The sequence below is a fragment of the Silurus aristotelis genome, assembly GCF_946808225.1.
Source record: "Silurus aristotelis genome assembly, chromosome: 1".
Taxonomy (NCBI): domain Eukaryota; kingdom Metazoa; phylum Chordata; class Actinopteri; order Siluriformes; family Siluridae; genus Silurus; species Silurus aristotelis.
In genome coordinates this window covers 18,700,377-18,809,938 of record NC_139574.1, presented here as the reverse complement: position 1 = coordinate 18,809,938, position 109,562 = coordinate 18,700,377, and the positions used below count along the sequence as shown (strand labels likewise).

At 38.8% G+C, this 109,562-nt stretch overlaps 2 protein-coding genes and 1 long non-coding RNA gene across 8 annotated transcripts; all 3 read right to left on the bottom strand.

Moving 5' to 3' along the window:
• Positions 1-2,569: 2,569 nt before the first annotated feature.
• Positions 2,570-31,624, bottom strand: LOC310731101. The gene is made up of 3 exons (XR_014535063.1): positions 31,313-31,624; positions 31,052-31,204; positions 2,570-2,662 (listed from the first exon to the last, which is right to left on the bottom strand). It is a non-coding gene; the product is annotated as an uncharacterized lncRNA (long non-coding RNA).
• Positions 31,625-34,648: 3,024 nt separating this feature from the next.
• map7d1a (MAP7 domain containing 1a) lies at positions 34,649-77,934 on the bottom strand. 6 transcript variants are annotated; one of them, XM_083550336.1, is made up of 19 exons: positions 77,624-77,914; positions 58,199-58,351; positions 52,973-53,041; positions 52,559-52,579; positions 49,455-49,618; positions 49,156-49,267; positions 47,286-47,390; positions 45,805-45,927; positions 44,013-44,155; positions 43,780-43,910; positions 43,531-43,694; positions 42,129-42,408; positions 41,451-41,622; positions 40,516-40,620; positions 40,043-40,093; positions 39,768-39,837; positions 37,904-37,970; positions 36,949-37,178; positions 34,649-35,160 (listed from the first exon to the last, which is right to left on the bottom strand). In XM_083550336.1, exons 1-19 carry the CDS (start codon positions 77,664-77,666, stop codon positions 35,150-35,152), a joined length of 2,214 nt encoding a protein of 737 aa, XP_083406462.1. In that variant the 5' UTR covers positions 77,667-77,914; the 3' UTR covers positions 34,649-35,149. The 6 variants fall into 6 exon arrangements, with proteins under 6 accessions (XP_083406462.1, XP_083406463.1, XP_083406465.1 ...); XM_083550337.1 differs by having other exon boundaries at positions 39,768-39,834; XM_083550339.1 differs by lacking the exon at positions 47,286-47,390 and having other exon boundaries at positions 77,624-77,918.
• A 6,621-nt stretch (positions 77,935-84,555) lies between these two features.
• Positions 84,556-102,639, bottom strand: LOC310730970 (mitogen-activated protein kinase kinase kinase 5). Its single transcript, XM_083550215.1, has 28 exons — positions 102,052-102,639; positions 101,783-101,922; positions 100,287-100,474; positions 99,108-99,276; positions 98,319-98,425; positions 98,050-98,220; positions 97,049-97,161; positions 96,683-96,842; positions 96,436-96,586; positions 95,914-96,018; positions 95,375-95,424; positions 94,524-94,619; positions 94,080-94,164; positions 93,387-93,520; positions 93,022-93,149; positions 92,654-92,790; positions 92,462-92,567; positions 91,943-92,100; positions 91,634-91,835; positions 90,362-90,521; positions 90,106-90,271; positions 89,809-89,991; positions 89,594-89,699; positions 89,273-89,501; positions 88,272-88,390; positions 86,470-86,558; positions 86,315-86,391; positions 84,556-85,841 (listed from the first exon to the last, which is right to left on the bottom strand). The coding sequence occupies exons 1-28, from the start codon at positions 102,377-102,379 to the stop codon at positions 85,745-85,747; spliced, it is 3,954 nt and encodes a 1,317-aa protein (XP_083406341.1). The 5' UTR covers positions 102,380-102,639; the 3' UTR covers positions 84,556-85,744.
• Positions 102,640-109,562: the final 6,923 nt, after the last annotated feature.

Here is a 109,562-nt window from a genome sequence, read left to right as displayed (position 1 = left end):
GGTCACCTCCATCGCCAGTAGGGACGGAAAGAGTCACCCGGTGGAGGGAGACTGCGCTCTGAGGCACCTCTTGTGGAAGAGCTAACAGTCTGGCCTCCTGGTGGTGGAACGCCCTCCCCGAAATAGGACGCTCTGATTGTCAGGGCTGCTGCACCACTGCCCGTTTGTTGGAGGAGAGGACCACCCTCAGGTTGGTCAACCCCTTCGATCTGCGCTTAGAGCATCGCCTAGGGCTCTTGGGCCCTCCCGGCGGGGTCCGGGTGCTGCCAAACAGCCCCAAGAGAGTGGCGAGGAAAGTACAGTTGAAACGCCGCCGACTGCGTTTTTGAAACCTGTCAACTACCGCCCCTACCGCGTTGCCGAACAGGCCAGAAGTAGCTATCGGGGCTTTAATCAAGAAAACCCTGTCCCTGTTGGGAATCTCTGACAGGGTGAGCCACAGATGCCTTTCTGTGGCTACTAAAGCTGACATAGAGCAACCAACGGCCCACGCCGTTTCTTAGGTGGCTCTAAGGGTTAGGTCGGCAGCGCGACATAACTCCTTGATTTTGTCAGCCCCAGACTTCAAACCCACGCCCAACTCTCGCAGCAAGTCGGCCTGGTATGCCTGCAACACACCCATCGTGTGAAGGCAACTCGCGTCCTGACCTGCCGCCGTGTAAGCCCTACCTACTAGAGCCGAAAAGGCTTTCAACAGCTTAGTAGGCAATACCGGAGCCTTTAGCGATGCAACACTTGGGGAGAGAGTCTCTTTAATCCTGGGCATCTCCCCATAGCCGCACTCCTTGAACTCTACTATATTCGTGTATAGCGAGTGCGGGGCAAAGGTACGGGCCGCATATGGGGTCTCCCAGGACCTAGACACCTCGGTGTGTAGATCGGGAAAAACCGGGGCGGAGGCTGTGCCGCGGGACACAGGAAACCCTCATCCAGCTTGCTGGGAACGCGTAGCTTCCGCTTCTCATCAGGCCAAGCTATCTCTAGCTTGGCGACAGCCCATCTCACTACCTCCAGGAGCTCCTCGAACAGCACAGGCTGTGAGGAGTCTGTGAGCTCGCTAGCATCCAAAGATTCTCCCTGGGAGGAGGAAGAAATACGGAGCTTCGTGTTACACGCACCAGAAGAAGGAAGCGGCCCAGCAGGGTCACAGCCTGTGCTGTTCGAGGAGCTCCTGGAGGTAGTGAGACTGGAGAGGACTCATTCATCTCCATGCCTTCTTCTAGGTCGGCCTGCATGCGGAGGTTTTGCTTGCTTTTTGCCATTGCTTGCACAGATTCACACACAAAGCGCTTACCTGAACAAACAGAAGCTAATATTGCTACCATCGAGCACTCATTTTGTAGCTTCCTGGTTTATGCGACGTCCCCGCCGATTACATCACCACTTGCCTATTGGCCGGATTTTACACGTGATTCAGAGCGTGGACAATGCGAGGCGTTCACAAAGCGTTTCGACGCAGCTCGAGTTCCTGAAAGGGAACTGTAAATCCTGCTGCACACCAAGGTCAAAATATTCCTACACACTGGTTTATGGGTTTTACTCATAAGCTCAAAATTGGCAGTTTGTCTGTACTTGAACCCTTGATTCAATTATTAGTAACTCAGAGCCTTAACCGTTGAACCACCACTGCAAAAAACAGAACAAAGATTTTTTGTGTAATGCACATGTGTTTGTGCAGAAAATGTTTGATACAGTATTTTCAGTTCGGTGTACACACACACACACACACACACACACACACCAATGGTGGGCCATCAGGGCCAGCAAAGCCTTCTCTGCTGGCCTAAACACTATCAGAAGCACTGACCTACATTTACAAACTAAATTCTAATATTTGTTAAATGAAATTGTATTACTTTATTTCCAACAGTTTATACTTTTCATATTGTAGCGTTATTTTTGGCTTCACTGTTTCCAGTACGTGTATGTGGACATATTTAAAAATCCGAGCGGTGCAAATTATGAGTCTGCATCTCTGGTGAGTATGTTGTATTTTATTTACATTTTTATGTTATTGTCATGCAATCAGACAAATTTTGATTCTGAACTGCTCCAGATGATGTAGGTGCACAGTTGCGGTTGTAGTGTAGAGGTTTGGAGCTTGCTTTAGTAGAATGGTATTCACCCTCCATATGTGAAATGGCTCTCTTTCTGTAATGCCACAAGTTGTTATATTGCGTTTTTGTATAGTATTGATGGTTTCTATAATTACAACGTGATAGTGGTGGTATTAAGAAGTGGATTAAGTTGTTTAAGTCCCCACTTAAGGAACAGGTACCAAATGCACAGCCCGCCACTGACACACACACACACACACACACACACACACACACACATCTGTATTGCCGAAATATAGTCTAACAAATGTAAAATATAATAATAATTTTTTTTTTATCAATTTGTGCCAATTAAATTTATTCTTTATCTTCTTCTTCTTCTTTTTCTTTCAGCTTCTTCCATTAGGGGTCGCCACAGCGGATCATCCGTCGCCATACCCCTCTGTCCTCTACATCTGCTTCTTTCAACGAAAACGAGTTTATTAGAGGGACAGCACATGTAGGACGTTTTTGGAGACAAGGTGAGGGAGGTAAGATTGAGATGGTTTGGACATGTGCAGAGGAGGGACATGCTGTATATCGGTAGGAGAATGCTGAGTATTTAGCTGCCAGGAAGGAGGAAAAGATGAAGGCCAAGGAGGAGGTTTATGGATGTGGTGGGTGAAGAGGGGGTTGGAGACGGATGATCCGCTGATCCAAAAAAAGAAGAAGAGAAAGAACATTTTTACATATTTTATTTTTATAAAATATTATATAATTTTATTTATTATTTAATTATGCAAGCATTTTATTTAAAATGGTTTTAAAAATGTAAGCTGTTGATGTTCACAAATGTTAATAATAATAAACTGGGTTAATAAAAAACAAGCAATTTTATGTTTTGCATTTTTACCCCTAACTGTACCTAAATTGTACCAAACCGTGGTTTAAAAAGCCAAGGTATGTACCAAAGCTTGTTACACCCTTAACATACATACATCAGAGTACCTCACACTTTATAAGGGAAAACCAACACACTGAAAATACCCATGTTAACCGCTGGCAAATACACAGTACTTCTTAGCCACACAAATGCAGGCAAAACTAACAAACCCTGAACACAACCTTGATGGGAGTGTTGCAAAACTTAAGAAAATGGCTACCACTGGAGGAGAATACTGACTGTTACCTTGAAGGCAATATTGAGATTGCACATACATATATATATATATATATACATACATACATACATACATATATATATATATATATATATATATATATATATATATATATATATATATATATATATATATATATATATATGTATGTATGTATGTATGTATGTGCAATCTCAATATTGCACATACATGTATCCCTGGTGTTCATGAGCCCTGAGTGTGTGTGTGTGTGTGTGTGTGTGTGTGTGTGTGTGTGTGTGTGTGTGTGTGTGTGTGTATGCATATATATATATATATATATATATATATATATATATATATATATATATATATATATATATATATATATATTTGTATATATATATATTTGTTGCATATATATTTGTACACACACACACACACACACACAAACACACACTGGCGATCAAAATTAGAGAACAATTTATAAACAATTGAACAATTTTGAAGGAGTTTTTGTCCTGTCTATACCATGCTACCAGAACACCTTCTCCACAAAATAACTAAGGCATTTAAAAAAAAACATTCTTTTGCAGAAAACACACTGATAAAAATTAGAGAACACTTTCAGATACCTCCCAGTTATTGGTGTTAATCTGGTACCTGGTGCTAAATTCCTTGATTACCTGTCAACCCCTATTTAACTGGCAGCCTAACTTCCAGTTTCACGGACTCTGCAAGATGGTGGGCCGTTCTAAAGTGACTGAAAGCCTCCGGCAGCAGGTTGTCTAGATAAAGGCCAAAGGGATGACCCTATCAGCCATAGCAAGACAAGTTGGTTGTTCCAAATCTGTGATTTCAAGAATATTTAATCTTTACAACATCACAAACTCATTCAGTCTGTACAGCCATACAATCTGTAATATTATTATAAGTACTAATAATAACTATATAAAACAAATAATAAGAAAACTAATGTAAAAAGTTTGAATTCAAATTTCCTGCAATGGATTGCAAGCTTGTTGCTGATAACATTATGCACATTTGAATACTGCAAAACATTGCCAACATTTTGAATAAACAAATGAAGTGGTTTAGTGTATGTTTATACAGACAGATATGGCAAATAGGGCAAATATGGCAAATAATTATACTAAAATAGAGAGTAGAGAGTTGAGAGTAGAGAATTGAGAAACTTTAAACAATCAAAAAAACCAAAAGAAGAAGTACAATCTTGTTTCAATAAAAATGAATCAGTCATATACACAAACATGCAAACAAGCTATATTTTTTAAACATCTGAATACGTTAAGGAAACAGTAAGGGGTATCAGCCCAGCAAAGCTTTCCTGATCATGATGGAAACCTTCCCAATTATGACTCAATTCTTTAGACAGACTAATAACAAGGTCTTCAAAGAACAAAATAAAACTACTATATAACAAACTACATGAACCTAACAAACAACAGAAAACAGTGCTGGGCAGAACCTACACAAGGCAGCACAACACAAACTAACACTAACAAAAGCCACACAAAGCAACTCAACACAAAACAACACAGGAACAAATCTGCACAACAGAAGTGGCTGATTTTTAAAATACAGATGAATTCACTGTCATGTTGCCGCTACAACCATAAATCCTGAAGCAAACATGAAAGCCAAAATCTTCCCACGTGCTGAGAAAACCCCAAACTCCAGGAAGAAACAACAAGGGGAAAACAGTTGGCAACCAACTACATTATTAAACATTTGTTCAAGGCCAAAACTGCAAAACAGTGAGCCATTCTCAGGGAATGATACACTCCAGGCAGCGTGCAAATACCCCCATATATAAACACAAAATACAATCACACAATCATTGTAAGGCCCCACCAAACCTATTATGCCGAAAGATGTGGTAGCAAACTTATATATATATATAACTATATATACAGTGAGGAAAATAAGTATTTGAACACCCTGCTATTTTGCAAGTTCTCCCACTTAGAAATCATGGAGGGGTCTGAAATTGTCATCGTAGGTGCATGTCCACTGTGAGAGACATAATCTAAAAAAAAAATCCAGAAATCACAATATATGATTTTTTAACTATTTATTTGTATGATACAGCTGCAAATAAGTATTTGAACACCTGAGAAAGTCAATGTTAATATTTGGTACAGTAGCCTTTGTTTGCAGTTACAGAGGTCAAACTTTTCCTGTAGTTTTTCACCAGGTTTGCACACACTGCAGGGGGGGATTTTGGCCCACTCCTCCACTCAGATCTTCTCTAGATCAGTCAGGTTTCTGGCCTGTCGCTGAGAAACACGGAGTTTGAGCTCCCTCCAAAGATTCTCTACTGGGTTTAGGTCTGGAGACTGGCTAGGCCACGCCAGAACCTTGATATGCTTCTTACAGAGCCACTCCTTGGTTATCCTGGCTGTGTGCTTCGGGTCATTTTCATGTTGGAAGACCCAGCTTCGACCCATCTTCAATGCTCTAACTGAGGGAAGGAGGTTGTTCCCCAAAATCTCGCAATACATGGACCCGGTCATCCTCTCATTAATACAGTGCAGTCGCCCTGTCCCATGTACAGAAAAACACCCCCAAAGCATGATGCTACCACCCCCATGCTTCACAGTAGGGATGGTGTTCTTGGGATGGTACTCATCATTCTTCTTCCTCCAAACACGTTTAGTGGAATTATGACCCAAAAGTTCTATTTTGGTCTCATCTGACCACATGACTTTCTCCCATGACTCCTCTGGATCATCCAAATGGTCATTGGCAAACTTAAGACGTGCCTGGACATGAGCTGGTTTAAGCAGGGGAACCTTCCGTGCCATGCATGATTTCAAACCATGACATCTTAGTGTATTACCAACAGTAACCTTGGAAACGGTGGTCCCAGCTCTTTTCAGGTCATTGACCAGCTCCTCCCGTGTAGTTCTGGGCTGATTTCTCACCTTCCTTAGGATCATTGAGACCCCAAGCGGTGAGATCTTGCATGGAGCCCCAGTCTGAGGGAGATTGACAGTCATGTTTAGCTTCTTCCATTTTCTAATGATTGCTCCAACAGTGGACCTTTTTTCACCAAGCTGCTTGGCAATTTCCCCGTAGCCCTTTCCAGCCTTGTGGAGGTGTACAATTTTGTCTCTAGTGTCTTTGGACAGCTCTTTGGTCTTGGCCATGTTAGTAGTTGGATTCTTACTGATTGTATGGGGTGGACAGGTGTCTTTATGCAGCCAACGACCTCAAACAGGTGCATCTAATTTAGGATAATAAATGTAGTGGAGGTGGACATTTTAAAGGCAGACTAACAGGTCTTTAAGGGTCAGAATTCTAGCTGATAGACAGGTGTTCAAATACTTATTTGCAGCTGTATCATACAAATAAATAGTTTAAAAATCATAAATTGTGATTTCTGGATTTTTTTTTTTAGATTATGTCTCTCCCAGTGGACATGCACCTACGATGACAATTTCAGACCCCAAGATGATTTCTAAGTGGGAGAACTTGCAAAATAGCAGGGTGTTCAAATACTTATTTTCCTCACTGTATATATATATATATATATATATATATATATATATATATATATATATATATATATATATATATATATATATATATATAAATACTTTACATCACTTACTATGAAAACAAAATAGTAACTTTATAGCTCACCTCACATTTATAGTATCTTAACAGGTACCCTTCAAATCTTTCAGTTTCATGAGTTTCTTTAGTGCAATATTTGTGTTTTATTAGAAATGACTGGTCAATTAAACGTCATTTAAGGGCATTTCTTAAGCAAGTTCCAAGAGTGTGAAGCAGATGGGGAATATTATAACATCATATTGGAATTAATTAATTTAATCTGCCTTGAAGAAATGCCAATCCATTACAGAACTGAATGGTTTGTTTGTTTGTTAGTTTGTTTGTTAGTTTGCTTGTTTGTTTGTTTTTGGTATGATGTTTTGGTTTTTGTTAGGCCAAGTAAAGATAAAAATCAGACAAAGCAAATAGCAAAACATTACACTTAGGTAATTCCATTTTGCTCTGATACATACATAATGCACTGATATGTACTAATCACCTTAGATAGGCCCTTACTAAAATTATTTAATGCAAACTAAGCTACTGATACTGACCTTGTGGCACTGTAGAATGCTGCAAAGTTTTAATAGAATGTCTTTTATATCTACTCATTAAAATACATATTTATCTGTAAAGAGCAAAGGTGGAAAGTAACAGAGTACAAATACTGTGTTACTGTTACTGTAAGTTTTAATCTATTTGGTGAATATTTTTTCTTCTCATTGCGCACCATTTTCAACCCATCAACCGATTTTTCATTGCGCAGGTTTTTCAATCCACTCGCTCTCACACCACAGTCGAAGCTAACAAGGATCAAGACAGAAGACAACAAGACGTTTGCGATTAAAGTGGATGAGACAGAGGGGATCAGCAATGTAAACATGACTAAAAACAGAGACATTCCTGATCATCCTCATCATCTTTTCTCTGCGTGTGTTCAATCTGGTAGATGTTCAGCATGGATACATTCATTAAGTAACAGCATTTTAATTTCATTTTGTATTAATATAGTAATTAAGGCTGTCAAAACGCAAATTAATTTTAACGGCACTGGTTTTATTAACAAATAATGCAGCGCACATTTCTGTTTGACAATTTCTAATAAAAATATAAATAAATAAATAAATAAATAAATAAATAAATAAATAAATACATTTAAAAGGGGTGAAACCTTGAAGGCAACACGTTTATTAATTTATTAAAGATAAATAAATAAACTCCACCAAATAATTTTTTTTTTAGCAGTAAACATTTGTTGTTGTTACTGATGTGCCAAGACTTAAATTAACACCAAAATTCACCATTATGAACACAATTAACCCTCTGAGGTCGACAAACGCACCGGCGCGTTTTGTGGCTTTTTTCCTCATAACGTCGAAACAAACTTAAATTTTATAAAAGATAAGACAGCTAAGAGCAATACATTATTCAAATCCGTAAAGGGTCTACTTTTATATGTACACACTCATAATAACAAAAAAACGCTGTGCTTTTGTAAAATAAAAAATAAACTGTCATCTCTCTTCACAGACACACAAATAAAACAACCTGAATCTCAGAGAATACTCGCCTCACAGACATAATAAATATATGCATAGAAATATTCTACTTTAAAATAAACCAATTCACGTTGAATACAAATATTTTCTGATTATTTAATCTGTATGAAAGTTATAAGAGATACAGTTTCCGGTATCCCCTCATCAACCGTCCGTGTGGAAACATAGCAAAGGTTTAGTTTGGTGTTCTGATGATTTACGTAATTTAAAACACCAAAATGTTTACAAGAATATTTTCACTTAATGCTCTAAGTTAAGTTTGGTTTCACAAATAATTAACATACATTTGTATATATATTTTATTATTTTATTTAATTATGATCAATTCCTTCCAACATAAAATGCTATTTCAGTAGGGGCACGTCACTGCTTAATCATCTTTCTGACATTTGCCAGTGTGATTTCATAACATTTTAGAGGAGAGGGTATTATCAAGAGTTAATAAACTGTAAATTCTAAAGGTATTTTCAAATAAAATATTTGTAGCATTTTGACATAGCCAAGTATATGATAATGATTTTATGTTTTTTTGACCATCTGTTTATTGTTACATAATTGTTTAGTTATATAAAAAAAAAAGATGGCATAGCTTCCTTAATTGTCCTACTTAATTTGGACCTTTATTTAAGCTTCATATACATATTTTTTTCTACCTGAAAATTATATACATTTGGTGGGATTTGGAAGTATGCTTATGTGCAATGCAAGTATGTCAATCACTTATGTTCAACTGTTGCATTATGTACAGGCATTATGAAACTATATTTATAATCTTCCTTTGGTAATAATTCAAGAGAATGGTGCAATGTTGTAAAAGTGATTGCAGTGTAATACTTGCGCAATGTCACCAGAAAGGAATCAGAGCTAACACATTAAATGCTTTATAAATCACTCTCCTCATATATCAATGATCCATAGGCACTCAAGATGCTGTCTCTGTTTTTCCAGTCAGGCTTCAACTAAATTTCAGTATGTGCTTAGTAAAAGTAGCTTGCTTTAAATACAACATGACACTCATTCTATTTGAGCAACCCCCACAAAGGTCTGAAAGTTGCCAATTTGCTTCAATCATTTAAATTGTGAAAATAAAAAGGTCTCAATAGATTCAAATTTTGTGACTCATCACACTTGTGACTCATCATAGAGCCTGAAGAGACAACAACCCTGAGTGAAAACGGCTGGTAGCTAACTAGTATCTATGATGGACAAGCCAATGACAACAATAATAATAATACACAAAAATATTCTTTACCTTTAATATCAAAACATCAATTATTTGATAAGTTTTTGTTATTTATGTATGTGTATGTATCTGTATGTATGTGTATGTGACAAATAAAATTTGATTTGATTTATTTTAATGTATTAAAACAATTCTCTTTTTTAAATTGATTCTTATAAACTCTGCATCAAAATCGTTTTGCATAGTCTTAAATGTTCATTAGAATTCATCAGTTACAGATAGCAGCATGCAGATATGTGATATGCACTTTTTGTAGTACACAGGTTTCTTGCATCTGTTTAGCTTTCAATTAAAGCAAAAGTCTATAGTCAACAAAACAAAGTTTGTGGTGACAACTGCTCACAACACCAGAACGGCTTCACACAGCTGTTCTTAAGTGTATTTCCACCTTCTAGAGGTTTCCATGTCATAGACTTCACCACTTCACAGCAGTTTGTGTCAGTACTGACTGGAATGGTGAGGGGAACCCAAGAAGGTGCCACAGTACGGAGGATGTTATCAGGCTTTAATTAGAACCATCAAACTCAAGTGTTGACTAAAGGTATTAAGATATCAAACTTCATCCAGGTACACTGCATCGTTGCCATGGACAACAAAAAAATAATATAATTTTGGGTAGGTTTGAGGTATATTATGTAAACTGGTTGAAAAGCATAATATAGCTGAAAAATTAGACTTGCAATGTCAATATAAATATATGAGAATTTAATGTTTTTCTTCATATAGAGTCTTTATAATAAAATATAGACATATGGAAATCTGATGTGGTATCTGACTAAAAGTTTCTTGGCCTCTCAGAAAACTTTAACATAGTCTCAAATTCATCTAAAACCCCAAGGACACTTCTAGTTTCTGTTTGCTTCCTGGGTGTGACTCATGCTCAATCATTTGAGAACACCAAAGTGTTGTGTAAAACTTTATCAGTAACTGCTGTGCTGAATGTAACAAAACAGCCAATGCATACAGTATTGTACACCCAATATAGAGTTATGTGAATTTTGAGAGGATCAAAAAAAAAATAACTCTCAAGTATGATTATCAGCATTATACTGGACTTAGATGCTGGAAAACATTCACTAATTGTACTGTATTTCAATCTTATACTATATAGGTCAAACACTGTCTGAAAAAAATACAGTACAATTACATTTTTGTAGCATTGTAGTATATAGCAAGTATAGACTATAAAAGCCTACTGGCGTAGTGCTCAGCTGTCCACATATGATTTATTATATACTGCACCAGGAAGTTGGTAGAGTGGATACTGAGCACTACTGGTGGGGCCTCAATGACTCATTGATTTGAACAGTATAAATCCTGTTAGTGTTAGGGCTGTGACTTGAAATTTGAGAATGCAGGGGACTCTGATAAGATCTTGTTTTGGCATGCTTGATAAAATATTTTGAGAAGTTTTGCGGTTTTAGTCAGTGTGTAGTGAGTGAAGTAACAGGAAAATAATAGGAGTGCAAGGCCATGTCAGCTACCATGAAAGCTTAAGAGTGTTTCCGTAATGAAAGTTGAACTCCCTTTGTGTATTTAGTTATGTGAAACATGCATACATTTATTTACATATATGAATATTTATCAACATGTGGATGTTGCTGGAAACTCTGAAAAAGAAAGAAAGAATAAATAGGGCTATGTTGGCCTTGGCTAACTTTAGTTCTTAATCCCCTACTTACAGTTCCTTGCCAACTATCCAGACCTAAATAGACTCTTCATATAATGCAGTGTGGCATACTCATAAAAGCTCTCTATAAAACTTACTACCAAGCAGCTGGATGAGCTGGAGTTACTGCTAAAAAGCAGTCTTCCTTGTTAAATGACATTTTGATATCTGCATAATTTGTGTGGAAAAAACTTTAACAAAATATTGCACTTTATATTAATATATACTTAAATTAGCACTTTGTTGTTGTTGTTTTTTTAAAAAGTGCCTCTGCTTTATTACCTCCAAACAGAATGTTTAGATTTCTGGCATTCTTGGTCTGTGACCTAGTGAACCACTGTCAGGATGCATTTACTGATAGAGAATTCAAAGCACTTATGTAATAAAGAAGTCTCAGAATAATAGAGTCTGCCAAATGCAGTAAATGTGAATGTAAATGATACAATTCCAAGTAGCTGAGAGTATATGAGAGCTAGTTGAGAAAGTTGTGAGTCAAGTGAACTCTCCACCAGTGCAGTTATATTTATATTGCTTATGACTTTGATTTGGTCATAATTCACATCAGCAGGAAACAACAGCATCTGGCACTATCAGTGGAACAAATACTTGCATAAACCAGAGTACAATACACAATAAAATGTTACAACACATAAGCAAAGCAAGTTGCAATAGAAACATCATGATAAAATAAGTTGAAAATGAATTATGTCTTTCTTTTCATAGCATTTTCATACAAATATCATAAAATGTATTGATTGTATATATAGCTTTATTTACTTTATTAGATTTATTGTGTTGAATTAATGTTTAGTATGATGATAGGGTTACACATTAAAAGCTCATTCTTTCTATTAATGTTTACATTCCTTTCTGCCCAGAAAATACTGTTTTACTATCTCTAATCTCCAAGTTATATATGTGGCAAAACATCTCAGGATTAATATTTTAAGTCAAATGCTGCTACCTGACATGTTTTTGTTTTCCGATGCATTGAGCAGGATGCAATGGCACCTGTCCATCACCATACTATATAGAATTAAAAAGGAATCAGACACACAAAGCAAACATATTAGGTTATTGTAAAGAAGAGTCCAGGTCAAAATATGCTAAAACAAGCAAAAATATTATTGGAAAGAAAGACAAACTTAATTCGAATGCCCCTGTCAGGATTAGATGATTAGTTTTGTTGATGGACTACTGTTTTTCTTTGCCAAGGCTTCAAGCACATACAACTGTGCTAATTAGGAAGCTAGCAAAGATAAGGGTTGGCTAATGTTTAGCTACCATGAAAAAAACAGGTTGATACTAGGGACCTTCTAGATACTATTTTAATCCCTAAACGATTCTAATGATCAGTGTTTTTCATGCTGGAAGCTAAAGTTCACTCTTTTCTCTTTCTACAACCAAGTCTATTTTGGATATGATAAAGCCAAATCTACTAACTGTTTTAATATATGATATATTCATAACCTGCTGTTGTACAGAAAACAAGTAGTGTGCATGGGACAGTGATGTATGTGCCTGTAGGCAAGACATGTTTTACAGCTGCCCCTCTCCACTGGGAACTTTCAGAGAGAGATAGATGATGAAAGCACAGTATTAATGAGTGAAGATGGCAGCTGCTCTCTGCTCCCTAGATAAGATTCTAACTCAACAAGCTGCAAAATAACCTGTTACTCAATCCCCTGACAGGGAGTAAGTAAACTGTTATTATAATAAAGTTAATTTAAATGAAAGTGTCTGCAATGGCTTCAATAAATAGGGTAAAAAAAAATGAATTGAAATTAAAATCACAAGAGCATGCTCTCTCTGGCTCTCTGCACTATACACCAAAATGTTCAAGTACATTTGAGCTCTTTGCACAGGTGGCTCTCAATTTCCATTGCTGTGTGATGGGTAAATTTAGTGCCTGATCCATTTTAGCCCTCTCCCCTGCACTGTCACTCAGCATTGCGTACTGTTATCGGTCTCGCTTACAGTTAGCATTCCAGCATATCACTGGTAATGAGAGAAGGCCTGAGAGGTGGTCCAGCACAGAAAGCTTACTGTTGATTGGGCTTCATAAAACACACACATGGCTCGCACAACCTCAGTTTTCTCCCATATTGTGGTGGGCCAAACTTAGACTACTAATTATAGTTTAGAGAGGGTTATGCTGTATATGACCAAAATGAAGGTTAGATGACTCACTTGAATACAAGTCAGCATGGAAAGTAGCATTTGAGTGCATTACTATAAGCTCGAGCATTAAAATCAAGTAAATCTCCCTGCAGACATGTTGCTTGAAGTTACCTTGAAATCACCAGCTCTGTTAAATTGTAACTATTTACAAGGTGTATCTATTGTTCCTATTTTGTATAATACCCTGATTTCTTTTTTTCATAGGGCATCTGCTAGGCTGTAACATAATATCAGTATTCACATTTTGTAGGGTGTTATGTCAGTGTCTATAACTATTCGGCTTGGCTTTATTCACCAGCTTTACGGACGTAGTGTCTCTTTACAGCAAAGCTCATTTCGGCCATAATTCACCAGTGCTAATTAAGCAACCCAATCTCATACATTTCAATATTCATTTCCGTATTTTATGCCAGATAAAATATGTGCAGTTGGCACAGTGACACCGTGAGTAGCATTACAACCTCACAGCTACAAGGTCTAAAGCTTAATCTTGAGCTCAGGTTACTGTCTGTGTGGAGATTCACATGTTTTTGCCGTGTCTGTGAAGGTTTCCTCTGGATTCTCCGGTTTCCTCTCACCTTTCAAAATCATGCCAGCAGGGAACTGGCTGCTCTAAATTCCTATAATGCTCCTAGGTGCGAGTGTGTAAAAGTGTATGTGCATGGTGTCCTGCAATGAACTGGTGTCCCATCAAGAATGTGTTTCCACATTGCAAAAAAGACTATGCCTAATAATTTAAGTTCTTATTAATCTGAATTCAAAGCTGAACCTAAGGTGAATTTTCTTTTTCTAAATGTATACATTGTTTCAGATATACATTTAGGGTATATAACAGCAAGAGACAAAATCTAAACAAAAGCAAAAGATCAAGATGACTAATGTTCAAGGCAAATAAGCCATTTGAAACTTTTAAAGTCATGACTAACAAGATACAGATGTGTTTAACTGTTCTTGGCACAAACGTAGTTAAGAACCATGAAATAGATTTTTTGCATCAAACATTCTGACTCCATGTTCTTCCCCTGTTTCTTCTACTTTAATCTGATATATACGAGAGTGCTTTTTCACTCAGGAGCTTTTGAAAGGAACGCTGTTAGAAACCACAATGAGTCACTTCTGGTCTTCTCGCAAAGCCAACCAACGTGTACTTGTGCTCAGACAAAGGCACTATCCCAGGCAGAACCGCAGGAGCTAAGCAATAATGAGGATGTGAAGAAAATAAAACCAGGCTTTCTCACAATAGCATAAGACCTGCCCCTTCGGTTCCCTGAGAATATTTAGAGACCATCTTTATTTTATTTTTGATGAGTGGTCCTTTGGCATTAGTAGTTTGTTCAAGGAGCTTCCGGCTTTGTGATTTAGCCCAGGGCGAGCCAGTCATAATTTTTGTGGTGTGATGTGTTTTAGAAAAAGGTTATTCCTGGCACTTCTGCTTTGAGATGGCATAGGGTATGGGATTGGTCACAGGCTGTTTCTTCTACAAACCTCTCATGCTGCTTGGACCTTTAGAGCCAGACAGACCATCAGAGCTTAAAATCTAGTGATAATGAGAATTAATATGTATGACTTGATGATGATAATAAAGAGACAGTGAAAGAAGGCCACTGGAAAAGGGGGTTCAGATTCCTTCTTGAAAATTCATAAATCCATAGGCAGTTTTATTAATATAGCTGAATTAAATGTAATTAGATTATATCAAAATTGTGTGGCCAAAGATATTTGGACACCAAACCATCACAAACATGCACGTTATGGACAAAAGTATTGATTACTGACTTTTCCAGCTATATGTGGTTCTTTCCCAAACTGCTTTCACACAGCTGAAGGCACACAACTGTGTAGGGTGCCTGTGGATGCAGTGGCATGAAATTTTCCCTTCACTTGAACAAGAAACCCAAACCTGTTCCAGCATGACAATGCCCCTGTGCACAAAGCAAACTCTATAAAGATATGCTTTGCATGGGTTGGAGAGGAAGATCTCCTGCTATAGAGCTCTGACCTCAACCCTATTCAAAACTTTTGGGATGAATTTTAAACATTGACTGCACCACCAGACCTCCTCATCTACATCAGTAAATGATCTAACACCCTTGTGTCTGAATAAGGACAAATCTCCACAAGCACACTCCAAAACCTAGTAGAGGGAATTATAAGAGCAGATTGGGACTAAATGTGGAATGTGATGCTCACTTTTGAACGTTTGGCAATATAGTGTATATGAGTTTGATTAAACCAGGGAAATTAATTAATTAAGTGTTTCTGTGGGAATTTGTGCACAATCAGTCACAAGATCAGGCTAATGTTGGGAGATCAGGCTGATCACCGATGTTGGGAAGATCTGGCTTGCAATCAACTTTCTAATTCATCCCAAAAGTGTTAAGTGGGGAAAGAGGTCAGGTCTCTATAGAGCTATAGAGTTCACAACAAACTCATGAACCAGCCTCGTTTTGTGCACAGAGGCATTGTCATGCTTGAACAGGAACAGGCCTTCCCCAAACTGCCACAAAGTTGAAACAATATAATTTGATTAAATGCGTCTGTATGCTGTAGCATTAACATCACACTTCAATTAAACAAAGAGCCCGAACCCTTAAAAGCAGCTACATAATTTTATCCCTCCTCCAAACTCTTGGCACAAAACTGTTGCTACTATGCATTCCAGTATATAGCGATCTCCGGCAATCCACCAAACCCAGATTTGTCAGCAAGAAGGCCAAAATGCAAGGAATCATTCTTGGAATGTTTTTACATCTATGATCATCAACTGTTGTTGCTCCCAAGTACTTTCATTTTCTGATAATAGCACTAAAATTTTACCAGGGCAGGAATTTCATTGATGGATTTGTGGTGAAGGTATGACAATACCACATTTAAAGTCACTAAAAGTCTTCAGAGCATGCATGGCTATGTGCTCAGTTTAAAGCACCTTTTTGCAATAGGTGTGAGCATACTTTTACTTATACTTTTACCAATATATTATATATTGCGAAAACAATTGTATGATTGTATGCTTCCATGTCTTCACGTTCCCAAGCACATCCTGTAACTAAGGATGTGACAAGTAGATAAACAAATTTACAAAATAGGCTGTCCCTCAGTGGATTAAAATGCTCCACATGGCGCACAGCGGAAAACTGCCATTCAGGAAACTGATATCAGCTGCAGTGTTGTTGTCTTTGAACGGTGTTTAAACATTCCTAATTTCTGGAAAATACTTGGCTGTTGTTGTAGACTTTGCTGTAGTAGTAGCAGCATCTTTAAAAATTACCTTTGAGCTGGGACACTTTCAGAATAACACCTCTAAATGTCATTATAACGTACTGCAAATAAAGATGTTGCTGTGACATAAATTAAATAATAGGTTTAAGATATTTGCTCAGACTCCATTTGTTGGAGACTCCATTTGTTGGAGATGTTACCTCTTTTTTTTCCTTCTGCTACATCTGTAAACTGACTTGTTGACAAATGGGATTTACGTAAAAAAAAAAAAATATTTGAATGATATGGAAACTGCTAATCAAGAGTCAACTCCCCTATACCCAAAGCCTGCCACTAGTGCAGCACATGTAATAATGTTAGAAAGTTTTATTGAAAAAGTCTTGTTCTCATTTAAATTTAGAAACCCATTGTGAATATTCACTCCAGAGACAAGCTTATCACCAACTAAATAACAAACAAAAAATGAGTTTGGGTGACTGACCTAAAAAAGTAATAGATAAATAATAATATACTACCTCAAAATAAATGCCCCTTGTCCCCACACCTCACTTTCAGTTCACTTTTAGTGAACGTTGTATCCTACTGAAATCTGGGTGCAAAGCAAGGCTGGGACACAAATATTGTTGCAGGAAAATCCTTAAAACTATTTAATACAATTTCTTGTGTACCCAGAAAAACAGCATTAATTATTATACTAATATTTTTGACCACAAAATATAAGGACAGGTCAGTTTGGTCTCTCATCTTTGTGTCTCCTCTCCTTCACTTCTTCCTTTACTTTTTACAGCGCCTATTCAACCAATGATGACATTCCACATACTAATGCGGGAGACAGGTAAAGACAAAACAAAAGCTAGACTACAAAAAAAGAAAGGAAAAAGAAAACTTTAAGAATGCTACACCTATATCAAATTCAAAATATTGAAACTGGTCATATACACGCTATAACCATAAACAACCAGAAATCCATACGATCAAACCCACTAATGATCAGATCCTGATGGAAATGATATTGTATAAATGATATTATATTTAGATCTGCAGCAATAAAAATGGAACTGTATTTTTAGGAGTAGTTGATTGGTTTTATTATTGCAGTATGCATGGTCACAAGGAGAAGTTCACCGTTTTGAATCCTTGAGTACATAAGTTCCATTGAGTTCATAAGTGTAAAGCTCTGGAGTTTGCGTATATTCCAGTATAATCATGCACACGCTCAGTTTGGAACAGAATAGTGTTTTAGTGTTTGATACTATATAGACTTTGTTGACTCTTTTGTATTGACAGAAAAGGAGGAGAACAAAGAACCATACACCCTAATGTGTACTAAGGAAAACACAAAATCGTCCAACCTACTGCAAATATTATAATCAAACATTTATTATTTGCTTCATTAAATAAGTACAATAGAAAGGGTATAGTTAAACTTGTAGTTAAATTGAATCTAACAGCTCTGTACAGTTGTGCACACTGGCATATAATAGGAAGACACCTTTGTAACAATTTAATGCCTTAAAGTGTCTCTCGCACTCTCTCATATACAGTGTATATATATATATATATATATATATATATATATATATATATATATATATATATATATATATATATATATATATATATACAGTGAGGAAAATAAGTATTTGAACACCTTGCTATTTTGCAAGTTCTCCCACTTAGAAATCATGGAGGGGTCTGAAATTGTCATCGTAGGTGCATGTCCACTGTGAGAGACATAATCTAAAAAAAAAAATCCAGAAATCACAATGTATGATTTTTTAACTATTTATTTGTATGATACAGCTGGGCCCCTGGTAGTCTAGTGGTTAAGATGCAGCGCTCCCACCGCTGCGACCCGGGTTCGATTCCCGGTCAGGGAACCATCCCCAGCCACTCTTAGTGCCGGTCCCAAGCCCGGATAAATTGGGGAGGGTTGCGTTAGGAAGGGCATCCAGCGTAAAACATGTGCCAAATCAAACGTGCGGAGGATCCGCTGTGGCGACCCCTAATGGGAGAAGCCGAAAGAAAGTTTATTTGTATGATACAGCTGCAAATAAGTATTTGAACACCTGAGGAAGTCAATGTTAATATTTGGTACAGTAGCCTTTGTTTGCAATTACAGAGGTCAAACTTTTCCTGTAGTTTTTCACCAGGTTTGCACACACTGCAGGAGGGATTTTGGCCCACTCCTCCAAACAGATCTTCTCTAGATCAGACAGGTTTCTGGCCTGTCACTGAGAAACACGGAGTTTGAGCTCCCTCCAAAGATTCTCTATTGGGTTTAGGTCTGGAGACTGGCTAGGCCAAGCCAGAACCTTGATATGCTTCTTACAGAGCCACTCCTTGGTTATCCTGGCTGTGTGCTTCGGGTCATTGTCATGTTGGAAGACCCAGCCTCGATCCATCTTCAATGCTCCCAACAGTAAAGCATGGTGGTGGCAGCATCATGCTGTGGGGGTGTTTTTCAGCTGCAGGGACAGGACGACTGGTTGCAATCGAGGGAAAGATGAATGCGGCCAAGTACAGGGATATCCTGGACAAAAACCTTCTCCAGAGTGCTCTGAACCTCAGACTGGGCCGAAGGTTTACCTTCCAACAAGACAATGACCCTAAGCACAGAGCTAAAATAACGAAGGAGTGGCTTCACAACAACTCCGTGACTGTTCTTGAATGGCCCAGCCAGAGCCCTGAATTAAACCCAATTGAGCATCTCTGGAGAGACCTAAAAATGGCTGTCCACCAACATTTAACATCCAACCTGACAGAACTGGAGAGGACCTGCAAGGAGGAATGGCAGAGGATCCCCAAATCCAGGTGTGAAAGACTTGTTGCATCTTTCCCAAAAAGACTCCTGGCTGTATTAGATCAAAAGGGGGCTTCTACTAAATACTGAGCAAAGGGTCTGAATACTTAGGACCATGTGATATTTCAGTTTTTCTTTTTTAATAAATCTGCAACAATGTCAACAATTCTGTGTTTTTCTGTCAGTATGGGGAGCTGTGTGTACATTCATGAGGAAGAAGAATGAACCTAAATGATTTTAGCAAATCGCTGCAATATAACAAAGAGTGAAAAATTTAAGGGGGTCTGAATACTTTCCGTACCCACTGTATATATATATATCTTCTTCTTCTTCTTCTTTCGGCTGCTCCCATTAGGGGTCGCCACAGCGGATCATCCGTCTCCATACCACCCTGTCCTCTATATCTGCCTCTTTTACACCAACTACCTGCATGTCTTCCCTCACCACATCCATGAACCTCCTCCTTGGCCTTCCTCTTTTCCTCCTACCTGGTGGCTCCATCTTCAGCATTTTTCTACCAATATAATTCATGTCCCTTCTCTGCACATGTCCAAACCATCTCAATCTCGCCTCCCTCACCTTGTCACCAAAACATCCTACATGGGCTGTCCCTCTAATAAACTCATTTCTAATCTTGTCCATCCTCGTCACTCCCAACGAAAACCTTAACATCTTCAGCTCTGCTACCTCCAGCTCCACCTCCTGTCTTTTACTCAATGCCACTGTCTCTAATCCATACAACATCGCAGGTCTCACCACAGTCCTATAAACTTTCCCTTTCATTCTTGCAGATACTCTTCTATCACAAATCACTCCTGTCACTCTTCTCCACCCACTCCACCCTGCCTGCACTCTTTTCTTTACTTCCCTAACACACTCTCCATTACTTTGCACTGTTGACCCCAGGCACCTGAACTCCTCCACCTTCTCCACCTCTTCTCCCTGCAACCGCATCACTCCACTGCCCTCCCTCTCATTCACACACATGTACTCTGTCTTACTCCTACTGACTTTCATTCCCCTTCTCTCTAGCGCATATCTCCACCTCTCCAGGCTCTTCTCAACCTGCTCTCTACTCTCACCACAAATCACAATATCATCTGCAAACATCATAGTCCAGGGAGACTCCTGTCTGACCTCGTCCGTCAACCTGTCCATCACCACTGCAAACAGGAAAGGGCTCAGGGCCGATCCTTGATGCAGTCCAACCTTCACCCTGAACCAGTCTGTCGTACCTACTGCACACTTTACTGCCGTCACACTGTCCTCATACATGTCCTGCACCACCCTCACATACTTCTCTGACACACCTGACTTCCTCATACAATACCACAACTCCTCTCTCGGCACCCTGTCGTACGCTTTCTCTAAATCCACAAATACACAATGCAGCTCCTTCTGTCCTTCTCTATACTTCTCCATCAACATCCTCAAAGCAAATAAGGCATCTGTGGTGCTCTTCCTCGGCATGAAACCATACTGTTGCTTACAGATGGTCACCTCTTCTCTCAGCCTGGCTTCCACTACTCTTTCCCATAACTTCATGGTGTGACTGATCAACTTAATTCCCCTGTAGTTACTGCAGGTCTGCACATCTCCCTTATGCTTAAAGATCGGTACCAGCACACTCCTTCTCCATTCCTCAGGCATCCTCTCCCCTTCCAGAATCCTGCTAAACAATCTGGTTAAAAACTCCACTGCCATCTCTCCTAAACATCTCCACGCTTCTACCGGTATGTCATCTGGTCCAACCGACTTTCCATTCTTCATCCTCTTAATCGCTGCTCTCACTTCCTCCTTACTAATCCTATCTACATCCTGCTTCACCAACTCCACATCCTCCAACCTTCTCTCTCTCTGATTTTCCTCATTCATCAGCTGTTTAAAATACTCCCTCCATCTTCTCAACACACTCTCCTCACTAGTCAATGCATTTCCCTCTCCATCCTTTATTGCTCTAACTTGCAGTACATCCTTCCCAGCTCGGTCCCTCTGCTTGGCCAATCGGTATAAATCCTTTTCTCCTTCCTTAGTGTCCAACCTCTTATACAGTTCCTCATATGCCTTTTCCTTGGCTTTCGCCACATCCCTTTTAACCTGCTGCCGCATCTCCTTGTACTCCTGCCTACTTTTCTCATCACTCTGTCGATCCCACTTCTGTTTTGCCAACCTCTTTCCCCTAATGCTCTCCTGCACTTCCTCATTCCACCACCACATCTCCTTGTCTTGCTTTCTATTTCCAGATGTCACACCAAGTACTTTTCTAGCTGCCTCCCTCATCACTCCTGCAGTAGTTGCCCAATCATCCGGCACCTCTTCACCACCACCAAGCCCCTGTCTGACCTCTTCCCTGAACCTCACACTACACTCTTCCTCCTTCAGTTTCCACCATCTTATTCTTCTTTCAAACCTTACTTTCCTCCTCTTCTTCTTCGCCTCCAAAACCATCCTACAGACCACCATCCGATGCTGTCTAGCTACACTGTCCCCCGCCAACACCTTACAGTCTCCAATCTCCTTCAGGTTGCATCTCCTACACAGAAGATAATCCACCTGTGTGCACCTTCCTCCACTCTTATACGTCACCCTATGATCCTCCTTCTTCTTAAAATACGTGTTCACCACTGCCATTTCCATCCTTTTAGCAAAATCTACCACCATCTGCCCTTCCACATTCCTCTCCTTAAAACCATACCTACCCATCACCTCCTCATCACCTCTGTTCCCTTCACCTACATGCCCATTAAAGTCTGCACTGTATATATATATATATATATATATATATATATATATATATATATATATATATATATATATATATATATATATATACAGTGGGTACGGAAAGTATTCAGACCCCCTTAAATTTTTTCACTCTTTGTTATATTGCAGCCATTTGCTAAAATAATTTAAGTTCATTCTTCTTCCTCATGAATGTACACACAGCTCCCCATATATTGACAGAAAAACACAGAATTGTTGACATTGTTGCAGATTTATTAAAAAAGAAAAACTTTTATATATATATATATATATAAAGTTTTTTTATAAAAACTTATATATATATATATAAACTTTTATATATATATATATATATATATATATATATATATATATATATATATATATATATATATATATATATATATATATATATATATACACACACAATATAATATCATATATTGTGATTTCTGGATTTTTTTTTTTAGATTATGTCTCTCACAGTGGACATGCACCTACGATGACAATTTCAGACCCCTCCATGATTTCTAAGTGGGAGAACTTGCAAAATAGCAGGGTGTTCAAATACTTATTTTCCTCACTGTACACCATACACAGTATACACTATATATATATATATATATATATATATATATATATATATATATATATATATATATATATATATAATATATATATATATGCGTGTGTGTGTGTGTGTCTGTCTGTCTGTCTATCTTTCTATATAGATAGATAGATAGATAGATAGATAGATAGATAGATAGATAGATAGATAGATAGATAGATAGATAGATAGATAGATAGATAGATAGATACATACATACATACATACATACATACATACATACATACATACATACATACAAAAATATCTTTAAACTATATATATATATATATATATATATATAAACACATTAATAACTGAATGAGCTGGAGGGGGAACTTAGAGTCCATTGAAGATTAAATCTAAATAAAATGTCCAATAATCTCTGCTGCTGTCTTGGACAAAAGAAAACATGCTTTGCTCATTCTTTTATTAGATTTTTTTTTTTTTACATTGAGTGAGCTCATTTTTTACCATTTACCAATTGTGCCAGAGAAAACTATTAGTCTGAATAGATCCAGTGTTCTGCTTCAGTCTGCTGTTGAGTCCAAAATGCTGCAGAAGAGATATTTTTGGCTTTTAACTTGCCTCCAAGTTCAGGAAAAAGTTGCTGGTTATGCACATTTTTCTCCATTATTTTTACAAATGCACATATGTACTGTACTATGCATTCACTCGCTCGGCACACGACTCACATTTCCACAGATCTAAATAAGCAAAATATTTATGATGTTTGTAATGAGAAGAGATATTGAATATTTCTAACATAGTTGTACTCACTTATTTGTAAAATGTTTTTTACTTGATAGAAACAGGTGCAAAACAGGTGCAATTTTTTTAACGAGGCTAAAACCCAAGTCATGGGTCCCTGAAAAGCATTGACTTCTCTGTTGGATTGCTCTTTTTAGTGAATTACAACTTACATATGTATTTGCTGATACAGCAATAAAGAGAATGGCTTCTTGCCTAAAATCTTTCATGTGTATTTTAAGCATAGTTTATTTGTAATAACGTATTGCAGGCCAAGCTGCACCTGCACCTAGAATAAATATTTTTTAAGCCACAATGGCTGCTATAAATGCAATTGCAGTAAGTTTATAATACTTGTTTTGCAGCAAAATTCTGTTTTATTATTTTACAGCATAATTGGAAATCTCAACCTAAAATTTTTCTCTTTGTGTTGGAATCGGAAAATTAAGTGTTTATAAACTTTTCATTTAAGGCAAACACAGACTTTAACTGAGATTATATGAACTCTAATTAAAACTTAACTGTTTACAGTCTCTGTATATTTTAAATTTTCTTTTTAAACAATATGATAAAAAATTGTATCTAATCAACAATAAATAACTAAAAAGGTAGCTAATAGAGTTCATTCTAGGCAATGCTAAAAATAGTAAATATGTTTATTGCAATAATTGATGTGAACTGGTTCGTTGCTGCTGTATTTTCATTATTTTTATTAGATGTTTGTAGTTGTCTGCCATGTTTACATCACATGTGGTAAAAATATAGGTAAAAATATTTCAATTACCTCACATAATGGTATCAAACATCTCTGTGCCTAAGAACAAGTGCTTCTTTTCCACTTATTCATTTTCAGTCACAGACAGGATCATATTAATAAAAAAAAACCTAAAGTATAATTAATGGAAACAGCACATTGGACTGGTTTGTATAAAGAGGGATGAACAAGGTGCAAGTGCAGTGAAGCTGACAGAAGTATTAGCATGAATGCTGAAGTTTTGGAACTTGTTTTGGAACCTCTTAGGCTTCGTTGTTGCATAGCCAAACAGATAGCCCATTGTTCTCAGGTGTTAATGTTTAGCAATAGATTAAATAAAAAGGAAGAAGAGTAACCATGACTAACTATGCATCATTCTAAAGCTCTAAGTCTCAAGCAGCAATTTCAGATCACTGTTTTTCAATGGAAAACGTATAACAAATGTATTTGCTAAATTTGTGTAAGCAGTACACAACAACATGGATAAAAAAAAGTGCACTATCCATGGTACTTCATCATCATCATCATCATCATCATCATCATCTCCCGCTTATCCGAGGCCGGGTCGCGGGGGCAGCAGTCTAAGCAGAGATGCCCAGACTTCCCTCTCCCTAGACACTTCTTCCAGCTCTTCCGGGGGGACACCGAGGTGTTCCCAGGCCAGCCGGGAGACATAGTCTCTCCAGCGTGTCCTAGGTCTTCCCCGGGGTCTCCTCCCAGTGGGACGTGCCCGGAACACCTTCCCAGGAAGGCATCCAGGAGGCATCCGGAACAGATGCCCGAGCCACCTCAGCTGACCCCTCTCGATGTGGAGGAGCAGCGGCTCTACTCTGAGCTCCTCCCGAGTGACCGAGCTTCTCACCCTATCTCTAAGGGATCGCCCAGCCACCCTGCAGAGAAAGCTCATTTCGACCGCCTGTATCCGGGATCTTGTCCTTTCAGTCATGACCCAGAGCTTATGACCATAGGTGAGAGTAGGAACGTAGATTGACCGGTAAATCGAGAGTTTCGCCTTGCGGCTCAGCTCTTTCTTCACCACGACAGACCGGTACATCGACCGCATTACTGCAGAAGCTGCACCGATCCGTTTGTCAATCTCCCGTTCCACCCTTCCCTCAGTCGTGAACAAAACCCCAAGATACTTAAACTCCTTCACTTGCGGCAGGAACTCTCCACCAACCTGAAGTGGGCAAGCCACCCTTTTCCGACTGAGGACCATGGCCTCGGATTTGGAGGTGCTGATTCTCATCCCAGCCGCTTCACACTCGGCTGCAAACTGTCCCAGTGAGTGCTGAAGGTCCTGGTCTGATGAAGCCAACACGACAACATCTTCTGCAAAGAGCAGAGACGAAATCGTGTTGTCACCAAACAGGGACACAGTCGAATGCCTTTTCCAAATCCACAAAACACATGTGGACTGGTTGGGCAAACTCCCATAAACCCTCCAGCACCCTGTAGAGGGTATAGAGCTGGTCCAGTGTTCCACGGCCTGGACGAAAACCACACTGTTCCTCCTTAATCCGAGGTTCTACTATCGGCCGTATTCTCCTCTCCAGTACCTTGGCATAGACTTTCCCAGGTAGGCTGAGAAGTGTGATCCCTTAATAGTTGGAACACACCCTCCGGTCCCCCTTCTTAAAAAGAGGGACCGCCACCCCGGTCTGCCATTCCAGAGGCACTGTCCCCGACGCAATGCTGCAGAGGCGTGTCAGCCAAGACAGCCCCACAACATCCAGAGACTTGAGGTACTCAGGGCGGATCTCATCCACCCCCGGTGCCTTACCACCGAGGAGTTTCTTTACTACCTCAGTGACTTCAGCTTGGGTGATGGACGAGTCCACCTCTGAGCCCTCAGCCTCTGCTTCCTCAATGGAAGACGTGACGGCGGGATTAAGGAGATCCTCGAAGTATTCCTTCCACCGTCCAACGACATCCCCAGTTGAGGTCAACAGCTCCCCACCTCCACTGTAAACAGCATTGGTAGGGCACTGCTTCCCTCTCCTGAGGCGCCGGACGGTTTGCCAGAATCTCTTCGAGGCCAGCCGATAGTCCTTCTCCATAGTCTCACCGAACTCCTCCCAGGCCTGAGTTTTTGCCTCCACAACCACCCGGGCTGCAGTTCGCTTGGCCTGCCAGTACCCGTCAGCTGCCTCAGGAGTCCCACAAGCCAACCAGGGCCGATAGGACTCCTTCTTCAGCTTGACGGCATCCCTTACTTCCGCTTGATTGCCGCCTCGACAGGCACCGGAGACCTTACGGCCACAGCTCCGAGCAGCCGCTTCGACAATGGAGGTGAAGAACATGGTCCACTCGGACTCAATATTTATGGCCTCCCTCGGGATCCGGTCAAAGCTCCGCCAGAGGTGGGAGTTGAAGATCTCTCTGACAGGAGACTCGGCCAAACGTTTCCAGCAGACCCTCACAGTACGCTTGGGTCTGCCGAGTCTGTCCAGCTTCCTCCCCCGCCATCGGATCCAACTCACCACCAGGTGGTGATCAGTTGACAGCTCCGCCCCTCTCTTTACCCGAGTGTCCAAGACATACGGCCGCAGGTCAGATGAAACGACCACAAAGTCGATCATCGAACTACGGCCTAGGGTGTCCTGGTGCCACGTGCACTGATGGACACCCTTATGCTCGAACATGATGTTCGTTATGGACAAACTGTAACTAGCACAGAAGTCCAATAACTGAACACCGCTCGGGTTCAGATCAGGGGGGCCGTTCCTCCCAATCACGCCCCTCCAGGTGTCACTGTCGCTGCCCACGTGGTCATTGAAGTCTCCCAGTAGAACGACGGAGTCCCCAGTCGGAGCACTGTCCAGCACCCCTCCCAGAGACCCCAAGAAGGCCGGGTACTCTACACTGCTGTTTGGCCCGTAGGCACACACGACAGTGAGAGACCTATCCCCGACCAGTAGGCGCAGGGAAACGACCCTCTCATTCACTGGGGTAAACTCCAACACATGGTGGCTGAGCTGGGGGGCTTTAAGCAAACCCAAACCAGCCCGCCGCCTTTCACCATGGGCAACTCCAGAGTGGTGAAGAGTCCATCCTCTCTCGAGGAGTGTGGTTCCAGAGCCCAAGCCGTGCGTAGAGGTGATCCCAACTATCTCTAGTCAGAACCTCTCAACCTCACGCACAATTTCAGGCTCCTTTCCGCCAGCGAGGTGACATTCCACGTCCCTAAAACTAGCTTCCGTGTCCAGGGATCGGGTTGTCGAGGCCCCCACCTTCGACTGCTGCCCGATCCTCTCAGCACCGGCCCCTTACGGTCCCTCCTGCAGGTGGTGAGCCCACCCACCAGGCGCTCGCATACGAGCCCCAACCCCGGGCCTGGCTCCAGGGTGGGGCCCCGGCTGCGCCATACCGGGCGACGTCACGGTCTTTGGTCTGTTTTTTCTCATAAGGGTTTTTGAACCACTCTTAGTCTGACCAGTCACCTAGGACCTGTTTGCCTTGGGAGACCCTACCAGGGGAATATAGCCCCGGACAACATAGCTCCGAGGGTCATTTGGGTACTCAAACCCCTCCACCATGTTAAGGTGGCAGTTCTTATAACTTAATATCTTTTTGAGCAATACCAACTTCCAACTTTGACGATGGACAGTAAAGCTCAAAGTGTCCTCTTTCCAAAGATATTTGGAATGTAGTTAAATTGTGTATGTAGCACATTTTTTTTCAGGAACTATTAACATTTAAAGTAAGGTAGGTTTTACAGTTTTCAGTTTCACAGTTTTCAGCTGTGAGTCCTAAAATTTGTGTGGGGAGGGGTGAACCAGACATAGTCTCAGATAAATGTTTGTAGGAATCTCATTTTTCATGATATCTTCATTCAATTTAAATATAAACTCATGAGACATGTGGCTTTTAACCCAGTACTTTTCTGGATTGCTTCAGGACTGATTTAATGTATTTATATATGATCTGATAATTTTGATGATATGATTTTTTTTTTTTACAGTACTTAATCATCTATAACTTATCTTTTTGAGCAATATCAAATTTGAATAATGGACAGTAAAGCTCAGACTGTCTTCTTTTTAAAGATTTGAATTGTGTATGTAGCCCACTTTTTTCAGGCATTGTTAACATTTAAACTTTTCAGCTGTGAGTCCCAAACTCTGTGTCGAAGGCTAAGAGGTTAAAGCAGCGTTTCATTTTTAAGTAGGATTTACTTTGACTGGTCTTCACTGGTAAAACTATAAGCAGGTAGTAGCTGAAATTAAATGACCTTTTTAATAAATTTTGAACTAAAAAATGCATTGCAAAATAAATCTTAAAGGCCAAGGCAAATTCTTTAGGGTAGATTTTTTCCCTTAAAAAAGTGAAAGGACAAACTTGCATTTGCCTAATAAGAACATACATCAGTATAGGATTATAACCTGAAATGAAGCCCTCATGTTATCCTTCTACAGTGTGCCAATTCAGCAGTAAATTATAATCTATTCAAATATACAAAGGTCAGAACAAGTTCTCCAAGTTCATGTTACACATATAAATTACACAAAGTAAGCCTGAAAGAAGGTCTAGTATATTCCTGATGAACAGGACTTTCTATTGGGTTACATTCACACTTAACATATGTTAAAGTCTAATTAGGTTTATTTTTAAGAATTATCATCATACAATTATTTTGGCAAAGAGTTTTCTTAGTAGACTGTAGCATGTGGAGCTGCTTGGTTGTCACAGACCGACTCCTCCCAGAGCAACTTGGGTTAATGTCATATGGCAGGACATGATGTTCTATTACACACAGTCCTGTCTCGTTTCTGTCCTTTCCAAATGTCTCTCGCAGAGCTTTGAGGTGTGTCAAAAGTTGTAAAATCACAAATGTTAATTCAAAAGGGGGGAAAAGGCAAGGTGTCCCCAAAACAGCCATTGTACAGTGTTTAACAGGCTGAATAAACTGAAAGGTTTATTCAACTGAATCTAGTTAGATTATTTGGATATTAGATGTGTCAATGTGTTTTAAGACAGTAAATTATCAAAAGTATACAGTTGGCATTTATCTAATATTTGGATTTTAAGAAATTCTTATACGTGGAAGATAACTGCACATGCTGGAATAGCCATATCACTGAGCCATTAAATCACTGAGAAAAAATAATACTGGCTTCTTTTCACAGAGGAAGAAGGTTAGCAAAAAAAGAGCAAAAGAAAGATGATGAAAGAAATGATAACCAAAAACATCTGCATTCAAACACTCAAATGTAAAAATGTGGTAAGAAAGGGTAATAGATTTGCACTTAATGAATGTAGTGATTGTTATTTTTATAATAATTGTGTATACGTATGTATATAAAATATGGTGGGAGCAGCATGCCAATATTGCGGAAGGCCTCATATATCCAATGTCCCCAGTTTAATCCCGAGCTCAGGTTTCTGCCTGTGTGAACTTACAAGTTCTCAAAGTGTCCATGTGGGTTCTCTCTGGGTTCTTTCTTGGTTCTCTGGTTTCTTCACACTTTCAACAAACATTCTGATAGGTGAACGGGCTACTATACATTGTCCCTAGGTGTGAACTCATGTGTGTTGGTGCCTGGCAATCCCACCACGGGCAAAAGATTTTTGTTATCTTTCTCTCTTTAACACACTTCATTAACTACAGTGTAACATTAAGCAGAAGTGGATAATCTCCATGAACAAACTAGGGACTCTGGAGCTGTGAGACTACCCTACGCACTGCACCACCATGGCACCTGAGGGGGAATAATTATAAATAATATCTTTTGTCTTCCCTTCCCCCACCTCCAGCTAGCAGTTTGAGGTGGGGGAAGCTGTTTACATAGAGATATTGCAGAAAGAGGAACTACTATAATTTCCTATTAATCAACTTTTAATATGCTGCAAGTATCATATTTAAAATATAAATAAAAAAACCTCTGGCAAAATACCATAAACTCTCAATATTGCTTGCAACTCATTAAATCATCAAACATAGGAAGTTAGCATTCATGGATCTACTCCCCTTCATTCGGGGAATTTAAAGATCCTCTGTCTGTTTAGCCAACTTTATTAAACTTGCTAAATTGTTTAATAATTTAAAAGCAATTTCTTCCAGGCTACATTTCTGCTCAGCTAGCGTACAGGCATACATACATACAGGCGTTCATATTACTTTAGATATCAGAATCAGAAAAAGTTTGTTGCCAGGTACAGCAAAGAGCACTTTACAGTACTAGGAATTGGTCTTGGTGTCAGGTGTAAACATATATGTGGGTTTATTAGTGCTCTAACATACAATGTTCTAGACACCACTGCAGTTATTTCCCCTTAACACTGTAATAGATATGCAGCAAATTTATTAACTGTTTTTGGCACAACTGTGGGGGGTTTTTTTTGGACGTGGCCGTGAGCTGAAGCACCCAAAGAGAAACAATTATGCTTCAGAACCTCTCCTGGGATTAAACTGACACACTTCACTGCATCTAAGATTTTCCAATTGCAAAGCCTTCTGTTTGAGATTAAGTATGAAAGTTGTGCTACAGTTTTAATGATGTGCAATGATGTTATTCAGAAGCCATCCTGTTCCGAAAATAACCAATCGGAAAGCTGGCAAAACCACAGCGGGCCACTGGCAGCTGGCTCACTCATAAAACTTTACTGTCAAATACAAAATTAAGAGACAAACAGAAACAACTAATAAAATGTGTACACCAGACTATGTAACCTGCTTTAGAGATGTGTGGCAACTCGGAGTCATGAATAAAGGATATAGAAATGGACATACCGTATTTTATTTACATGTAAGCAGGAGAACTCACCTCACATTCAAATCCCAGACTGCCCCATTCAATTTCCTCTTCCTAATCCACTGATGTTTTCTTTTTCTTCTCATATATATTTCATTTAAATTCCCTCCATTCCAATGTCTCTCCTTTGAAAGAGATTTTGTCAGCGCTGAATCTTTGAAGAAGCTGAACTAAAAACCTTTTAGTTCTAAAGCATTAATACAAGAACTCGCAATTAAATGGAAATTTGGCTGATTTGTGTTTGTTTAAAAACAGCCGGTTTGCTTAACGTACCTTGGTTATTCTTTGAGGTATATGAACAATTTACACTCTTACAAACATAAGGGTACTTTGAGGGAATCCCTAAAGGGACATACAAATTTAAATGTCTCCATATCTACAAACACTCTAAGTAGGACCCCTCTAAAAATGTAGGGTCACAGAGTAGGTATATATTTACTAACTGTAGCCCATCTTTAGCACAACACGTTTCCATTCCCCCACTACTGCATCAATCACTAGAAAGAAACCAACACTAACCAGATAGTATTTGGAAGTGCCATATCTTTTGCAATCAAAAACACATACAGAGCCCAAATTCATGTTACCGCATCTGCAGCTAAAAAAATAACAAATCAACAAACCTGATTTGTAATATGAACATGCATCTTTATTTAGAGTGGGATTTGAACAACATCTGAAGCTTGCATTACACTAGCCCTTATGGGTCTATGTGAAAAGGACACATATTTCAACAAGTCCAATTTATATCCCAGCTGCTGCCAATTCAAAACCATCTGTTTGATGGTCATATTAATGTTCACCACCTACACCATTTGAACACGTGCACAGACACAACTACAAATCTACTTAAAACGTCAACACAACAGATAAATAGTGGTGACCAGCATGTTCAGTGACCGATTTCGAAACATTGGAAACTGGAAGGAACCCGGCAACTTTCAGCCGGTTTATTTAGAGTGCCAGTTAGACTGTGGCCTCACATTAATGTGCCGTCATCAGGTAACAGCTGTGGGACGGGGGCCTGTTGCTTGGGAGATAAGAGCGAGAGTGAGTGTGAGTGAGCAGGAGAGGTTGGTGGTTAAAGGGCCAGCAGTTTTGGCTGAAATCTTTGATGGTGCCGATGTGTAGCTCCTTCGAGCTCTAGTATTCAGCTGTCTCACTCTGTAGAGCACATTCACAATCACCTCTTACTAGAGTATATATGGCCATCAGAATTGCCGTGTTTAAATTTCACAATGTTTGGGATTCCACAGGGTCAAAGATTGCTGGGGTGTCAAGGCTGAATCAGTTGGTGTCAGTTAGTGAACTTAGCTTGAAAAATACTTCTTAAACTAAGACAAACAGACTATTCAAATGGCATACAAAGTGCTAAAGGATACAGCTCTCCAATGACATGCAAACCAACTCTTGCATAGTGTGTTCAAAAGGTAAATTTATTTCTACCAGGAATAGAAGAGGAAAAAAATACTGTAAATTTACATTAAAGTCCATGCAAAAAATACCCCTGTACATTTACACAGTTCCATCTTTATGCTAATGTAACAGGTTGCCAACATCCCGAGTTGTCCTGAAGAGATAATAAACTGTGCATCAAATTGCCAGCAGGACCAATCACCCAACACCCCAGAATTCCTCGACTGCTTGAGTGACAGGCCCTTCCTAGATTGACAGGCTCTTTGTCCTGTTGTATATCCGTCAGTGCCTTGTAAATTGAATGACCTCCTCATTCATTCTTTGTGAATTAATACAGCATCTTGGCAGTGGTTCATCACTCTCACTGACAAGCACCTTCCTAAATATAAACCCGGCTTTTACCTTTCCACTAATGGCTCTATGGGTACCCACTCCTGACACAAAGCTGATACCCAGAACATGATGGTAACTTACAGAAAAGTCACTTAAAACATGAAATATAAATGTACATAATACCCTACAAAACAAATTTAAACAAATACCAGCTACTATAAAAGGTCTGACTTGAAAGAAACCTGATCCAGGAAGTAATATGGTGGTACTGCCCCCTACTGTGCAAGTCTATTAATCCATTATTAGATTATACCCTAAAGCTGGGTCTAATTGAACAGGTCTGAAGACTATAAAAGAACCACTATACTTCCTTTGGACAACTGAAATGAATTTTCTCCTAAAATGGATTGTTGGCAGCATGAATGTGACTCCAGTGAATATGACTTGCACGAATGTTACATAATCATTTGTGTAAGTGACTGCAGTACAAAGTCCACAAAGACGTCTTGTGGAAATAACAACCACAAGGAAATGATGTGATATAAGCAGTTGAAGTCACTTCAGTAGAGCCGACAACTTGTGGTTTTAGAAGCCAGAAGCATACTGTAGACACATATTGTGACAGTTATAAAGATTGTATTGATGTTCTATGTGAGTGCAGGACCCAGTGCTGGTTTTACTGTAATAGCAGAGGAGGTATAAAGCAGCCAAGATACAATCATACTCAGTTTAAAAATAATGTCTCATTTATAACCATTGAGTAATATCTTTGATGTGTATTAAGACATTATACTATATATAGCCTGGATATGTCATGTGTGGTATATTGTTAAACTTAGTTTTATCAAATGTTATCCATTTGAATGCTTGCCTTTTTATTTATTTATTTTTTTACAGCCTTGTAAGGGATATGTTGCCCATTTTCTGCAGCATATAATCACAAATTCATTAAAAAAATCCTGTAGCCACTGTAGTCCAAATGCAGAATTTTTTAGGACTAAAGAAGGTACCTGTAAAAAGTACAAGAGCAAAATCAACATACAGTATGGATAAAATGGTTAATCAACTTCTATAGCAGAAACTTTTTTGAAGGCAGCTCAACATATGGATCAACAAACTCCATTAGCTAAAGCAAATAGATACTAGCTACAAGCCTAAACTCAGGTCTTCTAGCACTGCTCAACTGGTTCCATAGTCTTTTAGGGTAAGAGGTAAGTATACATCAAGACTCTTTTCTGTTCTGAGACTGAGGTGGTGGAATGACCTTCCCGCTAGCTGTTCAAACAGATGAGTCACAAACGATCTTCAACCGACGGGTAAAGACCTACCTCATCCTGAAACACTTGAATTATCGTAGCAATTATTTTCCCTGTTTGCTTCATGTCTTTATGTTAAAAAAATAAAATAAATAAAAATTTAAGTGTGCAAAAATTCCTCCCAAAAGAGTTTAAGGGTGATGTATACTAACTTTGCAACTCAGTGAACCAGTGTTTTATTTATTGATACTTTTGTACTTCACCCTGGATAAATGCTGTCTGGTAAATGTAAGTTCAGATTTTTTTTTAAACAGATATGTATAGGTTATTTTTTATATTTGTCCTGTCTAGTCTGATTAAACAACAAAAAGCCACATTGCTGGTTCTTTAATGTGTATAAAAATTTAAATAAATCCATGTCTCTAGTCAAAGTTCGCTGCAACCTTATTATTAATGACACAATCAAATAAAAAAGGATTGTTTTGTTTATCTAACAGGGACTTTTCAAATGTCACTGCAATGCTTTTAAAGGAAGACATCCCTCAACCCCAGCTAACTATTATTGTAGTGAGGAGGAGTAAAATAAAAGAGACACTCGAGAGACTTCCCTTCAATCTGTTTGTTTAATTTCACAAAGCTCTCCCAACTGTATTTCAATTTACACTATTCACATATAGCTGTACCCAGTAGTTACATTTCTCAACACATTAAATAACTAAACATTAAAACAAACTAGCCAAAGCACTTTTCAGTTTAACTCAGGATAAGAAATACAGCCAGAAATCTTGCTTTTGTCTTGTTTATGTTTGCTCTGATGATCACGGAGACGCATGGAGCGGTGTGCCCTAAGGTGCGAGGTCAGACTGCCGGGTGAACTTTCGTGTGTGTTTAGTTAAGCTTGACAGCAGAGTGGCTTCATTGTAATCACACCCTTTTGAAAAGGGCAGGTTCTAACCATGATGATGCTCTGGACAATCTAAACAGCAGTCAGTGATTGGGTTAGCACGGGTCTGGTCAGGCTGTGCTTCATCACACAATACCCTCCGGCGGGGATCTTGGAGTCAGGCAGTTGTCTGACATCACCTCTGTTTAATAGCCCTGATGCTCACAGCACCTCTGGAGGACAAAGAACATGATTGCATTGTGGTTAGAGGAGAAACTACTGCTTGGCATATCACAATAATCAAGACATTTCATAACAGTTGCACTAAATGAAGCTTATGAAAAGAACAGAACTCTAGATAACTCTAGAGACTACTACTTTGCAAAATCTTTTGGCCTGAGATTAATGTCAACCAGGTCAGACTTAACAAGAAGACATAAAAAACCAATATAGAAGTGCACACACCATATATAAATGTGGCTTGGAAATGTAGAGCCTGTGACCTCTCCGTGTTTGCTTTGGGAGTAATTTATGGTCTACTCCTGTCTGCAAGATAGCAGGTGGTGGTAGCAAGGGCCATAGCAATGCCTGTCACTATTGCTGACCATGTCAGGGGCATACGAGGCATACTAAAAACCGGGCTCCCGTTTCCAGTCAAGCCGACAAGTAAGGAAAGACTGGGCCTCTTTAGCACCCCTCGGGGAATTCAGAACATGGCAGCTCCTCAAGTGAACGCCTTCCAGGCACTTCACCCCCTCACTAAGGCAAAGTGCCAAGCAACAGAGGATTAAGCCCAAAGACATCCACCTGCTGTGTTCACCCAAGGCAAAGAAATGGGGCGGAGCAAGTGGATGACCCCACAAATACACAGTGCAAAGGGTAAAATCCGTGCGTGTCCCGTCTACCGTTATAATTCAAATGAGTAAAAGTCTGTCCTACATAAAATGACCTGAAAGTTTACACTGACAATGAACTTATTTAGCATTGCTAATTATAAATGAAAATCAAATTTATTATATAATTGTAAATGAAACTCATTATAATGAAGAAATTCAGTAGCCCAGGTACCAAAGATGAACAGATTTTGTGCCAATGGTATTTGTTCTGAACATTTGGTTGCCCAGTGGATCATTAGGTACAACAACAAGCAGGAAATCTGCAGTTATGTGAGAATGGCACCAGCTTCAAAACCACACCTTTGTGTTGAAACATTCTCCAGTAACAGCTACACAATTATCTTCTTTTCATATAGTCATTTTCCTCCTTTATCTGGTATTAATGCACTTACCTGGCTAACTAGCTGGCCTTATTTTCTGTTACCTTGGTTACCACCATTTTGCCTAGTCTATTATGTTTACAGGCAACCAAAATACAAGGCCGGAAACTAGGTTATAGTAATCTATTATTATTCCAAGGCAGGAGTCACCAACATGGTGCCCGCGAGCACCAGGTCGCCCGCAAGGACCACGAGTCGCCCGCGGGCCTTTTGTAAAAATAGCTCACCATAGCGCCACTTACCAGTGAGCTGCACCTCATTTTTTATGTTCCTATTCTTTTGTAAATCACACTTGCATTGGTGTAAATTTGAAAATGACAATATTCAAATATAGATGACTAGATATAGCTAAATATCATTAATTATTAATAACAACATAATTAAAGGTAAATTGAGCAAATTTGTTACTTCAGAAGTGTGTATCAAACTGCTAGCCCTTCACATCAATCGGTACCCAAGAATAAGCTCTCAATTTCAAAAAGGTTGGTCACCCCTGTTCCAAGGGTTAACAAAAAAAAAAAAAACAGTATGAAAACACCACGACAGGATAATCTTTGCAGATGCATGTTATTAAATAACAGCTTTTTCTCTTCAAACTATTTGGAATTCCTCACTGCAAAAAAAAAAAGCCACCGCTTTTATAATCGGCCAAAACAAGCTTAGCCTGGCCTTTTTCACTAAAGTATAGGCTCATGGATAATTCTGCAAATCTTTCACAGTACTGGTATCAACTTTGTGCGATTACCTGCAACATGCTGTGGCTTCATGGGGCCTGCTTTTTTCAGAAAAGTGTTCCCATTATCAAAGGCCATGATTGGCTCGTTTGGCATATCGGCCTCGGCTTTCTCCCGGCCACTGCCGTTAGCACCAGCGTGATTGGTCAGCTGAATGATCTCTTCGAAACGGGAAGCTTCACCACCTGAAAGTCCGTTCTCCTGCTTAGCCTGGATACCGTTGATCGCATGGACCGGAGAACTGAAAAGAACAGCACACAAATGAGTTGAACAGCTTGAAATCCTTATTCAAACCAGTGTGGGAGGGAGACAGAGAGAGACGGATACAGCTTATTCAGCATTTTCACATAACAGGAGGTTGTATTGTGCACATTCCACAACCTTGTATATATTTAAATATAATTATAAAAATTATAAGAGTATGCCTGGTTGTTCTCTACTCATCAAATATGTAATCACTGAACAAATTTCTAAGGTAGAAAAGGAATGAATCTCCTCAAGACTTCCTGTTATTGAAAATTATCTTCGGGGCTTACATTAACCACTAAAACTGTAACACAAACACTGAAATAAAGAACCCTAACTTTAGGGTATATATACAAGGTGCTAAAAAGTTTGGCCTTTAGTGATATGAAATCTAGATTATTGAATTCGCTTATTCATCATTTTTCGTAGATTTTCATATTTTTCAAACATTTAAAATGAGATTATTTCTATTTTATGTAATCATTTTATCATCAGTGTACAGCATTGTATTTGTCATTTGTTACTCAACAGGAGACCTCTGTTCCAGAAAACTGGAACAAATATAACCCATGAGGATTTAATAAATAAGCAACACGCTAGCTGTGCCTCGTCAGCCATGTGGAAATTGATTCAATGTAATGCTCCGAAAACAATCCACTGCAATTTGTTATTGTATTACTCACAGAACGGTTTTAATAAAATGGTGTATCGTTTAATTACCTTTCTTTCCTGCAACTCTGTGACTGATCTTGTTTCAGCTCCATGCTTGGAAGGTAGTCTTTAGATTCTGTGGGAGAGAAAGAAAAAAAAAAAACCTAAATAATTACATTAACCAAAAGAAACCGTTCTATTGTGCCAGTGTGTTTTAAGCATTTCCACCATCTGGATTCTTTTATGATATTTGGTGTTTGCTGTAGTTTTAGACTGATGACAGATATAAGTATACAACGGTAATTAGCTGTAACCATTCATTCGGCCTACTCCAAACATACGGACGCAGGCTCAAAACACAGATACTGTTGCTTGATAGGTTAAATCTGCTCCAACTCATGCCATCTCTCATGGGCAAACATAAGCAATAAGACAAGTAAAAAAAAATAAGAGCCTGATGAGCGGTAACGAGGATGTAGTGTCAGATATTGCACACATTATACAGTACCATGAAATTAGGGCCACCTAGTGGTTAGACAGTGCTGAAAGGTTAATGGCTAGGCAGGTACATGGCTCCGCTACACTGACAGATGGAAGGTTATCTTCCAAAGTGAAGAGTATTGATTAGCAATTTTTTTTCTGGCTTATTACCGATTATGGTTGCCAGGTATAAGAGAAACATGCTCAGTCAGGCACTATAGAATTCCTATAATAAAAAAATGCTTGAACGAGCGAAACATGGAGGCACACAGTGTACATGTCCAGTCAAAACACTCAACCCCAGTTTACAGACACTACAAACCCACATACTTTTGAGCGATAGAACAAAACAGTGACAAGAAAATAGAAAAAAAAGAAGACAACCTGTAGTTAGAAAAAAACTTTTTATACCAGCATCTGGATTATATTGGTCTGTTGATAGCATTTCAACCAAAGGCTCAGGATGTGACTTCACTCTAATATATGCAAAGCTTTTGTGAAATTCTGCCACTAGCACCACATCTGTACCAGGTAATGGCTTCCACCCTTCTGGAATGCCAGGCTCCAGCCCTGGCATCTCTTCATTATATTATAGGAGTGCAAAAATCTCTGCTTTACACTCAGGCAGTGTGGGTTAGACAAATCTATTTCATCACTGCGACAGAAGCACAAGGGTGTGCATATGCTGTGTGTACAGCAGTTCTCAATTTAGTCTTTAAAACATTACAAATGGTCCAGATTTTTGCTTACCCAACTCACACAATAGAGGGACACAGAATAATGTGGAACATCTGGAGGCCATGAGGACCGTTTTTAAAAAAGAACTGGCTCGAACACAACCGCACCAAATGGAGTGTATTTGCGATACACCAAATTACACAGATGGAAAATTTCTAACCTTATTAAGTAATAGTACGTGGTGTTTTCCAGAACCCATTAATTAACTTTGAAATGTTTGTGTCCAAATTGTTATACACTAATATCTGCCTGACTAAGCAGAAATCCACTACTGAAGACCTACTCCGGATACAGCTTCCTTAGCCACAGAATGTGTGTTTAATTGAGGTTTGGATTTTCAGAGAACATGCGGTCATTTCCCTCACAATGGCTCACAGTATTTTCATGTTGTGTAACAAACAAAAAAGTGCTCTCAGGGACTAGCCTGCCAAAGAACGCAAGACTGGCCTGGGAAAAAAATAAATAAATGAATTCAATTATTAAAAAAATAAATAAATAAATAAAAAGTACATTTTCAATTGTATTAAAAGGGGGGAAAAATAAACTGTATATATATATATATATATATATATATATATATATATATATATATATATATATATATATATATATATATATATATATATATATATATATATATATATATATATATATATATATATATATATATACACACACACACCATAATAGCATTTTTATTGACCAAAAACTTTACCTTTACTGCTCTCTGATTCCAGTTGAGAACTTCCACCATTAACTTGTGGAGAAGAACATTTTGTGTCCTTCTGTGCAAAGAAGAAAAATGAATGAAAGGGAGTTATATTTACAGAACAAATCATTCATTTTTATCACCACATTATCGGTGTAAAGTTGCTTTGAGACAATGTTCATTGGTAAAAGCGCTAAACAAATAAAAATGAATTTAATTGAATCATTTAGATTTTGACCAATTGGATTTAGTGACATTGAAGCAGATTTTCAGAAATCTACCTTTTCTGGGGTGTCTGTTTTGCGTGTCCTTTTCATGATTTCCTCCAGGCGCTGGTGGGGAGGGAAAAACATTAAAAACTGTAATTCATGTCAGATTATTCGTATAATACAAATTCAAGTTTACGGGGGATTATGTCAAGAATAATACTAAATAAATAAAACGTGCACGCACACTCACACACCTCAGATTAAAGGAACCTGTAATCAATGAGGGTTAACAGCATTGGAGCCAGTCTAGAAAGGGAGTCTGTCTCTGAGTGTAAGTGTGTGTGTGTGTGTGTGTGTGTGTGTGTGTGTGTGTGTGTGTGTGTGTGTCCTGCTCGTCGCCTTCAATTACGCAGTGATTTATACAAAGGCAATCAAGTGCTGTGTGACCATTAGGTAGAGTATAAATGTGTCCTGATCCTAAATTACATATATAAACATTTGTTTATAATCAAAACCCTTCTTGAAATAAATTTCTTTCATCCTACTTTCTTCCTCTGCAGTCTCTCTTGCTCCTCCTTCTGGAAGTGTTTCTCTCTCTCCAGGCGCTGCCTCTCCGCCTCCTCACGGGCTTTGGATTCAGCCTCCTCTTTCTGCGCAAAAAGCACACAGCTGTGACTAACAGAACAGATGTTCAGCTAATGCTGATTCAGTCCAAAATATATATCAATGACTTCAAGATGTCTCACACCTGCACATGTCTGTATGTAATAAAATGTCTCTTTTGTAGTTAGTATTGATTTTTTCTTTTTTTTTACTGCCCTGAACACAAGATGGTGCCAGTGTTGAAAGAATACTGGCACATTTGAGACAATCTGACAGCTCCAGTCAGAAAGTAGAGGCTAGAGGAATTCCTTGGTCAGGATTTTCCTGTGTGTGGTGCTCATGCTAAAAAAAACTCAGCTTAGCCAGTACAAAAAAAAACGAAGATGAACTGAAGCATCAGCTCTTTTCTATGATTTCAGTTCATTGTGTGGTGCGAGAGAGGGGAAAAAAAGGCGTGGGGGAAAAAGTGAATGAAAGAAGGAGGAGGGAAACATTAGAGAAATGTACTGTATTATGTTTTTACTTTTTTATATAAATATATTTTTACATTTCTTTTTCTTTGCTGCTGTAACACAAATTTCCCCACTGTGGGACGAATAAAGGTATATTGTATCTGATCTTAAATGAATGAAGCATGTCTCAGAATAAACATCCAGGAGATTTATCCTGCGACAAAGCAATATACACCCATTCGTTTTCATTTCACTGAATTCATTCCCGTTATTCTGGCTGAAAAACAATTCTTTAGTCTACATATATTATTTTGATATTTGAATATGACATGGCACTTTAAACCATTGAACTATTTAAGCTCATGGACAATGGGGTATCATGATCGGTGACTATTCTTTGAACAGAAGCTTCAGCTGACTCCAACCTGTCTCTGGAGACGCTCGTTCTCTTCTTGTTCAGCCCTGGCTTTCTCCTGGGCCTCTTTCTCCTGTTGCAGAAGCTCGGCTTCCTCTCTCAGCTTCTGCTGCTCTGCCATAAGCAGTGCCTCCTCCTCCTTTCGCCTCTTTTCCTCTGCCTCCCGGACAATCCGCTCTTTCCTACACACGCATCTGATCATCAGTATTACCATACTCCAATCATAACCGAAATACAAATCTCCTTGAACATCCGAAAATGGAAAAATCAAGGTGCATTAACGCACACTAAAGGCATTATAAAGTGGAATAACTAAAGGCACACAATATACCACTCGGCTGGCCAAAAATAACTAAGCAGTGGGCTTCAGCACAAGGATCTGTTGTTCCTGCCAAAGGCTTTCCCAGCTTATAAACGCCATCATGCAGGGCTGAGCTGCTTGCTTTTAATGTTGACAGCATGCCACATGCTATTACATTGTACACATAGAAACTGTCAGACAACTTATTCAGCTGCATCGCGGAGCACGAGTGTGACATGCAGGCCACTCGGTTGTGCTGGAAATGCTACTGCAGGAAATAGCAAACTGCTTTAACATTGTTGAAATGTGACAAATTTGGGAACATGTGGAAACAAAAACCTGTTTTTTATATACATTTTATTTACTAAGTTTAGCTGCAAGGCTGACCTCTCTCTCTCTTCTTGCTCCCTCCGTTCCTCCTCCTCCCTCTCCCTCTGTTCTCGGGCCTGTCGTCTTTTCTCAGCCAGGATGCGAGCGGCTTCCTCTGGATCGTTCGTTCCAGCCATGGGCTTGGCAGGGGAGGGGGTTGTAGAAACTTGTGGAATGCTGAAACTTGACAAGGACTGTTCAGGAACAGAGGATGGACATACCACTGCGGTTGGGGTATTTATACGAGGGGGCGTGACAGAGGTGGACAGCACGACAACGGAAGTGATTGGAGACGAGGCTAAACGACAGAAAATGCAGGCAGAGAAAGAACAGACAGAAACAATGGTCATTATTCATCAAAAGGTACAAACAACAACATCTGATCTACTTGTTTGCTGCCTCTCTCAGAATAAATATTACAGGAATAAAAGTAAAATATATTGGCAATTAAATAGCCAATAGCCAAACATATGATGTTTAAATAAAGGCAATATACTTCTAAATTATAATGAAGTACGAGACTAATTCATATGATCATCTTTTAAATGTCAAAATCTTTTCATATTATAGATCAGGGATGGGCAACACAGCCAGACTATAGCACACAGTATCTTTAAATACAGCCTGCAAGACCATGTCAGTCTGAATGCTGAAAAACTCAAAGACTGCTTTCATATTAGGATGTTTATTCTCTAACCAGGGGAGGGCGCTAGTTTCTGCCGGTCGCCATAGTAATTAAAACAAAGCAATTAAAAAAAAGGTAGGATATGCACGCGATTGGGAACACTTACCAAAATGAGTAAAAAGAAAAGAAAAATTGACAGTAAAAAATTCAAAAAGGCTCATGAAGAAAAATATGAAAAATACACCGGGGACACTAGAACTCTAATCCCAAATTAACAATCTAAAATAATCTGGCCCCCTGGTAGAAAGGAGAAAAAAAAAAGTGCTGCCCATCCCTCATTAATTTAGTACAAAATAATCTATAATATTATACTATTAAAGAGATGAGAAGCTCCTCAGGCAATGCGGAGATGCTGTTGTTGGAAAGCAGGAATGTGAGTGGGTGAGAGATTAGCACTGTGATTAATGTGCAATGACACAAATTAAAGTGGAGCTTTACAGAAGAACAAACATTCCCTTAAAAAAAGCCTGCCTATATAATTAACAGCATTGTAACCTTCTCTCTCTTTCTCTCTCTCTCCAGCTAAACTACTCTAAATTCTGAGCATTTATCTACTCCGAGATCATTTACACGTTTCTTCACCTTTCCCACACAAAAACCAAGGCCTGAGCTAAGAAACTGAATTCCGCAAACAACCACACGGTCATTAAAGTTACAACATCTGCAGGTAATAATCCCCCCCCCTTTAAAAATAAAGTGCCCTATAAGACCCTGGTGTAAAATGATGAGACTCACTTCTGCTCTCTCGGGTTTGTTCTGCAGGAACGGGAGTTTTGGTGTGTGCCTCCACACGGATTGGGGTTCGTGCCCTCTTAGGTCGAGATTTTGGGGTGTTTGTGCTGATGGGGGCTGGTAGGGGTCTTGGTGAGGAAGCACGCTGTTTTATGTGTGCACTTGGACTGGAAAAACATTATATCAATATCACATAATAATAATCTTCAAATGAACGAGAACTCCTGAACTGAAAGGTCAGCTGTGGGCTACCTGGGCTCACGTCTGGCAGGCATTGATGGTAATGACTGTCTCTTCTTCAGCACCTTCTCTTTGGTGATGGCGCTCTTTTCCTTTTCGTTCTCCCGCTCTTTGTCCTTCTTCTCTTTCTTTTTTTTATCCATCTGTCAAGAAACCCCAGAGAATTAAAGAAGGGAAATTGTTATATAAAATATATAAAAACATTGTATGGAAGATCAAGCTGTGAGATGTGTTTTGAAGCCTACAGGAGTGGAGTCCCGTCTGCGTGGGCGCTGGGTGATGTCGGGGGTGCTGGTTGTAACCCTCCAGCGTTCGGAGCATCGATGGGGCCGGTGAGAGCACACTGCAAGTGGACTTGCAGAGGCTGAACGAGGGCACAGTGGTGACTCTGTAAGGAAGGAGTTGGACAAGAAGAAAAGCATACGACTTTTAAACTCTATACATTTGCTTGTGTAAATATGACTTTTAAACTTAGAGTTTAAAAATGACAATAATTTGATTTAATAGTGATGATATATTTTTTACGAATCACGATTAATCGAAACTTAATTGCACATTTTTATCTGTTCTAAAATGTACCTTAAATTAATGCTTACGTTTTTAATACTCTAACCAACATGGGCATTGACAAATATAGATGCTTTTTGCATAGAGCATGAAGACAAAATAATCATCAATGTTTTAAAGTAATTATGATGTTTAAATTATGTTAATCATCAGGACACCTAATCGAACTGCAGTTTTAATTGTTGGATGTGTGCATCATGGCAGATTTTGGTGCTTGATTTGAGACTTGGTGTCTACATCAGTAAAAAATAATGTTAAATGATTTAAAAAAGTTTTTACTTTTTATATCTGAGCAATGAAAGGACGTCCTGAAAAAATGTGTTGCATTGAAGGTTTTAATTTCGCCTCTTTTATTTATATTTGTTTACAAAAATGGTCAAGCAGAAATGCACGCTGCATTTAATAAAAGTGGTGCTGTTAAAATGTATGTATTGACGTGCTCATTTTAACGATAGATAGATAGATAGATAGATAGATAGATAGATAGATAGATAGATAGATAGATAGATAGATAGATAGATAGATAGATAGATAGATAGATAGATAGATAGATAGATAGATAGATAGATAGATAGATAAACATTAGAATATTTTGTCTTCATGCTCTATGTTGAGATTGGTTTCACTAATAATAAGCATACATTTGCATTTAAAGCATCCATATTTGTCCGTTGCCATGCTAGAGTATTTAAAAATGTAATTTTAGGTACATTTAGAACAGATAAAAATGTTCTGGAAATTTCTTTGACACAGCAAAACTTTTTCAACAGTGTTTTGAAAGACTATTGAAAGGCACCTGATTTCACCAAAGATCAAGTTTTGCTGTGTCAAAGCAACTCGCAGTGATACTCCTCCCTGCCAGTGGAGGTCACCACATTCTGAATATTAAGACAATTCAATTACATCAACTACTGTTCTCGTTATACACACACGCACGCACACACACCAAACTATTTGTATTTTTGCAAACCACCAACGTTTGTAATTGTGTGTATGTTCTGAAGTTGATCAACTATTGTGTATCGATCATGCTGAGGGTTTCTTCCTTATGCCTCATCACAGGGAGTTTTTCCGTGCCACAGTTGCCACTGGCTCACTCATCAGGGACAAACTTAAAAATGAATAAGATGTTCTTTATGTGTATCACCACATTATCTGTGTAAAGCTGCTTTGAGACAATGTTCATTGTTAAAAGCGCTTTACAAATAAAATTTTATTGAATCCTTGAAAGGTTCTGCGAATAAACCTCACACAATTGGAGCCTTACTTTCCCTGAGTCCATTGTTTTTATTATATGAATCATTATTTTCTCCTTATAAATTCTCAGATAAATTCCCTAGGTTTGCAAAGAAAACTAAAACTGTCACTTAACACATGTAGAAATATGTCATCTAGGCCAAGCAGTGAAAATCTGTCAGAGGCTAAACCATAAAAATCCCAGTTTGAAGTAAACGTTAGTTGATCACTCACTAGAATCTTTGCCGCTGCTCTGCACACTGACAGCACTGCGACTTCGTGCCAGGAAGGACAGGGTGGGTGTCATTAGGCGGTCCACAATGCTACTCTCCCAAGGACTTAACTCCAATCTGCGAGCTGCCGAAAATCAGAAAGTATTAATATAGAATTCATTAACAGTAACATACATTTATAAAAGCAAATGTCAAATAATCTACTGTAGAAAATGGTATACTGTAGAAAACTAAATCAGATCAACATTCCCTTTGGAACTATATCACTTCTCCTGGGTACAATGTGACCGGAGAATTTGCTGGATATATACACATTTTATATAGTTTATACTTTTTATTTATCTACCTATTTTTTTTTCTTGGTTTTATTTTTATCCTTATTCCATTCCCTTTATATTCCATTCATTTTAATAGCGGACAGTCGCAAAGAGCATTTCACTGCATGTCGTACTCTGTATGCATGTGTATGTGACAAATAAAATTTGATTTGATTGTAAATTCCCCCCTACGTGTTTTTTTGGAGAATCTCCTTTCAGCTTTATCAGCTTTAGTCTGAATCTAAATATTGGCCTATTTTGTTACACCTTCTTTTCTTAAATTTAATAAACCATTCTCTAGCATTTCATCTTTGCAGGATAATTTGCTACATAATCCCCATATAATAATAATCTCCACATTCTATCCAGTGGATTTGCAATCGCAACTTATAAAATAATTACTTTTTTCTAAACCTCTGGAGGAGCGAGGAACCCCTTCAGGTTAATAGAATGTGTCTTCATCCATGCTGAGTACACTCTTAGTAAAATAGGTTTGTCTAAAGATCTTTGGATACATTTCTTTAAATAAATGGTTCTACTTTTCTAAAAACCTCTTGAATTTTTGTTTGGAATGTTTTGGGCATTTTGGGTTCTATATGGAACCTTTAAAAGGTGCCCCAGATAATTGTATATGAATTTTTTTATTCTTTCTCTAAGAGTGTGTTGAGGTGAAACAAGCACATAAAACAGTTCCACACACAAAAAAAAAAAAAATTATAAGAATGAACAAATTCTTTTTCTTCTCATATTGTGATTTTGGACAAAATGATGGCATGACATAAATAGGAGAACTATTGTATATGGAGCACTTATGAAATCTGGCCAATGATGCATCAAAGAAAGAAAAAGGGACAAACACCCACCACCAAAGAGGAACCAGTCAGAAAATTAAAACCCCAACATGACATCCTTTGGAGGAACAGAACGTGAACAGACACAATTCATACATTCGTATCAAGCTGTACGAATGCATGTCCGAAATTTATGAAACTCAAGACCCAAAATCATATGGACAGGGGAAATGATTCCATGATTGCCAGGAAGACACAGGCGATTAAAAATAAAAAAATAAAAACTTAAGGGAAAAGGAAATCATAAAATGTGAGGGGAGGAGCCAGAGACGATGGGGGGGTAAAGACCAATTCCAGGCAGGCGGTTGTCTTACTTCTGCTGGGGGAATTCCAGAGGGTGGCAGAGGATTTGGAGAGACGCTTGTTTAGAACAAAGTCCACGTGTTTGGGAAGGTTGACTGCAGAAACTGAGCATCGGCCTGTAAAACCCAAAGCATACCGAACACACACATTGATGGGCACCGCATAGGCTGTATGCACTGAACATCGGCTACAGCGTGCGATGAATCAAGCATTACAATAAACTCGCAAACATTACAATGAATGAAATTTACAGCATTTTCCTGCTATTAAAAAACTACCAAAACCTTTACAAACCTAAAATTGTTCTGAAAACCATTTCATACAGTGCATACACAAACAGAAATGGGAACCACAGAAAGCTTTAATTGAATACAAATAAAATAAATAAATGATTTGCACAATATGCCATTTATTGTGAACATCGGCTAAAATTCTAGAGTAAGGGTGAAAAGCATGTTCATATACTTAATGACAATTTCCTGGAAATATACAGAGAAGGACATGGGGAGATTCTGCAGCCTCAGTATGCAGCGCACAACTCCACTGCAGCCACTGAACATAATCCCAATATTGTTGAGCAGGACATTTTCAGTGCATCTTTACTGCATTAAACACTGTAGGTTTAGGAAAACAGCTAATAGTTTAAAGGACCCCCCTTTCAGAATGGCTCGCTAATGCACCATGTTTTAAAAGATTTCTTTTGTAATTCATTTAAGCTTGATGTCATTTCATGAACGTTTGATCGATCTTCAGTTTGGCTAACCATTTCCCCACATTCCTTACAATTCCAATCGGTTACCTGTTTGTATTGGTGTTGAGATTTAGCGCCTCACCCTGAATCCCTATTCTCCTCTTTTGTACACTTCGTTCCAACAGAAACAGTTCACGAGCTTCACATTTTGTGCTAACAGCATTTAGTCCATGACATGACAGGCACTTATACACAAAATAACAGCTTTCAATAGCAATGCTGTAAAAAGATAAAGGGAATTGTTTATATGAAATGTGTACATTATTTTCAGTCAGAGTTTACGCAATATCTTTCCTGTGATATTTAAAACATTCACTTGTGTGACGACGACGACGACATCACATATGTCCAGACTTTTTGTTACGATTATATACTATTATATACATACTGTTATTATACACTCAAGCAGTCTAAATTGCCTTTATTGTTCTGTCTAATTAATTCCATAAATGGAAGTATTATGCAATCAAACATGCACAGAAGACAAAGATGTTCTTGTGTTCGCAGTCTTGTAAACAGCAAATCTAATTATTTTCTGTAGGAGAATATGGCCGCTAAATGAAAATGTGGCCATCTAAAATGAAAGTTACCTTAAAAGAAGTCATTTGTGTTTCAACCAGAATGATTATATCCTGTAGTCACTTTTATTACCATTAATAATACCAATGTGTGTGTTTTTAAAGTGGGAAAAGTAGCCCAAATTAGATTTTTATTTAGTCAGACACCTGAAAAACTATTGGGACAACAAGGCAATTTTGCTATAAAAAATACTTTTAAGTTCAAGATAAAAAAAAATAAATTATAAAATGCGATATTTACATACAGTATAGATGTTAGAAAACTACACGGTTGTTGGAAAACCACTTTTCTACCTATAACCATTTGAACCAATTTTCTCATATGTTTTAAAAAAAAAAAGTGACATTTGGAAGCAGATTGAATAAGAAACCAGTGAAGTCTAATTCAATTCAGACAACAAACTCTGTGTCTTAGGCCATGTATGGATGAGTGTGGCTCTCTGCCATAAAAAGACACAACAGAAATATTTTCAATCACAGTTTTAACTGAGCTTGAGTTTTCTCAAAAAAATTTTTTTGCTAATCTTAAAGTCATGGCTTTATGATACTCACTCTGACTCTGACTGGAGCTGGCACTCAGGCCTCCGGCCCATGACCATCTCTGTTGGCGAATCTCAGCCCACGTCTTCTTTGAAGACCTCTGAATGGCAGCTTCATAGCGTTCCTATGAACAAGCACACAAAATTTGAAATCTCATTTTACATGGTGCCTATGAAGACTTAAACAACTGCACTGAACAATTATATCTGTTATTTATCTCGGTTTGTGGGTCATTTCCAGGTCCTAAACATCTAATCCTCCAGAGGTTTCAAAATGGTTTCTCTTAAAAACTAGCAAAGAGCCGAGCTCACCTTGTTCTTCTCCAATTTCTGTTTCTGTCTCTCCTCCAGAGCAACTCTGCGCTTCTCAGCTTTCAGCCTCTGATCCTCCAGCTTCCTCTTGCGCTCCTGTATCTGCTGCTCCCGTAACTGCCGCGCCCGTTCCTCCTTCTCCAACCACTCCAACTTCTTAGCAGCTTCACAAGAAGCCGGGGACACAAAGAAACACACAGTGAGTGTTTTACACCGTTGGAAACACAGACGACTATCTGGACAATCTGACATTTTGTGCAAGTTCAAACCCAGTGCATTTGCCAGATAATCTTTCTTAAGCTCTAACAGTGTGCACCCTCTAACAAAGTACACAAACCATGTACTTGAGTTAAAGTAGAAATGCACTAGGTAAAATATTACTCCGATAAAAGTGCTTAATTTAAACTTTCACTTGAGTAAAAAAAAGTCCAAATGTATCCAAAGTACTATGATTTATTATGACTATAATGGTCCTATTAATATTTGATATTATTCAACTCGCATGTATGTAAAAAGTGTTTTTCTATTAAAATGATCATAAACCCAAAACCTTTTCAGCTATTAAAAAATAAAAATTGCTAAAATAAGGCCACGGGTGTTTTGGCGAGTTCCAATCAGGAGATTTTTCCATTATTTATTCCTCTCTCAATGTTCTGTGTGCTGTTGAACTAAAGCTGAACTGTATGTTGGTGATAAGCAGATACCACAAAGTGCTATTTATCCGCTCATAAATAAAAAGGAACGACTAAATTAGCAAAATGTAGTTTGAAATATAGTGAAGTGAGAGAGAAAAACTCCCCAAATGGAAATACTTCAGAAAAGTACATATACGTGAAAAAGCTATTTAAGTACAGTAACGAACTATATTCACTCGTTACGGTCCACTGGCAACTAAACAGCATGAAAGATTTGTTTAACCTTGAGATGGCTCTGGTCATATAGGTGCTTGAATACGCCCTTGCCATGTGAAGATTAATCTAATGGAACTTACTCCAGGCGAGTCTTCCCCTGCGTACCATCCGATCGCTGAAACTGAATCACACATTGCTGCATTCCATCCACTGGCTTCCAGCAGCTGCCCACATCACATTGAATACACTGATGCTCGCCTGCAAAACTAGCTTAAGGTACTAGTCATCCTTTAACACTCTCCCTTCAAGCCTCTGGGTGCCTCTAGGTTTGATTACAAGGAAAACCTTCATCAGTGCCCTTCTCTGTCTTGGCATCTACGTGGTGGAATAAACTTCTCCTGGCTGTCAGCTGAGTCACTGTATGTCTTCAAATAAAGACTAAAGTCGTACCTCTTTACTTAAGGTCAAAGTAGCAATAACAAACCATTTGGTGTTTTTTTTTGTTTCATTATTATTATATTATTCTTTTCCTATACATCTCTGACCTATGAAGAGATGATATTTAAGTCAGTGGTCCCAAACCTTTTTTGCTCCAAAGACCGGTTTAATGTCAGACAATATTATTACAGACTGGCCTTTAAGGTGTGGCGGATAAATACAACAAAAAATAATAATACAACCGGCATAAAAAATTTTATTTTCTAAATAATATAAACGTGAATCCACTGTGTTGTCTTTTGTTCATTTTGCTAGCTTGGGGGTTTGAATTTAGCGGTTATGTATTATGTGTTAGCGGCCCGGAGCAGCCCCTTTAAGAAGGTAGCGGATGGAGGTAAGACATGTGACCAAGGGAAGCATCATTACATGCATCAAGAGTGAGTCATAGACAGATGTGGCGGAGAGAATCCGGTAATTTTCCAAAATAAAACATCGTTCAGAATCAGATCATAAATAAAATAGAAATAATGTAAGTTATGTATTCTTTCTGTGCGGCCAATTGACCCACATGTATAATTCTTCGCAGGACTTTACAACCTATTCAATCCCAATGAGACAAATATGGCCTTGCTGTGTCATTTCTTTTGGCCCACACAAACTTAAATAATACTGAAAGCAGAATAATATGCAACTCATAGGACCTAGAATACACAAAGTAACACTGTAAAACTGAAACACTAGCTCAAGTGTACATTTTGTACAAGTAAGACCCACATTAGAGTCAATAATTGATGTCAAATGTAAGGCCTCAAAAAAAAAAAAACCTGAAAATTCTGAAATTTCCCTCTTCACATATTTACACTATTTTACAGTCCAGGGCTTTGTGCAACTACTCTTTCACTAGTAAACCTGTCTGCCTAATTGAGAAAGCAGTCACCTAGTGATTTAGTGACCTAGTGTCTTTTCTATAGTTGAAGAGAAAACTGACAATAAATAGTTTTAAGCATTCTTAATTATTACATTAGTAGTCAGTCACCTAACATACTGTGCAGAACTGTTTATCATTTAGACTGAAATACTGTGTTTTGATCATCATTATGCATTTCAATATCTTTACATCTGCACAGCTACTCGATAGATATAATACAACTGCTGTCATGTGTATGGACTGAACATTAACAAGTTAATTCATTTCATGACAAATCAGTCAGGATATGAGTGGCTTCTCCTAAACAAGATTGTTCACATATAATCACTAATGTGAATGCAGGGCAAATAACTTAAACATGGTGCACTCACGTGCCTCATAGTTCTGTCTGTAAAATTCCTAAACTTATACGTGTGCGCATGTGTGTGTATCTACACAGCTCTACTGAATCAAACAACCTGGTCAGAATATGAAACTTGTATCTATACGAGACATCCAGCTGTACTGTATCTGTAATGGCTGCATAAGGGAGAAAAAGTACATTCACCTTTTGAATTTGTTAAAATGGTATGAATAAACATTTACAAAAAAGAAATTACTGGGTGGAAAAAGATCAGCTACTAATGAATATTAAAGTAAGTTGCTTAATCCAATGATGAATTATTAGTACCGATATGAAAACATATTTCGATACTACAATCAAAATGACCATCTTGGATGTCACAGAAGACAAAAAGAGTAAAAGAAGAAATGAGTGCCTAGAGATAAAGAAAGTTAGACAGGGGACAACTTGAAAGCCCCAAAAGAGGTAGAAAGAAAACGGGTTCTTGATTGAGGACCAAACACTAACCACCACCATCACTATGGACACTTAGGGAAAGACTTACCTTGAAAGTGGCCACGTTGTTCTGGAGAGAGAAGACAAGAGCACCTGTCAATCATGCAAAGCAGTGCAGTGCTGATAGGTGTACAGCCACGAGAAAAAAAAAAAAAAAAAAACACACACACACACACTCTCCCACACACACACACACACTCTCCCACACACACACACACTCTCCCACACACACACACACACTCTCTCCCACACAGGCTTGGGGAGGCTTCATATTAAAAGGAAATTTTAGGGTGTTAATACTGTTAAGGGTTCTTTTCTGAAGTAAAGGACATGCTTTACAAAACATGTAAACCTTTGATATGTAAAAATAATTCATATGACTTTCCAAAAAGTTGCATGACACTGAAAGCTACAGCACAACCAGCAGGAGGCACCATCTTCCTAAAAACCCCAGTTTACTTACCAAGATATTTAGCCTTCTCTTCTCTCCTTTCCTTCGCCAGTTTTTGCCGGTCCTCCAGCTTCACTGCATCTAGAAATGGAGAGAGAGAGAGAGAGAGAGAGAGAGAGAGAGAGAGAGAGAGAGAGAGAGAGAGAGAGAGAGAGAGAGAGAGAGCAGGACAAAAAGGAAGTGAGAGAGGGATGAGAAGAGGTATTGTGCAGACGAGGCCAGACTCACATCTGCAGTGCTAAAATGCATTGAAAATCAGCACAGGAACTGGCAGCAATGATGGGCTCCGCTCTCAGCGCTGCATCATTCACACCACATGTACACAGAGGAGACGAATACGTACTGAAGAAAGAATAAAACATGATGCTGTCATAAAAACAATCAACCATGTGCGATCCGGAAGTTCATTAATTTCAAGAATAGCTGAACTCATAGGGTTGTCGTTCCTCTTATAGCTCAAAAATGGCCAAGATTACAATTATTATTTAATGGAGTGCAGACATTCCATCACCAGCCTCCTTTTATGCCTTTGCAGCAAACATACACTTACATACTGCCATGTGGTTATTTAAAAAAAAAAAAAGAAGTCAATACATAAGTCTTTTGCTTTCAGGTATGCTTACGGTCATAATGGTGGCATGGAAATTCTCTGCTGCAGTATTCAACATTACACTGGTTTAAGGAGAAGAGGGGAAAAAGCCTAATCAAGTTAAAAAATACAAAGTAGTTTCAGGCTCTGAACCGAAACAATACATTTGAACTCACTTGTTCTAATATGTTATTGTTACTATAGTTTATTTTATGTTTCCTAAATATTCTGGTATTTTCTTTGGTAAAACATTTGAGAGGATTCCTACATGTGGAGAGAAAAGTAGTCCGACTCTGTGGCACTGGTATTGAAGGCTTTTCCGTGGTCGAGCCTGCACATCACAAGTAAAAAAAATAAAGCTGTTTCTGGTCTTTAAGTGTATTGCAGTTCATTAATGTGTGTTTTATGGTCATGTTTGTTTTACAGCGATGACATGTTGACGGTTCTTTTCTGTTTTCCCGGAAAATGTGTGCGAGCCTGAAGTGTCCGATACGGCATCTTTTATATATGATCTGGCCTTGTCTGGATTCAAAATGGAAGTTGAAGAATTGTCTTTGGTTTAGAGTTCGGGGTTTATTTTTTTTTATGTAGCTTGTTTTCTGTGCACTGTTCAAATTTTTCTGCCAAGTTTTTCAGATTCAGGAGTTTATTATTGGTTTGTGGTCTGATGATGGGATTTTACAACTCATTTTGAGAGCTGCCTTAACAGCAATGTCCGTCTGTTAATTGCCACATAGTCACAGATGCTCCATAAAATCTAAAATCTGTTTACCAAATACAAATTTTATAATTATTTAACTATTTATTTAGCATTGATGGAAGGAGTGGTGTTGTGTGCATTGAAAGTCTTCGTTGTGCTTTCTGGTTTCTTTATAAACTTATTTTGTCACATACATAAAGTCCAGCTGTGTAAAATTAAAAATGTCGTCTACATGGGAATAAAAACAAACATGTCCCACCTCCCAATTCCAATGAAGCCGTTTATTAAACAAAACCCCGTAGTTTGCTTTAAGATTGTTTGAATTGAATTTAAAATCTCATGATACACCCTGTTGTTACAGGATCATGAATTGCCAAGCTAAATAAAAAAAAATCTGAATGCCTTAACATGCTGACATTTCAGGTCAGGGGAAATGGAGTTCATTTTTGGCTCGTGGCTTGTTCGTTTAATCACCCTGTTTTTGTTTGAGATAGAACAGCTAGATTAGGCATTCTGTAGCTGAACTGGCTGAGTCGAACACTGCAACTAGAGCTTGACCCAGATACTGTACACACCTCCCTCCTGCAAATCAAGGTGGTGAGGAATAGGCATCTAGGAGATGGTTCAGATACTGTACCTGTCAGTCTGATGACGTCACACCGAGAAACAGATTTTTTTCATTTTGGGGAAAAAAAAGATAAAAACAGCAGCTTTGAACTTCATAGCAATACATGACTTTACACTGTAATAGTGTAAAACAGGGTCCTTTTTATAAAAGACACAAAGGAAATTTGTATTCCCTTTTACTGTAATAAATGATTAACACAAGACTGTAGAAGATATCCCAGACAGACGTCTTGCTGCCTCTTGTGCTCCACTTTTAGCTATTATTTATAGCACAAAAAAAGCTAAAGAGTCCCATGAGCTCAAAGAGTTGATGAGTAGACCATGTTCATCCTGCTGAGTCACAGTCCAATCCAGAAAAAGAAGCCGAATGACCCAAAAACAGCAAATGCTGAAAAGCACCGGAATCTGTATTACACCAGAGGCGTCAAAAACCTGTAAAATTCTTTTTGAAATTAAAACTATTTAAAATATTCATTATTATTTAATTATATATTATATTATATATTGTTATTTTCCTGAATTATTATTGCACAACAAAAGTGCTGTTTTTATATACTTATGAGTAGAATAAGTTCTACTCATAAATGACTTTTTTCATGCCTACACCAGTACATCCAATTTGTCCAGAAGGTGTGTGCACCAAAGTAGAACATAATCTTAAATATTTTAATTCTAATCTCTCTCTCTCTTTTTTTTTTTTAAAGAAACACTATGTGAATAAATAAATAAATAAATAAATAAATAAATAAATAAACACATACATACATACACACACACACACAGGAGTATATAAAACCATAAAACTGTAAAATTAAATCGGACAGCTTGTCTCTCTCAGCTACAGAACCATTTAAATCCTTTTAGTAAAGCTTCTCAGGGATAGACAATATTCTTCCTGGATCCAGTTTCAGAACAAATATGAAATGTATTGTATGGTCTTTGTAATTGTGTTGTCAGCCAATACAGTGTTCCCTCACTAGGTCAAGAAGTGTGTTTTTTGACACCAGTGCGAAGGCAGTTTAAATGAACTCCTGAACTGCCTGTTAATGCTGCTATAATCCTGTTTATTGGTGTTGGGGTTAGTTATAACTACCTGAGAAAAGGCCGCTCACTGTAAGGTAAATGTGCATGCGTTACATTACAGATGGGATTAGCACTTTCAGCAAGTGGTGCTGATTATGTGATTATAAATAATTATAGGGGGCTTTTTTGTGAGCCGACTGGCCAATACCATTAGTGCCAGACTGATAAATCTGTTGTGCAATGTAAAATAAATAAATAAATAAAACAAATAGTTATGAGACGAAATGGCAGCCAAGACAGGAAACACAGCACTTTAAAAGGAGAAGGAATATTTAATCCATTAACACTGGTATATCCAGGCTCCAAGCGCTAGCAAAGAGAACGTCTCCATAGCAACCAGCGCCGGCTCAGTCTGCAGGACTGAACCTTATATTAGAGGAGCATAGCGACATGTTCTCTCAGCTGCTGACCGGATACTCGATAAGGACACGATGCACACTGTGAGGTGCCACCAACAGGCTCTTCAAGGTCTCTCTGCAATCATGTGTTTTGTTTTTTTCCTTTTTCTTACATCATTTTCCCAGCAAGGTAGTAATTTTGCTCAATTTAGAACCAGAACATTTCCTGAGGAATTAGCCAGAGCTAATAAATTAACATCAATTAGAAGTGTGTATGTTGTGTAACTCACCATCACCTCACACCAGAACCCCTAACTAATGAGACCAAGAACAAATTTGACCATTAAATGAGGAATAAACACACATTGTCTTTTTAAGGTTTTGTTTTTGACATTTTTATGATCACTCCACAAAATTACACATGAAAATAAATATATGAAATGTCTTTGAAATCTCTCCCGCACTCTAATTTGCTAAAATATCTTCCTGCGTACACATTTGCACCGTATCATTTTCATTACATTTAACTACTCAGTCACATTTCCAGTAAATGTACATTCGAATCCTGACCATTCATTTAGACCTGCAATGAATTCACAAAGTATTTGCTTTAAATTAAATTCTAACATTTGTGCTGATCCTGACACCTGGACAAAATCCGATTCTGCTAATTCAGTCATTTAGGCTCTAGACCTCAATGCTTTGTAGTTTTCATTCATGTACTTCAAGACAAAAAGACATGAAAGAAGAATTATTACATATTGAATTATATGAGCAGCTTATCCTCTAGACCAGGGGTCACCAATGTGTTGCCCGTGGGCACCAGGTAGCCCGCAAGGACCACATGAGTAGCCCACATGACTTTTCTAAAAAAAATAGCTGTTTCCCACTTTGTTAAATCATTGTTGATCATTATGAGAAATCATTAACATGATCAGTGTCTTCACATAGATGAATATCATTAATTTTCAATAATAACATAATAAAAGGTAAATTGAGCAAATTTGTTATTTTAGATCAAAATGAAAACCGTGTGTATCAAACTGGTAGCTTTTCACATTAATCGGTACCCAAGAAGTAGCTCTCAGTTTCAAAAAAGTTTGGTGACCCCTGCTCTAGACCCACACTCACCAATAGCAGTTTCTGTACACACCAAGCTACTGTATAAACATGACAGAACAGGGCTTAGTTAAATCCTTTCCTGTTGCTACAGGATAATGAAATGTGATGCCCAGTCAAGTTTCCCTGCTTGCCATTTCCTAAAGGCTGAACTAGCTGGTGCCAGGCTAGGTCAATTAGCATTAGCCTTCGCCATTCACCTCAGTTGAATGGATCAAGTGTCAACATTAATGGAGCATTATTCAAGTAACCTGGTTGCACTTTCAGCAGCTAAAGCATAGAAAACTTTGTGCACAATGTCTTACTTTAAAACATTATTGCTAGGTGTTCAAAATAGCTTCTTTTTTTCTCCTTTTTTTTAAATGGAAAGAATCTACAAAAAAAAAAAAAAAAAAAAAAAAAAAAAAGATGGTTTGTGATTTAAACCTTGTGAAAAGATCCTTGTGAACAAAGTCCAGACTAATCAAACTTCCTCAAATTTCTTACATTTTTATTTATTCAGCGATTTGTTCAGCTTTTGCTTTCATTCAGCTACAAACATGTTTACTGCAGATGTGTGGAAATGAGAGAACCCTGAGGAAACTTCATAAGCAGGTTGAACTAGAACATGTGGACCTCCATACAGACAGGATTCCAAGCTCAGGATAAAACCAGGGATCCAGAAATTTGATGACAATGCTATATACTGAATCGCTATACTGCTAACAACAGGTCAACAATAATTAATTGATTATAAACTATATACACAACTTACACTTGCACCATGAGGAATGTACATTTACCTTTTTTACTTTGGGGACTGGGTGTACCAGGTGATTTTGGAATGACGTCAGGTCTTGTGGCAACACTTCGGCGTTCCGCACGCTTCTTTGAAGGGGCCTTTACCTCCTCACATTTGTCTGTGTTGGAGGTTACATCTGGAGACTTGGGGGAATCTGACAAAAAAAGGAACAAGAGAATGTAAGAAGCTGCTACAAAAAAAAAATTAAATAAAATAGCTCTAGCACGTTTTACAGAAAGACAAGTTAATTTTTTTCTTTTCAGCTTTGATAAGCTTTTGTAATTGTAAAATTTTTGTGAACCCAGACATGTGCTGAATTCGGCATTTCCATCATAATGATTTTATATCTGCGTACAAAACCGCTATATACAGTGGTGCTATAAAATGTGTTTGCCCCCTTCCTGATTTCTTGTTCTTTTGCATGTTTGTCACACTTTAACAAATGAGAAAGAAAGTAATTGAGATCTATCAGTCTGGAAAAGGTTATAAAGCCATTTCTAAAGCTTTGGGGCTCCAGTGAACCACAAACATTTTCACACCACTGTAAGTGAATTTCCTTTTTCTGACTTTCTCCCCAGACAGTTTACTGCAGAAAGCCAACAAGCAAGTGGTGGCACAGAAGCTCTCAGGAGTGCATCTTCTTACTAGAAGAACGAGAATGGTTAGAATATGCATTTGCTTTACCATCATTAAACTTGCATATGTTTTTTTTTTTTTTTACCCGCTGCACCAAGATTGCACTCAGTACAGACAATAACATGCGTCTTTTCCACAATAACCTCATCAACATCAGAAAGCACATTATAAAAGAAGAATTTGCCAACTTGGCTTATGTCCCTCTTTTCTATAAGACGTTTTAACATTGATTCAGCAGAGTAAAAATGGAAAAGTCATGGCCGATGAGAACCTTATGCCCATAATAAAAGCATTTTAAATCAATAATCATGGCACTAAACCGCATCTCAAGCTTCTTGCGTGCCTTTTAGATCCCCACAACTATCATGAAGCCAGGCAACATTAAACTATTTGGCATGCTAAAGAAGAACAGTAGTTAACTTGTGCCTCTTCTGTAGAGTTGCAGCATTAATTCAGCAAAGTGGAAGAGGAAACATCATGATCACTGATGACCTCCTCCACACAATTAAGGCATTTATGGTCATTAGATCTTACAGGGGGCAGGTGGTCTAGCCATCAAGGCAATAATCTGTCCACACGAATCCTGTGAAGTAAGTCTATTGTATAATGTCTGTGTTAATGGGACAAATGTCACCTAATAGTCACCAAAACCACTGAAATCATTTATGAGTTTACCTTCACTCTCTAACACAATCATTGAAACATGGACATTATAGTACCGTTACACTATTTGAATACATAAGATGAAGAAATGTAGAAACTCAGATATAAAAGCACCGCATCTTCCTTATACTCAACTCAATACTTCAACAATAAAGCTCATTTAAGAGCCACTGTACAGAAATAAAAGCAATGCTACAATCTTGTATAAGATTCTCGCATTGCTTTATGATGTTTTCCATAAAGTTACCCAATAAAACTGACAGAGCTTTCTACATTTTAACTCTACAACCTCCCCTTTGTCCTACTGAACATGTTGTGGTCTGTCCAGAGAGAATATCCTCTTTGCACAATGATACTGTTCTCTTTGTAGAATTTGAGGTGTGGCAGGAGACGCTGTAGAACACGAGCAAGCAGAGATTCTGGCCTAAATAACATGTTCAAAATTTTTTTTTTATCATGTTTCACAGTGAATCTGAAACACAAGGAAATTACAGATCATCCATATTACTCCACTTCAGATTAACACTCGACTGATTAGGAAGACATGCACTCCAAGTTCTCTCACTGAGACACTGAAACTTGTGCAAGTGCGAGGCTGTCTAAAGGCTGCTTCTGCCACCTAGATTTCAATATTAGTGTCATTTAATTTTAAATCTACAGAATACATAGTCCAATGATGCAACCTTGGGCACGAGTATGATAAAACTGTAGAAGAAGCACAATGTCAGTTCTATTCAGAGTATTCTCTAATCATTTCACAGCCAAATAAATGCTGTTTTGGTCAGAAAACAGCCAGTTATGCCTGATGACAAACACGTATCCATCCATAGTATTTCACCATTAGAGGGAAGTGTGTAGGTTGTAGGAGCTGAGTCAGAAAAAAGCTTCAATGTTAGCAGGCAATCAATGGTGGAAAGGGTGCATAATAGGGAGGACCTCTGAAATATGGGTGTGTAAAAGGAGAGAGAGAGAGAGAGAGAGAGAGAGAGAGAGAGAGAGAGAGAGAGAGAGAGAGAGAGAGAGAGAGAGAGAGAGAGAGAGAGAGAGAGAGAGAGAGAGAGAGAGAGAGAGAGAGAGAGAGAGAGAGAGAGAATAATTTAGACTAACTGAAACCACTATCTTGCTGTGCTTCATGGCAAGGTCATAATTCTTGCTTTGTTCAGAAAGAAGTGAACTCATCCACAGGCAGTTCACACGCTCGAGATCTTTCCTTTTTAAAACGTGTAAAGAGTTTAAATATTGTAACTTAATCACAACATAAGCTATTTAAAAAGCACACTCTACAAATCCCATTTTGTAATGGATAATGAAATTCCACTTTTGAAGAAGGTTTGACAGAATTAATGAACAGATGGAAATTGATCTGGAAAATAAAATGCAGAAATCTGATCCTACAGGAAAAAAATGAAATGATGCGGGGTTTTTTTTTTTTTTAAGGTCACCATTTCATTTTGAGCTTCTAAACTGCCACGGTCTGTCAATTACCGACCTGATAAGTGTTAGCAAAATTCGAAGTGGTCTTGCCAGTAAAAAAATAAATAACCCTGTCAAATTGAGATTTTAAAACAGCCCTGCCAAACAGGCCTTGCTTCTAAACGCCGGCGAGTCCCGACATGGTCTTTTAAAAATGGAAATTAGACAAACAGGGGGTCGGAAAACCGTGGCGAGTGCTGTCATGAAACCAAAGATAAGCGAGAGAAAGAGAGAGGGAGAAAGAGAGACAGAGAGAGGGTAGAGGAACTGGAAAAGAATAGCGCTGCATCTCATTTGAGCAGGACTGAGAGGCTAATGAATTACCTCATCCTTCACCCCACACCCCTCTCTCTCTCACACCGGATGGGTGATGTAAGGAGGAAGGGTGCCCCTCATACAAGTGTGGGGAAAGGAGGAGGAGAAAGTGGGTGAGGGGTGGGGGAGAGGAAGAGAGATAGCATTTTCAAAAGGTCATTTAAGAGTACTGCAAAATAAAATAAGTCATATTTTTTTTTCAGGAAGAAGAGTGTGCTCCAAAGGCCTCTGTGCGCATGTGCGCATTTCACTGTACACAATAAAGGGTGTGTGTTTCGGGCGCAGTATTGCGCTCTGAGTAATTGTCTGGGCACGGTGTGTTCGGGTTCATAGCTGAAAAACATCAGAGCGGAGACCAGACCACCTGCTGTGTATAGTGGAGGAGAATCCTCTTGCCAAAATGACCGCATTCCACATCTCAATTCAACACGTTACACTTCAAGTTTAGTAAGTTGTCAACGAATACGCTGAATGTCCTTGTACATCTGTTCTGATTTGGTGTGGTGTGCTGAACTGTCTACATTTTTTCCCCCGGCTTTGGTTTACTTTCTTGCCTTGAAAGTGTGAGAAAGTGCCTCGGATCGACATTGCAGTAAGAGAAGCAGTTCACTGTAAAACTAACTCTTAAAAGTAACTTTTAGAAGGTGCTTGGGTTATTACGCCAGCACTTGACCGGCAAAACTACGAGAGAGATTTGAAAGCTAATCCTAATCATTATAAACATGCTGATTCAAGAAGAAAAAAAAAAGAACTCAGGAATAGCCATGTAATCTTTAGTCTTTTTCATCATAGCCTGGCCTGCTGCTCTATACATCATTCAGTGACTGCATTCAGTACTGGATACACTTGATTTACCCGGGTTTTGTCAAGTGTAGGAGAGTAAATTAGGTCATTTTACTCAAGATCAAGAGCCTACACTTCTTGTTCAGCAAGTCAGTTGTTCCGGGAGCGTGTGCGATTGTCTCGAGGACTTATGAAGAACTGAACAGTCAATTCTCAAAGCCAAGAGAGACTGCTTTGATAATTCCAACCTTTTTTTACAGTTAGACAGACATGTACCTAGTCCTGGATCGTCTCATTCACAATAAGTAAATCAAAAACTACAAGAGTAGAAGAAGTGGACAAAACTCTACATTAACCCGGAAAGATCTGCACCGGCGTTTATCAATTTCCAAAAAAACTTCATTAATACATGAAAAAAAAAAAAAAAAAAAAAGTGTACATCCCTTTAGTCTTAAACATAAAAGTCACTGAATCATTTCTGTTAAGGCATTTATGGTTTTAAGTTTTTGGTTTACAGTGGGTACGGAAAGTATTCAGACCCCCTTAAATTTTTCACTCTTTGTTATATTGCAGCCATTTGCTAAAATCATTTAGGTTCATTCTTCTTCCTCATGAATGTACACACAGCTCCCCATATTGACAGAAAAACACAGAATTGTTGACATTGTTGCAGATTTATTAAAAAAGAAAAACTGATATCACATGGTCCTAAGTATTCAGACCCTTTGCTGTGACACTCATATTTAACTCAGGTGCTTTCCATTTCTTCCGATCATCCTTGAGATGGTTTTACACCTTCATTTGAGTCCAGCTGTGTTTGATTATACTGATTGGACTTGATTAGGAAAGCCACACACCTGTCTATATAAGACCTTCCAGATCACAATGCATGTCAGAGCAAATGAGAATCATGAGGTCAAAGGAACTGCCTGAAGAGCTCAGAGACAGAATTGTGGCAAGGCACAGATCTGGCCAAGGTTACAAAAAAGATTTCTGCTGCACTTAAGGTTCCTAAGAGCACAGTGGCCTCCATAATCCTCAAATGGAAGACGTTTGGGACGACCAGAACCCTTCCTAGAGCTGGCCGTCCGGCCAAACTGAGCTATCGGGGGAGAAGAGCCTTGGTGAGAGAGGTAAAGAAGAACCCAAAGATCACTGTGGCTGAGCTCCAGAGATGCAGTCAGGAGATGGGAGAAAGTTTTAGAAAGTCAACCATCACTGCAGACCTCCACCAGTCGGGGCTTTATGGCAGAGTGGCCCGACGGAAGCCTCTCCTCAGTGTAAGACACATGAAAGCCTGGACTCCAAGATAGTGAGAAATAAGATTCTCTGGTCTGACGAGACCAAAATATAACTTTTTGGCCTTAATTCTAAGCGGTATGTGTGGAGAAAACCAGGCACTGCTCATCACCTGTCCAATACAGTCCCAACAGTGAAGCATGGTGGTGGCAGCATCATGCTGTGGGTTTTTTTTTCAGCTGCAGGGACAGGACGACTGGTTGCAATCGAGGGAAAGATGAATGCGGCCAAGTACAGGGATATCCTGGACAAAAACCTTCTCCAGAGTGCTCTGGACCTCAGAGTGGGCCGAAGGTTTACCTTCCAACAAGACAATGACCCTATGCACACAGCTAAAATAACGAAGGAGTGGCTTCACAACAACTCCGTGACTGTTCTTGAATGGCCCAGCCAGAGCCCTGACTTAAACCCAATTGAGCATCTCTGGAGAGACCTAAAAATGGCTGTCCACCAACATTTACCATCCAACCTGACAGAACTGGAGAGGATCTGCAAGGAGGAATGGCAGAGGATCCCCAAATCCAGGTGTGAAAGACTTGTTGCATCTTTTCCAAAAAGACTCCTGGCTGTATTAGATCAAAAGGGGGCTTCTACTAAATACCGAGCAAAGGGTCTGAATACTTAGGACCATGTGATATCAGTTTTTCTTTTTTAATAAATCTGCAACAATGTCAACAATTCTGTGTTTTTCTGTCAGTATGGGGAGCTGTGTGTACATTCATGAGGAAGAAGAATGAACCTAAATGATTTTAGCAAATGGCTACAATATAACAAAGAGTGAAAAATTTAAGGGGGTCTGAATACTTTCCGTACCCACTGTATATTAAGGCATCTTTAGGTCTTTGAATTGGTCGAATTGAAAGTGAACCTTTTGGTTTTTATGGAGAAAAAAAAAAGGAGCAATCAGACATTGATCTTTAACGACTGCAATGCAAAACAGTTCAGCTTGTTTGTTTTGAGCTGTCTGGGCCAAAAAAATAATAATAATCCACGTGATGAGGAATAATACGGCAGCGTTTTTGTATTTTCTCGACACGGAGGTGGAACTGTAGAGAAAAAGATGCGTTTTCAAATTGCTCTGGATCAATGTGGAGGTTACCTAGTAGAAGCGGATTTCATATCGGGATACAAATAGAATTAACAACCAGAGAAAGAACTTATTTTCTACAAACTTAAATAAAAAACAAAAGTCAAAAGTATATATATTTAGCTATGAGGCACAGTTGTGCACTACACACATCAATGCTGCTGTCAGTACAACAGTTATCAGAATTAAATATATATGATAATTATACAGAATCACTGATGAAAGCAGGCAAAAAAAATAATCCAGCTCAAGTACTCACAAAGCAGTTAATCATCTAGAGGGGAAAATAATAATCCCAAACTAGCTAAAACAAGTAAATAACTAAATAAATTATCAAATGATATTGCATGATAGCGGTCAATTACATTTCTGGAAAACCAAAACCAATTGGGTTTGGTAGTAAACTAATGATTTGTCCAGCACTGACTAGTCATATCATATACATCTCATTATATATATATACACACACACACACACACACACACACACAATATAAAGACAAAATTTATAAGCCGCACCCACTGACTTTTACAAATATTTTTCTTTTTACCAAATACGCTGCACCTGTCTATAAGCCGCAGTCTAAACTAATCTACTTTACACAGGCTTTAACGAAAGACACGTTACACACGGTGTAACGGGTGAAATATGTTGCGCTTCCTTTAGGAGCATAGTGGTATTTTGGGAATGCAGCATTTTTCCGGTATTACTGCGTGTGTTCAAGACGAGGATTATGTCCTTATTATTTCCTGATGCTCATTTCTAAGTTTCTTTGACCAGCCCGTAATGCTGTTGCCAAGAAAAATAAAAAAGCACGAGTTTTGGAAACCTGTCTGTGCTTATATGATTTCAGAACACAGGTGAGGTGCGTTTTTTAATTTCTGTTCAGAAATTTCATTGGTCTAATGTTATGTCGCTCAGTTTTTTGGCTTGAAGTTTGTGAAACCGGGAAAAACCCAGGAAAATGTCATAAATTAGCCGCTTCGTTGTTTAAGCCGCGGGGTTCAAAAGTAGGAAAAAAAGTAGCGGCTTAAAGTCCGAAAAAAATATATATATTATATATATATTATATATAAATATATAAAAAATATCCTCTTTTTTTTTTTTGAGTGTGTCTTTTAGCAGAGAAAGTAGCTGTGTTTTATCCAGAGTAAATTGCGCTCCAGGCAGAAACAAACAGTAAGCTTTTCTCGGTGACCTCACCGGGACAAGTGCTACTTTTGACGCTCTGTACTCAGTGCTAGATGCCATTCATAGCTTTGTCAGACTGGTTTTTCCACAGCTCAGTCACTCCATTAGGATGTGCAAAAAAGGTCTTGGAAACTTTAAAGGGGCATTATTTGTTTAGATTTGTTATTGGTCATTTTTATGTTTTTGGTTTTTTTGTTTTTAAGTCTCAATCAGCATTTCAATGTTTCATGAACATGTTCATAAAGCTCCATCCTTGGGATCTACTTAAGGCTGTAAAGTCCCTAGAAAATGATTAAAAGGTTTCTCCTTTTAAACAAAAACAAATGACTGCTTAGTCCATTGGCTTAGAGTTTTGAATATGTGCTATATTACACCTATAACGAACAATAACAAAAACAAATGCTCGTGTGTTCTGTAAATTATCAGCGAAAAGATACCATTAGGGAAATAAAACATTCATTATAGGAAAACCTTAAATATAATTGCAAAGAGTGCAAAGATCTTAAATACACTGGTTTGGATTTACAGCTACACCCTGTCATTGTAATGGAGCCCCAGAATGCAGGGCCTAATTATGGGCTGCATAGGAACACACCCAACTTAACCACAGAGCTATTTGACATCATCCAGCTTATTCAGGTCAGTTAGAAACCAATGGGATCTAATTACACGATCCTGACCCTCACCCTGAGAGTATGAGATCAGAAATCTGACCTGGTATCGAGTTTATAAATTGTTATTCTAAAATGTCTGCCAGATTATGTTCATAAATTCATAACATGGCCTTTGTATTAAAACAACAAAAAAAATTGTAATCCATTATTGCAATCAAAATACTTTTGCACACTTTTCTGGCTACAAACTTTAGGATCTTCTAATTCTCACTGGCACTTCGCAATTCTGTGTTAATGTTTTCCAGTGAGAAAATAAATTCTGCCTAACAGAACAAACCTATTAAAACAAGATATAATCACCTGACAGAAAAAGACAAGACATTATAAAAAAAATTTATGAAAACAAATTCTGTTTGAACAACTTGTGCTGAGTAAAGAAGGAGATCCTGCATGCTTCATGCTTCGCCCACAGAGCAAGTCTGTAATTGTTCATCTGCCATGTCAGTCCAATTGCCTCTTTCTTTGACAGTAGATGACTTTTGGCCACATTACCATCAAATTACTGAAATACTAGATAAGTTATAATAGCTTATGAAACTATGCAAGTACACAGACACACGTGTCTTTAGACATATCAGTGACCTTTAGCTGCACTGGAATAGTTCTAATATTAGACGTCTGCTGACTATCTGAAGTCATGGTACTCTTAAAATATACAGTTTGTAAAATCCCCTCTAACCCTAAAATACAGTACAGCCAAGTAGGAATTGAGGTGAAGCTGATGCTAAAAAATGAAATTAGACCTTCTCTTATTAGGACATCAGAGAATGCAGATCACAGCAAGCAGTCACTTCACCATTATATATAATACAAAAATTCAGTACGTAGCTAAATAGTACTTACAGCACCACAGGTTATTACACTATACTAGCTACCACTTTTTCATCTAGTTTCACAGTCCTGGCTTTTAGTGCAGCTGCTGCAAATTTCTTTTCTTCACCTTTTGATTTCTGTTCCCAAAATCATATTGAAGAATGAAGACAAGTGTACAAATATATTTTATTTAAAATGACCCTGTAAAAGCTGTTCAATGTTTTTAGCGAAGTTTTGGCCATTTTTAGGGATTACTATTGCTGTATCAATATGTGTCATTGATTTCATCATCGAATGTATTATTACTAGCCCACATAACAGTATTAGGCATATTTCACAAGGAAATCAGCTTCATGAGAGAAAGAACAGAAAAACCACACACACACACACACACACACACACACACACACACACACACGTGAACTACAATATGATATTCATATCTGTTCTCTGGAAACAATTAATTGCATTACATGGTAACTGACTTATTTCTGTCTGATGGTCTATAAAATTGTTCTATCGAGGGTACAAACGTAACTGAGGATGCTCTCTTACATTCTTTTTCTGAAGTGCAGTTTATCCCAAACGTTCTTAAGGAATCCCAAAACACATTACTGTAACACAGAACCATTAAGTATTAGAACAGTGGCAATGTCGGACATGTACAAATTGTATTATGTTCAAATAGTCCATCCTGGTTTTAGTGAAAGCAGCTCTGAGACAGAATAAATGGGCATATAAACACCCCAAGCCACTCTTCAACTATACTGTAGATGCAAAACGATCATTAGAGTAGAATAACTGCATTACTGGATACTGGGTGTGTTCTGTTTTGAAAGCCATGGCTGTATTAGTTAGAGAGAAGCAGAGGCATGAGAGTCTGAGAGCTCGGTGTCTGACGGCATGTGATTTAGATGCCACTTGGGTGCTAAAGACTAGCACCATGCTGCTGGTGTGATCCTGAATAAACACACACTCGGCCCCTGCAGCAATACCAGTGCTAATGCGGTTTTCATCTTGTTCATTCATCCACCTACTGACACCATCTCCATGGGTCTACGGTTCTAATCCAATGTCATGGTTTATGATAAACCCATAAGCATCTAAATGTTTCCAAATCAATAAGCAGCGAAGAACTATCACTTATTCAAAATAGAAGTGATTTTTCTTTTTTGTTTACACAAAGAGTAAGAATTTGTATTTCAATACAGAGGATTTTCCTTATCCTTTTCTTCATTTTCACATGAAAAAGAAAAACAGATTAATACCACACAACTATCTGCACACAATTTTCTGCCCAGTCTTGCAGGTTATTGCTTGCAAAACTGCATAACAACAGCAATGCTGCTTCTTTCATAAGCTATAAAAATTACATGTTGGCTTCTCACATGGGTAGAGATTACAGGATAATCAAGGCTTAGGAGTCCATCCAAAAAGCTCCAAGGCTGATTGCCTTGCTCAGTTATCTCAATCTCCATAAGAGATTAGCCCCTTTTTAACAGATCTGTAAATACCGCCTGAGATCTGCTACCGAGTGGCTTATTGTCCCTGGTGTTTTAAGCGCATGTATCGAATTGCACTATAAAATCCAGTAGTAAATGTTTTATTTTAAACAAGAGCAAATCAACAAAGGGAGGCGTTCAGAATTGTATGCCAGATGCAGTCCTTCAAGTCCAAAGGACGTACGTTTCTTTACATAGGTTAGAAATAAACCACAATAAGACGTGTTAATGTAGGAAAATGATCCGTGTTGGTTGGTGTGATGTGGCCCAACATGAAGTAAAATGAATACTCCCACATCAATAAAAGCATGTCCCAAAGTGTTTTCTTCCTCTTAAAAAAACACAAATTGCAAACAAGTCGGTCAGACTTTTTAAACACATTGTGCGGTTTATCCATTTGCAGTGATGGACAAAGTAAATGTAATTCGTTACTGTACTTAAGTTGCCTTTTCACATATCTGCACTTTATGGAAGTATTTCCATTTGGAGAGACTTAATTTCACTACATTTCAAAGTCAAATATCGTACCTTTTACTCAAATACATTTTTGTTTTGTCATTATGAGTGGATAAAAACTTAAATGGTCAAACACGCAGCAAGCCACCAATCGGGGTAGAGCACGTGATCTGATGTAAACATGTTTTAATCGCCACTTGTTGGTATCTACTTATCACCAACATACAGTTCAGCATCAGCATAACAGCACACAGAACATTTAGAGAGGAATAAATGATGGAAGGAACGCATGACTCGAACTAGTCACAACACTTGTAGACTTATTTGCAAGATTTTCTTAAAGTACACAGTCAACCCCCAAAAATTTGCGGTTCGGAAAATTTGTGGATTCTTGTTTTGGTACCCAACTAGGGGGCTGGGGTCTTAGAATGTAACCCCCACAAGTTCCAGGGGACCACTGTAGTTAAAAAAAAAAAAAAAAAAAAAAAAAAGGTTTTGGGTTCATGATCATTTTCATTCAGCATTTGACTCCTTAATATCATTCTATTAATAGATTGGTGCGCATTAGAGCCTTTTTACATAAACCGAGTTGATTAAGTAACAGTCTTGTGACAAAAATAATGCCATTATAGCTATAATAAATCATAGCACTTTGGATACTTGTGTTTTAAAATGCAAATACTTTTGTACTTTTACCTAAGTGAAAGTATAATGGAAGCAGTTTTACTTTTACTGAAGTATTATTTTACCTAGTGTAGGTCCCCTGGTGGTCTAGTGGTTAAGATGCTGCGCTCTCACCGCTGCGACCCGGGTTCGATTCCCGGTCAGGGAACCATCCCCAGCCACTCTCAGTGCCGGTCCCAAGCCCGGATAATTGGGGAGGGTTGCGTTAGGAAGGGCATCCAGCGTAAAACATATGCCAAATCAAACGTGCGGAGGATCCGCTGTGGCGACCCCTAACGGGAGAAGCCGAAAGCAACTTTATTATTTTACCTAGTGTAGCTCTACTTTAGCACAACTACATGGTTTGTGTAATTCGTCCACCACTGTTTGTTTATGGGTACATTTAATGTTGTGGACCGTTTGTGGGGAGAAAAGGGCTAACTTATGTTATGGAGAAACCTCATACACAATACTAAACTGTCTCAGAAAACTAAACATCTATTACAAAGCACAAACACTGAGGACTCCAAAATGCTAAAGAAAGAAATGGTCGCCATATCGACAACATCGCTATTTTTTTCCATTTTAGAACCATAGCATATTGGAACAAACAATATAAACCTGTAATTTGCTTTGCAGCTGGCATTACTGTCAGAGCTGCCGCTATATATTACCAGTGCTGTAGCACACAAAGCTAATGGACAGTCAGTTTAACCCAGCTAAGGATGATGAAGAAAACCATATCAATGCTGGACCAAAAAAATAAATAAAAAATAAAAAGAGTATAAAACTGCAATATGTATTTTATAATAAGGGCAAATTCACAAGGCCTGAGTGTTGCCAAGACATGGTTAAAGAATCAGTGTGCTGTGGACCTGAAAGATGTCATTCCTCAAGAGTGACAGAAGGAAGGTGGTAGGAGGCACACAGCATGACAAACTGTTTCCCAATCAGGCTGCATCCTTCCCTTAGGATCTCGCAAGCAGTATGGCAAATCAAACACACAGAGACAGAGAGAGACACAGAGAGAGCGAGAGCGAGAGAGAGAGAGAGAGAATGTAAATATATATTGATCATTTCTAAAACAAGAAAAGTCAACATACAATTCAAAACGAAAGCTCATCTTTCACTGACGGTGGTCCGTCTCCTGTAAATAATAATTGTAAGGTTTATATAAACATAAATAGTGAAGACAATTAGCACAGAGAACTGTGTCTGGAACTGAATATGAAAACATTTTTGAATGGAAATAAAGTACAATGAAAAGCGACACTCAAAAAGACCTGTACATATTTAATGATGAGCCTACTTAACAGTTTATCAATATTTTATGATTAAACTAAAGCTAGTAGCTAAAACTACTAACCTCAATTTCGATCTATCTAAACAGTCGTATTCCAGCAATGAAAGACCTAAACACTGCTTTCAAAAGTTGCATTCAGAGCCTCAGGTTACCAAAAAAAAATAAAAATGCTTACAAAGAAAAGCTTAAAAAGAGCAGTGTAGCTTTACACATATGCATTGACGTTTCAGGAGAACCCTTTGTTAAATTCATGTCTAAAATATGAGATTTGCCTGAAGCATGTCTTTTAAAATCATGATGCTGCACTATTCTCACAGGCACATCTAGCTTCAGAGGAACACTTTAACCTACAAACGTAGTAGTGACTATGTTGAAGAAAAAAAGTTTCTGTAGTATACCACTTTTACCTAAACTATATACATGTCTATGTACCGAGAATGTCAAAATAAAAAAATGGACACATTAAAAACATTTATAATTCACAGTGTATTTGTAGCATGAATTATACGAAGTGGGATCAAAGACTAGTTTTGAGACTAGTTTTGTAACAAACCAACAGATGGCTGCACAAGGCTGAACGCACAGTCACAGCGAGCACCCGCCCACATAGGTCATTGTGCCAAAAGACAGTCTTCTGTAAATCGGGAGCTGTGCAAGTTTCATCAAGGAAAGCAAGTTAGAACAAAGGGCAAATGTGAAATTGTGCAAACCTGGGCAAATCTGCCACCGACATGTCAGACATGATTTAATGCCGCAATGAAACGTTCGAGGTGTTATGCGTGGCATGTGCACTTCAAGAGCAAAAGAACATAACTGGAGATCAGAAAGAGCTGCAACAAGCTCAACTCCAGAAATGTCAAAACCATTCAGCCACTTGTGCAACCTGATCGCCAGAGAACAATCAACAACATTGCTTCCATTGTCAGAAGCAACTTTTTACCAACTTTTTGGCAAAAAAAAGAAATAAATAAAATAAAACATCTTAAAAGTAATTCCATAAAATTAAATAAGTTGAAACATTATATAGTTTACATGTAATACTTGTAGACCCCATTTGGTTAATATAAATGCGTGTAAGCATATGTATACAAGTTAATTTCTTCCATCCTTTATTCACTCCCTCAATATGTGGAATTGTCGGAATCTTCTCCTTTTTTAGAGAAATACGATATTTTCCGGACTATAAGCCGCTACTTTTTTCCCCCACGCTTTGAACCCTGCGGCTTAAACAACGCATCGGCTAATATGTGGATTTTTCCTGGGTTTTTCCCGGTTCACAAGCTTCAAGATAAAAAACTGAGCCCCATAACATTAGACCAATGAAATTGCCGAACGGGTTCAGGTGAACCAATGAAACTCTTTATATTAAATCAGATGCGCTCCCACTGAATCGGGCCGCACTACATCATAAATATGGATGATGTTCCCTTTGACGTTTGACCTGCCGCTCACTCGGACTGTCAACAGGAAAGCGAATCATTCGTCACGCTGAAAACAACCGGGCGTGAAAAAATGCACTTCACCTGTGTTCTGAGCTGCACGGCATCGGGAGAAAAGATTCACCGATGGTGATTTTTAAATGCATGACGATGCAAAAAGAAAAACTCTCGAGAGAAATTGTTGTGAAAGGAAGGAGGAAGACAGTGAATAATGACTTTCTTGGTAGGCTACTGTTTAGATATAAGCCGTGTAACAGACAGTCTTTCATTAAAGCCTGTGTAAAGTTTAGTTTCAATTTAGGAACCTGCGGCTTATAGACAGGTGCAGCATATTTATAAAATTCAGAGGGTACGGCTTATATTTGGGTTCACTTAATAGTCTGAAAATTACGGGTACTTGAAGCTGTATATAAAACACTAAAGAATCCATAGCGTTTGCCGCTTACCCTGAAGTAAATATATACACACTTTTGCTAGCAGTTTGGAAAGCTAGTTGTATCCTTCCAAGGTCTACTGTATATGACCTGATCGTGAATTAATCACATCATTTCAGTGTATCGATTTTTTTTTTTTTTTTGCATCTCAGCTGCTTCTGATGATTCTAAAGACTAGCTTTACTAACATTGCTAGTTTTTTGTGGACACGTCCCATTTCCTGGCTAGCTAATTTGCCAGCAACTAAAATATTATACTTGCATGTAAATATCTTAACAGTTCAATCAGAACGAAAATAATGTATTCAGATAAATGTATATGATATGTATAAAATCCAAATCAAGAAATAAGAAGTTTTAAAGTGCTAGAAAGATAAATAAAACTCCTACTGGCTCGCAGCGAACATTTCTCAGAGAACATAGATATGAGAAGCTTACTTAAGAACAAAACTCTTACAGGCCAGAGTGAGAGTACTGCGCAAAGCTTTCGAGAATGTTGCTCATCATGTTTCAGGTATGTGGGACAAATCCACAACACTGCAGCGTACACAGAGAATACACTGGTCACCCCTGTTAGCTTAATTCTTTTGAGGAGAAAAAAGTATTGGAGACAGATTTCACTCGTTCCTTACGACCTAAAGCTTTATATGTCAATACAGCATTCGACTGAAAATCCCAAACACATGAAAAAGCGATGTTTTTACAAATTTTCCTTCTCCGAAAAATACTGTATATTCCAAATACCTGATTTACACAAAAAAAAGCAAGAATGTGTGTTTGCACTAACTCATCAAAATGCTAGCTGGATGCACATCCCATTACTACACCTGCACAAGATGTCCAACATTCAACCACCTTTCAATACTCCACTGTGCTAAACAATATGAGAATGGAAACAAGTTTCATGGTACACAGCATCTGCTTAAGGTAGTTTGAACTTAACAGCAAGGTGTTTAGCTTAAAATGCTAATATACACTGCCTGTCCAAATAAAGTCACCACCTGATTTTAACTAAACAATTGGATAATTAGTACATGGATGATTATGTTTCAGATGACTGATACAGTGAGTAGCTTTTGATTTAATAAACAACCATGTTTTAAAGACATCCTGTGGTCGTGGAAAAGATGCTAATCTGTTTCAGAAGGGTCAAACTATTGGCATGCATCAAGCAAAGACAACATCTTAGGAGATTGCTGAAACTGCTGGAATTGGGTTAAGATCTGTCCAACGCATTATTAAAAACTGAATGGATAGTGGGGAACCATCATCTTCGAGGAAAAAAAGCTTGAATGATCGTGATTGGCGATCAGGTAAACGTCAAATCAAATTGTAAAAAAACAACAGTAGAACTCACGGCTATGTTTAATAGTAAAAGTAAGAACATTTTTCACACGTACAATGCGAAGGGAACTCATTGGGTTGGGACTAAACAACTGTAGTCTTGAGGCAGTGAGGCTAATCTGGAAAAAAGGCTTCAATTTGCTAAGAAACAAAAATTGGACTCTGAAGTAATGAAAGAAGAGAGGGGGATGAACTGATGCGCCTGTCATGCCTAGTGCCTACTGTACAAGCCTGTGGGGGCAGTGCTATGATCTGGGGTTGCCCCAGAAGGTCGGGTCAACAGTAGATTCAGCAACGTTATGTGCCTAAAGAATGAGGTCAGCTGACTGAATATACTGAATGACCAGGTTATTCCATCAATGGATTTTTTATTCCCTGATAGGACGGGCAAATTCCAAGATGACAATGCCAGGATTCGTCAGGCTCAAATTGTTAAAAAAAAAAAAAAAAGAAAAAAAAGAAAGAAAAAGTGTTGCAGGGAGCATGAGACATCCTTTTCACACATGGATTAGCCACCACAGAGTCCAAACCTTAAACCATCATCAATAAAAGATCTTGGTGAAATATTACTGCAACTCTGGACAGGAATAAATGCATCATTGCAGAAGCTTATCAAAACGATGCCACGGCGAATGCAGTGATTTGGGCATTTGATAAAATAGAGGGTCTCCTTGGATTTTCATGCACAACATTCTCTATAGCAGTTGTCTTATCTTTAAAAAGCCAGTGTTGCTGCAAGCTTTCATTTCAGCCAAAAATTAGGTAAGCTTGATGGTTGCTTGCAGACCAAGATGAACCGATTTTACAAGTGGAATCAGGTGTAGAATGAAAGCCTGCCTCCACATCAGCACTTTAAAGATAAGGCTGAATTGCTTCTACTCCAGAATTTACACAAATTGGAAGGGGGAAAAAAAAAAAAACCATTTTGGGCAGAATTATTTCTTCTTCTTGAACAAAAAGGTCAGAGGAAAAGATCCAGACTACTTTATGCTACATTTCTCAAATAGCCACTCTTTGTAAATGTGGTTAGCAGGACTGGTTAGCACCGCACATCAAACATTCGAAAGACCCCAAAAGAATCTGAGGCTGCACTGGGCACAAGTTTAATGGAAATATGCTTGGGGTTTTGCCAATGTGCCATTTGATTTTATGTGAAGAGACATAAAGGAGTTGACTTGGCAGAAATTATTTCTACATTTTCCATTGTACTTGGTGGAATTGAAATCGAACACCATTGAGTCAAGCAGTGGCCATGTGGTCATTCAAGGCCACGTTCAAAACTACACATCATCAGTTGAAATAGTATACAATTTAGCAAATTGTGGGATATGAAAGAATCATGTATAATTCTATTTAGTGCAGTAACAAGCCATTTCAAATGCAACCATAACCGCTATTTCAAAACGGCTGTCACGTGAAATAATAGACAATTTCGAGATTTCATTTGATCCATCTGCAATTGATCTTGCACCTATTAAACTTACCAACTTTAGTCCTTAGCTCTGTGTTCTGTATGTAGCTCTATGTTGTGTAGTATGATGCAGCTCTAATTGTTTTTATGTAGCTTTAGGGTTCTGGAGAAACATTGCATCATTTCACTATGTACTGTGTCAGCTATATATGGTTAAAATGACAATAAAAGCTTTTTGACTTGGGGGGGGGGTGTTAACATGTGAACTCCCTGTTTACGGTGTACAGTTACTTTTTGTAGTAATAATGACAAATTGTGAGATCATTGACTGTGCAATAAGAGATCAGATTTTTCCCCACAAAAAAGCGTGGGATTGCTGCTATCCTGACTCAAAGCCAAGAACGTCCACCCAAATGGTCCCCCAGCATGAGGAAGGAAGCACAATCTTCTGATGTCACCAGAGAAAGCTTTTCATAGAAAGCCTTTTGTCCAGATCTAAGGTGGAGTCAAGAACAGAAGGTTCATAAAAGAGCACTGCAACTGTTCCACATCACACTTATTCAACATTAATGTATTCAATCTGTTTAACTCATGTATATAAAATAGACATTACTTGACCTCTCTCTGTCTGACCACATTGCTGCAATTGACGTAAATGTTCTCTGTTCACAGATATCCGAGTAGCATAAGACATTACATACAATCCTACATTTATACAATAGAAAAATTGTTCTACATACAGAATATTTACACACACAAGAGTTCATGGTGGCATTCGTCTCTCAGCGAGGAGAATACTGCTGATGCCAGAGCGATGCATTATGCTCCTTCTGACGTGGACAAAACGTCATATTGGTGGCATGATTTGTAGACTTTCTATTTTACGCTTCACAGATTCAAGTTCTCAGGAGTTTGTTTTACAGGGTGTTCAGCACGTCCATTGGTTTCCTCCTATCCCAAAAACACATGCTTGTAAATAATTGTACCTTTCGTTGAAGTACGTGTATAACCACACGCCGAGATTAACCGAAATCCCATTAGGTTTCTATTCATAATTCATGCATGGTTTTCCGAATGCAATCAATGAAAATACCATACTGTGTTACCCATCATGTCTGTTTTGCATCCTATAGGAACTGACAACCCCCTGACGTGACATGGTTAAAGAACAGATCATGTGAATACCACGACTCATCGAAACACCCACACATCTGGAACATCTGCACCTGATCACCAGGATGCTGACAGCTCAGATGGAACAAAGTGTTCACGTTCAATGCTTCTGCAACACCAAGAAAGCCAGCATCGCGATGAGGAAACGATACACAGCCTACAGGTCGCAGTGCTGCGGCTGCAGTGTCACACACATCACGTGACGCATTGGAGGTTTTTATTCGGAACAAATCCTGGGCTCCAGAAAACACAATGGGGAAGGAGTTCATCACAGCTCAACACCTGGGTCCAGATCACAGAGAAACCCCGAGCAGGAAAGCTGTCTGGGCTTTAAAACCCATGAGCCCTGCTGTCAGTGAGGTTGTGTAATGCCAGGATTCGGGGATGTGTTGTAACGTGTCGTGGCTCAATCACGCCTTAATGAATGTACTGATGACACGCACAGGACACATGAGGATACACAAGTCTCTAGATCAACTTTGTACTGTTTTTAATGAATGGTCGTATAATAGAAAGAGACCCAATGAAAAGAAAACCCCAAGTAAAATCAAGCCCCTAATGCAGTTGCCGTGGACATGATTTGATAAAACCAAACTAAACTCCTCAAACATGAAACTCTACTGAAAGATTTGATGGACATTAGGAGACAAATCGCCACGTGGTGAAGCTGAGACGCCCTCAGCCTCTTCTGCAGAGCATAACGCTTGATGAAGAAGATATGGTTTCTTTTTTTTTTTTGTAGGTTCAAACTAATAAATCATGACTTACGTGTTTGGATTTGGACTAAATCACTACGATCTTCACGATCCATGTTTCTGTGTTGGTCAGATTGTCGCTAATGGATTCTCCGGAGCTGTATATTCATCCCTCCAAAATAAAAAAATTTAAAGGACAAACCCAGTCGTTTTTTTTTCTTTATCTCTCTCGCTCGCTCGCTCGCTCGCTCGCTCTCCGTTTATCCAGGCAAGAAAGCAGGAAAAATGTCAGCGGAGGAGTAGGAAATCTGATTTTGTAAAAACACACACACACACACAATCCTAACACAACAGCTGATGGTGATATGTTGGCACTCAGGTCGTCCCACAACCGTAGCCGAATTTTTGGACCGTACCATTACATCTTAGAGGGGAAAATACTTACCCGTTTGAACTTTTTTATTATGACTTTACCTCTTCAGGCTGTTTACATTTCACATTTAAATCCATACACTTTTATACTATCTCATTTCGATTTATGTGCACGAGAACAATGTTTTATCGTGTCCCAACGTTCTGAGATTGTTTACGGATTTCCCTGCTCTCTCCATGCGTTGGATCCTACGCCAGAGCCTCGCTTTTAAACCGGTTGGGCGCTCAGCTGATTTCACTGGTATGTCAGTATTTTAGGTTGTAGGTTTCGCGTACAAGTTGGAGTAAATATATATTCTAATATTTAATAAACATATTGAATGTTAAATGTATTGACTTTAAATATATATTATGAATACTTGCATAATTGGGGTTGGACAATGTCAATTAAATAGTCTCTGATACCATGTCTGCATGAAAGCATATATTTTCATAGTAATATTTAAAAAGCATAATAATCTGCCATTTTGGGAGGTTTTGCATGTCTTCCAACTCTTATATTTTAATTTTATAAAACATTTTATGCATTTAGGCATGTTTGCCTCACAGCCTCACATCTACTGGTTTGGGGGGGGTTTAAAATCCTCCTCTGTGTTTAATGCAGTGGATTTCCTCTGTATGCACCGGGTTTCCTCCCCAATCCAAAAACACAATGTAGGCTGATTGGTATTTCTAAATTATGCATAGTATGTGTGCTCATAAAGGATGTCCTGCACCTTGATCCTCAGGATAGGCTTTCCCTGCAACCCTGTGTAGGATAGAGTGTATAAAAGATGAATGGATAGATGTTAGCATGAAAATTGACCTCATACGGCATCGTGTATGCTTTTTTCACTGTACTTCATTGTACACTGCCAGGTGCATTTCCAGTAGCCCCTGATACATTCAGAAATGCAACAATGAGCAGACAAATGAAGCTAAACTGTGCTACTCTTTGTCACCTGTAGGCCACAATAGGAACAGGGATGCAGTGTGCTGAGGAGGGTTGGGGAAAATGGCACACTTGAGTGGGGACGCACAGTCCCGCCACACACCCAGTGGGGCTCTTTTGTGCAGCTGTTGGCTCGTGCTAACGCACAAAGCCAAAGAGCCACCTGTCACTGCAACTGGACAGAAAAAAGGAGTATGGGGGGAGGGGAGGAGGGGTACGTCGAAGATCAGGACAAGTGAAAGTGCTGCAGCAGAGACGGGCAAAAAGCAGACTTTTTGTAATAATGTATTGTATTGCGTTTTGATGATTATAAAATGTAATATATTATTTGTTCTTACAATTTTCACTTTTTTTGGTGACATCCAGAATTGTTCTGCCAGTAAGCTTTGATTTTCACTCACACTAAGGGTTGGTTCTTGTTTGAAACGAAGTAGGATTGTTAAAGGAACCTCTGATAAGCTTGTATTGAGTGATATTCCAGTTAGAGATTCACACAAAACCCTTGAGTGTATGGGAATGAGCTTTATCAGCTGGGGAAACAGCACCACTGAGCTTGTTCAAAGCCACAGATATACAGACATATGGACATAAATAGATGTTAGGAGACAGTATGGAGTTTAAGTGTAGGTGCACATGAAAAGAGTCCATCGTCTGTTGGAGGAGAGAATAAGGGGTTCATTTCAAGCAGCAGTCTTACTCTCTCTTTATATCGGTCTTACTTATGTATAGATATGCACACAGGAAACACATGTACTATACACACACATGCATCCATTCACAAATACAGCCTGAATTTCTTTGTGGGAAATCAGAGTGAAAATTGCAGGCCTTAAGCTGAATACAGAAGCAAGAGATCCAGGCTCGAGGTAAACAGCACACACAATAGAGCATGATGTAAGCACATGAGCAGTGAAACAGCCAGCAGAGAGGCAGTGAACAGCATGCTGTTCATAAGAGTTACCTGAAAACCTGAAAACACCCCCCCCACACACACACACACACACACACACACACACTACTTTCACTGACATAGAAAAAAGTAGGGTATTTATATTTTTTGTCCCAAAATGGTGCTCAATACGTCACATCGCACCAAATCAGGCTAGAAAGTTTCATTGTAATGTAAATAAAAGAGGGGGGAAAAAAGATGCTTTTTATGATGTTAAATTGTAGCACACATTCTCTAAAAAAAAAAAAATTCTGTGATGAGATTATTTCAATGGTTTACGGTGATGAAGCATACCTTTTGTGTCATAGAGCCTAGGGGTCACTTTACTGAGTAACCAGGGTCATCAGTGGCCCCTTAATCAAACACAATGGCTTGAATGGCAAGAATATCCCCCACGTGTACTTAGCTATCCAGAGCCAGAGCAGAGTATCTACGAACTAGAAATGAACTAAATTCATTTCTGCAGATCTGCACAAAACCAAAATTCCTCAGATCTAATCAGACATGCATGTGATGTGAAACAGGTGCATTTTTGTTAAAAAGCAACAAGGCAGCGTAGCTCAACTCTAAGAAACAGTATATGTATAATAAAGTGTAATAATAAATATGCATATAATTATACCTGGTGAATTTGCTCAGACATGCTAAATACATACGAGCTCAATAGTGCACACATCACTATACCGGCTTCATGAAATAATATGACATATTATACATTAGAAAATGCAAAAATATTCTTTTTTTTTTTCTCGAAAAAGCATTTTTATTTGGTCACTCAGTATATTTACTAGTAATTTTACTTATACAAATCAGTTCCATACTACTCCCAAGCACTCGTGCACACACTTTTGATGTACTATACAAGTTGTATTTGAGGCCCAGCCCAGCCCCGAACACCTCCTACTCTACTGTCGTGTGCACAGGCTTCTACCCCCCTCCAGCTTACTATCCTCCCTTTCTATTCTCTTTCATTACCATGATAAATGAAAGGCTGAGTGGAAAGAGAAGGGAAAGGACTAAATGAACCCGAGACTCCCCCACACGCAACCAGTGAATTCTTGCAAACATTTCCAACCCCTGTTAAGAAATTTGTATTTAAGTGTAGCATAAGGTTTAAGGGAATTATGACTACATGATGAGAGTTCAGATGTGCTATTTGCAGCAGTTCCTCATCAAAAAAGGACAAGCAGCTTGGACATGAAATGAAGCCTCTCGGCAAAAGACCTTGACCACTCGTATGTGACACAGTCAGACTGCAGGCTGAAGCTGCATGTGAATAGAGAGCCGTGAAGGCCGGCTGTTATTTGACGTTAAATAGATGGACGAGTGGCAGCAGGACACACACACACACACACAAGCTCAGTGGGTTAAGATCACATTGGGTGAAAAGGTCAGAGATCAGTTGGGCTTCACTGCATTCGAGTGCTCACTTTCTCTTTAAAATCTAATGCAGAGACACAGTGATGCAAAAAGATGCACCTAAAACAAGATTACTGATGTATGCATTGCAATAATAATAATAATAATAATAATAATAACGCCTTGTTGTGCTTCATGGTACAAACTAATAGATTTTTCCATATAATTGTACATTAGACTACACAACATAAATCTAATAGGACAAAGCGTGTGGCCAGAATCACTCACTGTTTTATTATCTGTGTAGAGGTTATAAAGTGAAGCACATTAAAATGTTGAATCTTTTACATAGTGACTGGAGCTTCAGCGCATCACATTCACTTGTCAAATGGCATTCATGTCATCAGATACAGCTTCCTAAAGTCATTAAACATAATGATGGTGAAATAAGAGCCATCAAAAATGAGCACTGATCAAGAACAGAATCTCAACATGGCTTGAGGGCAAATGCAAGAAAGAAATGAGGTACTTTGGTTATCACCTATGAATGCCTGGGGATGTATAGTCCAACATTTTTAAAGAAAAATGATCTAAATTAATTTAAATACACAACAACATTATTAAAGTCAACCCGGCACTTTAGTACCCAAAGTCTGTGGAATCGGAAAGGTAAATTAACAGGCCACATATGATGTGTGCAAAGGAAAAATGCTTTAGCAGCTTTTTACCAAGAGTTTATAATCTTTATCTCTTCATGCTATGTGGTGGCTTAATCCACAACCCCCCAAGTGGGTAATCCTCCTCCTGCAGAACTCATTCGACCGAAATCTTAACCGTTCCTTACTTAAGGCTTTTGATAGATCTCGTCACCGCTAACAAAGAAATGACATGAATCTGAAACTGGGGCAAAAGCCAGCAATCCGAAATGATATGAGAAAAATAATACTTCATTAATTTCCTCTACAAGATTGAATTGGGACCATTGTGAAAATCAGCAGCATTTAACAACACAAAGCTGTGTAGACCAGCATCAGATTTCCACAAGAAAACACAAGCTCTTTAAACTGAATTCAGACTGTAACAGCTAAACCCTTTAACTGCTTTCAATAATATCTTATGAGCAATTTATCTGAAATTTGAACTGGATGTATTGCACAAAGAAAAGAGAACTAGGATCAGTATGAATGTATAAAAGTCATAGTGAAAGTCTTCAAAAGTTTTACCACCTCAATTTAATCAGATAACAGAGTGGATGCTCGGAATTGTAATGCTTTCAATTGAATGTTTTTCAAGTTTCATGTTCTGGAATTAAAGTATCCTCAGTGATCAAGACAATCAATGCCGTCTTCTATCAAGCAGGACAAAGACGCCAGCATGAAAATGCCTGTTAGACCAGTCATGTGACACAGACTGCCTGTAAGCAGGGAGCACTGACTCATCTGCCAAACCCAAACACCAGCACATTCTTGTAGGTACAACTTCATAATGTCTCCTTGTCCATTTCATTATATTACACTCATAACCCAACCCATATCCTTGCTTCCTGGAACATGGTAAAAACACCTCATAACAGTCAGCTGAGTGATAACACTACTGGATAAAGTCCAGAACCAGCAGTGAGTGAGACACACCAATCCACAGACACAAAACTTAACCCTGTGTGTGTGTGTGTGTGTGTGTGTGTGTGTGTGTGTGTGTGTGTGTGTGTGTAATAAACCTACTGTAAACACAATGGCAGGTGAAAAATAAGCTGGACCTATCAGAAACCATGACTGAGGCCGAGTGGATTGTGAATAAACCACTAGAAATGGATTGTGTTTCTAGCGCCCTCACCTGATGGATTCATGTAAGTACACAGGGCAAACGGTTAAAAAAATTTAATCATAAATCCTGTGGAAAAACTAAATTAAAATAAAAAACTAATAAAAATACATAAATAAATAAAATACCACGCAAGTTTCAACACACACAATTCTCCCTGTGTCTCATTAATGTAATGAAGTGGCAAGCATGTACATGTCCAAAGTCAAAACATCTCTCATGTAACAATATAATGAGATAAATTAGTAATTTAGTAATGGAATTTTCAGCTGCCATTCTCCAGTTTAATCCTTACAAATGAATGTGCAGTAACACAAAACATGGGATACACACAAACACAAACAAACACACACACACACACACACACACACACACACACACACACACACACACACACACACACACACACGCAGATAGGAGGGGAATAAGTGGGTGGCTGGAACACAAAAAAGTGAGACAGCTGTTGCTACGGTGAAGTCAACAGTATGAAAACACGAAGGATGTTCAAACTGTTCAGAGCTGCCTCACATCCACCACACTGCCCTGACTGATGTCAAGTTAGGAAAATATTTGAACTATTTGGCCCAGACTTGCAACCCTACATCTATTACATATATCTTCTTCTTTTGGCTTCTCCCATTAGGGGTTTGCCACAGCGGACCATCCTTCTTCATACCCCCTGTCCTCTACATCTGCCTCTTTCACCCCAACTACCTGCATGTCTTCCCTCACCACATCCATAAACCTCCTCCTTGATCTTCCTCTTTTCCTCCTTCCTGGTGGCTCCATCCTCAGCATTCTCCTACCGATATACCCCATGTCCCTCCTCTGCACATGTCCAAACCATCTCAATTGTGCCTCCCTCACCTTGTCTCCAAAACGTCCTACATGCATTGTCCCTCTAATAAACTAATTTCTGATCCTGTCCATCCTCGTCCATCCTCGTCACTCCCAACGAAAACCTCAACATCTTCAGCTCTGCTACCTCCAGCTCCACCTCCTGTCTTTTACTCAATGCCACTGTCTCTAAACCATACATTACAGGTCTCACCACAGTACATTGATTACTTGTATGGTGTTCTAAATTACTTCATAAGCAAATTTCCTCTTCTTTATTCTGTTCTTCATACATTCCAGACTTTTCAACACACTAAGATCTTAAATCAAAGCAAATCAAATGGGAAGAATGGGAACTGCATCCTCACAGCTCTACGGTACTAGGTTTAATCATGAGCTCAGATTACTGTCTGGGTTTTTGTGTATGTCTTTAGGAAACCCAGAGTACCTGCTTGTATGCCTTAAAAACATGCCAGTAGGTAGATAGGCTGCAATAAATTGTCCATAGTAGCATGTGCTGTGCCATCCAGTGTCTCCACTCCTTATGCTCAATGTGCTAAAACAGTCTCTAAATACATCACAACCCTCACCAGGATAAAATGCTAACTGAAAGTGTGTGAACTCGAAAACACTTAAGTAATAATAAACACATAATTAGTGAAACAGGACATGGTGCAAGAGGAACCGATTGCTTTAATTTCTGTTATATTGTAGTGTTTGTGTTAGAGAGAAAAAGAAAAAAGCCTTACAGATACCAAAAAGTGGGTTCATTGTAAAGTGTAAGATTTACAGACTGCATGTTTAAGATATGTCCAATTCCAAAGAATATACAAAAGAGCTGGAGCTCAGAACAGACCTTGAAAAATAAAAATCATAGTACATCAAATCGATCTTAAAAAGGTCACAGTTTTTGCAGCTGTCTTACGCAAGCTAATTGCTTCTGAAATTAAAGGGTGTGAAAAAAAAATTTGTTCATAATAAATAAAATGCCATGTCCCACACATTCCCACAGCTTTACATACACACGAGTAGCAAACTTAAACAATAGTTGTTATACTGTGGGGACATTTTGCTGGCATGCTCTGGGTTCACTTGTTATCATGGAGGATATGGTCACTGCAGATCAATACAAAGCTGTCCTGTCTAATCATCTTTAATCCTTTGATGGAACATTTCTATAATGATAGGGAAAGTCTTTGCCAAAAATGATAACATCCTTATCCACAAAGTCTGAGGACTTTCTGCATTGTTTGATCAATATGAATATGATATGCTGTAGCCCTGATGTTTACTAGATCTCAAACTATCCAAACAGATATGGGAGAATTATTAGAGGGCGCTCTTCACTAACATCATCAAAACACCAACTGAGAGAATTTGTTTTGGAAGAATAGCATTTATTTAACCAGTACATTTCCAGGGACTTACCAAGGCACATTAAAACTGTGTTCCTATGTTATTGTTGTTTTCACCTGTCTATATCTAAAATCTTACTCATGTGTAACTATATATAATATAGCTTCACATAAAAACAATCATAAACATGAGTTTTAAAGATTCTTTAGGTAGTTAAGCTCTCTGAAGTGTTTTTACAGTATGTGAAACCTTCTTTGGTGGGAAAACTTTACTCCTTCTGCATACATATACACATTCCCACATAAATACACATCCATAAACCAGAACATAACAACATACAGAGAGAAAAAGTATAACATCATTTTAGAAAAGGCAGCGAAGTTCAGCGTCGTTGTTCATCTTCCCCGGTGAAACGGAATAAATACACCAAGATCCCAAACGAAAAGCACATGAGAAAAATGTTCAAAGCTCACTGAGCTCATATGATCCTCGAGCCCCAGAGTGGTAATTTAGAGTACGGTTTCTTCACTGTCCTCTGTGACCACGCTCAGGTGACTCTTCTTTTGTGTTGAAATGGCTCCCCAAAGACGACACACCATCCCACCTCTGTGAGTACACACCCAGAAACAATTTCTGAATGAATTCAAAGCAGCAGTGTCCCAGGAACAAACAGGTTCAACAACCAGGAAACAAAATACTACTTGTTTCACAAAGTAAAGATGGTTCTTCTGGAATGTGTGTGTTAATGTGCTTCATGTTGGTGTGACCTACACTGTCCAATTCTTACTGGGAAAATGAATGTGAATGGATGCATTTTAGAATCAGGAACACAAAGGTATGTTACAGCACATAAAATAAAGGCACCTTGTGATTAAACATTATAGTCTTATAATAAATTTTTATTTGATAGCTGTCAAACTTCGAAAGGTGTACTATGTTCTACATGTTTGTTGCTGCCAGGACTAAACTGGACAGTGGAGCTTTCACATGCCCTGTTAGTGAGCTAATGAATTAGTCGATGATTGAATTTGGCCACCACTTATAATGAAACAAGGCTGAGTTGTGAAAAAAATGCTTACTTGATGCCACAGTACTTGAGGTCATCTCTGCAGGCCATATGGAGAAGGATGTCTAACGTGAAGCTGTGAGTCACAAGCTGGACAAGAAAATTTAATTTACTTTCACACAGTAATGTTTGTCAGTGATGAGGAAAGTGCAAGAGAGACACACTCACTGTGTTTATGGTGTGCTCATCAACTGGGACGGCCTTCAGCCAGCGCACCATGGCCAGGGTCTGAGTATTTTGGCAGACGGCTTTATTATCTGCGCGGGATGATGACATGCCAGAACGTGTTAGATAGATATAATTACCTCATTCACAAGTGATTTCCGCTGACAGACATTTGAAGAGCCAGAGTGGAGGAAGAAAGAAAAGAAACGAGAGCGCTCATCTATTCGTGTGCAATGCCACCATGCCAAGAAAATGAAATGAAAAGTCACATCAATATTAGAGAAAATGTTACAGATTCTACAGAATTTCAATCCACACCCATAGCCTTTATCCATCTGTTCACTAAAAACCCATTGCCCTGTGCTTTTTTTCTACATACTGTGTTTTTTTAGGTGGGTGGGTGTTTCAAGTATATTCTGGATTTGGCAAACCCATTTCTCACTTCCTAAGAAAGTGCAAAGCAAATATCTACTGAATTCCTATTTGGAAAATCATTCAACCCAAATTCAATAAGTAAAAGCTACAAAACTGCATCACATAAAACTGTCCTTAAATGCGACTCTGTCCCCCTGTTTAAGCCAGTACATGTCCGGGCCCGGAAGTTTGAAGTTTGCTAGAGAGCATTTGGATGATCCAGAAGAGGATTGGGAGAATGTCATATGGTCAGATGAAACCAAAATAGAACTTCTTGGTAAAAACTCAACTTGATGTGTTTGGAGAAAAAAGAATGCTGAGTTGCATCCAAATAACACCATACCTACTGTGAAGCATGGGGGCGGAAACATCATGCTTTGGGACTGTTTTTCTGCAAAGGGACCAGGACGACTGATCCGTGTAAAGGAAAGAATGAATGGGGCCATGTATCGTGAGATTTTGAGTGAAAACCTCCTTCCATCAGCAAGGTCATTTAAGATGAAACGTGGCTGGGTCTTTCAGCATGACAATGATCCCAAACACACCACCCGGGCAATGAAGGAGTGGCTTCGTAAGAAGCATTTCAAGGTCCTGGAGTGGCCTAGCCAGTCTCCAGATCTCAACCCCAAAGAAAATCTTTGGAGGGAGTTGGAAATCCATGTTGCCCAGCGACAGCCCCAAAACATCACTGCTCTGGAGGAGATCTGCATGGAGGAATGGGCCAAACTACCAGCAACAGTGTGTAAAAACCTTGTGGAGACTTACAGAAACCGTTTGATCTTTGTCATTGCCAACAAAGGGTATATAAGTATTGAGATGAACTTTTGTTGTTGACCAAATACTTATTTCCCACGATAATTTGCAAATAAATTATTTAAAAATCAGACAGTGTTTTTTGGGATTTTCTTTTCTCATTTTGTCTCTCATAGTTGAAGTGTACCTATGATAAAAATTACAGGCCTCTCTTATCTTTTTAAGTGGGAGAACTTGCACAATTGGTGGCTGACTAAATACTTTTTTGCCCCACTGTATCCTTCTAAATAAAGCATGATTCACGCAACAGCTTATTGTCATTATCAGGGTGTGGCTAATGACTAATGCAATAGCCCACATTATTCGTTAGCTATACATATCAGGTTAGCAGACATGCATCAGCAAGTGAGGAAAATCCAGCTGTGCACCATTTCTTTCTCATATCTTCCAGCAGGTTCAGACAAAAGCTATCTACATACAGACATTTACTTTCGTATTATTTCATTCTGTACTTACTGTATGTATTTGAGGACGTTTCTAATATCTTAATATCTTCTAATACTGTAATTTTAATTATTGTAAAAGTTTAAAGAAAAAGAAAAAAAACTGGGGCAAAAGTAAAAAAAATATATTTTTACCACTGCTTTCTGTTGCCACTGTGACCTTTATTGTGTTTATTGCTCCTTGTACGTTCTGCAGCGAGTTCAATAAAAGTTCTTGGTACTCCTTCTCCTTCTCATTAAGCTGAGTCAGCAACCTGGAAATTAGAATGAAAGCATAGATTATATTATCATTGGGGTTCACAAACATCTATAATTTCTCACCAATGCCCTTTCGGACGTTCGGGAGCTTGCTCTCAGTGTACAAATGGAAGGGCATTTAAAGAAATACAGGTTGTCTGTTGCCCTTACAAAAAACTGGATGAAAAGAAGAGCTAGACACGTCTTTTCGAGCAGCAAAGAACAAGTTTTGTATTTGATGCATATGGTGGTGACAGTTATCTACTATAATCATCATTATCATATTTGATCACTGTAGTTCTGGGTCAAGCTGCGTAGTCACTTGAGTGGCTTTAATCCGAACTTTTTTCAGATTTTAATGAAAATACAAAGTCAGAGAATGTTCACTATTGTTTCACATGTATATATTTGTCTGCTTGATTTAAAGTTATCCAAGAACAACTTTCATATTAAAGGTGTATATTCCTCCAGCTGGATCTGTTCAGTCTTTCAAATAGTCACATCGCTATCTGTATTTTCAAACTCAGTAATAAAAAAAATTGACCCTTGTGCCCATAGAAACTCAGGAAACACTGTGAGAACTGTCAGTGTGTAATTAATAAACACTAGAAAAGCAATGCACAACAAGTTTTTTTTGATTGTGAGCTCTGAGCGTGCTCACTCACGCCCACATTAAAATAGAAAAACTCTAGTCTCAACAAAAGGCCTTATAAAATATATGAAGCTTTCTAAACAAACAAACATTCAAACAAATGGTGCATCTTCTGTTCGTATATGCATTTGTACACATTATCTGGTCAACTTAAAAAAGTGTACATGTTGTTGATATTCAAAAGTTTTTCTCTGTGAAGAAAGTAATTTTAAATTAAATTAAACAAAATAATCAGCAAGTGGGCTACCTCCTGGTTTCCTGGCACAACAAGATGAATTCCTGGGCGAGGGGGTTACAACCAGTGAGGGGGCCATTGGGCCACCTGGAACTGATGCTCTCTGGTCTGTGCTGCTGAGGTTCTTGAGATGTGCCTTTAGTTTCCCTGTGTGGCTCTTTATTTGGTTCTTTGTCCAGCTGTTCAGTTTCAGGAGAACCCTCCTCTGCCTCGAAGGATGACTGGAGCTGCAGCTTGAGCTCTGAGTGGCACACAGAAGCAGAGGGAAGTGATGCTTGAAGTTATGAAACACGTAGCGACGATTTTAGTCCTTTGTTCGAATGTGAAATATACCTGGCAGGAGCACGGTAATGGCATCTTGCACAGCCTGTCTGAGCAGGTTATCCAAAGCAAACATCCAGTGGGGTTTCACCTGCTGCTGCCGGAGCACCTTCTTTACCTGTACACAACGACATATTTAACAATGCAACATTTAGAATCCGCTCAAGAGCAAAAACAGTGGATTTAATCCCCACTTGAGTGATCAGTGCATAATGATGGTCACTTACAGCGTCCTGGAAGCTAAAGAGTGCCGCTTGCAGGCTGCAGAGAGGTACTGCATCATCATGCAGGCTAGTGCGCAACTTCTGGAGTCGGTTGGTCAGCTGCCTTCTGTCTGGGGAGCGGATGTTTTCTCGCAGACAACCAATCATATGCTTTATGTGCTCAGAGTTGATGCAGGGCTCTTCAGTCTGTAGGGCAAATGGCAAAGGCTTTCAAATACAAATTTCAATTCTATTTTATTTTGCACAATAGGCAAAACACAAAAGCCGCATGTATACAATATTTAAATACAGTATGTATACCTGTGGGAGTGATTCAGTTATATTTTGTAGTACTTCGCTGATGTAGTCAGTAAGGACACGGTGTAAAGTGTTTCTCCTCTCACTGTCTTTCCGGAGAAGGAAGAGACCAAGGTTCTCTCCTGTAGCAGAAGGACTCATCATGTCCCCCTGTGGTCCCTCTGGTGTCCTGTCTCACACACAAAAACACCACTCAGAAACACAAAAATCCTAACAAAGATCATTGAGTGATTGAAAAAAAGTCACATGCCACACTCACAGCAGGAAGTTGTTTGTGCAGGAAGGGCTCTCTGAAATGTCATTTTCTCGGAGGCAGTCGATCGTTTTACTCAGATTGAGGGAACCAGACAGCTCTGTACTATCTGTGTCCTCTACAGTCACAGTTATGGGTACAGACATGCTCCTCTGGTATTCTCCGGCTGTCAAAACCAAATTAGAAAAGCAGAATTGTCACTCATTTTCTTCCTTCCTACATTTGTTTGCTGACATATCTTTTTGTTTAGTCTTACTGGGTTGTTTAGTCGGCTTTGATTTAAATGTTGTAACTGGCTTAGGGTTTTATCCCATTTTTAAAAAAAATGTTTTTTCAAAATGTATTTTTACTGATGTCAATATGTAAGTGGATTCCCTGTTTAATAACAAACAATCTGACTAATAAACCATTTGCACTGATAAATTTCAGAGCTCGTAAATTTCAAGATCAACAGAATAAAGATATGGACAATTCTTAAAAACGCTACCGCTGAATTCTTATAAAGCCGAAGGCTAAGATACAATACAAGGTTTATCTGTGTTGTGATACAGCCTAGTTTATATTTCTTGTGCCGTGTATTTACAAGAACATGAGGTCATATTGCTCTGCTGGTCAAACAGTTGTGTACCATCAGAAGCTGCAAGTGGCAGAAATGTTTGTTCAATGAAACAGGAAATAAAAAAAAAAAAAAAAGGCTAGTGCGAATATCAACTATTAAATACAAATATGCAAAACCATCAACCTGAAGCATGACTACTTTTAGACGATTCAAAGTTGATCATTCATTATGGAATTGCATATATAATGCTGTATATATTTACAGGTAAGCATGCATTTTTGGAACCATACTGATGAAATAATAGTAGCTGGAAAAGCAGCTTTTAATTTCTATAAGCACATTTTTAAGGCCATTTTTAATTCTTTCAAAAAGCCTACATTAGAATCATTAAAAAGTGGTGCATCATTTTTGTTTTTATGCAGTCAGATAACTGGATAAGTTGACAAAATAAAACACTCAAACAATTGGTTGCTTATGCTTTCACTTCAAGGCCAGACACTTCCCTGTCCAACCAATCAATCTTGCCTGACAAGTAGCACTATAGCTCCACACCATGCCCTGCCGAGGTTCTGAAGGTGAAGTACTTGGCCCTTCTGTGTGCTTCTGTTCACTGTGTTTACCCATAAACCCCCCTATCTATGTCATGTCACAGGTATGAAACATGCTTCAATACAAAAGTATAAACCAGTGTTGATGGTTCCAAAGTCGTGCTGGCTCACCAGGGGAGATAAGCTCTCTCTCGGTTAAGATGAGTGATGGTTTGCTCCTCTTCTTAACGCTGCTCTTAAGAAAAGCATCCTTCAGCAAGTCAGATGCTATCGCCCTCTTGTCAGGATTGGGTTCAAAGCAGCGCATGAGGAAGGATTTCGCCTCCTCTGACAGGCACGCTGGCATAGTGGGGTGGATCTTAAACATGCCGACCTGTAATAAAGGCTTACTTTAATCATTCTAATCTATTCATCACATAATGAATAACTCATAATCCAGCAATGTAACAAACACATATTTGTCTCTGTTTGTGGTAATACCTTAAACATAGCAGCCTGTGGGCTACCCAGCTCATGAAAAGGCGTTTTCCCAGAAGCCATCTCTATAATGGTGCAGCCTAGAGACCAGATATCAGCCGGTTTACCATAACCCCGCGGGCCCTGATCTATAATCTCTGGAGCCATGTATTGCAGAGTACCTACAGAGTAAGCAATGAAAATAAATGGCTACATAAGTTTTCAAAGTGTTTGTAACGTGCTTAACGCACACACACAGAGGCTGGATTAAATTAAAACTATTTTTTTTAATCATTTAGCAATTATTCCAACAGAGGGCAAGACAAGTATATGAAGTAAAACAAACAAGGGGGCAGATGTGTCAGAAAGAATGATGTGTGCAATCTGAACATGAATTTGTGTGGAATTTGATTTAATCCTGATAGTGAACTTTGTTTGAGTCCACACACACACACACACACACACACACACACACACACACACACACACACACATAAACAAAAAAGTAATGTTAATGAAAAGTCATTTAAAGATAAAGGTCACCTGTAAAGGTTTCTGTACAAGGGTTGATTCCTGCTAGTCTTTTAGATGTTCCAAAATCAGATATCTTGAGTACACCACTATACGTGTTGATGAGTACATTATCACCCTAGTGGAAGAATTATAGAAATAAACAATATTTGAATACACATGTTCATACATCAGACTTGCTCTAAACATTAATTCAATATGTACCTTAATATCTCTGTGAACTATTTGGTTATCATGCAGGTATTTCAGTCCCTCCAAAACCTGCTTGGTGTAGAAGACAATAGTGGGCTCATTGTCTTTAAGAGGACCCCACTTTGACCTTAAGAGTGAAGACAGGCTTCCTGTAGAAACAAAAGAAAAGTAGTTTGTTCTTTTTTTGGCTAAGTTAGGTATAGGCTCTGTGTGCACGTGCGTGTGCATGTTGCGTTATTAGAGCAAAAGCATTTCTGGAATGACAGAAATCCTCCCTCACACGCACACACTTGAAAGACGTTCCCGGTGACCATGAAAATCTGGTATGAAGCGTAATGTTGGTTGACGTTATAACAGTGAGTAGGGTGGAGCATTTTTACCTCCTGGCACTTCCTCCATGAAAATCTTGATGAAGCCTCCCTCGCTGACGGAGCCCAGGTACTGCACAATGTTGCGATGCTTCAGTCTCTTGTGCAAGGCGATCTCTTCATGGAGAGGCTGAGAGTAACTGGGACACACAAATAAATGCAAAAGTGTAGGGAGAGAGAGGGAAAAAAGAAGTTATAATGCTTGATAAACAAAATTCTGAACAGGCTTCAGTTTCTCAAGCAGGAAATGATCATATGTTTTCCAGTAATTAAACACTGCCGAAAAAAAAAAAAAAAAAACTGCACATGGTATCTAACCAATTCATTCCAATGTCCAACGAGATGAAAATTGGGAGGGAAAAAAGGTCTGCCCATACGTGCTGTCTTTCTCTGGAATCTCCTTGATGGCGATGCGCACTTGATTGCTCAAGTCTCGTCCAGCATACACCACTCCATATGTTCCTCTCCCCAACACCACCTTCTCTCCATTCTCTCCTTTCTCATACATGTACTGAGGGAAATATAGCACACTGAAGTCACAAGGTGTTGAGCAGGGACTGAAAATTTGTATAAGGAAATAACACGCCAGACCACGTATTGTAAGTTGGAGTGAAGCACAATCCTGCACAAAGAGGTTATTTTTGTATAACTGTGCACTATTCTGCTTATATATAGATACATCATGTATTTGAAGCGACATTTAATGTTGTGGAGCATCAAAAGAAAGCTTAGTACCTGTTATTGCTTATATTACAGCATTCAGCCCCCCTGTTTTACATCCCTCTCCCTCTCTCTATATCTCTCTCTCAGTTAAAAGACAATATAAGTAGATTCAACAAATCTATTCCTTCGTGTTGGTTATTTGTATACCTGGAATACCATTAAATACACCATAGCTTAGACAGGTAAAGTAAAATTAGCATTAATTAGCTTGTTACAAAGGCACCCGTCAAGCTGTGAAATATATAGGCAGCAAGTGAACAGTCGATTTGTCAAAGCGTATTTGTTTGAAGCTGGACAAATAAGCAAACATAAGGATCTGAACAATTACTTCAAATACTAGTACTGACCTCTAACAGTCCTCCACTGTCTGAGCTGGAGTCATCCCCAGCACCCTCTGGCTGACAGATTAGAGAGTTCACCAGCTCACAGAATCTGAATAAAGAAAGTCACACTCACGTGAACACATTAGAAACCCCAGAAATGTAAACAAAATTAATGGGTTTCTTCAAATCTTTTTTAGTTATTGTTTAAATACACGCCAAAAAAGACAAACATGATCGCACTGACTTGCGCCAGGCTTTTAAAGAAATCAGGCCAAAAAACACTTTAAAAAAGGACCTTTTTCATTACTAAGACGTGACAGACGTTACAAGCCAATAAAGAAAAAAAATCCTGGGTGTAATTTTCCTGGTTGATACTCTTTAACTCAAACTGATTCCATTCAAGTCTGATTTTGGCTGAAATGTATGAGAAAAACAGGGTCCCACCCTTCAGCTTTTGTTGGCACTCACCCTTTGCAGTGCAGATCGCTTGGGAAGTACAGCTGGAAGTCATCGGAGTTGTAAAGCACATACAGGAAACAGCTCCGCTCATCAAATTTAGAAATGCTAAAAGTGGTAACATGTCAGAGCTTGTAATATATATAGCATACACATCAGCATTTCTCTCCAAGCATCTATTATAAAGAGGAAGCATGAATAAATCCTGCTTCACAGAATGCTAGACTTTAACAACACTGCTTTCAGTGTAATATTTGTGCAAAAACAATCAATACCCTAAGCAAACATCAATAAGAAAAGTATTGTCAAACTGCATGACAAAATCTTAGAATTTATAACAAGATCAATACGGAGATTCTACAATGTACACAACATTTATACCCAAATAATTGAAGCTGGCCTTGATGGCCACTTACAGAATAGAATAGTAGAATACAGAAACAAGCAGACAGAACTATAAACACAGCCTGTGTTCCAGAGTTAATGATGAGGTCTGAACCCATGATAACTAGCTGCCAAACCCAGCAAGTGATTTGTGTTGCAAAAATGTAGTTAGAAAATGAGCCACCTGCAGCACTGAATCCTAAATGAACAACTAAAATAGAGGGGACGTCCACAATGATGTCGACCTGCAGCCAGTCATTACTCAAAAAATGTAACTGGCAGATACAAAAATAAATCAGGAAATGAGTAGTAGAGACAGAGAGACGGGTGTGGGGGGTTAGAGGCAGGAAAGAGAGAAAGAAAAAGAGTGTGTTTGAGAGAGTGAGAAAGAGAGAGAGAGAGAGAGAGAGAGAGAGAGAGAGAGAGAGAGAGAGAGAGAGAGAGAGAGAAAGAGAAAGAGAAAGAGAGAGTGTTTATACCTCACTCCACGAATTGCTGATGCAGGAAATGTCCACTCATGTAGGCCTATCTAAATGAGGCAAGACAATCGAACATGACTATTCATGTGTAAAAGGACACACAAACACACTTTTAGAGACAGACTATGCATAAAGTGTACAAAGCATTTCATGTGTATGGCACGACATTGTGAGACACATTCAAACGGTCTAACAATAAACAATAGAGTATAATTTTTTTGGATGAACCTGCTTTCTTGTTCTTGCATAAGTAACACCCAAAGGCGGTCGCTATTCGTGTTCAACACAGTGCTGCTCCAGCCGCTTGGGTGTAAACTTCACACTAATGTGTCACATTACAAATAGTACAACTAAACCCCAGCAGTGGTAACTGCGATAAACAGGTATGCTTTACACACTGATCAGTAAAGCCTCCATTCTTCGATTTCTTTAATTATTTACACATCCTGTTAATAATTCAGTATTATCACCAGTGCCATTCACAGAAGAAGTTTATCTGAGTTATCTGAGTAGACGAGCACATGCAGCCTGGTGTGTACCTGTGGTGGCGTGAGGTGTCTCAGGTGCACTGTGCGGTTCTTGTCCTCCTCATTCACGCTCAATATGCTGGGCTGGAATATTTTACTAGGCTCTAGGATCAGGACCTGCAGGGACAACCATTACAGACCATTACAGAAGTGCTTGAGTGGAGATTTTTACAAACTTCTGACAAACTTTACAGCTTTGACCTATACACTGCTTCTGCTCAGAGTTTCCAGACTGCTGACTCACTTTCGGCTGCAAAAAATTGGTCACACATAAATATGCTGAAGATTTGCACTTCCTAAATAGAACCTATTGCCAAATCTCACTATAGATTTAGTGGATAATCTCTCCAGGTACTGCAAATTAATAGTCCTTTCCTTTACAGTACATTCTTAGTGAACATCTTTTGGGGAGCCTTTTGAAAGAAAATCGGTTCCATTTTCTTCTTCATCTTGTTTTTTATCCTGGTTTTCTTCGTGACGATGTTTATAGTTACATAGAATATTAAAATAGAATTGAAGAGAATGTACTCGTACCGGGCAGCGTGCTGTGGAAATAGTAGGTTTGCATGCTTGCATGTGAAGCTCCATCCAAAAGTCCACAACTTCCTGTTTGGGGTGCTTCACTTCTGGTGGCTTGGCAAACTGTTTGTACAGAATGTATGTCTCCATGACTGATCCGACATACCTGTAAGAAATTTCCCCAAGGCAAAATAATACACAAAATGTTATTCTCACACATGATAAGTGATAAAGTTCTAAAAGGACATGAGAAGACATTTACCACATTGGTGCTTTGAGACGGTAAAGTTTTTCTGAGGCGTCTATTACTTTCTTGTGCTCGTTGGCCAAAATCCCAGCCCCAAGGTAGAAACCTACATCCCAGTAATCATGCATCTTCTCCAAACTGCCCTTCCTCCCGAGCAAACTGCTAAGCGTGACGCCTTTCCCCCAGGACAAAAAAGAAAGCATAACAATAGACAGCTTTAGTTTCAGAGAAATCTGCTAACATTTATTCACAAAACCGGTTATAAGTATTTAAATACAAGTTCAGTTTAGAAATCAAACCGGGAGGCAAAAAAGTCAAACGGTATAAGTTCAACCCAAAACTTTACTGTTTCCTTAAATGGAGACAACGGTATAAACATACCAGTCTTTCTCAGCTGAACAGAAGAATCAAATTCATGGCCGGCTGCCATAAGAAGTACCACGTTGTTAATGCCCGAGTGCAGTGAGGGCTCCATTTTAAACGCCCTACCATACCTTGGGTACAAAGAATCAAAACTGAGATGTAACAGCTTTCCGAAAAACAGGAGAATCACAAGATTAGACAAATACTATTATTTTTTATCAACAACAGAATGGCCATTTGAGATAAGGCTCTCTCGGAACACTTCTAAGCATTGTCTAGTGCTTTAGCCATGAAATATGCAAAGTATTAATTACACAGAATGGCAGTCAAAACCAAAACAAAAGGCATGCATGTGAATACTGGGAAACCACAGTATTGTGTTCATGGGTAGGCTTACAAACATTGTATCTGTTTTTCCATTCATTTGATTGGAGTGAAAATTAAAGACTGCTGTCTTGTAAAGGCAGAAATCGGCATCTGAATTACCGTGGTCGAGCTGCAAACCAGGAGAGGTTTTAAAAGCTTATAAAGTTCAAAAACTGACCATTAGTTAGCACCTCTGGCTTTCTTATGTACCCGCATGGCTTGCATAGAAAACTCCTTTATAGCCAATCACAGAGATTTATGTAAATGATTTGGCTGAAGGGCTTAAAACATTTGCTAAGACAAGGGCATTCACAGACTTCAGCAGAATTTACATTCAATTTCATTGAAGTTAAGATGGCTTGTTTAAAAAGGTTTATAAAAAAAACAATGAGTGCAAAACAGTAAATATGAGTGGACAGGAAAGTCTGTGCTTATTCTCCCCATGTCAAATTCAAAATAGATGTACCACAATAATAACCACTTTGAATTGCCTTATTTTTTAACCATTAACCATGGAAATGACTTAAAAGATGGATTTAAGCATATTTGTTGTTTATCCTGACATATACACATGGTATTGTATGTAGCTGGAGTAAGAATGTGGAGTAGGATGTGAGAGGGTTTGTGGATGGGAACTGGGTGAAGTCTCTCACCAGTAGCAGGCCTGATCACGGCAGTATTCATCCTTAAAGCCGGAACTCAGGAACATGTCCTTATAAATTCGTCCACAGAGACAGTACACGTCGGAGGCCACTGGCTCACCTGACTCTAGCACAGGCAGAATAACTGACAGGGCTTTCTCGCGATCACCTGGGCAATTCCTCCTACACGGATTAACCAAACGTACATGTCCAATGTAAAAATAGCCCAGAGTAGTCATGATTGTGACGTCCATGTGTAACAAGTAAATACGAACGCTTACCTATTCAAAGCAAATATGTACTGAAACTTGATATTTGGCTGTGCAGCCACCGCACACATGGGCAGGTCAGTCAGGGTTTCCACCAGAATAATTATGGAATTGTAATCCTGTGAAAGTGTCCAATATTAAACAACAATCAATCAGTTACTTATTTTACAGGCAGCTATTACAGTGACTGATATGTTTGCCAATTAAAGACCACAATACGCTTGAACTGTTTTGCTACATTACTTTATGCATCATTTGCACTGGATCCTGGCTTCCAATTTAATAGCATTAATCCAGAGTAGGAAGCTTACTGGTCCAGAGTGCTACAATGGCAATATAAATGTAATATTTAAAACTGTTTGGTGACATTTTATGTTGAGGATGAATGGATTGTTCACTAATACAAAGGATATTAAATTAAGCCATTAAGTTAATAAATAGCAGCAACACAAACTTGAAGAAGTCTGATTTGTTTGTTATAAGGATGACAACAATAGGGATTGAGTGATACTCAAGAACCCTGATATCGGTTTTGTGTGTAAAACAGGAACGAGGGCATTACATAAAGCAGAAACAAATCCAGGCATGACTGGTTATAACACATAACCAGAATGCAAACCGGTCAGTATGATTGATTGATTGATTGATTGATTGATTGATTGACACTTTATTCATCCAAATAGGAAATTTACAGCTGGGAAATTCAATAGAAAATTCATACCCACGCGCGTGCGCGCACACACACACGCACACACACACACACACACACACACACACACACACACACACACCATGTCTGACCTGGATATCACGGTAAGACAGCAAGAGGCTCATCACTATATCAGGGCTGAGAAGCTCCACAGTGTCCAGGCGTTTCTGGATTCGATTTAGTTCCTGGCTCAAGGATTCCCCACTGAAACGATCACGTGCCATTCGGATCTCCCGCCGGATCGATTCATGGACATACTCACTAGAAAACAGTTCAAGTGAGTAACTTGTGGAATTATAGCAGCATGAAGTAGCCTGACAGAGCGCTACACTAGGGTCAACAGTTTGTGGACACCTGACCATAACACACAGACACACACATTGCATTGTACTGTAAATATTGTATAGATTTCATGCTGAGGTATTACAATTTCCCTACCATAGAACTAATGGTTCTTACACGTTTCAGCACGACATGCCCCTTTGTGCACAAAATAAGCTACACCTCATGTCTCCTCGAGGTTATACCCCAACAACTCTATCAGAAATCAGTGTGACTGTATCCCCGAACACAAATTCCCACATCATTCCAAAATCTAGCTTTAAGCTTTTTCAGAAAAGTGGAGGCTGTTAAAGCCCCAGACGGTGAAACAAGTCCATAATAATGGCCATGGCTATGGAATGATGTTCAATAATCACATGTGGGTTTGACAGACATCACAGTCAAAAAGTGTCCACATGCTTTAGACCATATAAAAGTATATTCTCATCAAAGCGATCCATAGTACTAACATGATTTAGTGGGATAATTTCTGGATTGCTTTAAATAACTGCTGAGGGCTATGATAACAATAATAAGACGATTTTCAAAAGATTTCACAAAAGCAAAGTTCTATTTTTTGTTTTGACTGTGTTGTGTTATGTAATGATTCCTTTTAATGAAGAATTCAGGTTTTCTGGGGGGAAAAAGCTTGAAAATCTTTCAATGTGATTTTGAAATATTGAAACGTTTTAAATAACAAGTCATCAAATAAAAAAATTAAAAAATTAAGATGGTACATGACAATTATGTATACGTCACAATGTTGTCACCCAACATAAGACAAGCAGCCAACATATATAAAATGAATCAAAAATTTAAATCCTATAAAAGTATAATTGAAATACACTACAAATATGAATGTTAGTAGGAATGGTCAATACCGAAAATGTACGTCGATGAATGTCACATTTCAACATAATCATTTTAGCTGGTTCAGCCCTACCACTAACCTTGCGTGGACGTGCACATTCTCGAACAGCTTGACCAGTTGCTCCACTAACGGTGTCAGAAGAGGCTCGATGTCAAAGCTAGGCTGCAGGATCTCTGTGATTCCCCGCATTAAAGTCGCATCACAGGCAAACACATTTCCTTGAGGCGACACCATGTAAGATATGAAGGTGTAGCTCCCACACTGCTCCTGTTTAAGACATGTTCAATTCATCAAAAATAATAAACAAATTCATTTGTAACCTTTTTAGAATTTTGGAGCTTGTTTTGAAAAGGTCAATTCATTGCAATGTCTGACCAATCAAATACTCTTATGACCAAAATACATATAACAAACCACATAATATATATATATATATATATATATATAATAAAAGATTTATGATCAAACTCTTGATGTCACTCAAATGAGGATGGGTTCCCCTTCTGAGTCTGGTTCCTCTCAAGGTTTCTTCCTCACAACATCTAGGGGAGTTTTTCCTTGCCACAGTCGCCATGGCTGCTCATCAGGGATAAATGCACACCATTCACCTTAACTGTTGATTTCTGTAAAGCTGCTTTAAGACAATGTCTCAAAATAAAAATAAAATTGACTTGACTTGACTATATGAAATGTCAGTATACTTGGGTAAACCTCACTGCGTATTTACACTCATGGGTTGGTTTATGAGAGAGAAAACTGTTACTATGCACAGTGTGTCTGCTTGTGCAGCCTGTTCATCAGAGAAAGAAATCCCATCACAGGACCACCAACGACTAAATATTATTTAAGGGTAATTTTCAGCATTTGGCTGAACAACCGAAATAGATTCGGACCAAAAATATCCAGTCAGCAAAATGAAGGGCTGAAGTATGATTAACATTAAAGTGCAGATGGTAAAAATGAGATATTGTGTGCTGTATACTTGCAGAGTTGACCAACATGGCTAGAGGTGCATAACGTTTAAAAAAATAAATAAATAAACACCGTTACTACTATGTCCGAGCCGTGCCGAGAATATCTTAACCTGGCCAGCAGTGCTTCTATGCTAAACCCTTACCACTGACATTCATCTTCAGGAACTGCTTTATTCTGGTTAGAGGTTTGCTTAACCTTTAGCATGTCCCAGGAATTCTGTTGGTGTTAAGCAAGAATACATAATGGAATGACAGAAGTCCATCACAGGGCAGGATACACATTCACACCAAGGGATGAGATAACACAGGAGGTGGACAGAAAAACCTGAAAGGAAACTCGCAACCAGCACGTGGCGAGCAAACAAAACTTCAAACACAGGACCAAAGCAGAGAGCTTGCACCAGTGACATGCTGCACCCCCATGCCACAACCTGATCAATGGAAACTATATAAACACATCCTGCACAGCAACACATTGTGCAAACACCACTTGACTGCAACCACAAGTGGATCAACAGAGTAGGTGGATCTGATCAGAACATTAAAAAAGAAATAGCTGCTGCACACGATTCTGATCTGAACATCATGTAGTAAAGCCCACCTTTAGAAGCTGCAGGTCACTTTCTTGCTTGTTGCAGTATAATATGATGTTATTGGTCATGCTGAAGCTCTCTCGGACACCGAGGTGATAAAAGAGAGAGGGCTGGCTGAGAGAATGACTCATCTCAACTATGGCAACATCTGCAGTAACAAGAAAAACAGCAGAAGGCAATGTTTAGGGGGGGAAACTGTCAGTAGGCTTGGGGGGATATATTACAATGCTGTGGAATGCCAATTCCAAGACATGGTTCTCTGCGTGCCTTAACTTGCCTGCGTTGTAGAAAGTATCCAGAGTGTCGGCCGTGGCGTGGGCAATCGACTCAAACGGGACGGTCTGGAGCTCGGCATGGGAATCCGCGCAGGCTTCCTTGACGCAGCGCAGTGACAGATGTTCCTCCGTGTGCGGCACCGAGGCGTCTTCCACCACCACGTAGACCACAGAGAGCGCGCGGCTGCGACTGCGTGGAGAAGTCACGCTCTTGTTCGCGCTGAGCTCCAGAGCCAGAGCGTCCTGCCATAAACTTCCAGCCGAAACTCGGACAGAGTTTCTTCTTTTCACCTCGTGCAGGCTCATGCGCCTGCGCTCGCTCGTGTACATCGTCTTGTCCTTTCCCTTTCCCACGCTCAAGAGTCAAACCGCATGATTTCTGAACGCTTCGGGTTTCGCGTACCTGGACCGCGGATACGACGCTGTCGCCCCATTCACGCAGGTGATACAGAGTGGGCGTGGCTTCTCCCTTCGTCTCGTCTCACCGTCGGACGTGTCAACATCCCCCGCCCACTTACGCTATCGCGTTGCGCCAGATGTGGGAGCGCCATCTGGAGTTGACGTATCACTGGAAATGCATTCTAACTTTCTAAAAAAAAAAAAAAACCTTTTTTTCCCCCACCACAGCAGACCAGTTCCACACAAGACCAATTTCCCACGGACCGGGAGGGCTGTTCTTATCCCAGGCATAGCTTAATATAATAAAGTGCATATCATATTACAATTACATATTATATCATTTAATTATTACATATATAATGAAAATGGAACTCATCGAGCTTCATTTATTGATGCAAATAAAAATGTAGGAAGTGTGTGAAAATCGCCTAAGCAGAAGTGGTCATAACAAAAAAAAAAAAAAAACACCTTGCAGACAATAAACATTAAAATTATAATTGTTTCTGTGCAACCCAGTGACAAATCATCCACAATTCGGCCCGGTGATTGGGGACCCCTGTTCTAGGCCTCTGGGGTGTTACAGCTTTTGCCTGCAAGCTCTTAGTGTAGGTTGGAGAAGCTCATCTGTCATCTAACAGCCTCAGTTCATATGAATGTGATGGTGCAAAGTTCAGATTCAACTCACAGACCATGATACAATCCTGCCCACAGTATTATGAAGCCGTGATCTGTTCTTGTGCAATGAATGTCAGAACAACCACAGATCTTTGTACACTTTTTGGTACATGGCAGCGGTTGACGAATTAAAATGAATTGCCAACAACAGTGGTAGACAATAAGGAAGTATTTACTATTTTCTTTAGTATTTTATTTGAACTCAACCTTCTAGTAACTTTAACCACTGAAACACCGTTTCCTTAGAGGCCCCTGCTGAACCCTACAACACAGTATTTCTTTGTGTTAAGAAGCTCTAAGAGGAATCCTTTCAGAAAGCTAAAAACTCTTAACTATTAAATGAAAAATAAAGCAAGCTTCTTCAAGCTAGACTGAGCCTCAAATAAATAAATATCAGACGGCTTGTGCTATAAACTTCATTGAGGTAGGAACTGGGCATTCCTTTAATTCTACTAGGCCTACTATACCCAAACTAGGTCCTGTAGGCCAAAGGTGGCCTGTGGTGACTTTTGATTTCCTGAAATCTCCTATAAAGAAAAAACCTTAGATAAATTAGGACCAACTTAAAATATAGAATTGTATATTATAAAGTTAAAAGCTTATATACAGTCAACATTGAATTTAAATCAGCACACAGTTTTGTTTTTCTAAAGTTGTTTGTCATTTGTACTTTGTAAAAGATTTTACTTAATAGCCTATTAGGTAAATTATTATTATTATTATTATTATTATTATTATTATTATTATTAATAAAATAATTTGACCATCCTTTTGCATGCCCTTAAATGCACTAATCAGTCATAAAAGTAATCTTTGAAAACTCTTCCTATTGGCCGCTATTATCCTTTAACCGCTGCCAATAGGGGTTGCCACAGTAGATCATTGTTTCACATATTTGATTTGGCACAGGTTGTATGCTGGATGTCCTTACCAACACAACCTTCCGATTTTGTTCAGGCTTGAGACTAGCATAGAGAGTGCACTGGTTAGCACAAACCCCCAATAGCTGGGTTTGTTTCCTGCCCAGGAATCATACCCAGGTTGCAGGAAAGAAAGCACAGTATCTAGACTACCAGGGAACAAAACACTTCCTCTGTATGTGCGCTACTAAAAATCTAATAAAAATATTACTCGCACAAACCTGTAATTTCTCCAGGCCATGTACTGTTCCTGAATCAGGAAATGGGCAAATAAAAAACACTGCAATCAACTTACATGCCAGGCACTTCAATTTGAATGTCTCCTTCTGGGAGATTCTGCAAATAAAACCGATTCACTAACTGATCTTTATATAAAATTATATATATATATATATATATATATATATATATATATATATATATATATATATATAAGGGATGCACCAAATTTTTGGCCGAAAATGGCCCAAAAGTGAAAGACTTTGATCACCGAAAAAACACGAAACGACCGAAACGTTTGTTGTGATGATGCAAACAGAAACCGTTGCCTGCACGTGCTTGTCTAAAGCAACATGTCTGCGGGTTGGACGTATTTTAGTATATCTTAGAAAGACCCACGGATAGCGATTTGCAAAACATGTAATGGCGAAATTTCAAGATGGGGTGCGTCGGCAAAAACTTTCTCCACGACGGGTTTAATTTATCACCTGAAATCCAAACATCCCGATCGCTATGCTGAATATGAGAGGAACCGCGGCACAGAAAAGCAAAACCCCTCCGAGCATGCGCACTCCGTCTGTGGCGGACGTTTTTGAAAAGGCAGGAAGTTTCCCAGTGATATTGTTGTATTGTTGTATCTTTAAGCAGTTGCACTTGTTCTGAATGCACTTTGTTTTTATGAAAGAACATATTTAATTTTACAACCTTTCAGCAGGCCAGAGGGCCTGTACATTATTATTTTATGAACACATGAGTGCATTTAAGTTAAACATTTAAGTTTAAATTTAAATTTATTTTATCCTGTGCATTGTTGCAATGTGCTATTAATAAATATTTTCATAATTTGTAATTGATTTATTCTTTGAAACTTTAATATTGATTTATGCAATTGAAATGCCTTGATTTAAGTAAGTTTAGTACACAGTCATAGCCATAATTGCAATGGTAATAATAATTGGCACAATTTCTTTCGGTGTTTTGGTTTTCGGCCTTGCTTTCCTCTTTTTCGGTTTTCGGTTTCGGCCAAGAATTTTCATTTCCCTAATATATATATATATATATATATATATATATATATATATTATTATTATTGTTATGAAATTATTATTTCATTTCCCTAATATATATATATATATAGGTTGTAAAATTAAATATGTTCTTTCATAAAAACAAAGTGCATTCAGAACAAGTGCAACTGCTTAAAGATATATATATATATATATCTTTGAGTATATATATATATATATATATATATATATATATATATATATATATATATATATATATACTCACCGGCCACTTTATTAGGTACACATATCCAACAGCAGGTTACCGCAAATTTCTAATCAGCCAATCACATGGCAGCAACTCAATGCATTTATGCATGTAGACATGGTCAATACGATCTGCTGCAGTTCAAACTGAGCATCAGAACTGGGAAGAAAGGTGGTTTAAGTGACTTTGAATGTGGCATGGTTGTTGGTGCCAGACCGGCTGGTCTGAGTATTTCAGAAACTGCTGATCTACTGGGATTTTCACGCACAACCATCTCTAGGGTTTACAGTGAATGGTCCGAAAGAGAAAATATCCAGTGAGCGGCAGTTCTGTGGGCGCGAATGCCTTGTTGATGCCAGAGGTCAGAGGAAAATGGCCAGACTGGTTTGAGCTAATAGAAAGGCAACAGTAACTCAAATAACCACTCGTTACAACCGAGGTATGCAGAAGAGCATCTCTGAACGCACAACACGTCGAACCTTGAGGCGAATGGGCTACAGCAGCAGAAGACCACACCGGGTGCCACTCCTGACAGCTAAGAACAGGAAACTGAGGCTACAATTTGCACAGGCTCACCAAAATTGGACAATAGAAGATTAGAAAAACGTTGCCTGGTCTGATGAGTCTCGATTTCTGCTGCGACATTCTGATGGTAGGGTCAGAATTTGGCGTCAACAACATGAAAGCATGGATCCATCCTGCCTTGTATCAACGGTTCAGGCTGGTGGTGGTGGTGGTGTAATGGTGTGGGGGATATTTTCTTGGCATATTTTCTTTGGGCCCATTAGTACCAATTGAGCATCGTGTCAACACCACAGCCTACCTGAGTATTGTTGCTGACCATGTCCATCCCTTTTTGACCACAGTGTACCCATGTTCTGATGGCTACTTCCAGCAGGATAACGCGCCATGTCATAAAGTGCAAATCATCTCAGACTGGTTTCTTGAACATGACAATAAGTTCACTGTACTCAAATGGCCTCCACAGTCACCAGATCTCAATCCAATAAAGCACCTTTGGGATGTGGTGGAACAGGAGATTCGCATCATGGATGTGCAGCCGACAAATCTGCAGCAACTGCGTGATGCTATTATGTCAATATGGACCAAAATCTCTGAGGAATGTTTCCAGTACCTTGTTGAATCTAAGCCATGAAGGATTAAGGCAGTTCTGATATATATATATATATATATATATATATATATATATATATATATATATATATATATATATATATATATATATATATATACACTCATGATACATGATACACACACACATACATATATATATATATATATATATATATATATATATATATATATATATATATATATATATATATACAGTGAGGAAAATAAGTATTTAAACACCCTGCTATTTTGCAAGTTCTCCCACTTAGAAATCATGTAGGGGTCTGAAATTGTCATCGTAGGTGCATGTCCACTGTGAGAGACATAATCTAAAAAAAAAAATCCAGAAATCATAATGTAAGATTTTTTTAACTATTTATTTGTATGATACAGCTGCAAATAAGTATTTGAACACCTGAGAAAGTCAATGTTAATATTTGGTACAGTAGCCTTTACAGAGGTCAAACATTTCCTGTAGTTTTTCACCAGGTTTGCACACACTGCAGGAGGGATTTTGTCCCACTCCTTCACACAGATCTTCTCTAGATCAGTCAGGTTTCTGGCCTGTTGCTGAGAAACACGGAGTTTGAGCTCCCTCCAAAGATTCTCTATTGGGTTTAGGTCTGGAGACTGGCTAGGCCATGCCAGAACTTTGATATGGTTTTTACAGAGCCACTCCTTGGTTATCCTGGCTGTGTGCTTCGGGTCATTGTCATGTTGGAAGACCCAGCCTCGACCCATCTTTAATGCTCTAACTGAGGGAAGGAAGTTGTTCCCCAAAATCTCGCAATACATGGCCCCGGTCATCCTCTCCTTAATACAGTGCAGTCGCCCCGTCCCATGTGCAGAAAAACACCCCCAAAGCATGATGCTACCACCCCCATGTTTCACAGTAGGGATAGTGTTCTTGGGATGGTACTCATCATTCTTCTTCCTCCAAACACGTTTAGTGGAATTATGACCCAAAAGTTCTATTTTGTTCTCATCTGACCACATGACTTTCTCCCATGACTCCTCTGGATCATCCAAATGGTAATTGGCAAACTTAAGACGTGCCTGGACATGTGCTGGTTTAAGCAGGGGAACCTTCCGTGCCATGCATGATTTCAAACCATGACGTCTTGGTGTATTACCAACAGTAACCTTGGAAATGGTGGTCCCAGCTCTTTTCAGGTCATTGACCAGCTCCTCCTGTGTAGTTCTGGGCTGATTTCTCACCTTCCTTAGGATCATTGATACCCCCACGAGGTGAGATCTTGCATAGAGCCCCAGTCCGAGGGAGACTGACAGTCATGTTTAGCTTCTTCCATTTTCTAATGATTGCTCCAACAGTGGATCTTTTTTCACCAAGCTGCTTGGCAATTTCCCCGTAGCCTATTCCAGCCTTGTGGAGGTGTACAATTTTGTCTCTAGTGTCTTTGGACAGCTCTTTGGTCGGTCTTGGCCATGTTAGTAGTTGGATTCTTACTGATTGTATGGTGTGGACAGGTGTCTTTATGCAGCTAACGACCTCAAACAGATGCATCTAATTTAGGATAATAAATGTAGTGGAGGTGGACATTTTAAAGGCAGACTAACAGGTCTTTGAGGGTCAGAATTCTAGCTGATAGACAGGTGTTCAAATACTTATTTGCAGCTGTATCATACAAATAAATAGTTTAAAAATCATATATTGTGATTTCTGGATTTCTTTTTTTTAGACTATGTCTCTCACAGTGGACATGCACCTACCATGACAATTTCAGACCCCTCCATGATTTCTAAGTGGGAGAACTTGCAAAATAGCAGGGTGTTCAAATACTAATTTTCCTCACTGTATATATATATATATATGATAAATCCCAATTATTCATTGTAAATAATAAAAAACAGAATATAATGGGTTGAAATGCGATCGTAGTGACTTAATGCAAATAAGATAAGAATAAGATAAGATAATACAGGGATTATACTTTTATTAAACATAACCAGCAGATACACAGAGAGACTCTGGATTAGAATCTACTAGTGATCCTAACTAACACAAACTATATGTTCAGAAAATATGTGGGATATGCGTGGATGTGCTCTTGTTTTGGAGCATGCATGAAAGAGGATGGTGTGTGGGTTATGTATGCAAGCTACTCAAGCGGAATGATGGAAAAAATGTGAAAGATATAAAGGTCCCACTCATCAGGGAGCGCCCTCCAAACGGCTAAAACAAGCAATCATGTCCGGAACCAAAATCCTCAAACATTTGGAAATCATAAAGCTAAAATGGTAAATGGAGTGTTCTCACACAAGACACATAGCTCCCATCTGTCAGCGGAGAGTCAAAGTACACAGCTATACACAGGAATTGCTTTTATCTAATCAGTTAATTGAGTTCAACTCAGTATGAAACAAAATGCAATAAACGGTCAGCTATAAATTTTTGGGAGAAAAAAATTTACTTAACATTTTCTGTGAGATTTTTTATCTTACAACCTCGGCTAATATGAAAGTGATGGAGCAAAGTTCGGATTAAAACCATATGCCAAAATTAATTCAAATTTATATGTGCTTATTTATGTGACTAAAAAGTTGTGAAGCATGCAGAAATCTGTGAAATTTGTTTCACTTTGGACATATCTAAAAAAGTTAGATTTTCACACTCATATTTCCATTCCAGATCAACTGAATGAGGGGTGGTAGCGCTATGGTTAAGGCCTTGGACGTTGGATTAGAAGCTTGTGAGTTTGAATCCCAGCATCACTAAGCTGCTACTGCTGTGTCCTTAAACAAGACCCTTAACTGCTCAGTTGTAGATCGCTCTGGATAAAGGCATCTGCCAAATGGCATGAATGTAACTAAAAGACATTTACATTTGCGGCATTTAGCAGACGTCCTTATCCAGAGCGACGTACAAAAGT

Bases quoted from the DNA above. Each gene is read 5' to 3' on its own strand.
- LOC310730970 (XM_083550215.1), bottom strand. From the start codon at position 102,379: ATGTACACGAGCGAGCGCAGGCGCATGAGCCTGCACGAGGTGAAAAGA. The intron at 98,221-98,318 runs GTAAGCGTTCGT...TAATCCGTGTAG, and splicing joins TACATATTTGCTTTGAATAG to GAGGAATTGCCCAGGTGATC. The intron at 91,836-91,942 runs GTATTACCACAA...CCTTTATTACAG, and splicing joins CACAGGCTGCTATGTTTAAG to GTCGGCATGTTTAAGATCCA.
- map7d1a (XM_083550336.1), bottom strand. From the start codon at position 77,666: ATGGATCGTGAAGATCGTAGTGATTTAGTCCAAATCCAAACAC. The intron at 45,928-47,285 runs GTAAGACAACCG...GATTTTCGGCAG, and splicing joins CTGGAATTCCCCCAGCAGAA to CTCGCAGATTGGAGTTAAGT. The intron at 37,971-39,767 runs GTAAAGTTTTTG...TCTCTCCCACAG, and splicing joins GGAATCAGAGAGCAGTAAAG to AATCTAAAGACTACCTTCCA.